This window comes from Dermacentor variabilis, chromosome 6, assembly GCF_050947875.1.
Source record: "Dermacentor variabilis isolate Ectoservices chromosome 6, ASM5094787v1, whole genome shotgun sequence".
NCBI classification, from domain to species: domain Eukaryota; kingdom Metazoa; phylum Arthropoda; class Arachnida; order Ixodida; family Ixodidae; genus Dermacentor; species Dermacentor variabilis.
Window position 1 is genome coordinate 39,118,175 of NC_134573.1, and position 144,179 is coordinate 39,262,353.

General features: G+C 46.9%; 2 long non-coding RNA genes across 2 annotated transcripts; one reads left to right on the top strand and one right to left on the bottom strand.

The window, feature by feature from the left end:
• The first annotated feature begins 16,713 nt into the window (after positions 1-16,713).
• On the top strand, positions 16,714-106,367 carry LOC142584740 (uncharacterized). The gene is made up of 4 exons (XR_012828922.1): positions 16,714-17,142; positions 34,842-35,057; positions 76,652-77,053; positions 105,517-106,367. It is a non-coding gene; the product is annotated as an uncharacterized LOC142584740 (long non-coding RNA).
• Positions 106,368-123,353: 16,986 nt separating this feature from the next.
• On the bottom strand, positions 123,354-139,626 carry LOC142584130 (uncharacterized). Its single transcript, XR_012828708.1, has 3 exons — positions 139,368-139,626; positions 125,372-125,462; positions 123,354-123,541 (listed from the first exon to the last, which is right to left on the bottom strand). It is a non-coding gene; the product is annotated as an uncharacterized LOC142584130 (long non-coding RNA).
• Between the last annotated feature and the right edge of the window lie 4,553 nt (positions 139,627-144,179).

Here is a 144,179-nt window from a genome sequence, read left to right on the forward strand (position 1 = left end):
ATATTGTCGAGCCTGTCACGCCACCAACGTTGTCGTGGTCGTGAAACCGTCCACGTACCACGCCTGAAGCCGTACTGCGGAATGCCCGGCGCCGCAGCGACATCGCGAGCCGCCCGGGAGACGCGAGCTCTATTTTGCCTCTGCTGTTCTGGTTGAAACACGCTACCTGCTGCTCTCTTGTGCTGTATTCCATATTAGAATTGATATATATATATATATATATATATATATATATATATATATATATATATATATATATATATATATATATATATATATATAACACCTCTTCACTGGGCCAGTAGGATAATCCCAGGATTGCCTCCGGAGCTTGATCATCTCTCCTCAACAACTTTGACGCACCCGCGGGCCGGTATAAAATGTCGGCGTCTCTACCGACCATTATGCAAGGTACGGCCACAACGGCAAATCAGTAACTGCTATAGAATCTCTGTGTGCCGAAAGTGTTCCACGGAGATGTAGATGTAGAAGGATGTAGAAGACTGGTTAGGCCTGTTTGAGCGCGTTGCCGAGATAAACGAATGCAGCGACGTGGCGAAGTTGAGAAACGTCTACTTCAGCTTGAAGGACGGTGCTCGTACTTGGTACGAGAACGGAGAAGGGCTCATAAAATTGTGGTTTGAGTCCCGCCGTGCCTTGCTGGAGACATATACCGATGCTGATCGCCAGGAACGAGCCGAACGGGCGCTCCAATCCCGCATTCATCTGCCGAATGAGAGCGTGACGTCGTACGTCGAGGATATGACGCGCCTCTTCCGTCGGGTGGACCCAACCATGTCTCAGGAAAAGAAGCTGCGCCATAAATCCGGTGCGTTAAAGAATGGCTATTTGCTGGCCTTGTTCGAAGCCCGCCGAAGGCCGTGGGTGAATTCTTGACCGAAGCCACCAAGATGGAAAAGATGCTACACCAACGTTCAGATTTCTATAAAAGGCAATTGAACGCTAATTCACCTTCGGACTAGCGCTAAGCTCCGTATGACAGGCACGTGAACGCTGCTTCACTGACGGACACGATTGACTTTGGAAACGTCGACGTTATCCGAAACCTTATCCGCTCTGTGGTACGTGATGAGCTTCAACGGCTGAGCTGCCTGCCTCAGCCCACGCTGGGTTCCATGGGCCCTATAACGTACGCTCTACAAAAAGTCTGCACCCTTTGAAGTGTATATCTGCCACACAATAATAATCGTCATCTGCCTTGAGGCGTTTCCTTTGTTTAACGCTGCGAGCCCGGTACTTTCCAGTAACGAACGGCATGCGCGTTATCAGCATGACATAGCATTCCCTATAGGAAAGTAGCGGGCGCGGCGTTCTCAAGAAAGGAAACGCATCAAGGCAGATGACGATTATCGTTGTGTGGCAGAGATACACTCCAAAGGGTGCAAGCATTTCTTAGAGTGTAAAGCTATTCCAATATGTTTTTATTTCAATCTCCTGACGTCATATTTGCGTAACCTCCCACCCAAGCATCGGGCGGTCACCCACAGGGTTGTCTGAAGAGACCAATCAAACGCTCTCCTTGTTCATAGGAAGTCACTTTTGTTTGCTTGAGAAACGAATAACATTGCCTACACTGAACGGCTTGTCTTATCTAATTGGCTGACAAGAGGCGAGGAGTGCGCTCATGTGGAGAAAGATTTGATGGGGCCGAGCCACTGCACTGAATATCGATAACGGGATGAAGAAGGGGGTTCCGGGGTCTGCTATTGGTCCGTTTTCCCTCACATAGCTGGCGGTGGCTGGTCGAAAATCGCGGCGGCAGGCAACGGAAGCTTAGGAATGACACTGAAATGGATCCTCAGCAAAGAAGAGTTGGCAGAACGCGGTCGTAAACGTTCCGAAAGTGCTCCAAAACGTTACACGGCCACACAAGAAGTTTTATTACACGCAAATAAACCCATGCACTCCGACAGGTGCGAGTAGCCAGTGCATCAGTGATCGGGCAGCCATCTTTTATTGCTTTCGGAACGGGGCAGCCGGAGGCTATTCAGAAGAAAATTCAGTTTTGTTCGGCTTAGTTATGCACTTTTAACGCGCACACGTCACTTTGACGCGGTGCGGTTTTGTGACGTGACGTGACAGGCAGGTGAAGTGGGTGCAGCCCGAAAACTTTTGACCAATAGCCGAGGGCTAATGGCGAAAAGGCGACGAATCAGATATAACTATTTTTCCTTTATTCGGTCAAATCATTCATAATCATTGTGTACGCGTCAAAGCAGATAGTGAGCTATGGCGGTTTTCGTGACGCGCTTGACAGACAGGTGCAGTGGGGTTTGCCCAAAAAGAAGTGTTTACCAATCGCGGAGTGCTGATTGTAGAATTGGAATAGAAAAGTTTGGAATAGTTTTACGTTATAGTGCCCCATTTATGTCCTCATTTAAGCGATCCAAGGTCCCGTTCGAGGCAGCAGTGCGCCACCTATGACAGCACAGTTGCAGCGGCCGTCCTATGCGGAAGTCTTGGGGCGAGTCCCTGTCCGCGCTCCGACCCATTTCGTCGCTGCCAGGTCTTACGCCGCGTCATACGTCCCGCCGCTCCCATCAGTGCAAGCGATCGAGCATATGTAGGATCTGCGCCCGGTCGAAAGGAAATCTGACGTCTGGCGTATCCCGGACAGAAGGCCTCTGTGCTATCACTGTGGATAAGCCGGTCACGTATACCGCGAGGGCCCATACCGCCGCCTCGGATTTCGAGGTTCTGCCGCGGATTCACCAAGGCCGACATATGGCGAAAAGCCTAGGGCAGTTGAAGAATACCTGAACCAGCAGAGTGTGTCACTGTTCCCGCAGCGGCAGACGCGCTCGCCGTCCCCCAGGCGAACTTCCCCAGCTCCTAAGAGCCCTCCAATGTCAGCACAGGGACGATCGCCAAGCCCTCGCCGGGAAAACTAACAACAGCGACTTTCGGGGGCGAGGCCGCTGATAATCGCCCTTCCGAAGACCTCCCGTCGACGCCAGCACGGTCTATTCAGCACGATTCAACGACGACAGCAGCCGAACTAAGCGACAGACTCGCTGGAAATACCTGTTGTGCTCGGCGGCCGCCACGTCAGTGCGTTATTGGACAGGTGTGCTGACTACTCAATCTTGTGCGGAAAAATAGCGACGGAACTTTGAAAAGTTATCACGCCTTGGTCTGAAACGCAAATTCGTACTGCTGGCGGGCATATCGCAACACCGTTGGGCATTTGCACGGTAACAGTACAAATTCGTGGGTCTACGTTTCCAGCCAGCTGCCTTATACTCCGTGATTCTTCTCGGGTCCTCATCCTGGGCGTCGACTTTCTGCGAGAGTATGGTGCCATTATAGGCCTCCAGGAGCGCACAGTGACTTTTTCGACAGAAAGATGAGCGAACAGCCGCGACAATTGCCGACGTAACGCACTTCGGGTTTCCACCGACAGTGTAACTTTACCACCACGCGCAAGTGTCCCGGCAGCGGTCGTATGCGACGGTATGCGTGAAGGCAAAGCTGTTGCAGAGGGCAATTCCTCTCTTATGCTGACTCATGGTGTATGCGCAGCCCGCAGTCTCATTATGCTTTGAGTTGGACGTTCTGCGCTCCTCGTGACGAATTTCAGCCAGGAACATCGGCACCTATTTTATCGTACTACTGTCGCTTTCGCTGAGCCCGTAGCAGACGTTGCTGAATGCTTTGCGTCTATGACAACGGACAACCCAGCTCAGACACTGAGCAATATTGACATCAATTCAGACCTTTCGTAGGAAAAGCAGAAAGCGCTGCGCGAGTTGCTACTTCGGTTCGAGGAGGGCTTCGCATCTTCTAAGGTACGCCAGACGCCCATCACGAGACACCGAATAATCACGTATGGGGATTCTCGTCCCATACGACAACTACCTTATCGCGTAACAGCGAAAGAGCGCAACGTGATTAATGCACAAGTGAGAGAAATGCTTGACGGTGACGTCATATAACCATCCCAAAGCCCTTGGTCGTCGCCGGTGGTCCTCGTCAAAAGGAAAGACGGAAGGCTTCGGTTCTGCGTTGACTATATAAAGTTGAATAACGTCACAAAAAAGACGTTTATCCGCTTCCGCGGATCGATGATTCGTTAGATCGACTGCGGCGAACCAGGCATTGTTCATCTATAGATCTGAAGAGTGGATATTGGCAAATCGAAGTTGACGAACGAGATCGCGATAAAAACTGCCTGTGCTACCCCGGATGGACTGTACGAAATTAAAGTACTTCCATTCGGCCTGTGTTCTGCACCGGCCACATTGCCGAGAATGATGGACGCAGTTCTGACGGCACTGAAGTGGCACAGTTGTTTAGTATACTTAGATGACATCGTCGTGTTTGCGGCAACCTTCGAAGAACATCTGATGCGTTTAGAGACGGTACTTGAGGCGCTCCGCTCCGCTAATCTCACGCTAAAGCCAGAAAAGTGTCGCTTCGGTTATGAAGAGCTGAAGTTTCTCGGGCATGTCCTGAACGACGACGGCGTCCAGCCTGACCCAGACAAAAGATCTGCTGTTGCTGCTTTTCCGACTCCTCGTGACAAGAAATTAGTACGCCGCTTTCTAGGTCTGTGTGCGTACTATAGTCGCTTCATCGCTAATTTCTCCCGGATCGAGGAACCACTCATACGCCTCACACGAGAAGACACCCTTCGTTTGGTCGGATGAGCAGGATGCAGCTTTCACTGCGTTACGCAGCGCCCGCAGGAATCACCCGTCCTCGCTTACGTTGACGAGGACGCTGACACCAACGTGCATACCGACGTAAGCAACATCAGTCTTGGCGCTGTACTCGTTCAACACCAGGAAGGCGTTGAGCGAGTGATCGCTTACGCCAGTCAAACCCTTTCACGTGCCGAAATCAACAACTCCACCTCCGAGAAAGAGTGTCTAGCGGTTGTGTGGGCAATCATGAAATTTCGGCCTTATCTCTACGGTCGCCCTTTCAAGGTGGTGAGAGACCACCATTCCTTGTGTTGGTTAGCGAACTTACGAGACCCGCCCGGGCGACTCGCTCGATGGAGTCTCCGTCTGCAGGACTTCGATGTTACCATCGTCTATAAATCAGGCCGCAAACACGAAGATGCGGACACGTTGTCGCGCGCTCCCGTCGAAACTTGCAATAAGGGCATGGACGAAGACGGCGCATTCCTTGGGGCCCTCACCGCATCTGACCTGATCATACGGCAGCGCAAGGACGCCGAAATACGCCCTCTCATCGATCACCCAGCAGGCAAGAATATTACAATCCCACGACACATTTCTCGCAGTCTCTCGACCTTTTGCCTCCGAAAGAGTGTCCTCTACAAGAAAATCTCGAGTGCCAGCGACAAAGAGTATCTATTGGTCGTACCTGCCACCCTCCGTGATGACGTTCTCCTAGCCGGCCATGATAAGCCAACGTCTGGACACTTGGAATTTTCACGTACTCTTGCAAGAGTGCACCAGACGTACTACTGGCCCGGACTGTCTACCACGGTGAAGCGTTACGTGCAAAGTTGGCGAGAGTGCCAACGCAGGAAATCGCCGTTGTTGAAGCCCGGGGGGTTACTCCAACCCATCGGAACACCTAGTGTGCCGTTTGATCAAATCGGTATGGATCTCCTGGGACCCTTTCCCTCCTCAGCCAGCGGAAAGAAGTGGATTATAGTTGCCGCGAACTATATAACACGCTACGCCGAGACTAAAGCTGTACAATGTGCCACGGCCTACGAAGTTGACCAGTTCTTTATCGATCACATAGTCTTCAGACATGGCGCTCCATCAGATGTCATCATCGACAAAGGAACTGCCTTTACAGCCCAACAGACCGAGGGCATATTGGAGCTGAGCTGCACGCAGCATCGCAAGGCGACTGCCTATCATCCGCAGACCAACGGACCTACGAAACGGCTAAACAAAACAATTGTTGACATGCTGTCTATGCATGTAGACGTACAGCATAAAACATGGGACCAAGTCCTGCCGTACGTTACTTTCACGCACAACATCGCCATTCAGGAAACCATGCGATTCGCACTGTTCCCTCTTGCCTACGGACGCGAGGTCCAGACCACGCCGGACGCTAGGCTCCCGCACGACACCGACGCATCACTTACTTCCGACGCCGAGCAACTTACTCAACACGCAGAGGATGCTCGTCAACTCGCGCGCACACACATCACGAAGCAGCACAGTACAGATGCACGACGCTACAACCTTCAACATCGGCAAGTCGAGTACCAGCCTGGTGACCAAGTCTGGGTGTGGACTCCAATCCGTCGCCAGGGGTTGTCTGAGAAACTGCTTAGTAGATACTTTGGGCTCTACAAAGTGATACGCCGCGTTCGTGAAGTGAACTATCAGGTGACTTCCAACGGCGCCGCGTCGCCTCGGCGTCGACAGCACTACTGAGAGATATGTATTTCACTACTGAGTGAAAGCGGTATTTCGCGTGTTAAGGCGGCGCCATCCCGATCTCATACGACTTCCACATTTCCACTTTCTAGTTTAGTAAGCATCGGGTTGATGCTTTCTTGTTGGCGGGGGAATAATGCCCCTAGGTCTCACGAGCCAGCGCTGAGAAAGAAATTGTGACTGGAACGCGCGCTCGGCAAGAGGCGGGCGCTGAAGAAGTGGAGGCTGAAGACGTCGGCTTGAGTTGTGCACGTCATCTTGTACAACGGTCTGTCTCGTCGTTGCCGGGTACATCTTCAATTGTCTTTTCGTGACAATATATATATATATATATATATATATATATATATATATATATATATATATATATATATATATATATATATATATATATATATATATCATGTTTGTTCCCTGTTCTCTGTATCTTAAACTAACAGTGCTTAGAAAAATAATGTATACACTTGTTTGTTTCCAAATACTTCACGTTTTTTGCATTGACTATGATATGCCCCGGTTGTTGTTCATTTATTCTGCTTTGTTTAGTGTTCTGTTGTATAGCTTATCTACCTAATACTTTGTATTTTGTTGAATATTGTTGCTTTTCCATTCTTTGTGTAGCTCACACATGTATTTATGTCGGAAAAAAAAAGTGTTCATGCCCGTCTGCTAGGCTCTCGGCTGAGAGCGGCAGTATTGTAAAATAAAATAAAATAAATAAATAAATAAATAAATAAATATATATATATATATATATATATATATATATATATATATATATATATATATATATAATTTCTTCCAGAGCTAATTAATAAAACGCTACTCGAAATCTTTATTTTACTTTTTCGCTTGTTTACTTCTTGGCAGTGTTCTTCTAGCGCTTCTGTCATGCGCTAGTCCTTTAATGTGGTTCCTTGTTTGCCAACTAAAGGAGAGGTGTATCTCACAGGCGTACCTGTGTTCGAGGTACACCTTATTTTATTTCTCTGTTGCGGGTTTACGCATCTTCATTGCAAATGATGGGCATTATTCACATTTGTACTAGCAAAGGCACCTCCCTCCTCCTCGTTTGCATAGAAAATTTACCTTGGTTTGGCCCCCCCACCCCCCGGAAAAGAATCCTGAGCATGTGACTGGTAGCGGGTGCAGTTACGGTTCAAACTTCTCAGCGGGTAAACAGAGAACAAGACAGAACGAAAAAGACACACAAGAGTGGACATTCCCGTGTTCTCGGTTTCCGTTCTAGGAAACTGTGATAATCTAACACGAATTGGGCTCGATCTCTGACAGTGGAGTTAATTTACCACCTATTAGTACACCTTAACTTGATGTTTACTACCTTCGATAATTCCGACTTAATAAGTGCAGCTTTTACCAAGCATTTACCTTGTTTCACAGATCGTTTGGTAACAGGGAGGACATCGTCACAACCGTGGCTAATTAGGCTGTGTCGTGGTGGTCCCTTAGTGCTGTGTTTAGGTACTCTCTGTCGTTGTATAGGACTGACACTTGTGTGCTGCATGAACATATTGTCAGAGGCACCCCAGTACGCATACACGCTGTACACTGGGGTCACGCAATCAAGTGCGACCGTTGTTGCTTTGGGACTGGCTTCGACTCCTTGTCTCTCAGTGTTTTTCTTAAGCCTAGGCTTAACATGGTGACCCCGTGGGAGAAGAGCTGCTACGTCCAAGCAGGCGACCGTTGGACGCAAGAGCTGTCAAAGATGCTTCATATCACAGCAAGCAAGCATAAAAGTGGCAGTTTCACCCGAAACGCGAAGCATCGATTATTTTTTTATGGGCGCCACCACATTGCTACGCAGTGGCGCCATCTATCGGCACGCTAGCTTGGGCGAACGCTTCGTTTTGCATGGCAGGTATACGTTCGGCGATAGTTTCTGGTGTTTGTTTTCGCGTTCGTGGTCTATTTAGCATGACGTGCGTCTTCTACGCGCTAAACGGTTCTGTGAGACGTGCTGAAGTGGTTTAAGTCGGTATGGCCGGACTTTCTGCTGGCATTGAGGTGGACGGAGCACAGAGCGCGATGTGTGCGCGCATGTATTGGAGCCTACGATCTGCCTCGGTGATAAATCGAGTATTCTGAATGTTCGATTCACTAATGTGACCTTATTGCATTATTATCCTCTAGTTCTAAACTGCGGTTTAGGAGAAATGAAACATAGGCGACAATCGTAACAGCGTGGGTACCGTTCAGCTACGATAGGAGCTGTGCTGTCATACTTAGACAAGCGTTCAAGCTGTTCCCTGGAGGTTACATTGCGTGACTACTTGGTTCAGTGGATGAGGTTTCCACCCATGAATAAAATAGGTTTGGCTAGTAATAGCAGCACAGCTTACAGTCTGAATTAAACTTGTCCAGCAAAGCGACTGTTTACGAGCTGCGCGAGCGTCCTAACCAGTGATAGGTGCTGGATTACAGATAACTTTGTTCTATGTAGCGCATTGTCCAATTATACGGCATCAGAAGTTGTATGTAGTTATATATATCAACGGCTATAATAATAAACTTTGTGCGGCGTGACTATGCGAGGTTGTATTGCGACGTTAGCCCGTTTTCTCTTGCTTTTTCTAGAAAGAGGATGATAACCGATTTTTTTTTCGGTTGTGTTCGTTCCGTTCTCTACGACGCACTCGCACGTATTACGGAAATGTCGTCCTCCAAAATAGCCATCGCATTCCTTTTATGCGATCCCTCTCATATATTATGGCTGTATACAGGCCAGAAAGCAATGCCGAAGCACACTGCTTATATATGTATCACTGCTGGTTCACCAACCGCAGTTATCGCTGTGTTGAGCAGCACCATCGGCCTCATGCAGGAAGCCTAGCGTAGACATATAGTAATTTCAAGCCTACTAGACTTGAAATGCGTGAGAACGATGCCGGTGTATCACAATTGATATCATTTGATGGCGCCTGCCGCTTAGATGTTTCGTGGTTTCCTTCAGTTGGTCGTGCACGAGCACGTGCTCTTATGTTTTATGTTTTACTCCTTACGCCAAGTGATCAGACAGTGAGCTCATTTACGATTGAATGCTGGTAATACAGAGACACCTGTTTTGTTCGTCGAATTAAAACCGATATAAGCAAAATAGTTCACAATACATACACACAGCGCCGCTGATAATGTGCGTACACCGCGGCTGATTACGCGCGTCACATTTTTGCGCCCCCAATACATCTTTCCGCCTACTGTAGTTACCGATGCACTGAAGGGCTCTCCTGACGACCTTATATGAACGGACATTGCGTAAATTTCACAAACTACGATCTGAAACATCTCGAAATCGTTCCACAGCCCACGAAAGCAATACTTTCGAGATGCGCCGCGCCGGATCGCACAAGCGAGAGAGGAGGAAAGGCTCGCCGCGCGCCCTTTGCTCCTCACCCGATGAAAAGGTCTAGACGAAGTAAGAATAGCAGCTTTATTGGCCGTATGAACTCGTAAACATTCGCTTACAAATCAAATGAACACACATGGTGCCATGCGTGCAAGCGAATCCCACTCGATGAGCGTGTACATTCGCGGTGAAAGCGCTGGCGTGAGAAAGAATGCCAGCAGTGGCGAGCTAATGGACCATCGTGTTGCATCTGCCTTCAACGCGAACGGCGAGAACAGCTCGCACACGACTAGGGCACGTACACACTGCACTCATCGCAGATTGCTTTAAAGGTGGGGCCCGCGTGGCCGGGCCATTCTCAGCAGACGCCGGAGTAGAAGGCCCCCTTCCGTCCCGTCTCGCCGGTGCCCTGCGCGGGACGGAAGACCACGCGCTTCCTCCCCGCTTTCCTTCCTAGTGCGCGCGAGATTGAGCCGCCATTGTGGGATCCCACTCGCTCGCTTTCACTCGTACTACAGCCTACAGCGCGTGGCGACGATGTTATCGCCCTTCGACTTTACACCGAACATCTCAGCAACGCCGACGGCAGAAGTGCGCCTCGAATGTACATATAGCTTTCGCAACAATAATATTACAAGCGACTTCAGGCCCACACAGCTAAAGACCCATTCACGCTTGCGAGTTGCAGAGGTCGTGGGACCGTTCTGGTCGGAAAGCGACGGTCGCAGGCCAGTCGCACGCTGCTCGTATTTCCAGGCTTGCGATTGCGAGTCGCAAACCGCTAAACCAATCAGTGAGGTCCCGGAAGCAGTGCGCGATACTTTGTGCATCCGGTTGTGATTGCCGGCGGGAGACACTAAACTGTTGGGATGAGGAAAAACACGGAGTATTCCACCGGGGTCCCCCTGAATGCAATGGAGCAGTATACTCATTCCTCTATGACAAGATACATGTAGACTTCGAAGACAGATCCTAGAAAGAGCTGCCATAGCTGGAGATTGGGAAGCTATTCGTCTTATCTCATAAGTACCACGCACTTTAGAAAAATGCATTTTGACAGACTGGCAAGAGCAGGACTTGTATAGTACACGCAGAAATATTTTTCAACTAATTTTACTGCTCGGAATTAGTTTTAGAGCAAGCGCATTATTGTAACGAATAAGGAAATAGCGAGAGCCCTTCTGATAGGCATTTGTATGGGCAGCGCCCTGCTGTTGTCCACACAAGAGCGCCTGCTCATGTTATGTACCGCCCTCTCAGACGTCAACACGAACGCTCGAGCGCCGCTGAGCGCTGGCTGCTGGGTCCAAGACTGCCAGGGCCACGTTGCACGGTGTTTATGACGGCTGTTGCCAGCGGCTGGCTAAAATGGTCTCGGACCTACCGAACACCGGGCGATTATGTCACTCCATGGTTCACGCTCGAGCGCTCGTGTTACGTCTGCGGGTGGCGATACTGCAAAGCAAACGGTTCTGCAAACTCTGGTTTTGCAATTGTCCTGTCGCTCCTCATCACCCGAACCCGATACTTCGGCGCTGGAGCGCGCATTGTGAAACCGAGTTTTAAGCAAGCACGCGTACGCGTTATTACCATCTTCGTCAATTCCAGACAAAAACTTAAAAAAAGAGAAAAAAAACAATTGTAGTCCTTTAATGAACAGCTCTCGCAGCATAGCTGTCAGATAAAACCAGTTGAATGCACAGCCTTCTTCGAAGGATCGTTATTGCCTTTTTTTTAGCTTCGAGGGACTGAAGTAGAAAAAAAATAAAAGTATCACAGCTGACTATATGCGCAATAGGCAAGAAATTAGGGAGGAACAAAATAGCAGTTTAAGGACTGCTGATATTCGCACGATCAAATGGGCCCACTTGGCAGCCATGGTAGAGTTGATGGAGACTGCACCACAACTTGCACTGTCAGTTTAATGTGTCAGCATAGTGAAAACAGGTGCGCTGAATCATGCATACAATTTCATAGATGCACGTTAAAAAAAGGCAGGTTCGACGTGGCATAAGTTCAACAATGTGGAAGTGGAAATATTATTCAATGAACAAACAGCATAGGAGCCCCATAATGATATACTGATAGCTGAAACAGTACAAGTATGACTGAGGGGAAGCCAGTTTACTGGCAATAAAACCGTGTACTCGGTGGTTTGTACTGTATTCTTCCGGCATAAGTGCGCGGCTAAGAGCTGTGAAGTGCACACTATGTTTTCACTTTTGTAGTCGTGAATGTTCTGTGAAGTTGTTTTCAGTTGCAATTCACCGAGTACGAAACGACAGATTCAGCGCTCAATCTGTCGTTTCGTACTCTTCCTTCCCAAGTCTTTATTTTCCTTTTTTGGCGCAACAATGTATTCTTTAGATCCCAACCAACTCGCCCAGCAACAAGTTCTACCAAAACGAACCAGTCTGCCGATCTTCGCTTAAGTTCCAACCCCGACAAGGTATCTGATTTTAACCACAGAATGACATTTGTGAACGTTAACGTTGGCATCATGACTCCTTTTTTAGATTCCATGCACCACCTCATATCTATCGTGGCTGCAAAGAGGCCTCTATTTAATTATTGAAAGAACGAAAGAAAGAAAGAACGAAAGAAAGATGCTTTTTCTAGATTATTATACAGAAATAACAGTCACTTGTCGGACTTGTAGCCGAAGGCTAGTTGAAGGTCCGATAAAAAAATATGAAGGAAATCCTAGCATAGCAGGAATAAAAAAGAGCAACAGTAACTGTATATACAAAGGTGTTGATTGTTAATTCACAAGTCAACTAAAAGGAAGTGAATACACCAGAGTACCAAAGAACAGTGTAAGGGGCACTGTTCTGATACAGGAGAATACATATCGCAATGTAAGGGTGTGTACTATGACCTCAATTTCTTTTACGTATCCCACAAGAAATTGCAGACAATATCGATTAGTACTGAACTGGTTGATAATGTATAAAATTGATGAAATTCAGTACGTACATACTGAGAAAAATGAGAGCTATGAGATATTTCAATGCATAACAAAACAACACAATCGCGTCATACTAATTACATAGAATAAGAAGAAAATAGTCTAAAAAATATAATTCTTCTTGGTTTGTACATATGTTTCAAGAAATGGATGATTTTCTCTGCCTTTTACAAAGAAAGAAAATATTGTTTCAGGGCACTAGGGAAGTTCGAGGAATTAATGACTCCCGCTGGGAGTCCGTTCCAGGGTTTAATGCCTGTGAACTGTAGTGTACGCTGTCCGTATATATTGCTACACTGTGCGAGATTAAAATGACCTGCAGTTACATTTCTTGTACATCGTGAAGACGAGTAACATGTTGTCACGGCTCACTTGAGACAAGAGCGGAGAGCGTTATTTAAATCTAGACAATTAGAACAAGCGTTCAGTTTTAGCTTCTTCTTCTCTAGACCTTGCAGGCGGCGGCTTGCACGGTGCACAGGTGTCTCGACGCGTGGATGATGTCTTGAAGGGCTGGACGCAGGGCTACTCGCAGGAGTCGTCCCTATCATCAGGCGATGATGCGATACCCCGCACCTCCACCAGTGTCACGGCTCACTTGAGACAAGAGCGGAGAGCGTTATTTAAATCTAGACAATTAGAACAAGCGTTCAGTTTTAGCTTCTTCTTCTCTAGACCTTGCAGGCGGCGGCTTGCACGGTGCACAGGTGTCTCGACGCGTGGATGATGTCTTGAAGGGCTGGACGCAGGGCTACTCGCAGGAGTCGTCCCTATCATCAGGCGATGATGCGATACCCCGCACCTCCACCAGTGTCACGGCTCACTTGAGACAAGAGCGGAGAGCGTTATTTAAATCTAGACAATTAGAACAAGCGTTCAGTTTTAGCTTCTTCTTCTCTAGCACGCTCGCTGGCACACACGAGGTCGTCGTCCTCGTCGTCAGCATGGTTGGGCACAGATGGCGTCGCAGCAATATGGATAAGCTGAATGGGTGGTTGAATCTAACAACCCTATAAACACACAGTGAAATACTCTGCTGGCGAAAATAGTCAAATGGTCACATGCGATATTGGTGGAATAATGGGGCCGTGTGATCGTAATTCTTAGAATGAGACATAATTCTTATTGCGCGTTTTTGGAGCCTAATAATCGAATTTAATATGGCTTTATACGCCCGTTCCAACGAGTCAATGCAATACCTTAAGTGACTTTCAATAAAAGCAAACTACATAGGTCGTAAAACTGAGGTGTCAAAGTACTCGCGGGCTAGAATTAGGCCGTAGGAAGCAGATGACAATCTAGAGCAGACACTGTTTATCTGATCTTCCAATTGCAGGTGCTTATCAAAAATTACCTCAAGGTATTTGTAAGAATTTGCCGGATACAATGGGATGTTATTTATATGTATGTTTAAAGGTGCAGTATCTACAATTTTAAACCGTGACTGAAAAACAGTATATTTTGTTTTCTTTGTGTTAATTGTTAATTTGTTAGCCAAGTACCGGTCGAAAATTCTATTTAACTCTACATTTACCTTATGGCTAAGTTTTGCAATATTATCCGCAGTTACTATAATACACGTGTCATCTGCTCACATCATTGTTGCAGGTCATTTATATACAAAGAAAAAAGAAGCGGACCTAGTACGGAGCCTTGAGGGACTCCAGTAACAATATCTTGTTTTGAAGAAGGTATGTTATTGACTTTCAGGACCTGAGATCGATCATGCATATAATTTGATAAAAAGTCAAATACTTTGCCTCGAAACCTACAATGTTTAGGTTTGTCCAATAAACTGGAATGATCCACTGTGTCGAATGCTTTCTTTAAATCTAAAAAGACGACAGCTACTAGTTTATTTAGTTGTAAAGTCACATTTATCTTTTGCGTTAACGTGAAGACTGCAGTAGCTGTTGAGAAACGAGGTCTGAAGCCATGTTGCTGATGGCAGAGCACATTGTACTTATCAAGGAATATTTTCATCCAATTCGATAAATTTTTTTTCAAAAACAGTATTGATTACGCTTAAAACAGAGATTGGCCTATCATTTGAAGGGTCAGACGGATCACCTTCTTTATGGATTGCAATCGCTTTGGCAATGTTTTGAGAATTTGGATATATATTGAGTATTGCTTGAGTAATAGAGTGATTGAACATTCGACACAGAACTGGGCCTAATATATCCATATTTTCCTTTACCACGCTTACAGAAATACCGGCGGGTCCTGACGCTTTATCGTTTGGTCTATTTAATATGTTTGAAACGATGTCACTGAGCTCTATCTCTTCCAGAATAAACGAATTAACTACTGGATTAAGAGCGGGAGGAGCTTCACTATATAGCTGTGGTAGTTGAGCGGGTAGTGCTGAACCTACAGTAGTAAAATAAGTGTTGAAGTCTTCGACAGCGTCTGCACCGACAGTGGGAGGAAAAACACACCTTTTGCCTTTTCACCAGTAACCTCATTTACTATTCGCCACAGTTGTTTGGAGTCGCCTGCAGCTTGACTGATACGTGTCGAATTAAAATACCTCTTTCGGATCCTCATCATGGACACCGCTTTGCTGCGAAATGTCCTGTATTGACCTAAGTAGTAAGCATTACTCCTATTATGCCTCCATTTGTTATACCAGTATTCTTTTGTTTTAAGTATTTCCAAAATTTGTATCGTCATCCCTGGACATATAGGCTGATTATAAGAATTTCGAGTATATGTACTGCTACACTCATTTATCAAATGGCTAATCAAGCTAATTAATTTGGAGAACTCTATGTGAACATTATGATTGTGCACTTGTTCAAGGTGGGCCTCAAGGATTTTATCTCTGAACTACCTATAATCTAATCTTGTTATAAGCCTGCCGTCATCCTTTACCTCAGTACACCATTGTTTGCGCACCCACTTCGGCAGTTATTATTTTACGGTTTATTTGTATTACCATTCTATATATCACCGACGTGTCTGTAACTGGCCTGTACGAGTTCATCTTAATCTTCTCATATTTGCCTTCGTAGAGAGGTTCATCTTGCTTTAACGCCATCCAACCAGAGTTTGTTTCGTTTTATACACTTGTTCTATGGCATTAGTCAGCTCTTTGCGGCCAGGTTTGGGATTAGCTATATTGGGATTTCGTCGGGTCTTGCTGCGGCATTATTAGGAATACTTTCTTCCGATTTTATTTCCAGTAAAAGATTTCTATCCTAAAATTTGATCTCTGAGGCTTCTCTGTTGCTGTATCTGTTTGAGCCGGACCTACACTTTATTTTATGCCGAAGCTATCGCAAATGACGTTTCTTATACACTTCAGCATACCGTCTCCATCGAAGATGTTACCGTCTACATCCCTTGCATACGTTAGCGAATTTTTAGTTGGAGCTCCGAGTGCTCTTACAAAATTGCAGAATCTTCATTGTGCGCATTTGTCTATACTGTGGATATTATGTAGCCAACGTTCACTTACGTATTTAATTTTCCCTTGCACGAGTTCACTTGGCACCCTTTTCTTTTCTCGGTATGCCATCTAAGGAGCACCTCTTTTTCGTGTAGCCCCAACTTTTTGGTTTCTCTATGATCCCTAGCCACCTGCTTGCGCTCTTGTTCCACCACTTACGGTTTTTTTCTCTTTCCAACGCAACAATTGCTTTGCCCTGTCTGTCTTATCTCTTGCTACACAACGTCCACCAGTTCCTTATACTTCTAGACTGCTATAGGAAACACCTCTATTTTAATTTCATGCATGTTTATAATTCATGCATGTTTACTCCGAAATGTGAGTGTGCACACGCCTACCGCATATGGGTCTGCCTAGTAAGAAGCGCTTGCATATACCGTCGACAACATCGCATGCCCGGCCGCACTCTCGTCTCGATTCCAGCCGGTGCCGCTTTCTGGCACTGGCAGTCACGCGCGCATGCTCCGGTATTGAGGCTAGGTGTGACGGCGTCAGTACGTGTTCGGTCTCTCTTTGCTGAGCAACTGCACAAGCTCAGAGAAAAGCAGGCGCAGAAACCAAAATTTGCGATGAAGCCGAGAAGGGTGAGCCAGTCGCAGATGCTACGAGCAAATTGAACGCCGTGGCCGCGCGGAGATGAAACTGCAATGAAAGGGCGATGCGTGGAAGGTCACAAAGCAGTCTAGTGGAGCACTCAATGTCAATTTAACGCCATCTGCGTGTCGGGCATCGGAGTGCAGCGCCCGTGAGCCGGCTCAAAGGAAGGCCATCGCGGATACCACCATTTACGCCGACGCCGAGAACTTCATCGCAGAGGCTGCGAGCAAGACTGACGGCACAGATTCGGTGGTATCAAGCTGCTCAAAAAGGACAATACATGGAAACGCCAAGCTGATGTTGGTTGGAAGAATGAACGGGCTCTAACGCTCTAACCGTGTTCGTTCCTTGCTTTTAGGTAAGACATTGTTTTAATATTAGCATTATTTGCTCGGCTAAATAGAATCCTTGGCTGCTGTAATGCAAGTATTCCATTCACTTGATTCTGTTCCTTCCTCGTCATTTGCCGCTCAAGAAAAGCCGATGTCGGTGATAAGGCGAACGGAGCGCCGCTCGGACCATTTACGATGCATGACAAGGAAAATGAATTGGCCACAAATTATTACATTATACCGGCCCTATTTCATTTCGTGACAGTTTTTGTTCTAGGTAATGTATAATACACAACGTACTGCAGCCAAGACAGCTTGGAGATATTCCTTCAAATGTGTCGTTTTGTCAAGCGAAAAAACTCACAACAGCCCCATTCCAACGCTGATATACACCTACGAAAAACAAAAAAGGAAAGATTGGTTGAGGCACATGCAAATAGCCGAAAGTATTTAGGTGTGAAGTTGGTGGCCATAGACAGTGGCCATCACCGCACAGAGCCACCAGCTCGGCATGCATACTTTTAGCATTGTCTCCATTGAAAAGCAGAAAACGGATCACTGCTTGTGCTTCAACCAACGTTCCCTATGAACGGTACCATTTTTGCTTCGATGACTTAAATGTGTTCCCGGTAGGTATATCGAACACAGTTTTTATATTTTGCGAAAGCTTGAGAGGTTTGCGCTCACTCTAAGATCTATACTGCACGCCTGTTCCAAATTCATACTACCGATAATACGAACTTTATCGACGACCCTCGTAAACGCATCTGCTGTGTACGGCAGAACGGTAGAAATAACGCGTGACATCATCCTCAATCTCCTGCCCACAATTTGTTTGGTGCTTGTTGGTGTGGCGCGGAGGCTGCACAATAACAGAAGGGCTGAGGTCACTTAGAGTACAAAGCATGATGCATTAGTGCCGAGGGAACGTGGAAACACTTGCATGCACAACGCTCCTCGGAAGTGTGGAATTGTTGACAAACAGGGCCGATCTCGAAGGCGTTGCAATCTACAGGGCATCTCAAAATGTTAGCGGCCTCAATAGAAAATAACTGGTAAGCTGGTCATTGTGTAAATTTTCGCGTGTTTCCGTAGCCTATGGGTAGCCAACCGTGCAGCCGCACTCGGTGGCTTCAGTCATAACCGCCGTCGAGCACATGATATTTTGTTTTTAGTATAACGGTGTGGAAATATCATTATTTCGAATGAAATACAATACGAATAGTCGAGGGAAGTGACATTTGAATACTGAATTGAATATGGAATATTCATAATTTATAAAAGATATTCATAAGCCATTCCACTCCGTGGATGTGGGGGACCAGCGAGGCTGTTTAACGCACGACATAGAGGTGACACAGAATTTTTAACAAAGGCACGAACGTATTTACTGTCCTTATCTGTGGTGATCGTGATGATAATGGCACACAGAATACATTCAAGTATCATCTCTCTTAATAAATGTGTCCGTCACGTTAGATAATGTCTCATACCCTCTTAAGCAGTGGCTCCCAATACAACAGGAGAGAAGTGAAATTCTACGCTGGAAAGATGAGTGGCAACGAAGACAGCTGTGGAAGAAGACGACGACGCTCGAGCCACTGCTGATGATGATAGTTTTTTTCCACAGCGGAGCCAGCTGTGCAAGAAAACGACAATGCGAACGCGCGAGCAGTGGCACTAGCGCGTTCGCGCGGTTGGCGCCAATAATTTTTAACAGTCCTTTTTGAAAAAGTTGTAGAGAGCAATTTTTCAAAAACATCTGTTCGTACCCCGTGGGACGTCTTTTTAGGTACCAGGTGTGACAACGGTAGTTCCACGGCGCGTTACAGATCCCCGAACCCACAGGGTTATGTGCTATTTAGCTTGTACCCTTTCGGCACTATCACGAGGATCGGCCCACATGATGATAGCTTCTGCACATAGACGCCACGAAACCGTGAATATGAGCCAGATACAGCTTCGCTGTAAATGAAGTGAAAATATATGCCGTGCTGTGGAGGTCGTTTACCAAAGAATTTATGTTCACGTTATTGTAAACATCGAGTAAGGTTAACAACTAAGTTTTAAGTAAACTCAGATGCGTGTATATTCGAGATAAATAAAAATACGATAATTTCTGGTGCACCATGACAATGACAGTAATTAAATATAGAAACAACACGTCCCCAGCAGCATGTAGTAGTGTGTAGTACTCGTTGAAGCAGCTAAGGGCAATATAACAGCACCAGGCATCATCTGAAAGCAATCCGAATGCCAAATAATAAATTTTCTTTTGCTTAACAAAGACAGCAAATTGGTAGGCAGGATAATGCCTGCTTAATTTGTTTGTTCAGAAACTGCTTCGCCTGCGAAACAGGCGCGGTTCTCTTGTCGTAGAACCGTTCAGAAGAGTTTACATTTGCATAAGTTTTTATCCCTAGGGTGGGCAAAAACTGTTGTTGTCCCCTAAAGCATTCAAACGAAACGAATATTCGACAACTTCGAATAGTGCCTGCTATAATCGACTACATATAGAAAAGCAAGGATTATTCGATTTCCTATTCAACATCTTGAATAAGAGCGCACACCTAGTTATTACGAATAAGAGTGTGATTGATGCTATACGGGGCCGGACGTACTAAGAAGCCTGGGGACCGAGCCTAATAATGCTATGAGTGAACTCAAATGAGCCTTCCAGTTATGTTCCACTCAAACGTTAAGAGAATGCTTTATGTTTCTGCATATGTCGAGCTATTTGTCTCCAGATGCTTGAGAACGTAGAAGGACTTATCGAGGGTTTTTCTGCAGCAGATGAAAGCACGTTCGCCGCTTCCCACAGCGTTCCTTGATCTTTTCGGAACTGTCGAGGCGATCGCCCCTTGATATTATTCCAAGTGAGTTCTAAGGTTGACGACTGATATTTTTGCACATGGTGGTTGGAAATGTCGAAAATAGAATAAATATCAGTCAGAGGCACGTTTACATTTGGCTAGCGAGGAAACCGGCAAATAAGTGCCGTTTGCTGTCCACCATCTGCTGGTTGTCGAAACGCCCAACGGCAGGCACTGTATGCCAATTTTGCCAAAGACAGAATTCTGATGAAAGGAAACGTCGTTCTAACAACCACAATCGCCGGAAACGCTCTGACGCTACCGCGTGCTACAGCATGTCCTGCGGTTGAGAGGTCACTGCCCCACGTACGGATCCAGGATTCTCTACAAGGTACACAAAATTTTACAACTCTCGAGCTCACATATACTTCTGTGTGTTGCCATCGCTACTACGGAATTGACTTGCCGTCCTTAGGCTGAGATGAATGCCCTGTTTGGTTACTTCGGTCACTGAAGATGCCATCAAATCCTAATGCTACTTATATTTCTTTTGACATAAGCTGCTTTGTGAATTTCATTTTATAGTGCAATCATTTCTTATTCTATTTTTTGAGGTAGTAACAGAATCAGGATTCTCTTGGCAAGAGGTATTATTAGTATGGATATTTCAGTTGTGCTTTTCGCATAACATTCAAAGATTTTGTCTAGCTAACGTAGATCTGTCAACATCTCATGGCCGCAAAATAAACACCATTAAAACATTATTGAGTGGGTATTTTCGTGCCTCAGTTGGAGCAATTGCTTGCTCTCCGCGCAAATCCGGGCACTTATTAATGGCTAAGAAGCCTCACGTCAACGTTGGCATGACCTTCACAATAAAATGCTATGGTTCAGCCTTTTCTGCCAACTTATTAGGGACTGAGAAGACCAGAGGAGCGTCACATCGGTGTTGGCAAGACCTTCACAATCAAATGCCATGTTTCAGCCTTTTTCTGTCTTGCTCTACAATAACGTACTCTCTGCAAGAAAGATAAGCCCATGGCATCGACCGACGTGGGCAAGCCCGATGCCAGAAAAACCTCTTCATATCAGTAACGCATTAGATGCGGGCACAATTATACGAGCGCAGATTAAACTCAATACCAAGTAACGTCCCTTTTTACTATCTCACATAGTACATACGCTGCCTAGACACGTGCTTAGCAGTAGCGGCATTGAACTCACCGTCGCTAAAACGATTGCTGTCTGCTAAAATGATCAACTGAATGGGCAGGAATTGCTGGACCACCCGGAAGCTGGCGCCACCATATAGTGGGATATAATAGCAGGCTGACTATTGGCCAACTTCGATCCTACATCCCTGCCCGTCTCTACAGAAGACCGCTTTACCGGGGAACGACTGACACATGCTCAGCAGCAGTGGCATTGAACACACCTTTCTCCGTCTTCTAAAATGATGAACTGATCGCGAAGGTTAGTTTCTGGCTTTTCCGCACACTTTCCTTAAGCTTTGAAACTTGAACGTGAACTCGAATGCCGCTGCTGCTGAGTTATTCCAAAGCGTATTTCTTGAAACTCTCACTCATAAGTGAATCAGCTTTTGCAAATGGATGACACGTAGTTTGCCTGTAATGATATTCTTTCCGATAGAGGAATGCACGTCCATTGCTGCGAAGGCAATTTTAGTTATCACTTGGGCACCTGCTCGGGAAGAAATGACTCTACGTACAAAATGATATCTGATGCCGCAAAAAAAAAAAAAAAAAAAAACTTCAAACTACACGATTTGCCGAACAATCAGGGTTCGTAGCAATCCTAACACATCAAAAGAATTTCAGAAAACAGAGCTCAACGTGGTGGACGAAATTCCAGACATTAATAATAAAATAGGTTTGCTGATAACAATTAAATTATAAACAGACACCATTCATGGCGAGACTTCTGCGAGACCTTCGTCTCGCAGAGGACAGAAAGTCTGGCAGAGGACATTCAACAAGCTGACGATGATGATGATGACCAGGCGGTTCAATATGAATATCCATAGGCTACCACATCATGCGGACACGAATTTGGTTCACAAACTTGATTGCCTAGCAAACATCCTCAAGCTGCCTCAGCTTTCAGCGGCGGATATTCATGCTGCCTACGGTATGAGTTTTGTGCATTCGCCTGATACGGGTGGCGGCAGGAAGCTGACAAAACTGCTCTTGTGCTTGTTCGTTCTTCATTCCGCCGTACCAGGGACGCTTGGTACGACACTAAACCGGAACTACGGAAAGCAAGAACAAAAGCCTTCATTAACAGAGACCTTACTGCGAAGAACAAAAAGCTTTTCTAGATGATGCGATGGAAAGCCACAGAAAAGAAAGAGAACTAGTTTTTATGGGCGAAAAACGGCAAAATGTTCGTACGTCGCAGCTCCTGTGGTCGCGTCATTAAAATCAATACGATGGACGATCTTGAGAAAATTCAGCAAGATAAATCTTTACTCACGCTTTTTTGAGCCTGGAAGTTCTGATGGAAGCTGATGGAACCTTGATTTTTATCAAGCGTTGAAAGATGCGATACAATAACAAGAATCTTTCCTTATTTCACCTAAATGCGTGAAGTTTAGAGCGCAAGAGTTATATAATCGAAATGCTCATTGATTCAGTAGAGCACCGGTTTCATATTCTGGCGTCTACTTAAACGTGGTTTTCGGACAATTGCTAACCTGTAGATTCGCTGCATACAACTGCACTATGTACTTAAAGAAAGACATGAAAGGAGGCGGTATTGCCATTTACGTCAGAAGTAATTTACACTTCGACATAATTGCAGGACACTCTTTGATAAATGATCATTAACACTCCACTATTATTTAATGTGCCTGCACTATAACAATAGTCGTGTGTCAGCCTCCATTTGTTGCAGTTAGCGCCTTTACTTAATTCCTAGAAAGTGTGCTAGAATACTGCACGCTACTTCACATGCCTGTTGTTCTCTTTGGTGAGCTCAATATCGACTTGATAGCATTGAGCCCCGGCAAACAAAAGCTTCTTGACCTTTCTACCTTCAAATGGCTACGAAAATGTAGTACACGTAACCCCAAGGACCACAGCAACATATCAATTTTTGCTTGACCCCTGTTTCTAAGTTCTTGTATAAACGCATTAGAAGCGGGTGTCTTATTGTCCTCTATAAATGACAACTTGCCCCTATTTATTAATTTTCAACATGCAAGTTGCAGCCGAGGTCACTCCACGTACGACTATTACATGCAGGAAAATCAGTAACGCTAGCATTGCAGTATTTCAGATTCTAGCTACTGTTTTCGACCGGAACGAGGTACCGCAAACCGATGACTTCACGACCCCATACAGCTTATTCATAAAAAAGAATTCAATTAATTTAGCCGTATTCCCTATTGCTAATATAAAAAGTAGAAAATCGCGGGAACCGTGGATTGACAGCGCGCTTTTAAAGAGAATAGAACAGCAGGACAAGCTCTTCGTCCTATTAATCGAAACTAGGCGTATAAAATATTTGGGACAATTTAATGTTAGGGAAAAAAAAACAAGATCTGACATTAAGGGTGCACGCGCCACATATTCTGAGCAAGAAGTTTCTAGTAGAAACGACTCGGAAAAAGAGTTGCAAACATTTAATTAGCTGGTTTCAAAGAACAAAGAAATAACTTTCTAAAAGAAATGGTACGCGATGTACAGGAATTCAAGTTGCTAACAATTTTACCAAGCACTTTTTTAATGCTGCACACTGATGCTTTTGCTAAAAAAGACAGTGGCTAAAACTTACCATCAGTTCAAAAGTTCGCAGAGTCAATACTTTTAGTTGCCACTACAGAAACGGAGGTGTACAACCTGCTCCATAAATCAAAGAACGGAAGAGTGTACGGCGACGATGAGGTAAAGGGTTTTTGTAAAGGGGTTTATTCGAGTCGTAGAGCGCAGCACCGACAAACCCGGCACCAGCAAGTAGGGTGTAGCCAGAGATCGAACTAGATACGAACCACGCGATGGCAACGGGGCTTTTCATCGTGCCGATGTTCTTCCCACCAGTACGGAAGAGTAGCCATCCTGACGACCTAGGGAGAGGTTAGCGGATTGTGATACGGCTTAAGCCGGTCGGTGTGCATAGTCTATCACCCGCGACGGCAGAGAACGGAAGATGGCGATACGGGTTCCACCACGTAATTAACTGGTGTTAGATACGGACCATTCTCAGCATCGGCCAAGTTGTCTGAGCGCAACCACTCACCGTCGCATTCTAATTATGATGCGCCGGTGCGAGTCGACCAGGCTAGCTGACCCACCAGACAGGCTGGCAATCCCTCCCTCGTGTAACGCTTCCCGAAAGTGTTTGCCAGGAAGCGGTGCTACTACATTTGTCACCGTGTAACGAGCGGTGCTCGCTCTTGCCGACGCCCTGGTATTGAGATCGTTTCTTTGGAGGCTATCAGTACATTGCTAATAATTAATTCTAAATATACTCAGAACGCTCAACGACTACGCTGAGACGGAGGGGCTATTCTCTCACACCATTGTAGGTTTTAGGCCCAATACTTCCACACAGCATATAATGTGGCATTTGCAACACGGCATCCTGCAGCCAAGCCCTATCACAGCCACACGAACCATACTAGCACTGGACATAAGCAAGGCCTTTGACGGTGTTACGCATCGTTCAATCCTACCTAATCTGAACCAGATGAACGTAAAGAAACGTAGTTCCACATATATCTCAAACTTCCTGAGAGAGAGAACCGCAGAAATTCATCTGGACAACCTCAAGAGCGCAAAGAGCAGTTCTCTCACCTTTCCATTTTAATATTAGCATGAGAAACCTGCCGCTCCTCCTAGATGCAGTACCCCACGTTAGCCATTCAATATATGCCGACGACGTAACAATCTGGACGAACGCTGACTCAGCTGGCGAAAGTTCAGAGGGACTGAAAATGGCTGCGGACATGGTCCAAGACTGCATTATACAAAAAAGGCTAACATGCTCTGCCCAGAAATCTGAACTACTAATAATCAGAAACAGAACCGACAAAACAGACAGCCAACAGCCGGCCTTCACAATAGGGGTTCGAATGAAATCTGGCCCGGTCCGGCCTGTGTTGACCCTGTGGGTGCTGGAAATGGTCATACAGCACAACACCCGCAACGCACATGCTATAGCCGGGCTGCGATCCACGATGAGTCAAATGTCGGATCGCCTCAAATAATCGCACCAAAACACACCGGCATGTAGATGGGGGACCTATTTCGGCTGATTCTGGCCTTTCTGATCAGTCGCAAATTGTACGCCCTCCCTTATTGCCACCTAAGGCGAGCGGATAGGGACAAAATGAACACCTTAATCTATCTAGCATGCAGTAAAGCGTTGGGGCTACCCAAATATACCAGATCGGACAAACTATTGAGATTAGGAATACGCAACACTATAGCAGAACTGATCGAGGCGCACCAAACGGCACAGATTTTCCGTCTGCCCGATGCGCGAGCCCGCGGGTAGATTTTGGACAAATTGGGCCCGAATCCCTCAGCCACCTCTGTGGGTCGAGCCCCCTTGCCGCAAATCACAAGACGACAACTGATCACTAAACCTATTCCTAAAAACATGCTCCCTGTAAGGCTCGACAGTCGTCGCACGGGCAGTGCTAATCAATTGTGGGATAAGTACAAGGACGACGACTTTGTTTCCCATGTGGATGCGGCGGCGCAGGGTTACCGAAAATACGTTGTGACCGTAGTGACAAAGAGCGGTCACATTTTAAACGCGGCCACGGTCGAGGCCTTCTCCGCCCTCGAGACAGAGGAGACTGCGATAGCTCTAGCTATCACGAATGCCCTCGTTTATAGAATAGTGAGTGATTTAAAAAGCGCGATCCTAAATTTCAGTAACGGCACTGCTAACCAAACTATGCAGCAAATCTTCAACAATTGTCACCAACCTTTCTATCAAGCAGACAGGCTTATCAGTCTGGTATGGGTCCCAGCCCACTCCGGAAATCCTTGGAACGAGGAGGCGCATCGCATCGCCAGAGAGTTAAGAAGCCGGGAGGCGCGCCACTCCGACTCGGATTCTCCGGGTGTGGCATTGACCACATATATAATGAAATCGCAAACTTGTATAAAGAAATGAGGCACACTTATCCGGTGCCTCATCGGGATCTTACCAGAGAGCAGGCTACCGTCCTTCGCCAGATTCAGACTGTTTTATCAATCCACACAAACTGGCGATTATCATAAATGGGAATTTAACTCCGTATGTCAAAACTGTAACACCGACGTACTGGCAACACAATAGAACATCCTCTGCGGATGCAGGGGGTCCCCTCCCAGAAAAACGCTCTTGCCAGCCCCGTCCAAACTTACCTGAGAGGCCTTACATAGCACTGCCGCCGAGCTCGCGGAACTAAAAATCGACACTTGAGCCGAGGGACTCGCCACCAACAGGGGCCACCCTGAGACCCCGCCATGATTTTCGATAAATATGAAACCACCACCTAGGGTTTTACGTGCCAAAACAATTTGCAGATTCTGACGCATCTGGTAGTGGGGGACTGCAATAATTTCAACCACCTGGGGTTCTTTAGTGCGCACCCAACGCATGATAAACGATACAATGTTGACCCATTAGCGAAGTTATTTTATCCTTGAGCAAAGCCGTGCATCGCGAAAGGCCTGCAACACAGGCAATCTCTGTGTAGCAGCAGTCCATAAACTTGGTCACACTGATTAATTTCGTTCTTTGATGTGCTAGTCACTATCCTTGCAGCTAGGTCTTTACTACACAGGTCTTTACTACACGGTTCCAGATTTTGATGCATGAAAGGAGATTAGTGCGTTAGGGATTACCTATCTGCATTTCAGACAGTTCATCGCACAGTGGCCGAATAGAAGCAGTAATGGTTTCGCATTCGTGTGCTTTCTCTGAGGCAACGTGTGGCGCGCCGCTGATGGCGCCGCTTCGTTTGTCTAGAGTAAATTACTCAGCAAATGGGGTCAATAGGCTCGTATTCCCGATGCCGTCATGGTCGCTGCATCGCTCTTATTCGAGCTTCGTCATCCTACTCTCGTCTGTGATTCTAGTATGCATCTTGCGCTCGAGCCAGTTGGTGCGTGTAAAGGGCCAACCAGTGGCACGCGTTGGAACGCGCGGGCACGCGCCTATGCGTCAAAGGAGCGAAGAAATGCGATGCTGGTGCTGGACTTTAAAGGCGGCCGGGAAGGGGTGTATGTTCACGTGACGACCAGCAAATGATGCAAGATCACGCAGTGCAACCGGCGGTGTCAACTGAGCGGAAATTTGCAGGTTACGCTTAACGCGTTTTTCTTGGTAAGGACGTAGTTAGAAACTGCAGAATTGAAATCAGTTTTTCCGCGCCCGCGTGCAGCACAAGGCGCCAGCACCACTTCCCGATGATTTTACGTCATCTTAAACCACAACATGGCGCTTTGGTAGTAGCGACGAAACCGGCGAAAGGAAAAGGTAGAGCCCAGTCTGCTCTCTTTAGAAACATTAAATGGACACTACATAATGAGGGCAATGATAATGACAACAACTGCTAGTTCTTTACCATCAGATCTTCGACCATCACCAGAAGTTCACTTTATTTGCTGGCGCCATCAAGTGCTCGGAACATCGGTTCCACAGGAAAATATTTACAGGCGATTTGTTCGCACTAAAACAATATTGCGGCAGAACCCATCTCACGACGACTGTCCACGGTAATGCGTTAACATTGAATCAATATAGGTGCGCAACCTAATGCCGCCATCGGAAACATATATGTATGAAGCATGCACTGAAGCGGGACTCCTCTTATGCACTTCCCTAAGGACGATCGGGGCCATCTAGCCGAGACGCCTGAGCGTAGTCTCCAAACTGCATGGCTTGCCTGTGTATGCGTACGCTGAGAAACACGTCATGTGGCAACCCAGCTCCTCTCGCGCTCTTTTCTGGAAACGCTGCGCCTTCTAGTGGCGCTGCCGGGTTGTCTGCACATGGCCTCTGAGACGGTGCCTGTGAATGGCGTGCCGGTGCCTGTGAATGTTCAGAATTGTTTGCTCTCCTGCCGTACGCTAAGTGGCACATACTCTGTGACAAAAGTTTCCAGAGGTTCGTTGAAGAGTAGCGCATACCAAGTGCATTCATAGCGCAGCACGCTAAAGCGTAGGCATGAAAGGTCTTCTTTGAAAAGCGGCGCACACCCAGTCAATTTTTCGAAAAAAATATATTCTGCAAACCCTCGCCGACGCCAACTGTGGCGCCAGAAGCTACAACTATATAAAAAACTTCTTATCGGCAAGGCAAACAACTATAAACTTCGCTGGAATAAAATCAGATCCCATCACTCTAGGCGCGAGAAGAACTCCGCAAGGGGCGCCACTGCCACCCCTCTTGTTCAATTTGGCTATGAACGATCTCCTAGGCCTTCTTTCCGGAGTCCCGGGTATCAAACACACATTGTATGCGGATGATATCACTGTCCGGTGCAACTCGGGGGGTGACGCCGAGATCGAGTGGCGTCTTCAAGCAGCAGCGGACACGGTGGAGAGAGGCCTCCAGTGTGCGCCCGAAAAGTCCGAGTTGCTCATCCTGAAGAAACCGAGGATACCCCTGGCGCAGAACATCACGCTGTATATAGACAACCACTCAGTACCGAAAGAAACGGAGATCAAGATACGAGGGCTGTATATCTCGCAAAGGCGACAGAACACCACCACTATGAAGAAGCTTACAACATCCAGCGAGAAAATCCTCCGGATAATACATCACAAATAAGCAACATGGCATGAAGGAAAGGGACACCATCCGTTTAGTGCAAGCTTTCGTGATATCTCGGATAATGTACGGGACGGCATTACTTAACCTCTCAAGGTCGGAAATTGAAAAGTTGTAGACACTGATCAGGAAAACCTACAAGACGGCACTGGGGCTACCAAACACCACGCTGAAGGCAAAGCTCATGGCTCTAGGAGCACATAATACCCTCAAAGAGATGTGGGAAGCACTATGCCTCTCACAACTCAATAGGCGCGCACTTGCAAAACCAGGTAGAGATCTGCTTGAAAAGATCCATATTAATCTGACCCGCCATCATCATCATCAGCATGGTTACGCCCACTGCAGGTCAAAGGCCTTTCTCATGCTTCTCCAACTACCCCGGTCATGTGAAAATTGTGGCCATGTCGTCCCTGCAAACTTAATCTCATCCACGCACCTAACTTTCTGCCGCCCTCTGCTACGCTTCCCTTCCCTTGGAATCCAGTCCGTAACCCTTAATGACCATCGGTTATCTTCCCTCCTCATTACACGTGCTGCCCATGCCCATTTCTTTTTCTTGATTTCAACTAAGATGTCATTAACTCGCGTTTGTTCCCTCACCCAATCTGTTCTATTCTTATCCCTTAAGGTTACACTCGTCATTCTAGCCATAGTTCGTTGCGTCGTCCTCAATTTAAGTCGAACCCTTTTTTAAGCCTCCAGGCTTCAGCCCCGTACGTGAGTACTGGTAAGACACAGCTGTTATACACTTTTCTCTTGAGGGATATTGCCAACCTGCGGTTCATGATCTGAGAATGCCTGCCAAACGCACCCCAGCCCATTCTTATTCTTTTGATTATTTCAGTCTCATGATCCAGACCCGCGGTCACTGCCTGCCCTAAGTAGATGTATTCCCGTACCAATTCCAGTGCCTCGCTACCTACCGTAAACTCCTTTTCTCTTCCGAGACTGTTAAACAGATTAATATTTAGACCCACCCTTCTGCTTTTCTTCTCCAGGTCTGTGATCATGCACTGCAATTGATCCCCTGAGTTACTAAGCAAGGCAATATCATCAGCAAATCGCAAGGTACTAAGGTATTCTCCATTAACTCTTATCCCCAGTTCTTCCTAACCCAGGTCTCTGAATACCTCCTGTAAACACGCTGTGAATAGCATTGGAGCATTGGAGAGATCGTATCTCCCTGCCTGACGCCTCTCTTTATTGAGATTTTGTTGCTTTCTTTATGGAGGACTACAGTGGCTGTGGAGCCGCTAAAAATATCTTTCAGTATTTTTACATACGGCTCGTCTACACCCTGATTCCCTAATACCTCCATGACTGCTGAGGTTTCGACTGAATCAAATGCTTTCTCGTAATCAATGAAATCTATATATAACGGTTGGTTATATTCCGCACATTTCTCTAGCACCTGATTGATAGTGTGAATATGGTCTATTGTTGAGTAGCCTTTACGGAATCCTGCCTGGTACTTTGGTTGACAGAAGTCTAAGGTGTTCCTGATTCTATTTGTGTATACATTAGTAAATACCTTGTAGGCAACGGACAGTAAGCTGATCGGTCTATAATTTTTCAAGTCTTTGGCGTCCCCTTTTTTATGGATTAAAATAAAGTTAGCGTTCTTCCAAGGTTCCGGTACGCTCGAAGTCATGAGGCATTGCGCATACAGGGTGGCTAGTTTCTCTAGAACAATCTGCCCACCATCCTTCAACAAATCTGCTGTTACCTGATCCTCCCCAGCTGCCTTCCCCCTTTGCATAGCTCCCAAGGCTTTCTTTGCTGCTTCCGGCGTTACTTGTGGGACTTCAAATTCCTCTAGACTATTCTCTCTTCCATTATGGTCGTGGGTACCACTGGTACTGTATAAATCTCTGTAGAACTGCTCAGCCACTGCAACTATCTCTTCCATATTGCTAATGATATTGGCGGCTTTGTCTCTTAACGCATACATCTGATTCTTGCCAATTTCTAGTTTCTTCTTCACCGCTTTTAGGCTCCCTCCGCTCCTGAGAGCCTGTTCAATTCTATCCATATTATACTTCCTGATGTCCGCTGTCTTACGCTTGTTGAATAACTTAGAAAGTTCTGCCAGTTCTGTTCTAGCTGTCGGGTTAGAGGCTTTCATACATTGGCGTTTCTTGATCAGATCTTTCGTCCCCTGCGATAGAATGTAATGTTGGGCGAGTTGGTACGGTGACATGATCTTGGATTGTAGCGCGAAGTGAACACGGACACAGAAAGGAGCAGACAGAACGAGCGCTAACTCTCAACTAAGTTTTTATTAAAACGAAGAACATATATATAGGTGATTGCAAAAACCGCAGCATAAGAACATGACAAGGTAAAAAACATAAGTTAAACATATCAGGAGGTATGGAAGTAAAAGAAGGAAACAAACAAGGAGACACTTGCGTTAGCCATGCATCGTTGTCTCTGTTAGATTGCGAATTTCAGTACCTTCACAATACGTGTGCTAATCTGAAGTAATCTTTTTTTTTGTTGCCTTCTTTGACTTCCATACCTCCTGATATGTTTAACTGATGTTTTTTACCTTGTCATGTTCTTATGTTGCGGTTCTTGCAATCACCTATATATATGTTCTTCGTTTTAATAAAAATTTAGTTGAGCGTTAGCGCTCGTCCTGTCTGCCCCTTTTTGTGTCCGTGTTCACTTCGCACTACAAACGAAGATCATGTCCTGCTATAGCTTACTGGTATGCTGTTTAACGGAGTTACCACTGACTTCTATTGCACACTCCTTAATGAGGCCCATAAGATTGTCTTTCATTGTTTCAACGCTAAGGCCCTCTTCCTGAGTTAAAGCCGAATACCTGTTCTGTAGCTTTATCCGGAATTCCTCTATTCTGCATGTTACCGCTAACTCATTGAACAGCTTCTTATGTACTAGTTTCATCCGTTCGCTCCTCAAGTCTAGCCTAATTCGAGTTCTTACCATCCTATGGTCACTGCAGCGCCCTTTGCCGAGCACGTCCACATCTTGTATGATGCCAGGGTTAGCGCATAGTATAAAGTCTATTTCATTTCTAATCTCGCCATTCGAGCTCCTACACGTCCACTTTCATCTATCCCGCTTGCGGAAGAAGGTATTCCTTATCCGCATATTATTCTGTTCTGCAAAGTCTACTAATAACTATCACCTGCTATTCCTAGTGCCTATGCCATATTCCCCCCCTGCCTTGTCTCCAGCATGCTTCTTGCCTACCTTGGCATTGAAGTCGCCCATCAGTACAGTGTATTTTGTTTTGACTTTACCGATCGCCGATTCCACGTCTTCATAGAAGCTTTCGACTTCCTTGTCATCATGACTGGACGTAGGGGCGTAGGCCTGTACGACCTTCAATCTGTACCTCTGATTAAGTTTTACAAGACCTGCCACCCTCTCGTTAATGCTGTAGAATTCCTGTATGTTACCAGATATATCCTTATCAATCAGGAATCCTACTCCTACTTCTCGTCTCTCCGCTAAGCCTCGGTAGCACAGGACATGCCCGCTTTTTAGCACTGTTTATGCTTCATTTGTCCCCCTAAGGGCACTGAACGCTGTTATATCCGATTTACTGCCCTCTAATTCCTCCTATAGAACAGCTAGACTCGCGTCACTAGATAAAGTTCTAGCGTTACACGTTGTCAGGTTCAGATTCCAATGGCGGTCTGTCCGAGTTCCCTAATTTCGACATGTAACACGGAAGTGTGGTTATGTTCACTGGCAGTAATGCGGACACGGCTGCATTAATCTGCCCTATACGATAGACCAAAGGGATTAGGTACTACGTGATGTGAGGAGACGCATCAATGTGTACCGCATTCCGCGGAACACTCATCCCGCATATAACATCGAAAGGAGAAAAGCAAGAGGGCAAGCCCTGCAGAAGAAATGGGACGAGCAACCTAACACCCTCTATGTGGACGCCGCATGACCAAAGAATGGAGTGATGACTATGTGGTCTCAACGCCTTCAGGATCGATGGTGAACTGCGTCCCGACGAAAACATCCAACCCCACTCACGCAGAGGAAGCAGCTATTGGATTAGCTATAGCATCTAACCCCAACGCCGATATGCTCCCTGATTCCCAGAACGCCTGTCGCAAGTTCAATAATGGATTAATTCGTAGGGCAGGGTTGTCATCGCTGATTAAGCATCCACCCAGCCAAGCCTCAGTCATGTGGTTTCCCGGTCACCTGGAACTACCAGGAGGAAACGAAGCCGCTCACAGGCATGCCCGAGCTCTTCTATCCCGGGCGTCTCCCCCTTATGGCCTTGAAGGGTGCTGCGACCTAACTGCTTTAGCAGTGTATGCTGACAATTTCGCATCATACAGAACAGCCAGGAAGGAGTACCCAACACTACATAAGTCCCTCAATTAGTTAGAAGAGAACTCCCCTAGAAGACTACAAACCAATACATACACAACGCCAGCTAAGTTACATCAGTGGTACCCCACAATGCCCACACTGTGGAGAGGTAGCTAACCTCTACCACATGGTGTGGGTATGCCAATTTAAGCCCATAGTTGACCCCATTCCAAATCCCTCAGAAGAGCAGTGGGAGGCTATTCTGCTCAGCGATGATCCTGACCGTCAGCACTGGCTGGTAGGGAGGGCCAGCGCAGCAGCAATAACCAGTGGACTACCGGACTCGGCGGCCCACCCACGAGGTCTACGAATATTCTGCAAATAAAGATGTTTTCAATCGATCGCGCTGCTTTCTGATGCTTCGGTCTGCGGTCCTTCGCGAGCCCTTGTTACGTGGTTTCATTTCCGTTCTTGATAGGAGAAACTTAAGGGATCTTTTTTGTCATTGTAGAGTGGCACACTCCAAGTGAAAGACACCTAGTTACCCGAGTTGGCGTCAAAGAAATTCATTGAAGAGCGATACGTACGTACGTACGTAGGTATCGCTCTTCAATGAATACGTATGTACGTACGTACGTACGTACGTACGTACATACATACATACATACATACATACATACATACATACATACATACATACATACATACATACATACATACATCGATAGCCCCCGGAAAGTGCATGAAGTACCCTAAGAATGCTAAAGCACTCAAATATTTGCCTGTGGATTGAAAATTAAACGCGATGGCAGCTGCAGGTAACCCTTCAGAGACGTATAGTACATGATATTAGATTATTGATCAGGTTCAGGAAGCGATACTCACAACACTGCTCACGCTATTCAATTGAGCAATCAAATTCTGCAGCATGAGATCATGATTTGTAAGTTAGATTGATCACACTTAAATATGTGTATTCTTTTGTGCAAGAGGAAACAGTATTTCCACCTTCTCCACTCATACCACATTACATTTTGTTTCAAGCAGCAGCTAGAAGTTGAAAAGACACAGTTTGTCAAGTTCAATTCTGGATGGATGGGTGGATGGATGGATGTTATGAGCGTCCCCTTTAGAACACGGCGGTGGGTTGCGCCACCAAACTCTTGTTATTATACTGCCTAATGTCCTACCTAGGTTAAACAATAAAAAACACTATGAACGCCCACAACCAAATTTTGTCATCCCCTACTGCCAACTGTGCTTTTGCACGTCTGCGTTTTTTGTCGTTTCCCTGCTTTTCTTCCACCATTCCTCAAATCGCGTCTTACCGATCTCTATTGCGGACATGTTTACTTTTCCACTGCTCTCGCTGAACCCAAGGGCTTCAAGGAAGCCAGTGGTGCCTAAATCGATCGCCGGAAGCCGAGCTCCGCGGCGTCTCTAGCAGCAGCTGATTTAATGTTAGATTTCATCAATTCCTCAAATGTACAAATATGAAGTTTATTTCAGTATGTATGTATGTATGTATGTATGTATGTATGTATGTATGTATGTATGTATGTATGTATGTATGTATGTATGTATGTATGTATGTATGTATGTATGTATGTATGTATGTATGTATGTATGTATGTATGTATGTATGTATGTATGTATGTATGTATGTATGTATGTATGTATGTATGTATGTATGTATGTATGTATGTATGTATGTATGTATGTATGTATGTATGTTTTGTATTTATGTATGCAGAACTTCGTTCCATGAAAGAAATATTTATATGTTGTGTTCTGATACGCAGGGAATACAAGGATCGTACTGCGAAGGCTTAAGAACGAAAGAGGTCTAAAAATACCGAACAATATCGATCCCAGCAGTGTGTAGTGAACACTGGTCATTCAAAGTGGCCTTAAAGCTTTCTTCAAACTGCTTCAAAGCAACGAAGAAATGTTGATACCCCAGTTTTCATTTCTCGCTTTGAAGTTCTTCATAATGATTCCGCTTGCAGCTATGACTGGTAAGCAGCCTATTTGTATCATTAGATATTTATTGCCTTATGTATTTAGCTTTCACTTTCGTGTAATAAGAGTCGAGACATGACGTAGTTATTGGGCTAGGAATGTTTTAGCGTTTACTCCGACTGACGCGCTTCTGCCTGGTCTAATCGATACGTGTATGACGTCCTTTAACTGCTTCAGTGAGAGCCAGTAAATCCACCACGCACGATTAAACAGGCTATGTAAATGTGGTTAGGTCAACACAACAGGCTGTCAACGCCGGTGTTGTTGCGGCCAGATTATTTCGAGGGAGCAAGGTAAACTTCAACTCTAAGGCCATTTATTTTTTAAAATGTCTCTGGGTATAGTCCAGGTCAGAAAATATAGCACAGCCAGCTTGAGGGATGCTTAGAGACCAGTACACATAGCAGCTTCCACACCAGCTCAAAAGATGTACACTCAGTTTTTTGTGTTTGTTTTGCTGCCGGATATATTCGCGGAAATAATACTAATGTTGTTATGTAACGTTGTTTAGTTATGTTATGATGGGTGCAGCATTAAGGTGGGGGGATAAGAAAATAGCAGATTGGGTGAGGGAACAAACGCGAGCTAATGACATCTAAGTTGAAATCAAGAAAATGAAATGGGGCATGGGCAGGACATGTAATGAGGAGAGAAGATAACCGATGGTCATTAAGGGTTGCGGATTGGATTCCAAGGGAAGGGAAGCGTAGCAGGGGGTGACAGAAAGTTAGGTTGGCGGATGAGATTAAGAAGTTTCCAGGGACGACATGGCCAGAATTAGTACATGACCGCGCTAGTTGGAGAAGTATGGGAGAGGCCTTTGCCTTGCAGTGGGCGTAACCAGGCTGATGATGATGATGATGATGGTGATGCAGATTCTGGGTTTCACATAAGAAAATCAAGCCAAAATATCAAGTGGTACTACAAGGAAGGTAAAAGCGGCATAAAGGTTATAAACGCGGATGGGCTGCCCCAGAAAGGCTGGTGAACTTTGCGATAGAAGGACTTATCCTCTTCAAAGAAAGGTAAAAGAAAAACATAGCAAGAAAGAAAGATAGCACGACATTGGAGCATTTGGCCACTCACGTTAAAGAAATATTAGCTTGACAATGCACTTCTCAGATGTTGGCAAAAGAAATGTAAACGGAAGCGCACGCTATCGTGCCTTTGTCAAAAAATATTCCCACGTGCATAGCAGTAGGCTGTGTAGTGGGTTTGCCGCTTCTGCAGAAGCTGACGCCGACGACAGCGAAGACACTCTCAGTGAAGGTGTCGGCCGGTACCTGTCTGCTTTCATTAGAATAAACTTAAGATTTTTTCTCTTTTATATATTAACGCGACTGGTGGAGGTACGGGGTAAACTGTTCCATTCACTTTGACTAACAGGAAGCTTCCAATTTAGATCGCGACACCTTCAACGCTGACCTTCGGAGCAGCTGGCGACAACTAGGACTACTAACAGAACTGGGCCCTCCCTCAATAAAGTGTGCAACCATGATGACCAGTTCAACGAGTAGCCAGACTGGTGACCCCGACTCCCCCGGCTCCGTGGATTCTCAACACGTCACGAACCCGAAGGTCATTTCAAGGTGTCGCGCTCGATAATGTTGAGGTCTGGCTAGGCCACTACAATCGAGTTTCCAGCGTCAATGAATGGGACGACCACCGGAAACTCTGGTATGTCTGGTTCGCCCTCGAGGATTCGGCGCGCATCTGGTTTGAAAACCATGAAGCTAGTTTGGCTACCTGGCAAGAATTTTGTGGCCAGCTGCGCAATACCTACGGACGTTCAGACCGGAAGGAGCAAGCAGAATGTGCTCTAAATTCCAGGAATCAAAGACCAAATGAGAGTGCCGCCATGTTCGTTGAGGATACGGCGCGGCTGTTCCGGCGCGCTGATCCCGGAATGACAGAAGAAAGTACGCTTGTTGATGCGGGGCGTGAAGGAGCAGCTGTTCGCAGGTCTACTGCGCAACTTACCAGGTACCATAGCCAAATTCCTCAGCGACGCAACAACTATAGAGCGGGTCAACAACGACGGCTGCGGTCATCGCAATACGAGAGCCCAGGGAACTTCACATGTCAGTTTTAACTATGGGACCTCCTTCTGTATACCACTATCTGTCTATTATTTTTATGTAATAATAAAAATTGATTGATGGATTGATTGATCTCTCTCGTCGTCCATGGCCACCCCTGATTTGGCGACCCTAAGCGAGCTCGTGCGCAATAGTGTACGAGAGGAGCTCAAAAAAATTAATACAGTGTCCCCTCAATCCCACGTGACTGCTTTAAGTGATGTGGTTGGCGAAGAGGTCAGACAGCTGGTACAACCCTGGTCGCACCGCCAGTCGCAGCCCCTCTCCTGACGTACGCCGAAGCCTTAAGATCTCCTATGTCGGCAGTCGGCTATCCGTCCCGCCCTCCCATGCAAGACACGGCAAAGCACTCCTCGAGCCCTCAGTACTTTTTGAGCCCTCTGCTTTCCACAAGCCCAAGTTTAAACGTGCGCAAATCTAGTCTTTCGTGTACCCAGACAGTCGAACCCTCTGCTACTATTGTGGTGAAGCAGGTAACCTATATCGCGAGTGCACATACCACCAGATGTCTTTCCTGGGTTTCGCCCAGCCGCACGTCGACCCCGTGATCGTGAGCGTCCGCGAGCTATTGCCGACTACTTGGCCAGCGAGCAGTCCCCGACCCTTACGCGGCGCCAGTCGCGATCTTCATCTCCTCGACGTTCTACGCCATCTGGCCAACACTTGCCGTTCACTCATGGCGTTGGGGGCCGATCCATTAGGTCGCCAAGCCCACGACGGGGAAACTATAGGCGCAGCAACCTCCAGAGGTGGGGTCGCTGTTGACGGATCTATAAAACTTTCTCCTCGCCCGATCCGCAAGCCGAGCTCTAACGATTTCCTTTCACCGCCGCATGCCATCGACTACAAAAATGTTTTGCAGACAAACTTATTCAAGTCGATAATTACCCGGTCACTGCCCTCGTGGACACTGGCGCCGATTATTCTGTTATGAGTGCCGAACTAGCTGCTGTACTGAGAAAAGTAACGACGCCAAGGCGCAGACCAAGCCTTCGGACAGCAGGTGGCCATTTCTTGATGCCGACTGGGAGATACACGCCAGGCTCGAAATCCATCAGTCAACGTATGTTGCTTCGTTTATCGTGTTGAGCGAGTGCTTGCGGAAAGTCATCCTTGGGATGGATTTTCTTCTCAAGCGCGGTGGTGTTATCGACCTTCGGGAGCTGGTTATAACGTTTACCGACAACTATGCCCGGGTACTGCAAGATAGTAACACGCGCAAGACAGCATTGCGTGTTGTTGATGACACTGTGACACTCCTGCCACGAACTAGTATGTTCGTAAGTGTTGAAAACGACTGCGTACATAATATTAGCGGCATCGATGAAGGAAACCTGTCGGTGCTCTTGGCTCGTTAAGTCTGTGTCACCTGCGGCATTATTCAAATGAACCGCCGAATGACTGAGTTTTTAGTGCCGATCTTCAGCGGCAAGTACCAACTCCTGGCAAAGCGAACGGCCATTGCTCACATTGAAGATATTAGGGATGAAATAAGTCCCACGCTTGCTGATCTTTCTGCAACTGCTAAGAGTGACACCGTGGTTGTCAGTACAGTTGATGTAATCCTGAGCTGTCAATCACACAGAAAGAGCGAATACGAAGTATTTTCTATATGGTCAGTGATTGTTTCGCGTTCACGTCAAAATTAACACAGACCCCCATCGCGAAGCACCGTATTATAACGGACTTGACCGAACGTCCCGTGCTTGAGCACACCTAAAACGTGTCAAAAATGAGCAAGATGTGATTCGTTGTCAAGTGAAGCAAATGCTAGACGACGACGTAGTTAAACTCTCAATCAGCCCTTGGGTGACGCCAGTTGTACTTGCCAGGAAGGACGGCGCTCTTAGTTTTTGTGAGGATTACCGAAAACTGAAGATGGTGACGAAAAAAGATGTCTACCCTCTTCCCCGCGTTAATAACTCCCTAGACCGTCTTCTACACACCCGATAGTTCTCCTCAATGGATTCACGCAGCGGACAGTGGCAGACAGAAGTTGATGAACGCGATCACGAGAAGACTACTTTCGTAACTGCTGACGGCCTGTACGAATTTAAGGTGCTGCCCTTCGAGATATGCTCAGCTCCCGCCACCTATCGAAGGATGATAGACACCATGCTTTCAGGTCTTAAGTCTGAAGTGGGAATCAAATCTTTTCTATTTAGACGACGCAGTTTTTCTTTCAGACACTTGAAGAACACTTGCAGCGACTTCAGTCCGTGTTTCTTGCAATTCGATCTGCAGGCCTCTCATTAAAACCTAAGAATTGCCATATTGGTTATCAGGAACTGAAGTTTCTCGGCCACGTTGTTAGTAATGAAGGTATTTGGCTAGAACCAGAAAAGAGCATGGCTGTTGCTGCATTTACACCACCAGCCAACAAATGTGACGTGCATTGCTTCTTGGGCCTCTTCTTAAACTACGAACGCTTTGTGGAGAATTTTTACAAGATCGCAGAACCCATCACTCGTTTAACAAAGGAGGGTGTCCCGTTTGTTTCGGGTCCGCAGCAGAGAGCCGCCTTCTCCAAGCTTCAGTGGCTCCTTTAGACACTACCCTAACTTGGACAGTTTGATGGAGATCCTGACACTGAACTGCACATTGATGGTAGCAACATCGGCCTCGGTGCAGTCCTCGCGCAGAGGGAAGATGGCGTCGAACGTGCTATTGCTTACGCTACCCGCACCTTAACCTATGCAGAAACGAACTACTCTACAACTGAAAAGGAATGATTAGCTATCGTCTGGGCGATAGCCAAGTTTCGGTCATATATATAGGGTTGTCTGTTCAGAGTGATTACCGACCAACATGATCTTTGTTCGCTAGCCAATCTCATAGGCCCTTCAGGACGGGCTGCCAGATGAAGCCTTCGCCTTCAAGAATTTGAGGTAACAATCGTCTACAAGTCTGGACACAGGCACAGTGACGCTGTCTTTCGCGCGTTCAACTTGCAACGGTGTCGAGTGATGCTGATGATGATGGTCGTATCCTTTGCGCTGTCCATATATCTCACTTGGCTCTGCAACAGCGGAACGATTTAGAATTCGGGGAACTTATCGACTCTCTTGAAGGCCGAAATTCGCATCCTCCACGAACTTGCCCATCTTCGTTCTGTCTCCGCATCATTGTCTTGTATAAAAAGAATTTCTACCGGCGTGCGACTGGACATCTTGTCGTTCCATCCGCGCAGCGTGCCACGATGAGCCAGGACATTTGGGATTCGCGCGCACCTTGGCCCGAATGCACCCAGCTGGTTTCCTGAAGCCTGTTACACCATTAACACAACCATTTCAAAAAATTGTCATGGACTTGCTCGGGCCCTTCTCTAAGTCTTTGCTGGCAACCGCTGGGTCGTTGTTGCGACTAATCTGTTCCGATACTGCGAAACTGGAGCCTTCTAGCCAGCCAGTGACGTTGCGCGCTTTTTAGTGCAGAACATAGTCCTCCGGCATGGTGCACCAGCAGTAGTAGGTACAGATCGTTGTACAGCTTTCACAACTCAAATGATGCGAGACGTCATGATGCTTAGTGCTACAGCTCATTGCCGAGCCACTGCTTATCATCCTCAGGCCAACGTATGTTGTATGTCGACAGCGAACACAAAAACTAGAACGATGTTTTTGCCTTACGTTACATTCGCATACAACACTGCTGTTCAAGAAACTACTGGGCTCACTACTTGCCGTGTGCTCAACGGCCGTGAGGCAACCACCATGCTGGGCGTCATGCTCCTCCCCGAACACTGCGACGTTACTATTGATGCGGAGGAATTTACCCGGATCGCAGCTCGCAAGCTTGCACGTGAGCGAATCCAGAATAAGCAGTCTATAGACCCCGATTTGCTAACGCGGCTGGTCGGAAAGATTACTGCGCGGCCCCTACAGAGTCCTCCGTCACCTCAGCGAGGTGAACTACGAAGTTCTCCCTGGAAACACGAGTCGGCGATCTTGTCGCGTGCAGCCTACGGATGTTGTTCATGTTTCCAGGATAAAACTGTACCACTCACGTTGACGAGGCCATTCTCACTGCCCCTCGCATTCATCCCGGGTGTGTGACACTTTCCTCTTCACAATCTTTATCGGTGTTGTCGTGTGTGTGCCTCGTTTCTTTTCCACTGTTTCGCATTTGAAGGAGCGAGACGATGCTTTCTGGAAGAGTGGTAATACCACGAGCGTAACAGTTGGCTGTGTATTGGATTTTCCGATTCTGCAGAAGCTGAGGCCGACGACGACGAAAACGCACTCTCAGTGAAGGTCTCGGACGGGACCTGTCTGCTTCCATTAGATTAAACTTAATAGTTTTTGTCATATATATAGTAACTATATTTTATTTTACATATAGAAAAAATGCAAATCGCATTGTTTTTCAGGCATATGTGTCAAGAAAGGTGTGCGACAGGGTGTGCACGCTGCATCAAGCAGTCGGAGCCTTGCCACTGGATTAGCCGTCGATTATTGCCCCTTGTCCTGGAATTGCTTCTGAGCTAAATGAGTCCCGAGGAATTGTGTAATGAGGGTTTAGTGCGCTCTCTCGAAAATAAAATCAGTAAAGCAAACGAAGTCCGCATTTCATTGTACCACAGTTTTGTTCAATATACATATGGTCCATTAGCCACAATTGGTATTTCCTGATTTCTCAATTCCTCGGACAAGCGTGCAGTAATTTACGTGGGAAAATATGTCTGCAGAACCCATCTCACGACGTCTGTCGACGGTAATACGTTAGCATGGAATTGCCACCGTCGCAACGAGTTATGTATGCAGCGTGTACTGCAGTAGGACTCCTCTTTGGCGCTTCCTTAAGAACACTCGGTGCCATGTGGCACAGCCGCCGCGAAGCCTAAGCGTGACCAACAAAATGCATGGCCCGCCGGTGTGGGAGCGCTTCGAAACGTGTCATGGGACAACCGGGCTTATTTCTCTCGCCTCTGTCTGGTCGCGCTGCACCATCTAGTGGAACTGCCGAGAAGTCCGCACGTGGCATGCTAGACGACAAGCATCGCTTCCAGCACACTCAGTGGTACATACTGAGTGACCCTAGTTGGCGCGAGGTTCATTGAAGAGCACCACGTACCCAGTGCATTTGTGGCCCAGCCTGCTAATGCGTCGGGTTGCTGTCCTTGAGGAACCCATGTGACGTGGGTTCTATTTCACTCATGATCGGAGAAACTTAATGGATCTTTTTCGTATTTGTAGAGAGCAACATTCCCAGGGCCACATACCTAGTTACAACAAGTTAGCATCAAAGACTCGCATAGGAGAGTGACACACATCACATCACATACCCGATGACCTAAGCTAACATCAAATAGGTTCGTCGAAGGCTATCACAGATCGAGCGTGTACATACCCAATGGTCGAAGAAAGAGTTTCTTGGAACACCGCTTTCTGCTAGTTCCGTTTCTACAGTGACCGATGTCAGCGTGAAAGAGGTTAGCGAAACAGCGGCAGTTATGTACACATCGCCCGTGACCCAGGTTGATCCGATGGTTGGTTTCGAACCGTGCTCCCTCAGCACAGTAGCCCGATGCGCTACCCATTCGACCACGGACTACACAGTGACCAAGGTGTGCGGGAAAACAATTATATAGGAACATAGGTGCGTGAGGTACCCAAGGAGGCTAATGAATTAAACATAAGGTAGCTACACTTGTAGTTTTAACACCTAAGCAGTCTTAGGATACTTCACACGCAATCTGGAATATATCTGGGCTGGTAGCTAACCGTTTTCCTTTCCCGCTAACTTGTATCACTGGGTAGTCTGGCCTAACGAGTAGAGCATAGCGCTGCTATGCTGAGGGAATCGAGTTCGAAACTAACCGCCAGACAAACTTTGGTCATTGGATACGTGACATTGGGCATTTTGTTGTTCCTGTTCCTTAGTGAAAGATTACGTGCCGTTCATCAATGAATTTCTTTCACGCGAAATCGGGTCACTGGATATGTGGTGGTGAATCTTTATTTCTAAAAAGGGTCCTTAAGGACACCCGACAGTTCTTAAAGGCGTACAAGGCACCGCCCACATCGGAACGGGGACCCCTAGGTTTTTCACCGCTTCGTGGGCCTTCTGAAAAGCCCACAGTTGGGCTTGTAGCTCGCTGCTCCTAAGAACGTCGTCCCACTTGTTCTTGTTCCCCAGATAGGAGGCCCGCGTCGCGCATCCCCACAACATTTGTCCTAAGATCACATGCGCCCCATACTGTGCACAGTTGAATGATACGTTGTAATCCAGGTCGGTTCGGCTCATACGCCAAGGATTGGGGTACGAGTTCGTCTATACCAAGCGGAGAGTGACTGACTGCGCCCTGTTAGGTCGCTTTTTTGAAAGAGAGGATTCTCTACGACCTAAATAGAAGGGCTCATTGGTGAGCTATTTATATGTCTGAACTTGATCTTTAAAAGCCTTAGGAGGAGACGAGGGAAGCGGAGGGGAGCGCGGCTGGCAAGTCCTCGCGCGACCCTAAGAACGGATTCGTTAAGGCTCCACTGTCCTCCCACGAAATCGCCCATGTGAGCTGGGAACCAAACTGTAAAGTGGGGACTAATGGATCTACCTTCGAGTAACTTGGCGAAATTCGCATCTGCCACTACCCTAGCAAAGGCGCGAGTGGCTGCCCTAGAATCACTATAGATTACCGAGCGCTGTGGATGTAGCAGAGAGATTGCAATGGGCACTTGTTCAGCCACCTCCGGGTTGTTCGTGTAAACAAAGAGTGCGTTGCAGGCTCATTCGTGGGCGTCTACTACGGCGACAGAAAAAGCTTCGCGATTGTGGACTGTCTTCGTAGATAGTCGCAGACACCTGGGCGGCGTCTACGAAGACAGCATCCGTAGCAACCTCGGAAATAAGAGCCTTCGCGCGGGCGAGCCTTCTGCCTTGGTTAAAGACAGGGTGGACGTTCCTGGGAAAGGGACCAACCAGAATCGCGACCCAGATTTCTTTGCTGAGATGTCTCAAATCATCTTTTTCGCGTTAAGTAAAAATTCTCAGAGTGACCAGGATGTCCCTGCCCGCTCTGGTGCCGGACAACTGGACGACCTGCACTGTGAGCTGAGCCTCAGCAATTTCAGCAAGAGTATTGTGTACTCGTAGTTCCGGAAAGAGCTCAGTAGATGCGTTCAACGGTAGCCCCCAGGGCAACTTTGAAGACTCCAAGGATGGTGGTATCGAGGCGTTTCTCTTCTGTTTTCTTCCAATTGAGCATGGCCGAAACATAAGGAATGTTACAAAGAACGAAAACGTGAATTAGCTTAATGGCGCATTCCTCGCTCATGCCTCTATTTCTATTGACAATACATCGAAGCATTCGTAGAGCATTCTCCACTGGGCCAGTTACCTTTTGTGTCATCAAACCATTGGATCCGCAGTTTTGTATAGTTAGTCCAAGGTCTGTGACAGACCCAACTTCACGGATGCGGTTATCACTCACGTCAAAGAGCACGATATCACGCCTACTATCTTGCTCCCCGCCCTTGGGTTTTCGTTCTGGCATGGAAGGCTGGTAAAAGAGCAATTCCGATTTCCTCGACGAGAATTTGATGCCCTCTGGAGAGTGGCAGAATTCTATGATCCTAGTAGTCTAATAATCAGTTCCGTCTCCTTCGGTAAGACTTCTACGATGCCTGAGGCAGGCATCGTAGAACTGTTACCGCGTTACCGTGAGCTGTTTGGTGTACCTCCGTCCATACGCGACTCCGTCACACTACTTTTAAGCGCTGTTCGAATTCACCAAATATATATCGTGTACCTAACCGCGTTCATGGCCGCATGCGCACGGGAGACTCCGAAACCACGATGTTAAAACCATTGAGATATACAATATCGTGCCACCTGCCCCGATCAGCAATACCCCTATGCCGCATATAATTCAAGCATGTTTTCAGGCACGTAGGATCGTCTGGGCTGGAATTATACGACATAAGGGGACCTGACAGCCCGCAGGGTTATCTGACTGAGCTAGCTTGGATGCTCGGATGTCACACTCAGAAATTCGAATCCTTGCTCTTCTTTTTCCTGATGGTGGGAAACTCGAACTCACCTCCCCCAGTACAATATATCTCCAGGTTTGGAGTGGCGCCTGACACCGGCAAAAACGCTGAGAGCTAGTGGGGCTATACTAAACCAGGTACAACCAAATTAGGACGACCTCTAAGCTTCAGCAAGACATTCCCTCAACAGAATAGGAATTTGCCTCCCTGGTGGAGTATTCGGCCACTCCCTCCCAAATGTCTCACTTAGTCACCCAATGGCCCTCAGTCCCACAGCAGCTCCGGAGCACCTGACCAAGACGGCAGTCAGACCTGTAACGCAGCAGAGGGTGCTAAGAATCTCTGGAGCCGGACAGACCGCCAATGGAAACGGACGCTTACAACGTTTAACATCTGAACCCTCTCGAGTGAAGCTAGCCTGGCAGGACTCTTTGAAGAATTATCAGGTGTTGTTTGGGATATCATTGGCCTCCGTGAGGTGAGAACTGTGTTGCTTATACAGTGCTGACAAATGACCACGCCCTCTGCTATAGAGAACTACCAGATAAGAAGCAGTTCGAAGTAAGATTCTTAATCCATAAGTACATAGCAGGCAATATTGACGAATTCTACAGCAATAATGAGAGGGTAAGAGTAGTCGTAATAAAGCTGAAGAGGAGGTATAGAATAAAGGTAGCACAAACCGACGCTCCAACCTCCAGTCACGATTATGAAGAAATAAAACAATTTTATGAAGATGTTGAATAAGCGATGCGAAAAGTGCGAACTCAGTATATTGTAGTCATGGCGAGTTCAATGCAAAAGTGCGAAATAAAACAGGCTGGTCAACAAACAATTGGCAACTACACCATCGATTCTAGGAACACTAGAAGAGAAATGTTGGTAGAATACGCGGAAAGGAATACGCTCCTAATAATGAATACTTTCTTCAGGAATCGTAGCAACAAGAAGTGGACCTGGAAGAGCCCTAATGAAGAAACAAGAAATAGATTTCATACTTTCTGCCAATCTCAGCACAGTGTAGGATGTAGAAGTGCTAGGCAGGGTAAAGTGTACTGATAATAGGTTACTGAGGTTTAGGATTTCTCTCATAATGAAAAGAGAAAGAGTGAAATTAGTCAAAAAACAGTCCAACCTAGAAGAAGTAAGGGTGAAGCCAGACAAATTCACACTGGTACTTGCAAACAAATATGTAGCCTTAGAACAGAGAGATAAAGATGAGATTGCGGCAATGAATGAAACCGTAACTAGGGTGCTTCAGAAGCAGCAATTAAAGTGGGAGGTAAGACACCAAGGCAACCAGTAGGTATGCTCCCCCGAGTAACAAAGGACCTGATAAAGAAATGATAAAGATTGAAAGTGTCCAACTCAGGAGACCAGATAGAATTCGCGCAACTCTCAAAACTTATCAACAAGGACACAATAAGGAATATTCGAAATTGAAACCTCAGAAAAACTGAGGAATCAGTAAAAGATGGGACGCAGCCTCAAAACAGTGAGAAGGAAACTAGGCATCGGACAAACAAAGATGTATGCACTGAAAGATAGGCAGGGCAATATTATTACGATATCATCCAGCGATGCTCAAGAGACCAGCCGCCGCGAGAACAACGAAGTTGGTCGGTTCCCTTGGCACGAGCGAGTGTCAGCCTGGCTGCCTGGCTCCAGTGTAAATAGCGTGTAAATAGCATCTTTCGCCTGTGTCTTTCCACACGTAACATTCTGGTAGAGGTCAGCGATCCCCGTCCTCAGCACGGAACTCCGAAGTGGACGGCACACCGAGCTTGTCACCATGCCTCCCGGTGACGAGCCCGCCTCTGCAACGGCTTCGGCTTGTCCGACTGCTCCAATCGTCATGGTTGCCCCACATCATGACCCAGGTGTGTCCTCTGGCCTGGAGGGACAGGATGTCGACGACTGGATCAATCTCTATGAACACACCAGTGCTAATAACAGGTGGAACCCAACCATTATGCTCGCCAATGTCATATTTTATCTCGGCGGCACCCCACGCGTGTGGCACCAAACGCATGATGACGAGATAACCGGTTGGGACAGTTTCAAAGAAAAGCTACGGGAACTGTTCGGCGACCCCATTGGGCGCAAGGCTGCCGCGAGAAAGGCTCTTGCGACGCGTGTTCAGTCAGCTACAGAGCCATACGTTTCCTACATCCTCGACGTCTTCGCTCTATGCCGCAGAGCTGACGATAATATGTCCGAAGGAGATAAAGTGGCACATGTGCTGAAAGCCATCGCCGACGACGCTTTCAATTTGCTTGTTTTCGGCAACGTCTCGACTATCGACGCCATTATAAAAGAATGCCGTCGCCTTGAACAGGCTAAGAGCCGCCGTATCTCACACCACATTGCGCGGCTACCCAACACTGCTGCTACGTCGACATGTGAGGGTCGACCACGTCAGACCACCACCTGCGACGACGTGACCCGTATTGTTCGCCGCGAACTCGAGGCCGCCTGTTCGCCAGCCTTCTCCACGATGCCTCCCGATCCGGCCGCAACCACCATTGCGATGATTCAGGCCGTCGTCAGACAGGAATTTGAAAACATGGGTCTAAACACCGTGTGTTCCACGTCTCGACCCAACGTTCCCCAGTTCTCTAGCGGCCCTCCTCGTCCCCGGCAGTCCTTTTCTGCCACATCTCGCCGCAACCCGTCCGAATGGCGTATCCCTGATGACAGGCCGATCTGCTTCCACTGCTGTCGCATCGGCCACGTCGCCCGTCACTGCCGCAACCGATGACCACCACCTCCTCGGACTTACGCCGCCACTTATTCCCGCACCTTCGGACCTTCTGTACCTTATGCCACCCGCCATGAACCCACTACGGCTGATAACCCTGCTCCGAACCTTCGCTACAGCCGCTCGCCCTCACTTCGTCGCCATCAATCTCATTCCCCCCAACCCCGCCGCTTCTCTTCGCCGCCTATCACCTCCCGGACCCAGCCGGAAAACTAGGCACTGCAGCTGCTGGAGGTGAAGCTGCGTTGTCGACCATGCCCTCAAATCCTCTGCTCACGTTATCTACTAACCGAAACCTTCTTGACGTTGACGTTGACGGCTATCCTGTCACGGCACTCATCGATACAGGAGCACACCTTTCTGTTATGAATGCTGCCTTCTGACGAAGACTGAACAAGCTCCTCACCCCAGCGTCGGCACACGTCGTCCGCGTTGCGGATGGTGGTACTGTGCCTATCATCGGCATGTGTACGGCACGTGTCAGCATCGCTAAACCCCTGTCCTCTTCACCGAAATTGCTCATTGCCCCCACGACCTCATTCTGGGCCTCGATTTTCTCTCCGCCCATTCTGCTCTTATTGACTGATCTTCCAGTACTCTCCGCCTTGAGTTGCCGATGCTCGCAGTACCTTCTGACGCACCCCACTGCCGCTTACGCCCCACCAGCTTTCTTCGCCTGCCGCCAAAGTCCATAGCCTACATTGAACTGTTGTCTTTCGCACCAGTTCCTGATGACGAGTACCTCGTCACTCCTCTGCCCGACATCCCGATACAGCATGACGTCACCATGCCTCAAAGTATACTTACTATTGCTGCGAACCACACTCGCATGCCTGTCTGTATCTTTGGATTGGCAAAGCAAATTTTACCGCAAAGTTGCGACAATTGATTGTCTCGGTGACCAATACGTGGCAGCGTTATCGACCGACTGTTCTCGCGAGCTTAGCATGCCCCTAGCGCCAGCCTCGGGCGTCGATCCGAACATAAAGAAAATGGTTGCGACGGACCTGTCCTCTACGCAGGCTGAAGACCTCTGCGAAGTATTGTCGTCCTACCGCGATATTTTCGACTTCGACGATCGTCCTTTAGGCCAGACGCTCGCAGTCAAGCATCGGATTCTTACTGGCGACGCTGCGCCTATTCACCGACGACCGTATCGAGTTTCTGCGTCGGATCACCGAGAAATCAAAGTGAAGTGAACAAAATGCTCGATAAAAATATCATTGAGCTTTCATCCAGTCCCTGGGCGTCACCTGTGGTGTTGGTTAAGAAGAAGGACGGCACGTGGCGCTTCTGCGTAGACTACCGTCATCTGAACAGCATTACAAAGAAGGACGTCTATCCGCTCCCACGCATAGACGACGCCCTTCACTGCCTGCCCCGTTCCAGCTATTTCTCGTCTATTCATCTCCGCTCGGGATATTGGCAGACTTCTGTTGACGATATGGACAGAGAAAAAAACGCGTTCATCCCACCTGATGGCCTATACCAATTTAAGGTAATGCCGTTTGGATTACACAACGCCCCTGTCACCTTTGAGCGTATGATGGACTCCTTGCTCCAAGGTTTCAAATTGTCCACATGCCTCTGCTACATCGACGACGTCATCGTCTTCCCGCCAACGTTCGACACTCACCTTGAGCGTCGCACAACTATACTTGATGTATTTCGAAAGGCGAAGCTGCAACTTAACTCGTCCAAATGCCGTTTTGGCCACCGACAAATTGCTCTCCTGGGCCATCTCGTTGACGCTTCCGGAGTACAGCCTGATCCTGACAAAACTCGCGCTCTCTGAGAGTTTCCGGTTCCGAAGGCAGCCGCAGACGTTCGAAGTTTTGTAGGGCTGTGCTCGTACTTTCATCATTTTGTTCCAGATTTTGCGACAATTGCTAGGCCGCTAACTAATCTTTTGAAGAAAGACGTAAGATTCTCGTGGGGTACTGCAGAAGCCGCCGCCTTCTCTCATCTCGTCACTCTTCTAACCTCACCCCCTATTCTCGCCCACTTCGACCCTGATGCCCCTACTGAATTACGTACAGACGCCAGCGGTCATCGCGTAGGTGCCGTCTTAGCCCAGCGTCAGCGAGGCAAGGATCGCGCCATTGCTTATGCGAGCCGCCTCCTGGCACCATCGAAGAGCAACTATTCCGTTACGGAACGCGAATGCCTTGGTGTTGTCTGGACGGTTGCGAAGTTCTTTACGGTCGCCCTTTTTCCGTCGTCAGTGACCATCATGCTCTCTGCTTGCTCTCATCGCTAAAAGATCCTACAGGCCGGCTTGGTCGATGGGCTTTGAGGCTACAGGAATTTTGATTTTCCGTGGTGCACAAGTCTGGCATCCTGCACCAAGACGCTGACAGTTTGTCGCGTTACTCTGTTGACGACTCTGACTCCTCCAATATCGCCAGTGCTTCTTGCGTATTCTTTGTATCCCAGCTGCTTCATTTCGCCGACGAGCAACGCCGTGACGCCCACATCAGAGCACTCATCGACAGTTTTGAATCCTCTCCGGCCGATGCTGCTTTACACCTCTTCGTACTCTGCGAGGGTACTCTCTACCGTCGTAACCTTCATCCGGACGGCTCTGAGTTCCTATTGTAAAACCTAAACACCTCCGCTCCACCATTTTAGAAGAGCTTTACGACGCACCAACGGCAGGACACCTCGGCCTCTCTCGAACCTATGACCGTGTACGTCGCCGTGCTTTCTGGCCGGGCCTTGCCCGTTCCGTACGATGTTACGTCACCGCTTGTGAACTTTGCCAACGTCGCAAGAAGCCTTCCCAGCTCCCCGCTGGTTACCTGCAGCCGCTCGACATCCCTGCCGAGCCCTTCCATCGTGACGGCTTGGACCTTCTCAGCCCATTTCCGGAATCCGCATCAGGAAACAAGTGGGTTGCAGTCGCGGCGGACTACGCGACCCGCTACGCCATAACCCGTGCTCTTCCGACCAGTTGCGCAACTGATGTTGCGGACTTCCTTCTACATGATTTCATTTTGATGCATGGTGCTCCGCGTCAATTGCTTACAGACCGCGGCCGCACCTTTTTGGCCAAAGTCATTGACGACATCATGCGTGCCTGCTCAATACAGCATAAATTTACCACCTCCTATCAACCCCAAACGAACGGCCTCATTGAGCGTTTGAACCGCACCCTTACAGACAAGCTATCCAAATACGTTTGAGACGACCACCGTGACTGGGACCTGGCTCTACCTTACACTACCTTTGCATACAACTCTTCCCGTCTTGAAACTGCTGGCTTTTCCCCGTTTTACCTCATGTATGGCCGCAAACCGACGCTACCACTGGACACTGTGCTTCCGTCCGCCACAGCTTCAACTAGCTATTATGCCCTTGATGCAATCGCCCATGCTGACCATGCTCGCCAACTTGCGCGCGCTCGTCTAGAAGTGTCTCAAGACAAGCAGAAACAACGCTACGACCTCCGTCACCGTGATTTCCATTTTGTGCCCGGCGTCCTCTTGTTTCTTTGGTCACCATCGCTTGAAGTCGGCCTATGTGAAAAACTGCTTTCCTGTTACACAGGCCCATATCGCGCGCTCCTCAAAGTGACCGATGTCACCTATGAAATCGTTCTAGCCACGCCCACTACATCCTCCACTGAGAAAACCAGTGACATTGTCCACGTTGCCCGACTCAAGCCATACAACTCTCCGTGCACCTTGGATATTTAACAGTAGTGTGGCGGTTCTTTCACCGCCGGGGGGTAATATTACGATATCATCGAGGGATGCTCAAGAGGCGAGCCGCCGCGAAAACGACGAAGAAGTTGGTCGGTGCCCTTGGCACGAGCGAGTGTCAGCCTGGTTGCCTGGCTCCAGTGTAAATAGCCTGTAAATAGCATCTAACGCAGTATATTGACACCTGCCCCTGGTGCGGGGCTACAGCCACACTCTATCACATAACTTGGCAGTGCGAACGAAACGACGCATTCCGCGATCATAAACCCCCGAGTGCGGAGCATTGGTAGAGCCGGCTCGTCAGCTGCGAGCTCGCCGTCCAAAGAAGGATGGTGGAGCACGCTAGGGACGCGGCCAAACTCAGTGGAGCCCTGGACTGAGGGACCACCCGTGCTGAAGAGGCTTCCCTTCGACGAGAAGACAGCGTGAAGAAGAGAAGACCTCGATCCGCGAGAATTCCATTTTATGATTCAATAAATGTTTTTCTCTCTCTCTCTCTTCGCCTGTGTCTTTCCACACGTAACAATATCACCAGCAATCCCTAAGATATAGTAAAAGCAGAGGAAGAATTTCATACTGACCTTGTACAGTGGCCAAAGCAGCCTCGATACCTCCATTCGACGCCGTAATGAAGACGTTACAGAGGCTCCTTCTATAACTAGTGATGAAGTGAGAAGGGCCTTTGAAGACATAAAGATGGTGGGGACATAACGCTTTAAAAGCTAGCGGCCCTTTATACTAAGTGTCTATCGACTTCAAGGGTCCCAGAGAACTGGAAGAATGCCGACATTGTACTAATCCACAATAAGGGAGACATAATGAATTGAAAAATTGTATACCCAAAAGCTTATTGCAATATTGTATAAATTATTCACCAAGATAATCTCCAATAGAATAAGGGCAACACTTGACTTTAGACAACGAAGAAAACAGGGAGGTTTCAGGAAGAGATACTCTAGGATGGATCACATCCATGTTATCAATCAGGTAATCGAGAAATCAGCATAGTAGAATCAGCCTCTCTATATGGCTCTCATAGATTGCGAAAGGCATTTCATTCAATTGAGATACCCGCAGTCATATAAGCATTACGTAAGCAATGAGCACAGAATGCTTACGTAAATATCTAGGAAAGCATTGACAGAGATTCCACAGCTACCTTAATTCTGTACAAGTAGGAAGATACCTTTAAAAAAAGGGGTCAGACAAGGATACACTCTCTCCAATGCTGTTCACTGCGTGCTTGGAAGGAGTATTCAAGCTTTTAAACTGGGAAGGCTTAGGGAGTAAAAATGAATGGCGGATGTCTGAGCAACCTTCGATTTGCAGATGACATTGTTCTGCTGAGCAAAACTGGAGGCGACTTAGAACAAATGATTGAGGACCTTCACAGATAGAGTATAGGAGTGTTGTTGAAGAATAATATTCAGAAGGCAAAATAATGATCAATAGCAGGGCAAGTCAAGAGGAGTTCAAGATCACCAGTCAGCCTTGGAGTCTGTGAAGGAGTGCGTTTACCTGGGTCAATTACTCACAGGGCACCCTGATCATGAGAAGGAAATTTAGAGAACAAAAATTGGTTGGAACGCATTCGGCAGGCATTTTCAGATCCCGACTGGAAGTTTACCATTATCATTAAAACAGAAAGGTGTACAGACAACGCATTCTACTGGTGCTGACATATGGGGAAGAAACTTGAAGACTGATAAAGAAGCTCAAAAACAAGTTGGAGATCATGCAAAGAGCGATGCAACGAAGAATGCTATGCATAACGTGAATAAACAGGAAGAGAGCGGTGTGGATGAGAGAGCAAACAGGGAAAGCGGATATTCTAATTGACATTAAGAGAAAGAAATGCAGCTCGGCAGGTCATATAATGCACAGGTTACATAAATGGTGGACCATTAGGGTCACAGAATGGGTGCGAAGAGAAGGAAAATGCAGTCGAGGATGGCAGAAGACTAGGTGGGGTGATGAAATTAAATTCGCAGGCACAAGTTTGAGTGGCTGGGGCAGGACAGACGTAAATCAAGATCACAGGGAGAGGCCTTCGTCCAGCAGTGGATATAAAATAGGCTGATGATGCTGATAATGAATAGCCTCCTCCATTCTAGCCTCCAACTCCCTGTCGCTGCTTCCAGCATTCGTTAGAGTAACACCATCGGTATAAATGGTGTGTTCAACCACCTCAATACCTAACAATGCTTTGGGCAGCTTGGCCATGACCAGAATGAATAGGAAGGGAGGCGATTCGGAGCCCTGTGGAGTGCCCCTGTCACCTAGTTCATAAAGTTGGGACTTTTAGTCGCCAACGTGCAAGGAAGTGGTTCTGGCGCTCAAAAAATGATTGACTATAGCGGAAAAAGTGTTCACCAAGATTAATATCCAAAATGGCCTGAAGAATTGCCGAGTGGCGTACAGTGCCGGCAATCTCCTCTACATCAATGCAGAGTATGACCCTTATCTCGCGAGTCACCCTTTCAATGAGCCTCTGCTTAACTTTAAGCGTAGTATCCTGGGTCGAAAGTCCTGGCCTGAATCTGATCATGGTGTAAGCAAAGAGTTCGTTCTCCGCCGCATGGTTTGAGAGATGGTTGAGCACGACAGGTTCCGCGACGTTACTGAGGCAGAACAGCAGAGAGATCGGTCTGAGGTTTGCAAGACCAAGAGGTTTGACAGGCTTGGGAATGAGTACCGTATATGCGTCTTTCCATTGTTTGGCAGCGCGGCCGTCTTTCCAGATTATATTGATTTGCCTGGTTAGATAATCGACAGAATTATCTTCGAGGTTGTGCCGAACTCTTGAAGATCCTATGGCGGCCAGTGGCAGGTCTACTGTTAGGTTCCTGAATCGCAAAGCGAATTTCATCCACCGAAAAATCTCGTCAAGGGCACGATTGGGAGACCCAGAGTATCCGACCGAAAGGGGGGTGAACGATTGCGTCCTCTTGAGCGGGAGGTACTGTCTAGCTAGGTCATCCAACAGATTGTCATCCGCCGTTTCTTTTCTCGCATTGTGAACAAGTTCGCATTACAGCGAATTAGGCTACTCTCATCCAAGAGATGCTTCAGGATGTCCCAACCCCCGCCTTTGCGGAGTCTGCCATCCAGGGAGAAACATACCTCGTGCCACTGCTGTCTGCCTATATCTCTACAGTGTTCTTCGGTTTTCTTATTCAATATGCTATTCTCTTCTAAGTCTCCTGTTGAATCGTTGACCTTTCCACCGTGTAATTTCGATTGCTTGGCCTCGAGGAGGTGAACGAGCCTGGAGTAGAACTTAACGGTTCGTAAATCCGTGATAATAACCCTCTCCGACGCGCTGTTGTGAGATCCGAGTTGCTCTACCCAGCTTTCAAGCGGCGGATCCGCCATAGATGGGGGTGAGCTTGTGGGGGTTTCTCAATTTATGGAATTTGTCCCAATCAATCAGCTTATATTCCTTTAGCGTTATAGCGACTATTTCGAGTTTGATTATTATTATATAATGGTCACTGCCCGGATCAATGATGGTATTGTCCCAAATGGCCTCCGCCATCCCGCTGACAAAACTTAAGTCGGGAGTAGAATCCCTGCACGAGAATATGCCAGATTTAATTTGATTTTCGGGGTCTGTAGTAAGAGTTAGACTAAGGTCCGAAGTGTGCGTCCACAGCCTCTCCATCTTTCCGGTGGAAAAGAAGTGTCCCCACGCTTGACGAGGTGCATTGAAGTCCCCCCAACAAGCGGAGTAGCCTAGCTCGCAAGTTTAGGGACCATGGTTAGGATGAATTCGACGCACTGTCTGGAATCCTTAGGACTGCTGTACAAATTGAGGAGAAATATTATGCTGCATATGTCTGCGTAACTGCTGGGAACTACCTCAACAGCAATAAATTCAACATTACTTTATAGCGTACGGAGCTCATGTTGGACATAACCAATCGTCCTGTTTATCAGGATGGCGACACCCGTGCCTCTATCTCCTCGAAAAGACTCCACCTTGTAGCCCGCGAAGGAAAGATCGATCGTCAGTGTTTATTGGAGCATAATAGCCTGCGGTTTCTGAGCCTCCGATTTAATTAACTGCAGGAGGGCAGCCTTTTTAGGATTGATTCCCCTGCAGTTCCACTGCCAAACTCAGAAATTCCTATTAGCCGGCGCCATCCTCACTATATGGAGGTACCTTATTCAAGTATGAGTTACTGAGAAACCTGCCTTGCATTGGTAGCGTTTTGGGACAGATGTTCTCTATGACGGGAACTACCATCTCCTTAAGATACGTCGCAATCTTCTGCAGCTTGAACCGCAATTTCTTCTTGCCACACTCAATACGACTAAGTTGATCGTTGATTTGTCTGATGATATCTTTAATGGAAGAGATAGCCTCCTTAATCTCAGATTTCACCTTGGTTTGCAGCTGGTTCGACTGGTCGAGGGCCCTCTTTCTGGGAGCCGGACACTCGTGGGCCCCGTCTCCTAGCGTTACCACCTCCATAGACTTTGGAACCTCATTAACCCACGGACGCTCAGACGAAGTGGACTTGTTGCGAGATATTTCTTTGCGGAGCTCAACTAGCTCTAGAATAACTAGAATAGCCGCCCTGAGGCTGCTATTCTCCCTTTCTCACAATACAATTATATCTCTCCCTCGACTGGGCTGAGCCCTTCTTTTTGCCTTTGACCTTGTAAGCCCAGGAGTCAGCGCCTCCACCTGACGAGAAGCGCACCTGCGGCCCTCTGGAGCGGACGCGGCTCGTGCTTCTGCTTGATCATCGTTGTCTTGATGACACACGTTGCCGGGAGCGGGAGTGGCTGCGCGAGCGAGAGCGCTCCCTGAATGTGGTGCGACCGCTCGCGACTTGCGGCTCCTCTTCAACCCCCTGGGTCTTCGTGCCCTCTCCCGCGACCACCTCACACAGCTGGTTTTTTTCGAGCAGCGGTCATACGTGCCGAGAGCTCTGTAGAAGTTCTCGCCAGCTATAGATGCTGCACGATGAACTGAAGGAGAATAGCCACCTGCTCTTTCGACAGTCGTGGCCCTCTCGCCGCCATTTTCTCTTGCTTCCTAACTTGGTTATTTCAGCCGCCCCGCAACACAGTAAGAAATCTAGAGGCAAACATTTTTTCTAATCTAAGCACGTGCATAAAGTGCTCACTTAGATATCGTCATTTTTGCCTTTTTATACCAACAATGTAAACAAAGAGGTGAAGTCGCTAATTACATTTAGCGTTCTAGCACCTTCTTTCTCGGAGCGTAACCGTCAGTGCAGGGGGGCCTGACCGAGGTAGTATTACCGTTGCTGCGACCACTTTGACGAGGCTATTGTTCTGTGGTGGCAGTGCCCTTTTGAAAGGTGCTGAGTGCCTTGACAGTTCTCGATCCACTATGTTCCAATGTATTTCCTCGGGTGTTATGAATAATTATTGTCGGCTTTCCTAAAGAAGAAATTATCACACGTCTTACAATACACGCAGCGAAAACCATACGACAATGCAAGCACTACCCGAGCAATAGTTACTCACCTCACTCTTGTATCTCACGGCTCCTGCAAGCGGTGCCTGCAGACGCAAGTATACAACTGTGGGCCGCAATTAGTTGCCATGCGTTACGGACACACTCGGCACAGTCAGCCTGTGTACGGACATGCTAGGGGCTGTCAGTTGTTCTGGTTCCACAGAGGCCTCCATTTTGCCTGTTCTCAACAGCACGGATTGGACGCACATCCGACAAACATGTGGCCAAGGCTTCGAAAATAGGAGCATTTGCGTTTGCATTGCTCTGAGCTGCGGCAGCTTTTGTGTTGTAAGTTTACAAAATGAATTTGCTTTATGCAGCATTGAAGACCCCTTTTATTAAGTGTGGTTTTACAAAATAAATTGTGTATACAGCCCCGGAAAAAGAGAAGAGAACACGAAAGAAACATCCGGCCAATGAAGGGAGCTTTTGCTTGGACTATCCAAGAAACGTCGTGCATACGCAACCACCATTTACAATATCGCCGAAGTCACGCGAAAACGCACTGGCATAAAAAAAGTATTTTCTGCAAAATCACACCCTTGTTCTGGAATATGATTGTGCTCCCGCTTCAGGAACTCCTTAATGTTTCTAGGGTTCATACAGACCCCCAAGATTGCTATCTTCTTTTCGGACAATGACCAGCTGCCTCACCCAGTCTGTTGGTTTATTGACTCGTTGAATGATGTGGGCCTCTTCCATGCACTGCAGCTCCTCTCGCAGCAGTTCTTGCAGCGCCAAAAGGACACGTAGCTCGGCTTGTATTACTGGTATGGTACCTTCGCTCACGACCATTCGGTATAGGTGGACTACACAGCCGGCACCTGCGAATACCTCCGGGAATTCTCGTGGTAATTTATCAGAACGTTTGGTATCGACTGCACTGACCGAAGGAACAACCATTTGCCGCGCCTCCGTTGCCTGTAGTCCAATTATCGCCTGCCTGCTCTTTTTCACTATGAAGGAGGTCAACGTGCCGGACTTGTCATTCAGGACCACTGTAGTGTCGCAGGAGACGAAAGATCTGATCAAGAAACGCCAATGTATGAAAGCATCTAACCCTACAGCTAGAATAGAACTGGCAGAACTTTCGAAGTTAATCAACAAGCGTAAGACAGCTGACATAAGGAAGTATAATATGGATAGAATTGAACATGCTCTCAGGAGCGGAGGAAGCCTAAAACAGTTAAGAAGAAACTAGGAATTGGCAAGAATCAGATGTATGCGTTAAGAGACAAAGCCGGCAATATCATTACTAATATGGATGAGATAGTTCAAGTGGCTGAGGAGTTCTATAGAGATTTATACAGTACCAGTGGCACGCACGACGATAATGGAAGAGAAAATAGTCTAGAGGAATTCGAAATCCCGAAGGTAACGTCGGAAGAAGTAAAGAAAGCCTTAGGAGATATGCAAAGGGGGAAGGCAGCTGGGGAGGATCAGGTAACAGCAGATTTGTTGAAGGATGGTGGACAGATTGTTCTAGAGAAACTGGCCACCCTGTATACGCAATGCCTCATGACCTCGAGCGTACCGGAATCTTGGAAGAACGCTAACATAATCCTAATCCATAAGAAAGGGGACGCCAAAGACTTGAAAAATTATAGACCAATCAGCTTACTGTCCGTTGCCTACAAAGTATTTACTAAGGTAATTGCAAATAGAATCAGGAACACCTTAGACTTCTGTCAACCAAAGGACCAGGCAGGATTCCGTAAAGGCTACTCAACAATAGACCATATTCACACTATAAATCAAGTGATAGAAAAATGTGCAGAATATAACCAACCCTTATATATAGCTTTCATTGATTACGAGAAAGCGTTTGATTCAGTCGAAACCTCAGCAGTCATGGAGGCATTACGGAATCAGGGTGTAGATGAGCCATATGTAAAAATACTGGAAGATATCTATAGCGGCTCCACAGCCACCGTAGTCCTCCATAAAGCAAGCAACAAAATCCCAATAAATAAAGGCGTCAGGCAGGGAGATACGATATCTCCAATGCTATTCACAGCGTGTTTACAGGAGGTATTCAGAGACCTGGATTGGGAAGAATTGGGGATAAAAGTTAATGGAGAATACCTTAGTAACTTGCGATTCGCTGATGATATTGCCTTGCTTAGTAACTCAGGGGACCAATTGCAATGCATGCTCACTGACCTGGAGAGGCAAAGCAGAAGAGTGGGTCTGAAAATTAATATGCAGAAAACTAAAGTAATGCTTAACAGTCTCGGGAGAGAACAGCAATTTACCATAGGCGGCGAGGCACTGGAAGTCGTAAGAATACATCTACTTAGGGCAGGTAGTGACGGCGGATCCGGATCATGAGAGGGAAATAATCAGAAGAATAAGAATGGGCTGGAGTGCGTTTGGCAGGCATTCCCAAATCATGAACAGCAGGTTGCCGTTATCCCTCAAGAGAAAAGTATATAATAGCTGTGTCTTACCAGTACTCACCTACGGGGCAGAAACCTGGAGGCTTACGAAAAGGGTTCTACTCAAATTGAGGACGACACAACGAGCTATGGAAAGAAGAATGATAGGTGTAACGTTAAGGGATAAGAAAAGAGCAGATTGGGTGAGGGAACAAACGCGAGTTAATGACATCTTAGATGAAATCAAGAAAAAGAAATGGGCATGGGCAGGACATGTAATGAGGAGGGAAGATAACCGATGGTCATTAAGGGTTACGGACTGGATCCCAAGGGAAGGGAAGCGTAGCAGGGGGCGGCAGAAAGTTAGGTGGGCGGATGAGATTAAGAAGTTTGCAGGGACATCATGGCCACAATTAGTACATGACCGGGGTTGTTGGAGAAGTATGGGAGAGGCCTTTGCCCTGCAGTGGGCGTAACCAGGCTGATGATGATGATGATGATGATGTAGTGTCGCCATGCCGAAGTGTTTAATCACGTCGACACGTCAACACGACCGAAGAACGGAGTTGCATGGTTTCAGTTCTGCCTGTGCTTTGCATATGCGAATGAGAGAATAAGGCAGGAAGTTTGCCTGGGACCAATGTCTACCTTCAAAACAACATTCTTGTTGGCCACTTTGGCTGCAACTACCCAGTCAGCCGTCCTTTCGACCGTGCTCACCTTGACGTTTAGGGTGTCGAAGCCGTCCTCTTTGTTAACTAATGTACTGCACTAACTGCAGCTTCTTTCTGGCAGCAGGTCGCCAAACGATCTGCCCCTTTGCGCGCAAAACATGTCTTCCCGAACATCTTTTCCTGAACTTGTTCCCCTGGTGCATTCGGTTGCAACTGCCGCATCTGAACCGCTGACACTGTTTCAGCGACGTCACGTGCCGTTCTACTTGGCTACAGGTCTCACTTTGGATAGCTGACACATCGGAAGCTTTGCAGATCTGTTCTGATTGTAGCAGCGTGAAGACTTTCACTTTGAGGATATTCTGGCGCAACTTCGAATTATTTGTGCCGAATACAATCTGCACACAGATCATCGAGTCGCTCAATGTTGAGAAGTTGCAGCTCTTGGCACGCTTCCGAAGGTCGCACAGAAATTATGCAAATAGTTCGTGAAGGTAGCTGTAGGGGCTTGTTGGTGCGGCGTCTTCTATATTGTTGTACTGCAAGCTGAATGACAGGGACAACAGAAAGGCACATTTGGCACACACACAACGATAACTTTCAACACTAGATTTATTTCCCGTTATCTTCGCTATATATACCCTCAAAGCGTCATACAACCCCGGCAAAAGCTCGGTAAACATGAACAAACACAGGGGACCCCTCGTGAGAACTTCTTGCCATAAACGACATTAGACTAGTCGGTGACAAAACTATGACTTTTATCGTGTTCCCGACCCCGAGGAACAAGCGGGAATTCTGGAAGTTTTCGGATATGGGGGGGGGGGGGGGCGGTTTATACGCGCCTTGTGGCTAACTATACGAAGATAGCCGAACTCTATTTCAAACTACTACTTCCTACTTTCAAAGCACGACGGTCTTTCTTCGAGCGCCGTAAACGTCCGGAAGCACTACCTCCCGTAAGTCATGTTGTCTAAGCGAACGTTATTGAGCTGCACATGTGTCCAAGCAACGTTCTCTTAGGTGCCCTTTTTGTACCGTCCCAAGATGAAGCCGAGGGATTAATTTCCAGCGTTAAGCGTAAATTTTATCCTCGCAAAGAAAGTATTCGACAGCAGACAAATACGCTACGCGCTCGTGAAGGCAACCACAAGATTCTGACAACATTTTTGTGACTGGGCGTTAAAATTTAACATAGATCCCTTTGTGCTGGTTCGCCAATGTGAAGGACCTCTCCGGCCATTACGCCCGACATTGTATTCGCTTGTAGGGATTTCATCAAGGCGATCATGCACTGATCAGAGTGTAAGTACGCTGGGGGTGACTTCCTATTGAATGTCCCGATTAAAATGTCACTGCTCGACACGAATGCAGACTGTATTACATTGCGATATCACGGCGTTTGACTTAACCCAGCAACAGTTCGACGACTTCGAGCTCGAGCCACTGACTGCTTTGAAGCCGGCATAATTATGCCCGCCAATCTATGAACACAAAAATCCGTGAAAGTCTCGCGGTCATGGCAAAACAAATAAATAAAAGAATATAGAATTGCGAGAGAACCCATCCCACGATGACCGTGCACGATAATGCGTTTATCATTGAATGAATATAGTTTCAACGTTGGCAGTGCGCTATGTCGCTACTCATGTATAAGACGTATACTGCAGCGGGATTTGTATTTCGCGCATTGCTAAGGTCACTCGGCTTCACCTAGCGTCGCTGCCACGAAGTCTGTGCGTGACCTCTGAAATGCATGGGGTGTAGGTGCATGCGAACGTTGAGAGACGCGTCACGCGGCAACCATCAACCTCTCTTGCGCCTCTTTCGGGATACGCTGATGCCACTGCATTAATTCTAGTGGCGCTGCCAATAATGCCGGGCGTGGCCTCCGGTGCCGGTGAATGCCGAGAATTGTTCCCTCGCTTGCCACACACTCAGTGGCACACACTCAGTCACCCAAATTGGCAAGAGGTCCATGGAAGAGGAGCACATACCCAATGCAAGACGGCGCATGGATTCCCGAGGAGAGGAAAGCTCTCCTGCAAATCAAGCCATCCTTATGCTCATTAAAGATTTCTTTTTCTCTCTCTCCACCCACTGCTTAATGACGGAGTTCGATATCGTATCAGGTTGCTATTCTTGAGGAACCCTTGTGACGTGGGTTTTATTCGGCCAGCATCGGAGAAATTTAAAGGACCTTTTTTGTCATTGTAGAGCACCACCATCCTAGTGGCAAATACCTAGTATCCCAAGTTGGGGTCAAATACATTCATTAAAGAGTGGCAAACACCTACTGGAACGTTCCCAGTGATCGAAGTTCGCATCAAAAAGGCTTATTGATGATCAGCACAGACCGAGTGGTAAATAGCCAGTGTCTCAAGTCAGCATCAGACAGTTTAACTGAATAGTGGTACTTACCCAGTCCCGCATCTAGAGTGACCCAAGTCAGTGTGAAAGAAGTTTGTTGAAGAGCGGCGCATTGTACACAATGTGACATACTCAGCGATCTAAATTGGTCTGACTGCTTATTTCGAAATCTGTTACTTCAGCGCAGTATCCCGACGCGCTACCCATTCGACTTCTGACTTCCCAGTGACCCAGGTAGGCGGGAAAACGGTTATACAAAAACATACATAGCCCTAGGAAAGTGCGTGAAGTACCCTAAAAATGCGAACGCATTAAATGATCTCTTAAATTTATCAGAAGCTGAACGCAATCAAGCATACGTCACAAAGGGTCCTCACGTACAGCACGCCGACGCTTTAGTTGGCTGCACCACAAATGCGCTGGTATGTGTCGCTTTACAGCGAAGCTCTCGCAAACGTGTCACTGAGTACGTTCCTCTGACTGTGCAGCCAAGAGAGGGGACGATTCTCGGTGTCATCAGGCACCGGCTCTCTACTGTTCTCATCTTGGAGGTCACTAGGTGATGCAGCGTGTCCAGAAAGAAGCGTGAGAGAGGGTCTCGGTTACCGCAAAACCCGATTCTTAGCACTCGTATGCACCGAATTGCGACACATTTTTGAGGCCATGCAGAGGCTTCGCGGTGGGGTGCTAGATGGCGTCGAGTGTTTTAGGGAAGGGCGAAAGAGGAATCTCGCTACAGTACAGGCTTCGTATATATCTGGTTTTGACGGTGACAATATGTTGTGTCGCTATATTAGTTCAATGCTAAGCGCATTACTATCAATGATCATCATGGGATGGGTTCTCTGGGGCATTCTTTTATTTTCTATTCTTTCTATAGTTTACCCCGAGCACACACTTTTATAGGATACATAGGCACTCTATTAAGGATAATAACCTTTAAGGACATTACACAAGCAGTAGCAAAGTTTTATCAAGAGGAAGTGACAAGCAACACATTGTTCTTATATCGGTGAAAATTTAAACAATTTTGCTGCTGTCGATTTTGCCAGGTGCTGGAACTTGTCTGAGCAAACTAGTTCCAAGCAGTTACACCTCTGGTGTCGTTTTGTCCAAGCAGTTATACCTCTGGTGTCGTTTTGCGACTAGAGGACTTTCCAGGGTGCGGTCGTAGACCGACAAGGAAAACGCTTTTCGGAAAATTTTTGTAATGAATAAAGGGAAAATGAGACATCCACCCGTTCGTAGCAATTGCTACAAAGGAAACCCATACGGGTTCCTCGAAAGAAAAGCCTCATAGTTGAAGGAAAATTCGTCCTGGTCCGGGACTCATACCCGGGACCACCGCCTTTCCGGGGCAGCCGCTCTACCATCTGAGCTAACCAGGCGGCTAGGAGATGGCAGAGCGAAGTCGAATTTGTCGACAACACGAAGCAAAGGCAAGAGTTTGACGTAGTAGTTCTGCGGAAACCCGCAAGGTGGAGAGAAGTAATGAATAAAGGGAAAATGAGACATCCACCCGTTCGTAGCAATTGCTACAAAGGAAACCCATACGGGTTCCTCGAAAGAAAAGCCTCATAGTTGAAGGAAAATTCGTCCTGGTCCGGGACTCAAACCCGGGACCACCGCCTTTCCGGGGCAGCCGCTCTACCATCTGAGCTAACCAGGCGGCTAGGAGATGGCAGAGCGAAGTCGAATTTGTCGACAACACGAAGCAAAGGCAAGAGTTTGACGTAGTAGTTCTGCGGAAACCCGCAAGGTGGAGAGAAGTAATGAATAAAGGGAAAATGAGACATCCACCCGTTCGTAGCAATTGCTACAAAGGAAACCCATACGGGTTCCTCGAAAGAAAAGCCTCATAGTTGAAGGAAAATTCGTCCTGGTTCGGGACTCGAACCCGGGACCACCGCCTTTTCGGGGCAGCCGCTCTACCACCTGAGCTAACCCGGAAAGGCGGTGGTTCCGGCTGCCCCGGAAAGGCGGTGGTCCCGGCTTCGAGTCCCGGACCAGGACGAATTTTCCTTCAACTATGAGGCTTTTCTTTCGAGGAACCCGTATGGGTTTCCTTTGTAGCAATTGCTACGAACGGGTGGACGTCTCATTTTCCCTTTATTCATTACTTCTCTCCACCTTGCGGGTTTCCGCAGAACTACTACGTCAAACTCTTACCTTTGCTTCGTGTTGTCGACAAATTCGACTTCGCTCTGCCATCTGCTAGCCGCCTGGTTAGCTCAGATGGTAGAGCGGCTGCCCCGGAAAGGCGGTGGTCCCGGGTTCGAGTCCCGGACCAGGACGAATTTTCCTTCAACTATGAGGCTTTTCTTTCGAGGAACCCGTATGGGTTTCCTTTGTAGCAATAGCTACGAACGGGTGGATGTCTCATTTTCCCTTTATTCATTACTTCTCTCCACCTTGCGGGTTTCCGCAGAACTACTAGGTCAAAATTTTTGTAATAATTAAGAGAACATTCGTAAAATTTTAGAACGAGTCGAATTAGTAAACCTTACGGAAAACTCGGGAGAGTTGGCAAGAACGCATACCTGAGGCATATGTAAGCCTCTTTGGTATTTCGGTTGTACACTGTCTACCTTAAGTTTCCGACAATGCATGCGCTACAAACTCAATGCTCCGAAGAGGTACGCTGGCCTCAACAAGAGGGCCAAAATGGAATTCAATAAGAAATTCACCAAGCGAAATACTGAAATTGACTGTGCTTCAGGTAAATGATCTCTATTTGATATTGATATGGATGAGCCGCCACAGTGTGTCTCCACTGAAGAGGAGGAAGACGACGTGTTCCCTATTGATTTAGGGGCGCCATCTTGGCCACCGTTGGTCTACGTGTAAATATATCGTAAATAGCCTTGCTAATCAGCTACAAGTAGCGTTATTTGGTGGAGATAGCGAGGTAAGGAGAGTAATGAGAAGCCAAAGAAAAGTGGCATGATCAGAACCCCAAGAAAACGGGACGTCTTCAAGAGATCGGTAAACAAACGTGCAATGGTCACAAAGTCCTTTACAAAGCACCGGAAATTGGAGCGCAGCCCTAAGGAGCTGTGAACGCCCTTTGTAGACTTCTGGAAAGGAAAGCTCGTAACGGCGCAAATTTTTCCGAATCAGGCCGCACACCTCTTACATCCACGAGTGTCCAATCACGGTGGTTTGGCGGCGAGCAAAGTGACCTTTAGAAGAGGTCAACTGGAGACCAGCCCGTCGCACCAGGTCAAGAATCGCTGAGATGCTATGCAGATGCGTGTCGAATGTGGGCGAGAACACAATGACGTCGTCCAAATTGCACAAAATGGTGGATCAGTTGAGTCCCTGAAGCAAGAGTCCATCATTCATCGGAAGGCAGCCGGTGCGTTACAGGGACCGAAAGGCATTATCTTGAACTGATCAAGACCGCCAGGGGTAAAAAATGTAGTCTTCTCTCAGTCCATGTCGTCGATGGCAATCTGCCAGTAGCCGGACTGTAGGTGGACAGAAGAAAAATAGGTGGCTCGTACAGGCAGTCTACAGCATCATCAATACGTTGCATTGGGTAAACGTGCTTTTTAGTGATTTTGTTCAGGTGGTGATAATCTACACAAAAGCGCCAAGTTCAATTCATTTTTAACATGTACGACGGGAGAAGCTCAGTGACTACAAGAAGGCTCAATAATGTCCTTATCAAGCATCTTTCGTAATTCACGTTGGGTAACAGCGCGTCCCAACGCGGAAACACGAAATGGAAATCGGTGAATAGGGTTTGCATCGCTAGTATTTATGCAATGGGTCTCGACGTCGGACTTTCGGCTTAAAGGTCCATTGTCACTCAAAATTGAAGGAACAGAGAGCTTCAGCTTGAGCAGGTCTAAGGTCAGAGGAAACCATCTTCGCCGTGTCTACGCCACAGCTGTGGGATGACGTCGCGGCATGGGCTGAGCTGCAACAGTCTTCGACTGTGAAGGGCTTGATCTGATCATCCTGCAGAGTTCTAATTTCAGCCAAGGAGATCCCTTTTGGGAGTACCTGCGCTGTCAGCGCGAAATTGACAAAGGCAAAGCAGGTTCAGTTGCCTGTAATAGTCAGAAGAATGTGCGGAACAATAACGCCATGTGTAAGCATAACGGCTGGAATTCGTGCGACCATGTAATTGCCGTCGGGTACAACGGGTGTGGAGAACAAGTCGACGTATGTTACAGATATCGGCGGGGAGCGAATAAAATCCATGGAACTTCAACGAATTTGAAGCGGGTGCACAGGATCTGGAAGAAGACGCAAGGCGAAGTTAGCCTGCCGAACAGTGAAAGAGGGCAGAATCAGTGGCGCGAAAATCCAGACCGAGAATGAGTTCGTGCGGGCAATGCTCGATAACGGTGAAGAGAACGAAGGTGTTTCTCACAGCGATAGTGAGTGGGGACAACACATGCCAACAATAGCAACAGTCTCTCCGTCCGCGACTCGTACGGCTCGGTTCGGGGAAGGTGTCGAGACATTTATGAGCCCACCACGAAGAGCAGCACTCATAATGGACGCATGTGCGCTGGCGTCGATCAAAGCGCGCACAGGGACGTTGTCAACAAGAACGTTCAAGAGATTCTTGTTCGTGGGTTTGGTCAAGTGAGGATATTGTGCCAATGTCATCAATGCCGCCCCACTTCCAGAAGGCGCAGTGTCTAGTTTTCCGGTCGGCGGTTCTGCGAATAGGCCGCAGCAGGAGCATGGTGTGGCGGAGGCGAGCGAGATTGCCAGCGGGAAGGATAAGTTGAGCGGGCGTAGCGGGGTCTTGGCAGAGGCGCCGCAGGATGAGATCGTGGGTGGGACATAGAGGGGGAGCAAATGAAGCGAGACTGAACGCCTATCACACTGTGATGTTATTGGGTACAGGATTACTCCAAAAAGAGGTAGAAGCAGCACGCAGAATCAAAAACACACATCAGACTTGTATTGACACACATAACAAATAGAACGGTCCACACCACACACGCGACAGTTCCCCAAAATACCTCATAGATGACATGCAGCTATATATATGTATCGGTCAATTATCATTGGCCTACAGTTCAGGCGGAAGTGCGTGTCGCCGTGTCGGAGACCTCGTGCAACCGATGTCGGCCAGCGGAGTCGGACAGCAATGTCGGCTGGCCGGGTCGGACAGCCGGCTCGGACCACCTCGCGGGGCTCAGGTGGCCCTGCGCAACAGTCGATATACGGGAGCCCCCGCGTGCCCGGTTTTCCTCCGGCGGGGTTCGCGCTCTGGAGCTCACGGCCGCAGTCACCGGGTCGCGTAAACAGCTGGCGGAGTAGCCCCGTGGCCGCTCACTCGAACGCTCGATCGCCCAGTTCAGGACCGCCAGCCCTCCTGGACAGTTGCCGAGCGATAACCTCTCAGATAAGCTCTCAGTGGGCGACAGCGTTGACTCGGGTGTGGCGTAGTGACGTGGGCAGTGATAGCTCCTATGGGCCGGACGCCCAACGAGGAAGCTGTTTTCCGTCCGACGCCGAACCTCGCGCACTGCTCACGCCACGGGGCCACAGGCCACACTCTCGCGCCACGCTTTTTGAGGCGCCACTGCCGACGCTCCCAAATTGGAGTCGATGATGATGATGACTCTCTTGCGGGTATTTGAAAAGAGTCGCTGTCCTCTTCGCCACCGCACGGCGCACTGTCTTCATGTGTATGTTTCGCACTCCCGCGTACCACATATTATCACACACACACCTTTCACCATTGATGTGTGGCTTCAGCACCGGCACTGTGCTTCTACTGCCGGGGTGATGATACGGAATAGCCACAACAGTGTGGCTGCACTGAAGAGGAGGTAGAAGACGCGTTCCGTATTGATATAGGGTCGAAATCATGGCGACCGTTGGTCTGCGTGAAAATATTGTTACGGGGATGTTGCAAGTATAGGAAAACTATATTTACAATATATATACGGGATGAGTCAGAATTGTTAAGATGGCTGACCACCAACAACATGCAGCACCCAGCGTCTCCGATCTTTTTCTTCCTCTCTCTTCTTTCATCTTTCCGTAACAGGATCCCCGGGTGGCGAAGCGCCGTCTCGGCGCATGGCAGGCGAAGAATTACAAGCGAAGTATGGCTTTAGCCGCGAAACGTGCATGACGTCGATAGGCGACTGACTTGAGGATACATCAAAGTGTAGCGGCGAAACCTCGTAATTTAGGCCGGTAACTTGGCGTAGGGCTTCATAAGACCCTGTGTAGCGAGAGAGAAGCTTCTGGGAGAGGCCGACTCGACGATATGGTGAGCAGAGGAGCACCCAAGTACCTGTTGCGAACTTAACATCGCTATGGCAGTGGTCGCAACGCTCTTTTTGTATATGCTGCGAGGCTAATAAATGAGATAATAAATAAATGACCGGACGTGCGATGTGAGCGCGATCGATGATTTCACGAGCGTACTCAGTTGCAGCACGCGGCCCAGATGGGAGAATGGTGTCGAACGGCAGTTTGGGTCGCGACCATACAAGAGATAAAAGGGTGAGTATTCTGCGGTGTCATGTCGGGACGAGTTATACGCGAACGTCACGTAAGCCAGCGTGGCGTCCCAGTCGCGCTGATCGTTGCAGACGTACATCGACAGCATATCAGTGATTGCTCGATTGATACTTTCCGTAAGAATGTCCGTTTGTGGATGGTAGGCAGTGGCAACAGCGGAGGAGGTCGTCGCCAACTCGAGATACGAACGAGCGGCCGCGGTTTGTGAGTAGCTGTCGAGGTTCACGGTGGTGCAGAATGACGTCGTGGAGGAGAAAATCGGCGACGTCGGTTGTGCAACGAAAAAAATAAATTATGGGGTTTTACGTACCAAAACCACTTTCTGATTATGAGGCACGCCGTAGTGGACGACTCCGGAAATTTTGACTACTTGTGGTTGTTTAACGTGCACCTAAATCTAAGTACACGGGTGTTTTCGCATTTCGCCCCCATCCAAATACGGCCGCCGTGGCTGGAATTCGATCCCGCGACATCGTGCCCAGCAGCCTAACCCCATAGCCACTGAGCAACCACGGCGGGTGAGTTGTGCAACTAGTCGGCCACGCCTTTGTTATCGTATAGCGTGTTGCGAAAACAGTAGCGATGACGATCCACTTGTTCCCTCTAGTCGTTGTCGGAAAGGGGCCAAGCAGGTCTAGGCCTACGCGAAAGAACGGTTCAGAGGTGACTTCAATGAGGTGGAGTCGTCCGACAAGTGCCAAGGGAGGTGTATTCTGGCGCTGACAGAATTCGCAAGTTGCGACATAACGACACACAGAGCGGTAGAGACCCGGCCAGAAGAACCGGCGTCGTACGTGGTCGCATGTACGCAAAATTCCAAGGTGTCCTGTCGTCGGAGCATCGTGAAATTGTTCGAGAACGACGCGTCGCAGATGACGAGGAAGGACAAGGAGCAACTCAGGGCCATCAGAGTGGGTATTGCGGCGGAAGAGGACGCCGTCATGCAGCACGAACAGGCGGCACGTGCCGACGGTGCTGTCAGATTGCACTCCGGCGATGATGGACTGCAAGGATGCGTCGCGTTGTTGTTCAGCACGCACGTCAGTCATGTCAGTCAAAGGCATCACGCAAGCCACCGGATCATGAGCAACAGGATCGGCAGGATCCACGGAGTGACGCGAGAGGCAGTCAGCGTCCTTGTGGAAGCGTCCAGTCTTGTAACTGACACTAAATGAATGTTCCTGGAGCCGCAAAGCCCAGCGACCTAGCCGTCCAGTCGGGTCCCATATGGAAGACAGCCAGCAGAGTGCGTGGTGGCCTGTGACGACCGAAAACATGCGGCCGTAAAAATATGGCCGGAACATGGCGACAGCCCAAGCTAAAGCCAAGCACTCCCGCTCGGTTTTGGAGCAATTTCTCTCGCTAGGTGACAGCAGGCCGCTGGCGTAAGCTATCACGCACTCAGTACCATTCTGTTGTTGGGCGAGAACAGCGCCGACACCATAGCCGCTTGTGTCAGTATGGACTTCGGTCGATGCGGACAGATCAAAGTGGGCAAGTATGGGAGGGGTGGTCAGAAACCGGATGAGAGCGGCGAACGCGTGAGCCTGCTCCGGGCCCCATGAGAATGGCGTGTTCTTCTTTAGAAGATCTGTCAAAGCCGAGAAACATTGCCGAAGTTTTTGATGAAACGGCGAAAGTAGGAACACAGGCCGACGAAGCAGCGCACGTCAGAGGCAGAACGTGGCACAGGGAAACTGCGTACGGCGCGAACTTTTTGCGGATCTGGTCGGACACTGAATGCGTCAACGAAGTGCCCCAACACGGTGATCTGACGGCGCCCCAATTCACACTTCGTGGAGTTCAGTTGAAGGCCGGCTTTCCGGAAGACCACAAGAATTGCAGCGAGGCGGGTAAGGTGACTGCCGAACGTGGGAGACAAAACAATAACGTCGTCAATGTAACAAAGACAGGTGGTCCATTTGTATTCCCGTAGAAAAGAGTCCATCATATGTTCAAATGTCGCAGAAGCATTGCATAGGTCAAAGGACATGGCTTTGAACTGATACAAGCCATCCGGGATGATGAAGGCCGTTTTCTCGCGGTCGATTTCATCAACTGAATTCTGCCAGTAGCCGGATCGAAGATCGATGAACGAGAAGTATTTAGCTCTGTGCAAGCAGTCCAAGGCGTCGTCGATGCGTTGTACTGGGTAGACGCCTTTTCGCGTGTTCTTGCTTAAGTGGCGATAATCGACGCAGAAACGCCAGGTACCATCTTTCTTTTTCAAAAGGACGACAGGAGAAGCCCAAGGGCTGGCTGATAGCTCGATGACCTCTTTGCGGAGCATTTTGTCCACTTCTGATTGGATGACTCGACGTTCAGTATGCGATACACAATAGGGACGCTGGCAAAGGGATTCGTATCTCCAGTTTTTGTACGGTGTTGAACAACAGATGTTTGGCCTAAAGGCATGTCACCGAAATCAAAGCTGTCACTGTACGATTCAAGGACGAATCCTGTGTCTGTGGCCTGTGCAGAGGTGAGGTCAGGTGCAATCATTTTTGCGAAGTCATCCATTAAGGCACCAGAGCTGTCAGCTGCTATTGGCGCTAATAAGCTACTGTCGGCATTCAGACTCTCAATGTCCACTTGGCAACCACTATAAACGCTGGCCACGAACATGCCGGCCGGAAGCAATTGAGGGCACAGGCTGAAATTCAGAAGCGGTAGAACGACGTCGTTTTTATTTACCTCGACCACAGTATGCGGAACAGCAATGTTCCGGTTCAAAAGCAGGTCGATGATGGGGTGAAGCACATATTCACCTTCAGGAACCTGTGGCTGGGTTGTCAAAGTGACCTAACTAACTTCTTCGGGTGACAGACGCACATCTTGAAGCGAGCACAAGCGTGGTGGGGCGATACTCGGAGCATCGGCGAATTGAGGCAGTTCTAACTGAAGAACGCCGGTCGCGCAGTCAATGAGAGCATAATGAGTGGACAAAAAGTCCGATCCAAGATAACGTCGTGAAGGCAGTTGTCGATCACAGCAAAGAGAGCAGAAGTAGGGCGGCCGGCTATAATTAAACTCGCAGTACACATTCCGAGAACAACCAGGACGCCATCGTCGGCCACACGTAGGACTCGGGCAGCTGCTGGGGTGAAGTCCTTCTTTAAAAAACTACGTAGGCTAGCACTCATCACAGAAACGTGGGCTCCAGTGTCGACGAGTGCTTGAACAGGTACGCCGTCTATGTTACGTCAATTATACTTCTCCTTGCGGGCCCAGACAGAGGATTTGCTGCAGTAGTCGGCAGTGCATCACTATCTCCGAGGACTGCAGTTCCTAGTTTTCCGAAAGGGCGCTGCCAAAAGCCGCATGGGACGAAAGGCCACGTGGCTGCGGCGAACGGGAAGAAGGGCGAAGTGTTTGCGGTGAACGAGACTGGTGTCCGCGCGGCGATGGTGAGCGGCTGTACCACGTGTTCCGAGCCGAGTTGGTGGCGTTGTTAGGCTCGGCGGTGGGCGAAACATAGCGGGTATTTCCATCAAAACGGCTCAGGTTGGTCGGCGTGCGAGGTGCTCAGAGCCACGAGTTGCGACAGTATCGGGCGACTTCACCAATGCGGCGACAGATGAAACATATCGGCTGGTCATCCGCAGTTCTCTGCTTAGTCGGGTTGCGATAACGTGGAGAGAAGCGTCGATGCGGAACGAAAATAGTAGAAGGGCGTTCCTTAGCTCTGGGATTGGCGACAGCACACACAGACTGTTAACCAATGTTTTCATGTTCCTGGCGAACAATGGCTTGTACGAGGAGAACTGAAAATGTGGTAGCATCAGGGCTACGCGAACAGAAAGCTGCGGGCGCCATCGCATCCAGTTCACGTCTAAAGATCCTCTGAAGGTGACGCATGCTGCTGTGCGTGTTGGTCTTGACATGTCGACGTTACGGCAGTATTGAGAAGTCTGGCGAATGGTTAGAAGACGCGTCGGCTTTTGGCCTGCTCGAATTGTCGGCACTCTTTAAAGATTGCGTCAACTGTAGAGCAGCTCTTGCACATGAGCAAATTAAATGCGTCGTCAGCAATGCCCTTAAGCACACGCCCGACCTTGTCAGCTTCTGTCATGTCGTGATCGGCGTTATGACAAATTCCAGCACGTCCTAGATGTACGAGACATAGCAGACCGTGGGGAATTGGGCACGGGAGGACAGTTCCTGCTTTGCGGCAATTTCACGGCCGGCTGGTTTGCCAAACAACTCTGTCAATTTCTCTTTGCATTGGTCCCAGCTGGTTAGTTCCTCTTCGTGGTTTTCATACCACACCTTTGCCGTGCCTCTTAGGTAGAACAACAGATTAGCTAGCATAAGCGCAGGCTCCCATATGATGATTCCACTCACGCGTTCGTACATGGCCACCCACTCTTCAACGTCGGGCCCATCGGTCCTGCAGAAAGTTCCAGGATCCTCGGGTTGCACAACAACAACCGAAGGCGACAGCGACGTAGCGGCGACGGTGGCGTTGGAAGCGGCAACGACGTAGAGCCCGCGTGCTCACCGTCATTCATGTTGAGGACGGCGATGCGACGTCCACTGCAGAGCTCCGTTTCCAGCCGTGGTACTGCGCACCTGCGGGATGCATGTTCCGTGTACACCATTCCACGGAACATGCATCCCGCATGTAACATTGAAAGGAGAAAAGCAAGAGATGAAGCCCTGCAGAAGAAATGGGACGAGCAACCTAACACCCTCTAAGTGGACGCCGCAGGGCCAAAGAATGGAGTGATGATATTGTGGTCTCAACGCCTTGAGGATCGATGGTGAATTGCGCCTCGATGAAAACATCCAACCCCACTCACGCAGAGGAAGCAGCTATTGCATTAGCTATAGCATCTAACCCCAACGCCGATGTGCTCACTGACTCCCAGAACGCCTGTCGCAACTTCAATAATGGATTAATTCACAGGTCAGGGTTGTCATTGCTGACTAAGCATCCACCCACCCAAGACTCAGTCATCTGGTTTCCCGGTCACCTGGAACTATCAGGAGGAAACGAAGCCGCTCACTGGCATGCCAGAGCTCTTCTATACCGGGTGTCCCCCCCTGACGACCGGGAAGGGTGCTGCGACCTAACTGCTTTAGCAGTGTATGCTGACAATCTCGCATCATACAGAACAGCCAGGAAGGAGTACCCAACACCACATAAATCCATCAGTAAGTTAGAGGAGAACACTCTTAAGAGACTACAAACTAATACATACCCAACGCCAGTTAATTTACACCACTGGTACCCTACACTATACTCCCCGCAATGCCCACAGTGTGGAGAGGTAGCTAACCTCTACTACATGGTGTGGGCTTGCCAATTTAACCCCATAGCTGACCCCATTCCTAATCCCTCAAAAGAGCTGTGGGAGGCTATTCTGCTCAGCGATGATCCTGAATGTCAGCACTGGCTGGTGGGGAGGGCCAGCGCAGCAGCAGTAACCAGTGGGCTACTGGACTAGGCAGCCCACCCATGAGTTCTACGAATATCCTGCAAATAAAGATGTTTCCAATCAATCAATCAATCAATCAATCAATCTCACCAATATGTTACGGGGATGTTGAGAGTATAGAAAAACTATATTTACAATATATATACAGGATGAGTTAGAATAGTTAAGAAGGCTGACCGCCGACAACACGCAGCAGCCGGCGTGTCCGATCTTCTTCATCCTCTCTCTTCTTTCATCCTTCCGTAACAATATATTGTAAATATCCTTGTTCATCACCTGCACGTAACATTATAACTGCAGAAATGAGCTTCGGAAATGCCGTAGTTAGAGGACACGACTAGTAAAGTTCTACGACTTTTTCTTTTTGTCGATGAAGGGGAGAATGCTGCAGAGAATTGAACCAAGGCAACTCTCCTAGCCACATGCAATTTGTTGCTGTCTCTACACTGTGATTTGGTGCTCACAGTAACAGTAGTTTCTAGTGAGGCATTCAATCAAGGCAGGCTACCTCCTTCTTCCAAACTTCTGTGAACTATTTTATGGCCCAGAAATGTTGACAATCATAATTACTTCAAGCCAGACCATATCACCTTATATGCCTGACCAGTATTGTTTAGAACATTGTCATGTAAATATTAGCAACTAGGGTGAAAGAAATTAAGGAAATAGTTGGATGGCATTAAACATAGGCGAGAGTAAAGTGAAGACGTGCCGAAACTGAGATGGCATTATTAATCTGCGATTTCGAGCTCACATGAGTAAAGCCTTAGCCACTGCGCTAGCGCGGCGTCTTTTGTCTCAGTATTTAAAACAATAGGAAACGTAGGGGTTTTAAACTTCACTCTTTCTGATTGCATGTCTTAAGTGTGGGAATGATGCAGCTGCATTTTATAAGAGTCACAAAGGTATAGAAGCTGTAAAAATTGTGGACACCGATATTGAAGCAGGCGCTACATGAAGAGAAATTGTATTCCTCGTTGCCTAGGCTGATCGCGCCCATTCCAAGATTACCACCACCCACCACACCGCCATCACGACCATCACAGAGCACAAGGATTTGCTATAGAGAAAGTTAAAAAAATATATAGAAGACGACAGAGGACAATATTTTAGTGGTATTCAGCTATACAGGAAGATTTAAGCGAATTTCGGCGGATAACCGTCTAGTGATAGCGAGGCGCAATCTTACGCATCAAGCCGCTCAAGCGTTAGGGCGTATGAATGCATTTATGCACCATCTATCGCTCCTGCATCGAGGAATTTCTTTTAAGGAAGGCACTAATGCAACATGCATTCAGTTAAAATGCGCCCAGTTCCCATGAATACTCTGTGGATGCGGCACAAGCAAGCGATATGACTGCGTTATTTGGTGAACAGGAAAATGAGCACGAGATCGTTGCAGCAGCCTCTTCTGGATCTGATGCTGCCTGTGACATTGTACGACTGCTTCGATGACAATTCATGTTATTGATTAGTCGCTGGCGCGGGCGACGAAGTTGGGATGCGCTGTGAAAGATTTGATTGGATTTGCGAATGCCTTTTCACTAATAAATAGCATAATCACCAGTATTATTAATAATGCGCCGCATCTCTGTGAAAGCGCTTGCTCATAATTGCGATGAAAAAGGCTTGCGTTCCTTAGATAAAAATGCAGCCGTGATTCAACACTTAGCTCTATGGAGCTTATCTTCTCGTGTGCAGGCACCTTACATTATGTGTTCCAGCCTTCATTGAACTTACAGCCTCTCGCTCTAAAACGCACAAACTGTACGAGCGCGCACTGAATGTGCCCCATAACTCAAAAGTGACGAATTCACGAAGTTGTATTTATTTTAGGACACAAACTTAGCAAAGCGTGCATGACATTGGTCTGAAGGAACTTTATTCACGGGATCACGATGTATTTTTTTACAACTCCTACAATACGAAATAGCTCAAATTGCGATGGCCTAGGCTTAGAGAAATTGTATAGGAATTGCAAAAAGTGTAGAAAGTAATCTCTTGCCTGCTAAACTTCTTAAGTACCTTATGAAAATGCCTTTTCAGCACTTCTGCGTAAAACGTGGCCTACTGAGGCAAGCTTTCAGTGATAATAAGCTATCATCACGTTTTTTCGTAGTTCAAGAAGAGAGACCAATCATTAAGTCAGCTACATAATGACGTCATTCCAGATCCTTCTGAAAACATGACTGGTCTTCAATACCTCTATGAGCACTTATCTTCCTCCGAAGCTGAACTTGATTTGCCCCCACGGCAGTTTTTCCTGAATGCAACAAGCGAAACAGCCAGAGAGCCAATGAAAGTTTTTGAGTTGAACCTCACAAATGGAAAATTGCGGACAAGCAGCACGCCTGGTCATCAACTCTCCCGAGAGGGTTGCAAATATATCAGAGATGACGCAGTATCGTGCTATATATCTACAATAGGTTGGAACGCCACATACAATGGAACGATTAAGAATGCTGAGCAAGAGAGCGATATCTTCGTTGTCACGGTCCTTGTCAAAAAATACGATCTTCCATTTAATCCAGCTGACATTTGGATATACCTGAAATTTGGAGACACCTCCTCAAGTAAGTGGCAATGCAGAGTGCTAATTATGGGTACTGATGAACAAAACTGGTTATCATGAATTATTATTAACACACAAGAGGTCTGTCAGGTGCAACAATTATCATACCCCCCCCCCCCCCCCCAGGTTATACGTAACATTTCCAAGAATTTTCGCTTTAGCTTATGCACTCCTGGTAGCACGGGCTTCGATACCGGGCCTTGTTTTGGACCAAGCTGTGCATCTGTTGTGTTATCATGAAAGAATTGTCAGAGAAACCACAGTTTCACTGGCTTTGCTACTGAGAAGCAGTCACTACGACACGAAGGTACGCAAAGCTTTTGCTATAGTACTGCAGGCTAGTTTAGTAGACGCTAAGCTGTGCTGTGCCATTGTCGCATACATATTCAGTCATCTGTAGTTTTACGGGTGTTTTAATGTCTTGAAAGGCCCTTTGAGGAGCGGCTTAAGTTCGAAACAAAAGATGAAGCTCCAGACGTGAGATTATGCAAACAATGACTTGGAAATAACAGACTTAGATGGGCTAGTTCGTTGCTGGCTTGATGCAACATACTTATAACTGCGCGTTTTGAGCACAGGGCACAGAAAGAATGCACACAGGACAGTCACCAAACTTCAACTGAGTTGAAATTCGGCGAGTGTCCAGTGTGCGTTTTTTCTGTGTCCTGTCCTCAAACCGCTTCGTTATAAGCATGTTCCATGAAGGTGACTTGGAAAACTATATAGCTGGGAACTAGCTGAGCTACAAAATCTGCAAATGGAAGTTTGCCTAAATATAGTATTAAAGCTGTACGAGTCATACAGTTTGCACAATCGCATTTGTGAGAAGGCATCCTAGTTTTCTGTCAAGAAAGTTGAGATGTAGCCAGGCAGTTCAACTTCAACTTCAACTTCATTCATCTAGTATGAACTCTAAACGTCCTCACGGGCTAAAATCTCCCGTAAGCAGCTTGGCTGGACTCAGGAGGAGGCATTGTTGTAAAGGACAGCGCCATAGCAGGCGGTACACTGTAGCGTAAACGATTGCAGCGTATAAACCTCATGACAAGATAACTGGCATGCAATACAGAAACAGACAACATTCAGGCATATCTGATAAGATTTAGATAAAATTCAAAGGTGATCATACAATTAGAATCGTTATATATGAATATATATGTTTACAAGTAAACAAAACACATCTTCCCTTCCCTGCGAGACAAACTTGTAGGCTGAACATAATTATTTTAGGATTTTTGAAAACTTGCGTTTAATGGATAGTAACTTTTATTCAGTGGGAAAGTGTGGTATATACCAAGGATCAGGGTTCCTGAGATGTGCTGGCATTTTAGGGTGCTGCAGGGTTACTGTGGATGTAAGTCAATTCCTTAACTCTTCCATTGCAAAAGGAAATATCTCTAAAGCACGGTGTTCGTACTATCGTTCTACCCACATAACTTAGTAGTTCTGTGACAAAGCGTTGGTCTTTGATCGAGGATCGGTATTGGCAGTGCGGCGGAGGAGCGCCTTTTCTAACGTATTTACTTTATTCATGTTCGTTTGGGTTGCGGTACCCCACACTAAACTACAGTAAATAAATTGGAATGTACAGAATGCATGATAAATTTGTAGCTTCGTTTTTACCGGCATGAGAACTCCACAGTGCGCCAATACCTTGGCTACTGCAGTAAACTGCGTAGTTGACTGAAATGAGCGTCTGAATTTAAAGGAGATGAAAAAGTTATATCAAGTATTTTTTGTTGGTTAACTAGCTGAGTATTTTTGTCTAAATAGGTTTTGTGTGTTCCAGTTTAATGCTTTTCTTTAGTGCTCCAAAAAATACAGCTTTCGTCTTAGCAGAATTCTGATTCATTTCACTGTGATCCCTCAGACAGCTTACGTAGCAGTGCGTTACACCAAATAATTTGTTCGTTTGCATTATTTCCAGTAAAGAGTAAAGCGCTATCATCTGCAAATGCAAAGAAATTAACGGTACCATCAATATTTATTAACTCATTAACATATGGGTTTAATAATAATGGGTCCAAAACACTCCCTTGTGGCACCCCGCCTTTAATTTACAAGAAAGAAGATTGGACGTTATCAATACACACACATTCAGTCCTATTTTACACGTATGATTTCATCAAGGCGAGCGGATTGCCACGAAGTCCGCACATTGAAAGCTTAGATATAAGAATATTATGATTGAGACAATCAAACGCCTTGTTTAAGTCAATGCAAAGCCAGAGGGCAAAATTTCCATTGTATATAATTAGCGCAACGCTTTCCTACCGGGATAAAAGAGCTGTCTCGGTAGATGTTTTCTTTCTAAAGCTAAATTGTGAATTTCATATTTCTCTAGAAATTTTGCTAGGCCTGTAGAAATAATTTTTTCTAGTGCTTTGGAAAAATTGGTAGTGCAGATATTGGCCGGTAATTGGAGACCCTATTTACGTCACCGTGTTTGAATAGCATCCGTATTCTAGCTCGTTTCATACAATCTCGGAAAGTCCCCGACTTCGTTGCTAAACTGAATATATGAGCCAACGCACGAGTGAAGGGCAAGTGTTTTAAAACGAATTTATTGGTTTGATTAGCAAATGCTGATATCTAATAAATTACAGTTATTTGAATTTATAGTTGCTATAAAGACCTCGTGTTCACTAGGTGTTTCCATAAATATGGTTTTTGTAATACTATTAATCAGTGAATTAGCAACTCGGGGGTCATGGCTGTGCAGTATGCCTGCGTTCATAAAATGAGTATTAAAATGGCCAGGTAACGCTTTGCAGCTAAGTTCGCAGTTATGAGTTATCGACTTGGGTATTTTATTTTTAGTTTCACGACCTAAGACGCTATTTATTACTTTGCAAAAGGAACCCGGACGCTTTTTGTTAACTGCAGAAAACACACGTTGATCGTAATCTATTTTCGATTGCCTTAGTATTTTATTCATTCTATTTCTTCTGCCTTAAGTTCCTTAAGTTTAATTTCTGATCTCGAATGCCAGAACGTATGATAAAGGCGGTTTTACTTTTTCTCAGGTTGGCGTGCTTGTTCGTGATCAACAGGTTTTGTATCCTTTTTGAACATCTGACCTGTCTGAATGAAAAACGCGCAGTGTAGATGCGCACAAGGGCTTCAAGAAACTCGTTATAGGCTTCGTTTACGCCCTTTCTTCTTAACACAAAATTTTAATCGTGCGTGATTACAGCCTTAATAAGTAAACCCAGCGCGTCATTAGAGATGTGTTGATAAGTAAGTAAATAATCGTCCTGCGTTATAGTGTTACTCATTGAATACACTACAAAAACTGGACAACACTCACTTATATCATAGGAAATTGTACCCGCAGTACATAAAAGCGTTTATATGGGCACCCCGCACTAATAAGAGGGCGCCACGACATTCTCATGTTTCGCCCTAGCGTCCCCGCCACCGGCCTCTAGAAAGGTGACGAAAACGAAGCGCCATTCGAAACGACAGGGGCCACTTTTCGTCGCTGGTCTGAGCATTACTCCGTGCGCTTCAACGAGATAAAGCTGACGACTGTTCACACTTCTCACATCGGTCGCAAACATCGACGTTTTCCCAACTTGGACAGTCTTGCCTCGCGATAAGCGATCGCAAGTGCTTCTACCCCTCGTTAGGCTGTGTGTTCAGGCGCTGCTGTCTATTCTGAAAAGCTTCAGTGCAATGTGCCTATATTTGTAATGAGAAGGTCTAGGGCAGACGAAGTGGAAGGAGTAACCCTAATTCGTTTAGTAATCAGATTAGTAAAGCCAGATGAAAGTAGTAGTCTCTTTATGTCGTGTACATACTTATTATCCCTCAGAATACTTAAAATTAAATTATGGGGTTTTACGTGCCAAAACCACTCTCTGATTATGAGGCACCTCAGAATATTTATGCTAAAATCACCTGCAGAATATTTATGCTAAAATATTTATGCTATTTATGCTTAGAATATTTATGCTAAAATCACCTCCACAGAAAAAATGAATATTTTCGACTCAGCAAAATTTCAAGAGCTTACCAAAACAACCTAAAAAGTTATCGATACTGCCGTGCTGAGTGCGGTATATTACCGGCAACACCCTTTTGGTTTGCTTAACAGTTAGCATATCGCAGTCCTGACTTGTGAATGAAAAATCTGGCAACACTTCGTAATCATAATTATTTTTAGCATAACGAGCGACATCGCCTCCTCGCTTGCTCTAACGGATCAAGTAAAATGAGGTATAGCCTTCCAGTTGAACGACATCGTAGCGGTTTCAGCACGAAGTTTCAGATATCAGTGTGACGTGAAACTTGAACAAAATTTCATTGAGAAGACAAGTAATGTTGTCGCCCTTGCCAAAAGTAAAACGGGAATTGAAGTGCACAACAAAGGTACGTGTAGCATCTGGTAGATGAACATTTTGCCGCAAGAAAATATTAAAATAGTTCATCTTGAACAGAAGGTGGAGGATCTAAAGCAACATTTAGGATACCTCGTAAACATCTTCGTTATGCTCTATCCTTAGGATTGGTGTGTCGTCAGACTGTCTCGCAAAAATTACGCCAGACTGACTTCTATTCATGGTCACGTTTTACACCGATAGCAATTCCAAGCAGCCGCTTTAGTGCAGGGCATTAGGTGCTCCTTCAGATATGCCGATCTTGCGAGAGCTATCAACACCAATGTCTGTTGACAAGACGCGCATTGGTTGCTTTCTTTAGCGCAGCGTCACGCTTGGTTCAGGACTTCAACTGTGCAATGATGTTCAATTTTTCCGGGGGAACAATGATGTTCCATTTTTCAGTTCTTCAGCCGAGGTGTCACCGAACTCAATGCTCTGAATGCAACGTTTGTGTTCTACTCATCAATCAGTAGCTCCCTTGAAAAGACGTAGTCCTCTAAAGCTGGCAGTGCGAAGCGCCCCAACTTCACCTCGCGATGTTTCACATCCATTCCATATTTTCCACAATATCAAGCTTCCTCAGCTATTCCTACTCGGCTTCCCTCAATTGTCTGCCTGCTCTGCAGCATCTCTTATGGAGACTGTCTGCGTTCTTATCAAGGCGGGACCTCAGTGGGTTCATGCTCGCCTATCGGATAGACGTAAAGAGTCACGCAATTCAAGACTGTCTGCCTAAAACGAGACAGCTGCGTTTCAGTTATCTGCAAAGAGAGAGAATAATGCAGAGAAAGGCAGGGAGGTTAACCAGAGGTAGTTCCGGTTGGCTACCCTGCGCAGGGAGAAGGGTTAAGGGGGCTAAAAAGAGAAACAGAGTGGAAGGGGGAGATAGAAAGAAAGAGAGACAAGCACGAACAAAGCGCGTACACTACAGAGCGGTAGGAGGCGGCATTCTTAGAGTCTGTCGTGAAGCCCCGTAGACCGCAAGAACCTTAATAGCGCGAGTAAGGCCTTCAACGCGGATGTCCTTTGGGAGCATTGGCCTAAAGCTTTTAGTTCTGAAAGTGGGCGATTGTCCAACTGGTCCAGTACTCTGCACATCACTTGTCTCTCAGCACTGTATCGCGGGCAGAGACAGATAATGTGTGCGAGCGTCTCGTCGATGTTACATGTGTCGCACATGGGGCTGCTGGCCATTCCTATGAGGAAAACATATGAGTTTGTAAAGGCAACGCCTAGCCACAGACGGTAGAGCATGGTTTGTTCACGTCGTGGTAATCCAGGTGGGAGGTGCATCCGTATGTCCGGAGACAACGAACGCAACCGACACATGGTGAAAACATTTGAGTCCCACAGGGGCAAAGTACACTCATGGGACATCAATCGCAGCTCAGCCGCAGCGTCTGTTCGCGAAAGCGGAATGAAGACTCGTTGACCACTTTCATGTGCAGATCGGGCGGCTTCGTCGGCGTGGTCATTCCCGCTGATGTTACAATGTCCTGGAAGCCACTGAAAGATTATGTATGTCCCTTGTCATAGCTTTGATGATATATGTGCCGAATTTCTGAGGCCACTTGTTCATTGGGTCCATGGCGCATTGGGCTTCGTATGCACTGAAGGGCTGCCTTGGAGTCACTGAAGACTGTCCATTGTTGCGGTGGCTTCTGCTTAATGAAATCAAGTGCAGCACGGAGCGCCATGAGTTCTGCACCCGTCGATGTGGTCACACATGAAGTTCTTAATTTGATTTCCTCAGATTGTGCCGGGATGATGACTGCAGCAGCAGATCTGTTGAGTTTTACTGAACCATCTGTGTATACATGTTGCCGGAATCTGTGCAAGTGGTGAATGTGCTCCAAAGTTGCTTGCTTTAAAGCTTGCAATGGCGCTCCAGCTTTCTTTCTGATTCCTGGAATTGTCAGTTGCAGTTGCGGCCGGTGCAGACACCACAATGGATCTGACAATCGTGTAGCGGGCGTAAATTCTGCTCGCAAGTACGACTGATGTCTTACAATAGTTTTGGCAAAAGTTGAAAGTGGCCTTTTTGCTGGTAAGCAAGCAAGATGGTGTGAGGGAATCCGAGTCAGGTGTCGGATGTGCGCTCTCAGGACATCTGTATCAATGTAGACTGTCAAAGGAGCGTCTCTGGCTATGGCTACTGTCGCAATCGATGACGTAGTTTTGGGAAGACCGAGACAAGTCCTGAGTGCTCGGGCTTGCACGCTCTGGAGTTTGCGAATATTCGTAGTGCAAGTATTTCCTAGTACAGGTAAGCTGCACTGCAGGAAGCCCAAAAACAGTGCTTCATATAGTTGCAACATTGACGGTACTGTTGCGCCCGAGGACTTCCCGCCGAGAAATGCAAGAAGGTCCACAATGGCGGCCAAACGCTTCGTCATGTACGAGATGTGAGGGCTCCAAGACAAGTCTCTATCAATGAAGACGCCAAGAAATTGGTGCGTTCGCCTATATCGTGTAATTTGGTCATTTATCCGCAAAGCATACGGGGCCATCGATTTGCGAGTAAAAGCAACGACTGCACATTTCTCAGCGGAAAGCTCCAGGCCTTGTCTTCTTAAGTATGTTGCCACAGCCGTTGAGGCTTTCTGAAGTCGTGCGTGGACTTATACACGTGTCACGCCTGAAGCCCATATGCAAATGTTGTCTGCATATACGGAGAGCTGAACGGTTTGCGGCAACGAATCAGCGAGACCAACGAGCACCAGGTAGAAAAGGGTAGGGCTGAGAACTCCACCTTGAGGTACACCACGACTGGTATACCTAGATGGCGTTGGTCCGTCTTCAGTCAAAATAAAGAAAGATCTTCCATTCAAATAGTTGCATATCCAGCGAAAGGTGCGTCCACCAATCCCTACAGCTTCTAAGGCGTCCAGAATTGCATGATGATCTACATTGTCGTAGGCACCTTTAACATCAAGGAATAAGTGAGTAAGTAAGTAAGTTTATTTTCCAGGTTTAACTGGAGGGTTTTCTGGCAAAAAGCTGCATGAGCAGCTTGACTATGTCCAGAAAACCCCTACAAGCAGTAGCACACGAGTGGTACAGAAATCAGACACACATACAATAGTTGTAGTCAATACAGAGAAAACATTCCCTAGTTATACATACAGAGTGTAACAATCTATTGCAAAAAAATAAAATTAAACAATAAAATCGTAAATAGAGACGCTCAAATGGTCATACAAATGTTCAGAATAATATAGGAATAATCAAGCAAAACATAAAGGACATAAAATCACATTTCAACAAAATAATTCCGCAGCTCAGCTTTAGTATATCCTATTGTGTGTTTATATGTGTTTAGTACATGGGGCACGTTGTAAGACAACATTTGTACTTTATAGTTAGTACGAAAACGTGGAATATTCCAAGTATTAATAGTTCTTGTGTGTATGTTAGCATGACGCATGTCCAAAGATGCCAGAGTCGAATAAAAATCGGCAATGGATGCCGTCGAAAAATACATTTTTTGTAACAACTTAAAGTGATACAAATGGTTGACCTGGATAATGTTATGTGTTTCAAAAGCATACTTGGAGGTAGTTGTATTATCAATATTGGCAATTATTCGAACAATTTTCTTTTGCAGTACGAGAATTTTATTTAGGTTCATTTTGGTCATTGTGGCCCAAACTAAATTGCAGTAGTTAAGGTGAGAAAAGAAAAGTGCGTAATAAACCTGTAATTTACATTTTAAAGGTAAAGTTTCACGACATCGCGATAGAACCCCGCAGACGGAAGAGAGTTTCTTGCAGACAAAGTCAGTATGGGCATCCCAGTTTAAATAGCAGGAAAAATGTACTCCAACTATTTTGTGCACTTCAACTATTTCTATCTGGTGATCTACAAAGTGAAGCATGCAATGCGGTACTATCGGTTTGTTTCTTGCGCGAAATATTATAGCCTTGGACTTTGTAGGATCAATTCTTAATTTATTCATCCTTTACCACCTAGAAAATTTAATCAGTAGGTCATTACATTTCACCAATAAATCATTAAGGTTAGGGCCTGAAAGAAGTAGTGTGCTATCATCCGCGTATATCACAAAATCAATGGAAGGATCTATGCTTACAATATCATTGCAAGCATAGGTGAGCCATGATCATCGCCTATTACTGGCTCTGCACGACTGCTTTCCAGCGAGAAGAGCTTGACAAGGTCTCTCTCGCTGGCTATCGGCACAACCGTTGAGCCATCGGATTGCCTCATGAAAATCTATCCATTCTGTGACCACACAGACTTCCAGCGATGCTCATACTTTTTTTAACAGCGAAAGCAAGCAGTTTCTTTTGTGCCGGGCAGAGGTGCTCATTGACGTATACAGGTTCAGAATTTTCCAGTCCAATGTCAGCGTTTTTCAGCCTCATCTTCTTGGCTTTCTGCAGGACAGTATCACGTTTGGCTCGAGACCGGAACTGAACTATAATATTTGACTTATCTGCTTTTCGTGTTGGTACCCGATGACAGGATTCGATGTCACATTCTTGAATTGACTCACTGATTGCATTTCCTATCTTTGAGACTATGTCAACCATAGATTCGCTGTCACTTTTGACGACTCCTTGTATTTCAAGGTTCTCCCTTCTTGAATATTGCTCGGACAGAACAAGTCGCTTGTCCAAATCGGGCACCTTTCTTTCCAGACTGGTGTGCATCGATCGAAGCGTCTCATTTTCAGCAGCAAGGTTGTTACTTTTAGCGATTTCCACGTTTAGTTTCCCCTCAAGCTCTTTAATGGAGTCATGTGCAAACTCGAGGCTTTTAACTAAGCCTTGCTTTTCACTCTTTAGTTCTCGAATTTCATTTCGCATTTCCCGCTCTACCCTTTCAGGAAATAGGTTGATTTCAGCTTTCGTTTCTTCTTTGAACTTTGCGAAATCAGCTTTGAAATCCTCTTTCATTTTTGCCACTTCCTTGCCAGTCATTTCAGAACTTCTGTCCCCTCCCCCTACAGCCAAAGAAACACGCTCAATAAGTTGGCGTACAAAAATAGCAAAAGTTGGCGAAACACTTGGCAGCAGCGACAAGCGACTAATAGCAATGCGTATAATGAACGGGTTCTTTGCACTAACCTGCGATGAAGGCAAGAAGAGATTAGGGTGCTTCCGACGCGCTCGTCGCTACTGCCAAATGCCGCAAAAGTCGACGAAGGTGCCTCTTTTGTAAGTGTGAAAGGTCACGTGGGAGCCAAAGTAGCAGGTCACTGCGCAGCCGACGGTGGCGCCTTCCCGAACCAGGTGGGTCCAGCGTAGTCCGTGTTTTCACAGCGGCAGGCTACAGGATGAATCAAGGCTGGCGCCCAGTGCGGCTGCGTGGGTGTTATTCGCGATGAAGGCAAGACGAGATTAGGGTGCTTCCGACGCGCTCGTCGCTACTGCCAAATGCCGCAAAAGTCGACGAAGGTGCCTCTTTTGTAAGTATGAAAGGTCACGTGGGAGCCAAAGTAGCAGGTCACTGCGCAGCCGACGGTGGCGCCTTCCCGAACCAGGTGGGTCCAGCGTAGTCCATGTTTTCACAGCGGCAGGCTACATGATGAATCAAGGCTGGCGCCCAGTGCGGCTGCGTGGGTGTTCCCTGCGATGAAGGCAAGACGTGTTCCCTGCGATGAAGGGCCGCAGTGATTCGTTTCAGATGTTTCTGTTGTTGTACGTATGTTACCAGGTCGATAACGCTATCTATTGACGAGCGGCCACGTCGAAAACCAGCCATTACCTCTGGATAGACGTAAAATTCCAAGTACCATTCTAACCGTGTAAGGATCATTCGCTCCATTACCTTGCAGACACAGCTGGCCAGTGCTTTTGGACGGTAAGATGACAATTCCAACGGAGATTTGCCAGCCTTGAGGAGTGGAAGAAGCCGACTGGATTTCCACGTTGTAGGGACCAGGCCGTCACGCCATGATGCGTTGTATAGGCCAAGAAGGGCATCTCTGGCCTCTTGACCAAGGTTTGCAAGCGCAGAGTACGTGATGCCATCGTGTCCTGGTGACGAAGATCGCCTGCACCCAGCAAGTGCGGCCTCCAGTTCTTCGATGGAGAAAGCAGCGTCCATACGAGGATCTCGGGAGCAAGGGGGCACAATGGGAGTAGGTGCGCAAGGTGAATACGTGAGCCCCGGACCCGCGATCCTTGCGCAGTAATCTTCGGCTACCTCGACTTCTCGGCGTCCTTGATGTAGGGCTAGAGACTTAAATGGACGACGCTGTTGAGAAGCTGTTCGAAGTCCAGGGATTGTTCTCCAGACAACCGACACAGGTTTACGCGGGTCGAGAGACTCACAAAACGATGTCCAGCGTTGATTTTGCAGTACAGCAAGGCGACGCTGAATTTTCTTTTGAATGCGTCTGGCCTCTCTAAGGTCGTAGAATGATTTAGTCCGTCTGTACCGTCGCTCCGCTCGCCGGCGGATTGCACGGAGGCTCTGTATTTCCATTTCCGAATCAAAATCTGTGTATTTCTCTAATGGCCGAAATGAGCGCATAGCATCCTGCACAGCCTTGGCGATCTCAAATTCTAGTGTGGACGAAATGCCTTCGTGGCATGCGTCTTCCATAAGTGCTTTAAACACGGGCCAATCTATTGTATGTTTAAAATTTGTTGGAACGGATTTGGTGAGGCCTTTTATCTTCAGGTAGGTAGGAATGTGGTCGCTTCCGTGGGTTTCTATACCTGCGAACCAATGGACGCAGCGAGTGAGGCATCGCGAAACAAATGCTAAGTCTAAACAACTACTGTACGTCCGGCTGCGCAGAAACGTGGGACTGCCATCATTTAGACAAGAAAGTTCGTGATCGCAAGCAAAGGACACGAGGTTTCTTCCTTTGGAATTTATCTTGTTGCTTCCCCAAAGTGAATGATGCGCGTTGAAGTCCCCAACAACAATCTATGGACCAGGTGTCGCATCTATAATGTCACTCAGTCTCTGCCTATCGAAACGACTTGATGGAGAAAGGTAAGCGCCCACTAAAGTAAACGCAAGTTTTTGTTTTTTCACGGTCAAACACGTACTGATTAGTGTCATGTGGCCGCACTGGATGAACAACGTAAGTCAGTTCACACCGTATGTAGATGGTCACTTTGCTAATGTCAGTATAAGTCGATTACACATGATGTTCATAGCCTGAGATCCGGACGGGTTTCTGTAGCTTCGGTTCACAGACGACAACAATGGGGAATCGATTGGTGAAAACGTAATGGTGAAAATCACTGCGGGATTTCAGGCCACGGGCATTCCAATGCATAATAGATGCTTCCTTGACTTGTATGAAGAACGGCTGACGCGGTAGAGCCATTGCACTTGCTACTCGAGGCTCGCAAGAACCGGATCCAGGCCGTCCAGCACTTGTAGTGCACCTCGAGCAGATGGCGTCTGCATGTCATTTATCAATACGCGAATGACTTTCATTAGAGATCTTATTATGGCGATTACTTGCTTGTCTTGACCTCGCACGTGATCTGTGCCCTCATTGGTTCGTCGGTAGTCCACAGTCGACCTTTGTTGGGCTGGAGGACTTAATGTCGGAAGTGCAGGCCAGTCGTTTTCAGTAGAGGTATTCACTGCGTCATCAGACACCGTGTTGTTAGTGTGGGTGAGCGCCTTGGGAGCACCAGCCTCAGGAAGTATCGTCTGTCTTGCGATGGTATCAGTATTTCTAGTAAATGACGATCGTCTACGGTGACGGCGGACACTACGCCGTCGCACTTTGGCGGCGGCCTCTCTATGAGTTGAGCTGTCTTTCACCATTTGTTTTAGGATTTTCCGCTCTGTCTTGTGTCTCGGGCAGTCTCTCGACGATGCTTCATGGGGACCGGAGCAATTGGCACACTTGAAATGAGTCGCACGGCAGGCATCAGCACTGTGCTGCTCAGAACATCTTGCTCACACGGTCGAATTTGTGCTTATGCCGCTGACATGCCCGATCTTCAAACAATTACGGCACTGAAGTGGTCTTGGAACGAACGGTCGCCATGGATGACGAAAAAATCCAACTTTCACGTGGGATGGCAAGCTACCTCCCTTGAAAGTTATCCTCACGCAGCGTGAATCTCCTAGGCGACGGATTTCAATAATAGTTACACCTGCTGTGGCGGGTTTGACCAAAATAGGCAGATCGTTGTCGTCGATTGACTCATCGACATCATAAATCACACCTGATATAGTATAGCTATCCTGTGGTATTATGGTGCGAACATTTATCTTGCCCAGCATTTTCACTGTACTCAAGATATCCAATGCTGCTCTGTTCTTGACATCAACCGCGAGAATGTTGTTACGGGTGTTAATTCTCATATCCGTGATCTCATTTGGAACCAGAGCCTCTAGTGTTACAGATATGCCTTGCCTGTTTAACCGATTCAGGATGTCGGTCGGCGTCTCGGGCAAGAAGAGGATGGTATGAGCCGTATCATGGGCCTTGGTGGCCGCCGTCGTCCTTGTTGAAGACGAGGATGCAGTGACGATTCTCCTCTTTCCTTTCTGCCTCACAACTGTCAAGTAGTCACCGTCATCCGACAAATCTTCTTCTGAAGCAGAGTAGTACAGCAAGGTGTCCTCGCTGCCTGTGTCGCTCATCAGGTGATTGCGCTTCCTCGGAGCGCTCGACGCTGTGACGTCGGTCTCCTCCGGACGTCTAGCTGACTCCGCTTCCATCGCCGAAGGTCTCGGAAGCGGCGCCTCCCGAAAACACGCAAAAATACTCGCAAAATGAGAGCAGTAGAAAACGGGGTTCCACACAAGAGCCACTTCTTCGTCTTCCCCAGTTATCTGCAAAAAGTCCAAAGGCAGCTGCATTCAATTTGCTGCTAAAATGCAGCTGGAACGGAACCGAACGAAGCTGAAACGCAAGTTTACCATGGGCAGAGCCCGCTCTACTAGAGTATTTTCTGCGTCGAGTTCTGAAAAATTGCAATACCTTCCGTATTGGACCACCTACCCTGTCAACCGGGCGTGCAACCTGATCACTTACCGACTCCTCCGAGGTGAGGAATGAAGTAAACGGGCGTCGCAGATCCCGCCCGGCTGGCAGCGGCTACGGTAGTCCTAACGGCCTCAATGAGGGCCTCGGTGCACTTCCGTCCGCCGCGTCGCAGCCAAGGAAGTCCCCGCCATGGCCTTTCCGTCTACGCCGGAAGCGTGGATGGAGAGGTCATGGCGGTCGGTGCAGCAATCACCGACGCGCCTTTCGTGGAACCGACCTCCAACGGACCTTCTGTAAGTAAGCACCTTACGCAATGCATGAACGTTCACGACGACTCAGCCCCATGGACAACTGTGCCCTTGGCAGCTCGAGAATTCACCGCCACAGCAAATATCGTTAAATTCATGGAGGCCTTCGACCTGTCATTAATTACGCCCGCTGACTTCAGGGTCTAGCTCCGGGAAGCAGCACAACTGAGAAGGCTTGAAAAGTAGGATACAAACGTTAGAGTTCAGGCGTCACAGAGTATTGTCGCGGTGGACATTTACCGGACCTTTGCTGTGAGGAACATAGAGTTCCATACAATAATTACTAAAGGGAACTCTGGCGCTAGTATCTACAGGACCTGAAATGGGGGCGGTTCAGCCAGCATGGGAATTATGGGAAGTGTATGTATTTGTCTCAACTTTGTGCTCCTGGCTTCAAAGGGGTTCGTCGCTTTGTCTCATCATTTTCAACAAAATACTGCACAATAAATAAATGAAGTGTAGTGAAGAATTCTCGCCACTGCAGTCACATCAGTTCTCCGAGGAGGCACGAGCTCGATATTGCCTGGGCTGCTCTGGTTGCGGAGAACAAATGTTGGTCCATAATCTGGGCACTTGGTAAATATCGACTCTACCTCTATGGCCGCACCTTCAACGGAATTGCAGACCACCATACGCTTTGTTGGCTGTTCACGTTGAAGGACCTATCAGGCCGATTAGCTCACTGGACTTTGCGGTTGCAAGATTCCGATGTGCGCGCTGTCTGCAAGTCTGGCCACCGCCACACGCGATGAGGACGCGCTTTCCCGTTCGCCCGTGTCAACCGAAAGCGCTGCCTGCCTGTCTTTGGTTGTGCCTTCGTTCCTAGCGTGCTTTCGTTTCCAGCAGGCTGCGACATGGCATCGGAGAAACGCAAGCATGCCTGGATTAGCACTCTTCTCCGATTCCTTTCAAACTTGTCAACTCTTCCTGCACCTTCTCGAGCGTTGTGCCGTCAAATTTCTCACTTCGAAATACGGGATGGCCTTTTCTATCGCCAGAAGTACGTCTCTGTCGTCCGCCAGTCATTTCTGGTCATAGCTGGACATCTTCATGGTGAAATATGTTCTGCCTTCCGCACTGACACACAGTGTACACATGCGGGTGTCTTCAAGATGTACATCCTGCTTCGCTTCTTGTGTAATTAGCATGGCATGTACACCTTCCTTTGCCGGTACATTCGATCGCGCCCTCTGTGCCAAAGCCGCAAGGTTCCTGCTCAGCATCTATGGTCAACTCTAGCCAATCCCGTGCCCATGGATTACATTGGCATTGACCCGTATGGGCCTTTTCCATGCACGGCTTCCGGACACCGATGGATAGTCGTCGCCATCGATCACTTGACGCGTTTCGCGGAAACAGCTGCTCTGCCTGCTGCTACAGCTTGCGATGGAACGTCCTTCCTCCTGCAAAACTTTATTTTCTGTCACGGCACACCTCGCGAACTTTTGAGCGACAACGTGTGTTTCTGACTGAAATCGTCAACGCGCTCCTTGTTGAATGTCACATCGTTCAGTGCACCATCACCGCCTGCTATCTTCAAACTAATGGCGTGACGGAAAAATTTAGTGGCACACTTGGTGACATGCTCTCCAAATACGTCACCTCTGATAGGGACCATATTTTGCGGTTCATCACTTACGCCTACAACACAGCACCAAAAGCGACCACAAACTTGTCCGCATTCTTCCTCTTGTGTGACCGCGAGCCTTCTACTACACTCGACACCATTCTTCCGTACCGACCCAACTCATCCGAATGGACGTGAATCTCTGCAGCTGCCCGCCGGGTCGATAAATGCCGACAGCTCGGTCGATCATTTACAACCATCGACGAACGGAAACAAAAATCTTGACGTGACGATGAGTACCCGCATTGTCACTTTATTCCAGACTCCCTTGTGTGGCGCTGCGTTCCAGCTATCCCTGACGGCCTCTGATCCAAGCTTGTTTCTAAAACCATCTTGTAGCGCAGACATCGCCTGTGAGCTAAGTCGTCAAGCCTATCCCGCCACCTACGGGCCAATGCTGACGTGGTCGTAAAACCATTCACGTACAGCGCCTGAAGCCGCATTATGGTCCACTTATACTATGTTCAGCATAAGTCGCCAGGATGGCTCCTTTCCCGATGGGGTGTTCGTACAGAAGAGGAATGCTCAGTGCTGCAGCGACATCGCCAGTTCTCCGGGAAGGCGCGAGCTCGAGGTTCGCTGGGCTGCTGTGGTTGAAAACGCTGCGAACGCTGCATGTTCCTCTTCTGTCCTGTCCTTTGCTTGCCTTAGAAAACATTATAATACTTGTCTGACGGAAGCATTACAGCACAGGGCCTCTAGCATCGAAGCCCGATAATTAAACCACTACACGAGGGATGCATGCATCGTGGAGCGACATAACACGCACTTATGAATTTTTCGCGGGCAAGCCAGTGCCTTGAGACGTTTGGCGCATTTCGATTTAGCCACCTCGGCAAGCTTAATCGTTGCGAGTAGTAATGATTGTTCTTGTTCTCAGCGTCTCCTGCATTTCAAAAAACATAGATTTCTCTTAAATCTACGAGAACGAAGATGTATACAGCGTAACAAACATAGCCATACGAACGTCTGGATCCACAAACACGAAGATCAGACAAATCCATGTCATTCCAATCATTACCATGGTGGCTGAGCAATAGCAGCGCCAGAGTTTGCTCTAGTAGAGAGAGAGAAAGGACAGGAAAGGCAGGGAGGTTAACCAGAAGAGCATCCGGTTTGCTACCCTGCACTGGGGGTGGGAGAAAGGGGAATAGAAAGTGGATAAAGGCAGAGATTGAGCACTGAGTGCGTGTGAGCGGGACACTATGCACAGGGACGCTATAAACGGTCTGTTAAGCCGGTGCACTTCAAGTATTGCACTAATGCACGATTCGCTTTTCGTGCCAGTGGCGGGTGCGGCCACGGTCCGAGTATCTTTGACTAGGTGAACGGTCTTAGGTCCAGTCGGTGTACTGTTTCCCGCAGAGAGAGGCGTTGTACATCGTAGCGGGGCAGGTACACAATAGGTGCTCGATGGTCTCCTCGCACCCACAGGAATCGCACATCGCACTCTCGGCTATTCTCAAAAGATAGGGGTATGAGTTCGTGAACGCTACTCCCAGCCACAAGCGGTGCAGCAAGATTGCTTCGCCGCGGGAAAGGCTAGATGGCAGTTGTAGCCGTAGCGTAGGGTCCAGTTTATATAATCGGCAGTTGAAGGAACCTGATTTTCAGAGATCTTGCGGCTTTTTGCGTGCATGTAGTCGAAGTTCCCTGGCAACGTCCGACCTTGCCAAAGGTATTGAACGCTTCTCGGTATCTTCGTGGACAGACTGGGCAGCGGTGTCAGCTAGGTTGTTGCCGACGATGGCACAGTGAGCAGGAATCTATTGAAATATAGTGGTGTGCCCTCTTTCCAGAGCACGGTGGTGCACTTCCCTGCTGTAAGATATCAGCTGCTCGTAAGTTCTGTGACGTAATGCAGACTTGATGCTGGGAAGGGCTGCCTTAGAGTCACAAAATACAGAGAAATACGAATTTCTCTGTTGGCTCTTCGGTGACGTACATCATAGCGGCATGGAGAGCTGCAAGTTCTGCCGATGTAGATGCAGTCGTGTGCGAAAATTTGAATTTAACTGTAATCTTTTTGGCTGGAACGACGAATGTGGCAGTTGGGCTGCTACGTGAGGTCGAACCATCGGTATATATATGTATGCGGTCATGATACGTCTGGTGCAGTAATAGGAGCGTAAGTTGCTTCAGAGCCCGCGATGTATGATTCGACTTTTTTGTAATTCCAGGAATAGCAAATTTCACTTGAGGCTGTCGTAGACACCACATGGGAAATGAAGGCTTCGTCGCCGGTGTAAAATATGACGGTATCCACTCTTGATGAGCGTTAATCACTCTTGAAAAGGTCGCTTGGGGTCTCTCGGCTGGTAGTTCTCTAGTAATTATTGTAGTAAACTATATGGTGAGGAAGCTTCTAAGCGGCGACAACATAACCCTTCAAGGGAAATCGCACCACGTGCACGTCTACCAGGCCAACGATCCCCGTAACCCGCTGGCTGTGCTGCATAGGATCTTACTCTCACTCTAACAGAAAGATATCGTGGACGAACTTGTCCTTCAAGGACGCCGCATTATTTTGATAATGATGATCCCTGAGGATGAACCGGATATCCCACATCGTGGCATCCTCTTTTCTTCCATTTACCGACAATACACGTAAACACGGCATATCCAGCAATACAGGCAGTGTTTCAGCCTCAAGCATCGGACTGACGCGTGCCTCAAGGCTGCTGTGTATCCTCGCGGCACTTCGTGCGGCCAACGCCTCTCACCCGGAATCAACCCGTCTAGTGCGCCCCAGGAGTGTGATGTAAAGTGCAGCGACTGCTGTAGAGTACACCCGGCCACTGATACAAAGTGCTCAGAACGACAGGCCGCGGACGAAGCTGCGCGCCGTGTCAAGGGACCTAATTAAAACGCGTAAATAGACCAGAGGCCTATATACTTTCTTGCCGGAGGGATTCGACAGACTTTTCAACATGCAATCTGTTCACAGCGCATATCTTGACCGCATGATGGGATTAACACTAAGAGTGACGTGTTTCGTGTTGCCAGTTTCCGCCGTGTCCCGTCTTGTTAAATTCCTTTCTATATGGTCTAACCACAATGATGCACCACTGACGGTATCCGAGGTGAAAGGGGGAAATGAAAGGCCTGCGAAATGCACAGTGGAAGCTCCCAGCTCACTGCTCGTGTTTGAGACAGAGTGGCATATCGAGCAAGCGGCCAGCGCGCGTAAGAACAACGGAAGAGAGGGTGGTGTCTGACTCTGCGCGACATGATCCACAGTCGACAAGCAGGAAACGCGCAAAGCGCACGACACCCACGAGGCACCCACGAAGCGTTCACAACGCGGTGCTTGAACAGCCCATCAACGCAATCCAACCTTACTCGAGGTGGCGGTACGATACCGTCGCCACATCATTCACATGCCCAAGGGTGTGGCCAAGGCTGCCGTGGCTGCCGTGTGAAACCGCGCTGTGCATAGTTCCGTAATTGTGCTTTTTTAGGCAGTCGCGTTTGTCTCACTGTATCCTGTTGCGCTGTCCTTTATCAAGCAAATACTGTGCTTTGTTGAGGTGTCGATACGTTACCGTCGCCACATCAGTCACATGTCCAAGGGTGTGGCCAAGGCTGCCATGGCTGCCGTGTGAAACCGCGCTGTGCATAGTTCCGTAATTGTGCTTTTTTAGGCAGTCGCGTTTGTCTCACTGTTTCCTGTTTCGCTGTCTTTTATCAAGCAAATACTGGGCTTTGTTGAGGTGGCGATACGTTACCGTCGCCACATCAGTCACATGTCCAAGGGTGTGGCCAACGCGGCCGTGGCTGCCGTGTGAAACCGCGCTGTGCATAGTTCCGTAATTGTGCTTTTTTAGGCAGTCGCGTTTGTCTCACTGTTTCCTGTTGCGCTGTCCTTTATCAAGCAAGTACTGTGCTTTGTTGTCTTACTTGACACTGCGTGTGCAGCAATTTGTTTGTATTGGTATAGTTTTTCACTCTAGAGTGTCAAGTGGAGGGCACTAATTTCCTTTCAAGCTCATTGTCATGTCGCTATGGCTTTGTGAGGCGCCTTTTCAGTGACGTTACAATTAAGGCATAAAGAGCAATATTAAGATGGAAGTTAATGACGAAACCTTGCTTTCGGGTGGCTGGTACCGGGATCGGCCATCATGCGGGAAATTAGCAAGTTTTGCAGGATGCGAAGAAAGGCGAGAATTGCTGTGTCTGAGGCCATTGCCTATATCCCATAGTCAGCCATCATCATGGTATTTTAGTCTCCCGTTTAGCAACAATGTTGCAGACAAGAGAACTAACAAACGGGCTCTTTGTTAATGTTCATTACGAATACGGTAGTGCAAGAGATAAGGTGAAGTGGCCATCCTATTTCTTCGCCTCGGGCTAAAGCGCACTCGTAGAATATTGCGTGAACCACACCGTGCTGTTATCGCTTGCGATTCAGCTTCTTCTATTGTGTTTTGGCCCCTTTTATCCCACGTAACTGGTATTTCATGCTCTTAAGAGGAACATTGTGTCCAATATGAGACGACCGAATTAGATTTTCTTCGGCGCTTCGGAATGCTAGCAATAAATTGCGCCGCCTCTAGCTTTGTTGTTGTTATAGTTTTTGTAGTTTGCAATCGGATACCGCATATACTCTGTGTAACTCACTTGTGTATACTGCATTAGTGAGTCGTGAATACCCTTGGCGTAATATATCCTGTTACTCCCGGTAGTCACTGTATTTTGACGTTTCTGACTGGTGCTGCGCGTCTTTCGCGGCACTAAGTCGGCCACGTGCCGAGTTCGTGCGTGTTCCATGTGTACGCACGGAGTTTCGGAATCGCTCGCGTGGTTTTTTCGATTTAGGCCCAGTTCGTGTACTTCGCACAACAGGGCATCTCTATTCTTGGTCCTTGCGCAACAAATTTTCCAAGAACGCGTCAAACAAATGAACCGTTATTTAGGCACTTAGACATTTCAGGTCGTTAAGTAATTTGATGGTTAAAGGTGCATACCACCTCCTGCTTAGAGTACATGAAATATGGGCTATTAGCACAGCGATTTCAGTCATGTCATTGTGGAATTTATTTGTGCATGATTGTGATTTGTGTGCATTTGTGCATGGTCTTTACCTGTAGGTCTTATTAGAAAATGTAGTTATAAGGCGACAGTGAACTATTGAACATTGCTTGGACATTGAACTATTGCTTGGTAACTTAGTGTTGTGTCTTGAATGGTACTAAACAGATGACAGGTGACATAATATGTCATAATGCCTTAAGTACATAGTGGTTTTAATTCTTGCTCCATTGCAATCTGCCAAATGATCGTTTTCATTAAGTCCACGGCATCAACACAGTCACCCCTGGTCAAAGGGCGGGAGAATATGTTGGTATACATTGGCGTATACATCTGCTTTATAGACGTCCTCCAAATGGTTTAAGAAATGCAAGCAATCAGATTGCTAGCCCCGGAAGGGCGAGTGAACACAATTTACATTGTCATTACATAGCGGAAATGCTTAGTATACGTAATGTGGAATCTACATAATATGTGCCCATTTTATTGAACAGCCTGTTCAAAAGAATTGCCGCAATAGATTTTTTATAGTTAGCATTGGTTAAGTTTATTTTTATGATCTGGATACAGTGTTTTAGTTGCATATATTGTGCTCATGCTAGTTTCATGAGTCATAAATTTAGCATATCTTTCACATTATAGCTTAAGTATGCTGCTATATGTTTAATTACAACCTGCAAACATTTGAGTGTGAGGCCTGCCCACTTACCTGGCAAGCACACCGAGTGGGAACACTTACCGAGTGAAGAGTGAGCGCATACATGTGTCAGAGATGGTATGTGGACAAGTCGTCCTGGTGAAGACACTGCATCTGCCGTCAAAACATTTCACGCTACCAGCGTAGGGCAAAATTTCGTGTCCACTTCGACGGATATCTGGGCATACCTGTCCAAGAAAGCAAGTGTGTGGACATTGAAAACATTTCAATTACCAGCATGTATGGCAGTGCGATTGCCAGTGGAACTGAAGTGGTGTGCTCCCAGGCTGTTCATCGATGTAACTAGGCCTGAATTGTGTGCCAAATATTTTTGCATGTGAAAGTGAGGGTGAACTGGCAAAGAATTTGCTCAGGACTACATATGTGAAAGCTTTTTGTCATTCAGAGTGCTTTATACAGCGCGAAACTGTTAGCCCCTAGTTGGTCGGCATTTTTTTGTGTCTGTCTCCGTTAACGAAAAATGTGGGAGGATCGCGGCGGAAGTGCAGCGCCAGAAGCAATGGATCGTACCCCCCTAAGGCAGACGCTTCAGTAAAGTCAAGCGCACAGTTCATACATTCTTTGGAATCACGGATACTGCCTACTGATACTGCCTACCTTTCAATAAAGAACAAGCGCAATACAAGCATCTGAGCCACATAATTCATGATAATGTGCGCCTAGTAACAATGCGAAGCACGTAGCGCTCCCCGCGCACCTTTCGCGGTAGCGATTACAGCTGCCCAAGCTGCCGCGGCAATGGCAGCCTTCGACGTATATAGAATATGGTATATGGTGTATGGCAGCCTTTCGTATATGGAATAACCAGCCCAGCACCTGATTTCAGTGTTGTTGCAGCACCGCTAAGGGCAACGGAGTGTTGTCAACATTGCCATCAATCTGAAGCAGTAAAGCATTGCATACGCCCGCACCAGCAGTAGCGTTGGTTTTAAACAGCTTCGCAGGACATCCACTTCTGCAGGGCCGGGATGGCGAGCCAATTTCTTTTCTCTTAATTTAGGAGACTTGGAGATGTATGCAACGTGTACTACTGTATTCGTGGATTCATTGTATTTATTCATTGTGACAATATGGGGGCCTCTTTTTTGCGAAAGCGGTACATACGTGCCTTTTGTACAAGGCTGTTTATATAAACCGATTCGTATTTATTATGACCATTGCTCTTTTGGTCATTGATATGCAGCTTCCTGCGCATTCCGGTTGATTTCTAGGTTTATACAAGTTTCTAATAATGATCGAGGCTTGCACATTCATTTCTTGTGTACTAGAGTACTAAGATTGTTTTAGTTATGCAGCGTTACTCAGTCTCATCGTATTCTGCACTATAGTGGTGCTCGCTTGTTACACAGATTTCCTTGTTTGAGTATTCTATACTATCTATCGCTTGATTGTTGTTTTTTCAGTTTTATGGCTTTTTTAATCCTCTCATCTCCTCTCTCTACTGCATTTGATTTCTCTTAAAGGCAATATTTTCAATTTTGACATGTCCCCGTTATTTGACTTTTACCACAGCGCTTATTTTTTACGGTATTTTTCGTTATTCCCTTTTGTGTTCTCTTCAAGCAACTAGATTATTGGTAACTGCTTGCAGGCAGATAGCATGCGATAAAATCTCGCATTTTAATTGTGCTTCTTGCGGTTGCTGCGATATCAAGTTTCTAAATAACTCTTGTCTGTTCATCTGAGGGCATGTGCTTTTTACTGGGCAAATTAGAAAATTTAGCGCACTTCGCGTTCTTGCTGTTCGTCATTGCATGTGCACTTACGTATTTCGCTTATGTATCGTCTAGTCATTGCTGATCGATTTCTACTTATTAAGAATTGTTTCTGGGATATTTAACGATTGTTGATGTGCTTTTAATTCAATTTACTTTTCATTGTTTTATATATTTTGCTCAAACCCAGCATAAGTCTTACTTTTGCAATAAAGTGTTGCTTTGTGATACGCTCATTTCATGCGGTCTTGGGACAAACGCCCTGGCCTGGCCGATTGTCAAGACGCGCCCGTTTCTTAGCGAGATGTAATTCCTATTTTGGTCGTCCACATCGTTACTGCATATCAAAGGCGGCATTGCGGATTCACTTTCGTGGACATGTTCCTTTCCATGTGACTTGGTCGAGGATGCGTCGGCCTATATAGGCAACAGTGCTTGGCACTGCACCAAGAGCTCAGTAGCACTAGACACCGACGCGCTGACTCATTTGGAAACCGCGAAAACAAGCTTCAGATTATCGTAAACTTTTCAAGACTACTTAAAGACCAGCTTATTGATAACGTCTTAAAAGCGTTTAGAAATCATATATGAAGAGCCCTGGCAAAGGGATTACTTGTGGCTTTCCCAATCTTATTTCAAGGCCAGCTTTTCTAATATGCTTTGAAGAGCTCTTCTAGAGCCTCTGAAAAAAGTAATCAAGCCGCTTATTCGCAGACATATACGGTGTTCCAACAAGAAAGTTACCTTACTTGTGTCTTCTTTAAGCCATTTATATTGTCTCGGATAAACGCTAAAAGAACGTTATGCATATCTTTCGTGCTACCTGGGATTAATCGTTTACCTTGTCAAAGATTATGAGAAATGATGCACAACATAGCCTCAAGCAAACACGTTTCCCTGTGTGTTCTGGGGACCAAGCAGACATGGAGCAGTGCTGCACGCAAGGTTGACGTTTAGCATGAACTGACCACTCTCGTATTGGAAAACCGCTCAGGAAAAACTCATCCATCGCCGTCAATCAATTACCCTCAAGCAAAGGTAACAGCCTACAAAGCTTCGCTTACATTGGGCTCGGCAGCAGCACATCGGACACAATGGTCAACCCATTCTGCTTTGTCGTGCAGGTTCTAGCTTCCTTGCTACAAATGCAAGCACCGCGTATCTGCGCAGAAGAAGGAATTGCCATGCAGCGCCTGGTCATCGACGCATCTGCACGAGACATTGACTGCCCCGTAGACAGCATCTTCCAGCCACTCATTGTGGCTACTACGCCTGCGCCGGCATCAGTGACGTCGCATCATAGGCTTCCACCAGCGGGTATAAGAAGCCGCAGCCTGGCGTTCGGAATCAGTGGGCTCGGCAGCAGCACATCGGACACAATGGTCAACCCATTCTGCTTTGTCGTGCAGGTTCTAGCTTCCTTGCTACAAATGCAAGCACCGCGTATCTGCGCAGAAGAAGGAATTGCCATGCAGCGCCTGGTCATCGACGCATCCGCACGAGACATTGACTGCCCCGTAGACAGCATCTTCCAGCCACTCATTGTGGCTACTACGCCTGCGCCGGCATCAGTGACGTCGCATCATAGGCTTCCACCAGCGGGTATAAGAAGCCGCAGCCTGGCGTTCGGAATCAGTGGGCTCGGCAGCAGCACATCGGACACAATGGTCAACCCATTCTGCTTTGTCGTGCAGGTTAGTGCATACTTACATGCCAAATGTTATCGCAGTGATGACCGTTTCCTACTGCTGCTGCCTTGCCCACTTAGTATAAGAAATTTACTTTTGGATGTGTGTTCATTTAGGAAGAGCCTTTTGAGCTGTGGCGACATTGAGTCAAATCCAGGTCCTACTGATAAGGAAATGTTGGAGATGATTCTTTCGGGCCAGAGTAATATGACAGCCTCCATCAACAACATTTTGACAAATCAAGGAAAGATTGAAGCAGATATCGCAGGACTGAACGAAAAGATGAAGTTGTTAGAGGTTCAGTTGGCGTCCTTAGATGAACTAAAAGAGCGAATTTGCGATTTAAAATCAACGACGACTGAGCTGGAGGATAAAGTGACATACCTGCAAGACAAGGTTGATGAACTAGAAAACAGGAGCCGGAGGAATAACCTGATTATTTTCGGAATAAAAGAAGAGAGCGATGAAACTGCTGAATCTCTTATCGCGAAGGTGAACGAGACGGTGTTCCAAGAAACACTAGATGTTACTGTTAAAGGCATAGAGCGATGCCACAGGCTTGGAAGAAAGAGCAAGAATGGTCGCCCAGTAATCATTAAGTTTTTAGACTACCGCGAAAAACATTCCATCCTAAAAGCTTGCTATAAGCTCAAGGGAACGGAATTTTCGATCACGGAAGACTTTTCTTTCGCCGTTCGAAATATTAGAAAGAAGTTATGGGAAAGCTCTGCGGAAGAGAGATCGAACGGAGCTAGGGTCAAGCTATTTTTTAACAAGCTGTGTGTAGATGGTGTGATGTTTGCTTGGGACTCAGCGAACAATGCTCGCTACAAAATTTCTGGAAGAAAGAAATGACCACAAAAGGAAGATAGGAGGACATTAACAATAATTAGTATTAATTGTCGTAGCGTTGTAAACAAAGTCTCCCATCTGGAAGGTATGCTGTTAACGCATAATCCCGACATAGCTGTGTTAACAGAGACACGGTTAAATGAAGAAATATTTGATTCCGAATTTGTGCCAAGAAACTATAAAGTCTTTCGGAAAGACCGCGACAGAAGAGGTGGCGGAGTGGCTATACTGTTCAAAAGCACATTTCAGATTTTAAAACTGCCTGATGTTGCTACAGTTGAAGCTGTCTTTTGTAAAGTATATGCTAACAATTTCCGATATATCGTTGGTGCTATCTATATGCCTCCCGGTTCTTCTGTCGCTGTCCTAGATGAAGTTAAGAAATATCTTTATTGCTACACGAAACCAGACGATAAGTTAATTTTAGCTGGAGATTTTAACTTACCAAACATAAACTGGGCTACTTTTTCTGTTGAATCTCCGCACACTGTAGGAGATGCTCTGCTTGATATCATGTTTCATTTCGATCTCTTACAAATTGTGAAGAACCCTACTAGAATCCAAGAAGATTCTTCATCAATACTGGATTTATTCTTGGTACGAGGCAATATCAAAGAAAACTTTCATGTAATGTAGTGGCCGGTATTTCTGATCATCAAGCCGTAATCTTGGTAATAGAAGACATATTATTGGATCGAAAGGGTGATACTCGACACTTTCCGAATTTTGCCCGTGCTGACAATGAATCAATTATTGATATTTTAGATCTTCATTATTACAGTTTTCTGCACAGCACTTGTAGCGTGGATGACCTGTGGCTTGTTTTCAAAAACATTGTTCGTGACTGCATTCAGCGTTTTGTACCAGTGATATGCAAGAAGTCGGACAATAACAATCCCTGGATTACGCGAGAAACATTGCAATTGCAGCGCAAGCTAAAACGATTAAAGAAAAGAATAAAAAAATCAAGCTCAGTCTTTTTAGAGGCAAAAGTTCATGAAGTTTCAGAGAAATTAAAACAGTGCATTCTGAAAGATAAAGAAAAATACTACAATAAGCAACTTCCAGCTTTTATAAAAACTGCACCTGAAAAGTTTTGGCGGTCAATTGCACCAGTTTCTCGTTCTACCGATGCATTTATTATACATGGACAACATGTAAGTGACGATGTCCAGGTTTCGGCAGCATTTAATAACACCTTTAAGAAAGTTTTCACGAAAGATGACGGGCGTCTCCCACCCTTTAGCATGTCACTTCCTTCCATGCCTGATGTTATAATTTCTGAAGAGGGTGTTTTTAATCTATTGTTAAAACTGGATATTAAGAAATCACCTGGCCCAGATGATATTCCAAATGCCTTCCTTAAACAGTATGCAGAGTGGTGTTCAAAGTATTTGCGCGTCCTATTCACTCGATCATTGAAAGAAGGTGTTCTACCGTGTGATTGGAAAACTGCAAGAATTAAGCCTTTGCACAAAAGTGGAGAGAAGACGTGTATTGAAAATTATCGCCCTATTTCATTAACTTCAACAGCGTGCAAATTATTGGGGCACATCATTCATAAGCATCTAACTAATTTCCTCGACGAGCATAATGTACTGGCAGCTGTCCAACACGGTTTCAGACGAGGGTATTCCACATGCACTCAGCTGGTCGAAACAATCCATGATTTTGCGACAGCAATCAACGAAGGAAAACAAACTGATGTTATCTTTATGGACTTTCGAAAAGCTTTCGATAAGGTTTCGCACAAGAAACTACTTCATAAACTCAGTTTTATTATAAATAATAAACAGATATTAACATGGATACAATCGTACCTATCTGATCGCCGTCAGTTTGTCGAACTGCATAAAACTTGCTCCAATTACGTTCCTGTCGATTCTGGTGTTCCCCAGGGATCCGTCCTCGGCCCCCTACTGTTTTTAATGTTTATTAATGATATTGTTAAAAACCTGTCTGTACGTGTTAAGCTATACGCGGACGACTGCGTGCTGTATGAGAAAATAAGTTCGACTGATGATCAAATTAGGCTGAATAGTTTCTTGGTGTGAGAAGTGGCAAATGTCAATTAACTTTGAAAAAACCGTATTTATGAGAATAACACTTAAAAAGATCCCTCTTCTATATTACTACACTGCTAATAATAATTTTCTTCATGAAGTCACAGAATATAAGTATCTAGGTCTATGGATCTCTGATGATCTTTCTTGGACCAGGCATGTCGACTATGTTTCAGCAAACGCTCTCCGAAAGCTTTTTTTCTTACGACGCTCGCTTAAGCTAGCAACCCCTGGTACACGCCTCCTTGCCTACAACACTATTATTAGACCAATCTTAGAATATGCAGTAATTATCTGGGACCCTTTTACAAAGGTAAACATAAATAAACTTGAAAGAATCCAAAAGAAAGCAGTAAGGTTTATATATAACACTTACGGGCGAGCATCAGTCAGTGACCTCCTCAAAAAAAAAGTGGTTTACCCTCTATTCCTAACAGAAATCGCATATGTCGCTTAAAGTTTTTCTATCAGTTAATTAATAATAATTTCAAAGTTGACACCTCCAATATCCTTATCTATTCCTCGGGGTACCAAACTAGAAATCGCCATTCTCTTTCTATAACACCATTAAATCCGCGAGTTAATTGTTTTAAATATTCCTTTTTTCCAAGGACCATCACTGATTGGAATAACCTCACGGATGATGTTGTCAGAGAGACATCATTACATTCATTTCAAGAGCATCTGAATTGATTGTTGTTAAGTGACCTTGTCACTGTATTCTCTTGTTGAATTTCTATGTGCAATTTTGTTTTCTTTGTGTCTGTAATTCTGTATCTTAACGCAATGTTTCCCACCTGCTATGATCTTGTGTACAAGATCGCAGTATTCATAAATAAAAAATAAATACATTGATCCCCACAGTGCATGAGATCCGCATATTTTTCTTCTTTTGTTCTTTGTTTTTCGGAGTTCAGATTTCTAAATATTGCTTTGGAATCAAGAAAGGTTTCATTGTTTGAAACACGGCACATATCCTTTGTTCCCGATGACGAATGTACCAATATCTACCAAATAAGTTTTATAAAATTGAGCTGTATATGACACAGATTTTTCATGCATAACAGGAATTAGGGCACTGTGCTTGCACATTCAGTATTAAAGAGGTGAACAAATTGAAATGATTACCTTTTTTCCAGGTCGTTACACCAGCTCAACACCTTCCGATTTTACGTTGGACGTGACTTCAAATCCTCTTTTCGAGAGTCTTGACATGTTTAAAGGAAAAAAACCACTCTCAGAAAATGCATGGGATAAGCTAAAGAAGAAAACGAGCTGGCGCATCAAGTTGGATTTAATAGATGCGATGATGACAAAGTACAAATTATGGATTGAGAGAGAAATTCGATATTAGTAACTTTTTCAGGATGATTAAGTGCGTTGCAGATCAGTGACATTGAGGTTTGCATTGTAATTATGAAGTTGTAGTTGAAAAGAAATATTACAGCGCTCATAATAGCCGTAATATGTGTAAAGCCTACCCGCACTTGTCTTACTGCACGAAAAATTGTGATGTGCTCAAACTGTCTGTATGCATGAACGCGAGAATGTTCTGAGCATGCCCCTTTAATTACATTGCAAAGTTTACTGTTTAGCATTTTTTTATTTTGTTGATGCTGTGATTGTCGGTTGCAGTACTTCCGCGGTGGGGAACTTTTTTGTATAAGTAATCCTTAATGGGCTCTCTATAAAGAGAGACAAAGGAAGGGCGAGTGGTAGGTTAGTCGCCGAGCATAAAATCCTATTTGCTACAATGTACATGAAAAGTCAAGCGAGGGACGATCTAATTAAACAGGCAACCACCCGATCATACGCACGTGCACAGCAGTCACTACAGGATAACAATAATCAGCCCATTTTGTAAAAGAGGCTTGCATTGTAGATGGTCTGCACTGCGAAATACCCAGACTTGAATGTGACCCGTGATTTCCCGAGCTACTACAGCCGCATTCCTTCAATAAAATGGAGCGTCAAACACTGTGTCATTCATTGTTCTTGTGTTGCGCCAGTTCATTTCGCTCAAGTTTAAAATTGCATGAGTACTCCTCCGCCTGAAAAACTGATCATCGCCCAGCGTAGACAAATTCTACAAGCTGTGCAGTGACAGCTAAAATATGCGGACGGTGTTCTCTATTCTATCTTTCCAGCAGTAACGCCTATTCATCGCAGAAGGTGTTTAAATGCTATGACATGCGGATGAAATCAAGCGGTTCAATATCGTTTTAGGCATAGCTTATTTCCTTGTGCATCGCTCAACTCACACCTGTCGGTCCTGTGAACCGAACGTGTGAAATCGAGGCTTTACAAAAATTCAACGAGATTTCACGGCAGCCGATTGAATTACTTTGAGAGAAAGATGAAACAGTTACGACCAATAATATTTTATAAGAAAATGCCTGTTTACTTGTGTGACATTAATATCTGGTGTTCATATCGCCTATTTTGAAGTAACATAATGAGATTTTTTGTTAGTTTCCGTATATACCTTATGGAATGCTGACTAACGGCCGCGTATTCTGCCGCATAAGTCTTTACAGCATTAATGGGAGGGTAACAGTCATCGTAATGAAGCTAAATAGGAGATACATATAAAAAGTCGTGTAGGCCTACGCTCCAACTTCTTACATAATGGGGAAGAAATTAAACTGTTTGTTGACGGAGAAATTAAACAAAATGTTGCAATAGCAATGAGAAAGGTGCAAACTCTGTATAATGCAGTCGCGGGCGACTTCAACGCAAAAGCGGGAACAGGCATCCTGCAGAACAAGCAGTTGGCAACTACGGCATTGGTTCTCGGAACACTAGAAGGGATATGTTGGTAGAATTTGCTGAAGGGAATGCACTCCGCAAAATTAAAACCTTCTTCCGGAAGCGCAGTAACAGGAAGTGGACGCGTAAAATGGCTAATAGAAAAAAGAAATGAAATACGTGTCATGCTCTCTGAAGATCCCAGCAAAATTGAATTGAATTCTTGGGTTTTACGTGCCATAACCACGACTTGATCATCAGACATGTCGTAGCGGGGCATTCCCAATTAATTTTTGCGACTAGGGGATCTTTAACTGGCCCCGAATGTATGAGTCACGGGCGTTTCTACATTTCGCCCCCATCGGAATGCGGCCGCTGTGGCCGGGATTTGATCCCGTCACCTCGTGGTTAGCAGTGGAACACCATAGCCGCTAAGCTACCGCGGCATGTGATCCCTGCATAGGTTACGATGCAGAAGGGTTAGGTAGGGTAAATGGGAATGAAAATACGTTAATGAGGTCTAGAATTTTGCTCCATTTGGAGAGAGAAAGAGTAAAATTAGTCAAGAAGAAACAGGCCAACCTAGACCAAGTGAGGGTAAAAGCAGACGCGTTCAGGCTGGTGCTCACGAACGAATATCTAGCTTTAGAGCAGAAGAAAATTGCATAGAGGCAATGAATGAAATCGTAACTAAACTCACTTGAGAAGCGGCATTTGAAGTGGGAGCTAAGACACCAAGGCAACCAGTATAGGGAAGCTCACCTAAGTAACAAAGGACCAAATAAACAAACGACAAAACATAAACGATATGACTCAAAGTAAGGCATAAGTAAGAGTAAAATATGACTCAAGAAAGTAAGAGATATACGAAGTTATAACGTAGGAAAGACTGAAGAAGGAGTAAAAGATTGCCGTAGCATGAAATCAGTGAGAAGAAAACATGGCCTGAGACATGGCAAGATGTATTCAGTGCAATATAAGTAGGCTTGCGTCATAAGAAATTTCGGCTATAGTAAAAGCAGAAGGATAATGTTATAGAGACCTGTAAAATACCTAGGACAACCATGCTGCCTTCATTAGAAGTAGTCATAAACAGGATATAAAGGCTCCTCTTATAACAAAAAATGAAGTTAGGATGGCCTTTCAAGACATGTCTCAGAGAAAGGCGGTAGAAAAGATGGAGTAACAGTCGCTTTATTTAAATAGGGAGCCGATATTATGCTTGAAAAGCTTGCGGTCCCTTATACTCAAGCTTCACAATTTCAAGTATACCTGAGAGCTGGAAGAATGCCAACATTATACTAATATATAAGAACGAAGACGACAAAGAAATGCAGAAGTAGAGAAAAATTAGTTTGCTTTCAGCATTGTGTAAAATATTTAGCACGACAATTTCCAATAGAATCAAGGTAAGGCTTTATTTCAATCAACCAAGAGAACAGGTAGACAGGAAGGTGACATGGATGTGGTTCTACAACGAACCACATCCATGTCATTAATCAAGTAAATGAGACATCTCCGGAGTACAATTATGAAAAAGGCATTTGATTCAGTAGAGCTATCAGCAGTCATGGAGACATTGTGTAATCAAAGGGTACAGAAGGTATACGTGAATATCTTGGGAAATATCTGCAAAGATTCCATACTTACCTTGGTTCTACAGAAGAAAAACAGATAATTGCATATCAAGAAAAGGTCAGGCATTGCGACACAATCTTTACAAAGCTATTCACGGCATGCTTAGAAGAAGTATTCACGCTTCTATTAGAGTGGGAAAGCTTACGAGTGAGGGTCAACGATGAGTACGTCAGCAACCTTCTGTTTGCGAACACTGCAGATGAATTGCAAGAAACGACTGAGGATCTTAACCGAGACAGTGCAAGAGTGGGATTGAAGATTACTATGCAGAAGGCAATGGGTATGTTTCACAGCATGGCAAGCAAACAAGAATTCATGATCTCCAGTCAGCCTCTAGTGTTTGTACCGGAGTACGTTTATCTAGGTCAATTACTCACAGGTCACTCTGACCAGGAGAAGGAAATTCGCAGAAGAAGAAAAATGGGTTTGAGCGCATACGGCGCGTATTACCAAATACTGACTAAGAGCTCACCTCTGTCGTTCGAAAGAAAGGTGTACAATCACTACATTCGATGGGTGCTAGCATACGGGACAGCAACTTGGAGGTTAACAAAGAAGCTCGAGAACAAGTTAAGGACTGTGATAAGAGTGGTGCAACAACGAATGTTACGTCTAACTTTAAAAGACCGGAAGATAAGGGCGTGTGCCCGAGAGCGAAAGGGGTTATTCTAGTGGACAGTGAAGGAAACAAATGAAGCTGGGTAGGCCATAAAAATGCGTAGGTTGGAAAACCAGTAGACCACGAAAGCTACAGAATGGGTACCAAGAGAAGGGAAGCGCAGTCGAGAATGGCAGAAGACTAGCTAGGGTGATGAAATTAGGAAATTCGCAGGCGCTAGTTGGAATGAGCTACCACATGATAGAGGTAATTGTACATAGCTGAGAGAGTCTTTCGTCTTGCAGTGGACCTAAATAATAGGTTGATGATGATGAAGGCATACCATACGGACATGAGTTGAAAATTGGAATCATGGTTTATTTGGTTCATCCGTATATGTTGCAAAATCACCGTGAAATGATCAGACACATAATCATACCAAGCTTCAACCTCACCTTGTTGACTAAAAAACGTTGGGCTGGACACCACTGCGGATAGGACTCATTACCCTTTGAAAATGGGCATTTGAAAACCGGGCAGCCTAACCGCTGCGGTAATGGAAGGTCACAATATCAAACAAGACAAAGAGCAATAAAATAAGAACCACTGTGTCTTAAACGGTAAATACATAAGATTCAATTCGCATGCATGCATGCATGTACTCAGCATCGACATCAAACGTCGTGGCTGCTCCTGAGCAGCATACACACGTCAAACAAATGTTTAAGACGCCTGAAAAAAGGGGGTAGTGGATATGGGGTGTTCGAAACGCTTATCACACATACTGCTCTGCCAGAGCCCGCACGAGCCGATAAGTGATCATATCCTGAGACAGGTAACTGGGAGCTCTAAATAGAAGAACAAAACGTAAAATATGGTGCGATATCCATGTGTTTCTTTATGGTTCTTTGCATGATGTGTCGAACAAGCACAGCGCATCAGCAGCCTATGAAGCAGTTATATGTCCCTTGTGACTCTTTAAATGGAGAACAACTTACAGGCACGGTGCTCGAACATTTACAATGGCTGAACAAAACTAGTGAACTTCAATATGCAAAGTGTTCTCAGTGTGTGCTTAGGCTGAACTGCAACACCTGTTTCAGCTATACGTTAATTCGTAAAAGTAAAGGTGTTGTCTTGCCGTTTAAAAGGAATGTGTGGGTGAGCAATATATAGAGCACAAATACATTTCTTTGTGAGTGGTCTAAACACTATTTCAGTACTAGTGCTATGTACTGGCCAAAAGTATTTTGTTGCGCTGTATTTAATACTTCTTTAAATGATTATCAATTAATAATTTGGGCAATATAACAGTGGCATGATATCAATGGCTTGACAACAGCTCATGTGGTTGGGAATAAACTTGGCAAAGGAAAGACGTTGACCAAAGCCTAAGTGAACATTTTACTGCGGTCGTTGCTTTGTTGTGCTTCTGTAGGGAGACGTAAAATAAGAATTGAACGTTCCAGGTGCGTAAAAATGGCAAGTACAGCTAATTATAGCCTCTGCGAAGCCTAAGGAAGCTTGAACATTGAGCGTCTACACCGCAGCTATAGCAGTTTTTTCCAAAGTGTCTGCAAGCCGTAAGTTAAGGTAGTATTAGCTGAGCTACCAGTTGGTTTGCAGATGCCTATGGCTAGAGTACAGCTTACAAAAGACGCATGCTAGCCTTAGTCTAAGCTAGATCAATCTGCAAAGTAGACGTCCACTAGCTAGCTGCGTGATTCCTGGGATATAAGATAACATCTCTAGCATATCAATAAGGCTTGTACTCTCTCTCTCTCTCTCTCGGGATGTAACCAAAACATCGACTGTCAAATTGAAAGATTTTACGGGTTATCCTCGAGCGTCTGCTCGAGGGATTTCCATCACTTTGTTGGTATCAGCTCAACTCAACACCGGAAAGTTCTGTTGGCGGATGAGTCAATAACTACACTGAGCGACATTTGTTGTAAACGCACTTGTTCCCTTCAGATTACAGTTCTCCATACTGAGTTCACAGGAAAAACGGCAAAGATGAAACGCAATATTTAAGTCACTCTCACCTAAACAAGTTCAAGTTTCTTGTCCTCTCCGGTTCTCGTAGGGGCCTGTAGTGCAAGTACGGCACTTTGTTCATAATTGGTACGATGGGACGTTACCGGAAGATTGTCCGCCTTCCAAAATCGCCCAATATGCCACTCGCGTTCTTTGCGAAACTGCTTCATATACAGTATGATCATCTCTTCCAAGCAAACGAGTGTAACCGAGAAGCACTTAAGGTCGGGATGGATTTCCTCGGATGTGAACGTCTGCCTGCAAAATATGCGGTCAACCAAACCTGCATTCAGTGTCTGCATCAAGTGATCGACAACCGAAACAACCTGTTTCCAATCATGAAGTCGACCATCATTTTTGGGCGCCTGCATATAACGTTTCATCAGCCCCGACACCATGGAACACTTCTTGAGCGTTCAAATGAGGCCCTATTAACTTCGATTGAAGACAGTTTTCGGGAGCTTTAACGTTTTTGTGTATGAAGCGGGCACACCGAACTTCAGAAGCTCCTTGTTAGCACATCATCCCGAACCACGTACATCCCCAAGACGACCCAGAATTAACTGATCACTTGCTGCGCAGACAAAGTTCTAGCTAGACTTATTCGATGGATGTGCGAGTCAGGCGTCTGCAGCATCATGTTCTATGAAACAACTAATGTATCTCACACGTCGCAGCTAGGTATCGGTCTACTGTAAGTACACAGGAACATGGTATGAGAAGACTTCGTGCAGTTTGCCGATCTGCGCCATGAAAGCGATGCTGTCGACGCTAATGTAACTGCGCCAATCCTGCCATGGAAAGTACTAGGTGAGCGCCTTCTGAAAACGCTTAAGAGCTGAAAAGTAGACCTCGGTAGGTACGTTGCTATAGCGACTGATGGCTGCAGCGTCATGGTATGAGAGCTTTGCGGTGCCGTGTCCGAAATTAAGCGGTGTGCCCCAAACGCAGTTTCCCGGGGTTTAACCACCCACTCAAATTGTCTTTATCCAAGTCATTGCGCATTTAAGCTGCCGAGAACGCAGTGGAGATTATGAAAGAGATCAGTTCTCTCTTCACTGAGTTCCCAAAACAAAATGTTATACCTAAACACACACTTGGCCACCACCTTAAAGGCCCTTGCGAGACGAGATGGGTCGGACGGCTCGGCAATGGCATACAGTTTCGAACACTTGACTCCATGGCTACACCACTCGGCATGTCTGGTGGCGAGGGCGAGATTATAATGGCGATATTTTCACTCTCGGCACACACGCTCCCGTTGAATCGCCTGAACGAAAAGGACTGCCTCGATGTGCATACGGCAAGGAACAGGTTGACAGACACTGTAGCTGTTGTAACTGCTCACAGAAAAAAACTGCGAAGAGGTTTCAAGCTTCGCTATGAGCAAGTGGTCGTGCTGGCGGATGAGCTTGAAACATAACTACAACTCCCTCGCATCACGAGTCGGCACACCCGCAGGTGTAACACGACTGCGCACGATCCAGAGAGCTTCTATAGAATGTCGGTACACATCGAAATACTGAATAATGTGTTAGCAGGCCTCAAATCAACGTTTAATGCTGAGACTTTTGGAGTATGTCAGCTTTTCACCTTTCTGCCTTCTCAGTTGTATACCATCACAACAGAACACGATGAAAAGGTAGTAGCGGAGATTTCAAGCATGGCTCACCTAGTGGAAGGCATACCCAAATAACTGCAAGTGTTATTGAGGCTGAGCTGCGGCTATGGCGAGAAAAATGGAAGCGCGAAAGCGATAAAGGTTTGGACAACCCTTCGACTGCCGTTCAAGCACTCCACATGTGTGAAAGTGACATCTACCTTTCGATCCAGACAGTCCTGTAAATACTGGTCACGCTTTTTGTCAGCTTTGCCAGCACCAAAATGTATTTTTCTACGGACAGTCGTTTAAAAAGAGGGCTGCGATTGCAAACAATTAAAACCCGCCTTACCGACCTGGACTTGCTACATACGCACAGCCACAGCCATGTTGAGAGTGAAAGACAAATGGTGGGCGATCGAGGTGCAAAATTGCGGTGTGACCCTACCTTACTATCCGCTACTGCAAACGGACTTTCTGATAGAACTGCCTAAACACGGCCAGAAATTGATGACGTTGAACAAGGCCAGAAAGGATGGACGGTTGGTTGGTTGGGTGGATGGATTGATGTTATAGCATCCCCTTTGGTACCGGGCGGTGGGTTGCGTCACCAAACTCTTGCTATTATACTGCCTAATGTTCTACCTAAGTTAAGAAAGAAAAAAAAAACACTATGAACTCCCACAACCAAATTTTCTCACGCCCTACTGCGAACTCTTCTTCTGTACGTCCACGTTTTTTGTCGTTTCCGTACTTTCATTCCACTAATCTTCCACTCGCCTCTGACTAATCTCTATTGCGAGCATATTTACTTTCCCCCTGCTCTCGCTGAACCCAATGGCTTCATGGAGTCCAGTGGGGCTTAAATCAACCGCTGGGCAGATATATTCAGATTCTAATAAACATGCTCCATCGTTTCCCTAGCTTTACCGCAGAAAGCACATGCTTCTTCTTCCTTCTTAAATCTCGCTTTCTAGGTGCGTGTTCTAAGACATCCTGATCTCGCTTTGAAACGTAAAGAGCTTCCTTTTGAGTTAGCATAAATTGTTTCTTTCCTGATTTCGTTTTTTACTCTTACGTAGTAGCTCATGGCACGTTTCTTTTCCATTGCCGCCACCCATCAAATTATTTCAGCCTCTCTGAGCTTCCGCTTGATGTTTTTCGTTGATGTGTTTCCCACCCTACAGGCCGCATACTTGCTGGTAAGCTTCCAAGTTCTTTTCCTCCACTGTGAATGAATGTTTTTCCTGTACAGATACCTCAACACTCTACCAGCCCATTTGCCTTCTTCCATATCCCTCAGTCATTCTTTATAATAAATTTTACTGGGAGCTTCACCCAGTTCAACACTAGTCCAGCCCATACCACCCTGCACAACTTCATCTGTAGTCTTCCCGTGAGCGCCCAATGCAAGGCGACCCACTGATCTTTGGTTCCCATCGAGTCCTCATTGTACCACTGATTTCAAGCAAACAACCCCATTTCCAAAAGTAAGTCCTGGAACCCTTACGCCTTTCCTCATACCCCGGAGCACCTCGTACCTATTGTATCCCGATAGCGCTCTGTGCTTCATTATGGCTGCATTTCTCTTCTCCTTTACTGTTACTGTTTTTTCCTGTGTTTCCATACATCGATTGCCTTCGTTTAACCATATACTAAGGTATCTTTCTCGACACGTGAACCCGTTTATGTCTTACGGGTGAGCGCTTTTAACGTCTAAGAAATGTTCTCGCTCAGTGCAGGACGCGTCTACATGTATCGTAAGTTTCTACAATGTTATCGGTGCTTCTATCCGCTGTCTGTTGTCGTTGAACCTTGTGTAATCTCATTGCATGTATGCGCGACGCGAATAGTGTAGAACTTTGTGGAAGGGACGCGGGTCCCAGTGGTTAATCTGGAACATTCGATGACTGATCTATAAAAGCCGACGCGCTTGACCCGCTGACCAGATTTTGATGATCGCCGACTCTGTTCACCGCTGTCGCCGTTCTTTAGATGTAGCCTGTTTTTGTGGGCACAGGTTCGCCCAATAAAAGTTAGTTTCGTCTTTCACAGTATTGCTACTGTGCTCCTCATACGTCACTGCACGTGACATCTGGTGGAGGTGCTTTTCGTTCATGTACCGCACGCCCCCGACAAGCCGTGATCCAAGCCCGGACCGCGAAGAGAACACCAACGTACTCCCGGACAATCGAGCAAGCTGCCGTCTTCAACAGCTGCCCCCGGAACACGGACTTCTACCTGAGAAGACCAAGAAGATTGTGGCCAAGGCAACCACAATGGCAGCCCCAGTGTCACCCATCGTACTTGAACAGCCCAGAGAGCCCCCCACTTTCCGTGGAACTATGTCAAAGGATCCGGAAACCTGGCTTGAAACCTTCGAAAGGATCTCGACCTTCAACAACTGGACATCTGGGGATAAGCTACGACACGTGTACTTATCCTTGGAAGATGCCACGAGGACTTGGTTCAAGAACCAGGAGTCCACCGTTACATGGGACCTGTTCCACAGTAACTTCCTGAGGACGTTCACGAGCGTTGTCCGTAAAGAAAGGGCCGAAGTTCTGCTGGAAACCCGAGGCCAACTACCCAATTTGACCATAGCCATCTTCACGGAAGAGATTACCCGTCTTTTCCGGCACGCTGACCCGGAAATGTCCGAAGAGAAAAAAGTGCGTTTCTTGATGCGAGGCGTAAAGCAAGAAGTTCTCGCCGGACTGATCCGAAACCCACCGAAGACCGTAGCAGAGTTCTTGACAGAGGCAACGACGATTGAGAAAAATTTAGAAATGCGTGCTAGGCCAATATAACCGCCAAGTGCTCACGCCTCAGTGCGCCATCCAAGCACTGGGCTCCGGTGATCTCCAAGATACCATCAGGGCCATTGTGCGCGAAGAACAGCGCAAGGTCTTGCCTTCGTCGCAGCTTCAAGTGGTCTCGATCGCTGCCATCGTGAAAGATTAGGTTCAGCGATCGCTTGGAGTTCCTGAGGTGCAACCTCAATTACCGCAGCTCCCGCCCAGAAGCGATGACATACGCCGCCGTCACACGTCGTCAAGGTCCGCGACCGCGCCAGGGCCGTGTAAAGGCTAGAGTACATGGAGCGAACTTTCACGACGAAGTTCGGGCGGCAGAAAATCTGCCGCGGCGCGACGCCGTATGTTCGTCGGGCTGCGCTACATGGAGCGAAGACAGGCCGGCCGCCGCCGGCGAGTCGCTGCGTTGTTAACAGTGTGGCTAAACGAGGCAAATGCGTTGTCGTGAAACACATGACAAAAAAAAACTTTAACGACAATTATTATCGCTTTTGAATTACGGAACACTCTAAAAACGCGTAAAATTTTGTTTAGAAATGATTTCTAGTCTTTTTTTATGTGTTTGAGACATTCATGTGCCGATGTAGTTTAAAGAAAGCGGCGATGCTATGCGTTGTGGCAACACTGGGCGGGTAAACAAATTTTGGCTCCTTTAACTCCGCGGCTCTGTTCTGTGGCTCAACGCGCGCGCGGCCGGCGCGCGGCCGAAGCAAGCAGACCCGAAAGTAGCGCACGTGAGCTTGTCTAACCATGGCTGTTATTAACTTGTTAAATTCCAGCCGCGCCGCTTTGGATGCCATGAATAGGAAAAGCGGTAGACCGGCGTGAACGATAGAGCGGGATCGGGATACACGGACAAGCGGGGAAGCCTAGACGGAAGTCGGGGCGGATAGTGAGACCTGATTGGCTCGCTTTGGGGCGCCGCTCGTTTGCCGCTTCCGGTATCGTCGCCGCCCGACGAACTTTTCTGCGCCAGCTGGATCGGCGGCGAACGACGTTTTCTCCGCCGCCGCGCGTCGCGCGTACGCCGTCGGGCGTCGAACGCCGACTATTCGTCGCATATTCGCTCCATGTATTCTGGCCTTAACGCCGCAATTCTGTCGTCCGCCGCCACCACCAGCACGCCCACCCGTCACCCAGCGCCCCTACTCAAGGAAGACGGACATTTGGCGCGCCCATGACGACCGCCCGCTCGGTGACCACTGCGGCGAAGCGGGCCACGTGTACCACCGATGCCCATACCGCGACCTGCGATTGCGAGGCTTCGCCGTCGACGCAGCGCACCCGAGGGAAGGTGAACGCCCTCGTGACATCGCTTACTACCTCGCCGCGACTCAGCGGAGCCCTCTACAACCGTCCCGTTCGCCGTCACCAGGCACCTACCTGTCGCCGCAGCGCCATCCATACACTGGCCCAGCACGGGGCCGGTCTGTGAGCCCATATCCCGAAAAAGAAAAGCAGCAACCGATGGGGATGCGGTTGCTGTTTGTCGAACTGACGAAGATCCTCCGCCGCCTACGAAGACTACGAAGCGACTACGTCGACGGCATCTGAAGAGACCACCTCGACGAAGTCTGGAAACAAGGAATACGCAGACGAAAGACCACCTGACGATGCCACATACCAGCCACAGTGCAACGCGACGCAGCCGTGATCCGAGGCCAAGGCCTAACTGTAACACAAGACAAAGAACCACCGACGTCGACGTGCTCCTCGACGGTCACGCAGTCACCACCTTAGTTGACACAGGAACGATTACTCCGCCATGAGTGGACCCATCGCCTCCCAGATGAAGAAAGTTAAGACTACATGGAAAGTCCCGTTATCCAGCCGTCTAAAACCCCATGGGCGTCTCCTGTTGTCTTAATAAAGAAAAAGGACAGAACACTACGTTTATGCGTCGATTATCGTCGACTGAACAAGATCGCGAAGAAGGACGTATACCCCCTCCCACGGATAGACGACGCGTTGGATTGTCTCTGCAACGCTAAATACTTCTCGTCGATGGACCTCATGTCTGGCTACTGCAAAGAGAAGTCGATGACAGAATCGCGAAAAGACCGCCTTCATCACGCCTGACGGCCTCTATGAGCTCAAGGTTATGCCATTTGGACTGTGCTCGGCGCCTGCAACGTTCCAGCGCGTGATGGACACGGTTTTAGCGGGATTAAAGTGGCAGACCTGTCTTGTTTACTTGGATGACGCCGTCGTCTTTACCGGAAATTTCGGCGAGCAGCTTAGGCGGCTTGCGACAGTACCAGAGGCTATCAAGTCATCAGTGCTTACTCTCAAGCCGGAAAAGTGCCGCTTTGCTTACGATGAGCTTCTGTCTCTAGGCGATGTCATCAGCAAATCTGGAGTCCGCCCCGACCCGCAGAAGACAGCTGTCATCGCAAAGTTCCCGCAGCTCATCAACAAGAAGGCAGTGCGTAAATTTCTTGGCATGTGTGCCTACCATAGGCGCTTTGTCAAGGACTTTTCACGCATCGCGGAGCCGCTAACACATCTAGACAAATGTGATGTCGAGTTCAAGTGGGAAATGCCGCAGGCCAACCTATTTCATTAAAACGACTCATGCAGTCGCCCCAGGTACTTGCACACAAGGATGCCGATACCGAAATCCATAGTGACGCCAGTAGCCTAGGCCTCGGTGCCATCCTAGTCCAGAGGAAAGACGGACTTGAATGGGTGATATCTTATGCTATCAGGTCGCTGTCAAAAGCGGAAGGCAATTATTCTACCACTGAAAAGGTATGCCTCGCTATCATTTGGGCTACAGCAAAATTTCGCCCTTACCTATATGGCCGGCCATTCAAAGTGGTCAGCGACCGTCACGCGTTATGTTGGCTAGCTAACTTAAAGGACCCTACAAGACGGTTGGCGCGGTGGAGCCTCGGACTGCAAGAATATGATGTCACGGTAATCTACAAGTCCGGACGAAAACACTCTGACACCGACTGCCTATTACGCGCCCCCGTCGATCCCCCGCCGCATGACGACGAGGACGACGACGCCTTTCTTGGAATAATAAGCGCGGAAGATTTCACTGAACAGCAGCGAGCAGAGCTGGAGCTAAAAGGTTTCGTTGGGTATTTGGAAAGGAACACCGATGTTATCCCTAGGGCATTTAAGCGCGGATTGTCTTCGTTCACGCTACAAAATAACCCGCTCGGGAATAACTCCTCCCCAGTCCGTGCCAACTAACTTCTAGTTGTTTCGTTAGCGCTGCGTCCAGAAGTACTGCACGCCCTACATGACGATCCAGCCGCTGGGCACCTCGGATTCTCAAGGCTGCTGTCGAGGATAGAGGACAGGTATTACTGGCCGCGTCTGACCGCTGACATCGCCCGTTACGTCAAAACATGCCGAGAGTGTCAGCGACGCAAGACATCACCGACAAGGCCAGCAGGATTACTACAGCCGATCAAACTTCCTTCCCGACCATTTTAGCAGATCGGGATGGATTTGTTGGGACAGTTTCCAACGTCAACATCCGGAAATAAGTGGATGATCGTGGCGACGGATTATTTCACCCGCTTCGCCGAAACTAAAGCTCTACCGATAGGAAGCGTAGCCGAAGTCGCGAAATTTTTCGTCGAGGACATCCTGCTGTGACATGGTGCCCCAGAAGTCCTCATCGCCAACAGAGGAGCGGCCTTTACAGCAGAGCTCACCCAAGCCAATCTGCAATACAGCCAGACAAGCCACAGGAGAACAACTGCCTACCACCAGCAGACGAATGGTCTCACGGAGCGCCTGAACAAAACCCTCGCCGACATGCTGGCAATGTAAGTCTACGTCGAGCACAAGACGTGGGACGCGGTCCTGCCGTACGTAACCTTTGCTTACAACACGGTGGTGCAAGAAACAACACAGATCAAGCCGTTCAAGTTGGTTTACTGCAGGAATCCGACTACTCTAGACGCCATGCTGCCGCACGTCTGCGACGATGATAATGTTGACGTCGCCACCTATCTCCAGCGCGACGAAGAAGCCCGACAGCTCGCCCGCCTGCGGATCAAGAACCAACAGAGGACCGACAGCCGACACTAACACCTTCGACGACGCTACGTCGAGTACCAGCCCGGCGACCGTGTTTGGGTTTGGACCCCTATACGCCGACGAGGACTGAGCGAGAAGCTTTTACGCCGCTATTTCGGACTATACAAGATCATCCGACGCATTGGGGCTCTCGACTATGAGGTCGTGCCAGACGGCATTTCGCTATCACGGCGGCGCCGCTTACGACCTGAAGTAGTTCATGTTGTGCGACTTAAGCCGTTCCACCAGTGCTACTGAACTTTGGGGACGTCGCATAGCTGAACTTTGGACTTTTTTTGGACTGTGTCCCCTTAAGCTTTGTTTTTTGTTGTTTTGTTACTTTGTTTAAAAAGTGACCTTTCGTGTTTCACTCTCCTGTTATGTTTGTAGCATCAGGATGATGCCATTTGAGAGGGGGAAATTGACGCGTGAACTCGTTTATCTTTTACGGGTGAGCGCTTTTTACGTCTAAGAAATGTTGTCGCTCAGCGCAGGACGCGTTTACATGTATCGGAAGCTTGCAGAATGTTATCGATGCTTCTATCCGCTGTCTGTTGTCGCCGAACATTGTGTAATCTGATTGCATGTATGCGCGACACCGACGGTGGAGAACTTTTTGGAAGCCACGAGGTCCCAGCGGTTGATCTGGAACATTCGACGAATGATCTATAAAAGCCGACGCGCTTGACCCGCTGATCAGATTTTGACGATCGCCGAATGTGTTCGCCGTTGTCGCCGTTCTTTAATTGTAGGCTGTTTTTGTGGGCAGAGGTGTTGTGTCTTAAAAGGCCACATATAACGGTCTGCTTTCTACTCTTGATATTTCAATTCACTGATTAAGAACTAATAATTTATCATCCAAACGCCTACCTATTCTGAAGCCATTCTGAAGTTCTCCCGAAATGCTATTATTATCTGCCCATGCTTGCAGATTTCATCTGATTCCCTGCATTGCTAGCCTATATGTTACCGATGTAATGGTCAACGGTCTATAGGAGTGAATCCTATCTTTCTCCCACTTACCTGTTTGGCCAACTGTTTGGCATTCGTCTATCTTTTACAGTTTTTTTCCAATGTTTTCACCAGAGCTTCCTTACTTTTTGGTCGTAGTTCATTATTCAGTCTAACGGGAACCTCGTCTAGCCCTGTGGCTGTGCGCTTAGGAATTTTCTCTTCGGCTTTCTTCCATGTCAATTTTGTCACCACCAGCTCCTTTTCCATCTGGTTCTGTTTCATGTTCTGTTTTTTTTTCTTCAAATATAACCTCGTCATTGCCTTGGAAAGATTCGGCTGTTATTTTTCGGATGTAATTTATTGCCGCTTTCCTTTCCAATTTCGCTAGAATAGCAGCTTGGGCTTGTTGCTTTTCCGTGCTGCTGTTAACAGCGCAAAATGTCTCTCGTCTCTCGTCTGAATTTTGCGCTGTTAACAGCAGGAGCCTTTCCAATTTGTTTCCCTCTTCGTCTAGGGTATGTTGTATTGCTGTTGACGTCCTGCCTAATAATTTTATGTGGTTCCAAAATACTCTAGGTGCGGCCTTTTTTTTCTCACGTATTTCTTACAACCAACGTTCACTTTCACCTTTTATCTTTGCTTGCACCAGTATTTGAACCATACGCTTTTTCTCCCGGTATATTTCACCTTTACTGGCTACTTCATCCTGCGGCGAATGCGCTTTCTTTTCCTACCTGTGCTCTCGATATGCTTTCTGTTGTTCGGCGATCCCTTAGGTCTTTCTGTTCCACCAGCTTTTCGGTTTCTTTTTTCCTTTCCAACGAACATGTTGTTTCTCGTTGCGTATTTCTGTCGTTAATATACTTAGAAGCTCACTATAGTACCACTCTTTACTTGGCCATTTACAAAGTTCTTCCTCGACTCTAGTGACTATATTTATTATTTGTTCAGCGTGCAAATTTGAACTGGCCATTTTCCACTCCTTGCTTCCTTTCTTAACTACATATCCCAATTTCAAAATGGTACGTTTATGGTTACTCCCTATGCTTCTACATCCTTCCACGTCAATGACCATTTCTATCAACTTATCCTGAATTCCTTCTGTCATCAGGCAGTAAGCAATGGTTGATTGCCGGTTTCCCACTTCCCACGTGATCTGCACTTGAAATTTAGGCTCTGTATTCCAGATAACGAGGTTATGTTGCTCATTGCTTATGCAGCATTGACTTCCCGTTGTTGTCGGTATAGCCATCTAAATCCTGTATGTTGGCATTCATGTAACCTAATAGGATAATTTCGACATCATTCCCGAAACCCTTAATATCAGCACTTAGACATTCGACTAGCGGTTGATCCTTCTCTCTGCAATTTTTTCCGGTCCACAAATACGTTACGTCCAACCAAGTTTTCGTTCCACTCATTGTACATGATAACCAAAGATGATCTTGACAATTTGAATTTACTCTTTTCCATTTGGCTCCTTCATGGATGAGTATTCCGACTCCCTCTCCCTTTCTTTCTGACTTAGTTCTGTTGCACCCTTCCCAAGGATAATTCTCAATCACTGGCGGCTTTTCCAAGTCTCTAAGGCGCGTCTCTGTAACCGCATGCACCCCTATTTGTTCTCTTTGTAACTGCTCCTCAATCTCCGCCCACATTTCCTTTCTTCGGCCGCCCTGCATGTTTATGTAGCCTATTGCATGGCGAGCTCTCTTTCTTGCTTTCCTCCTTTTTCTGTCATTGACGGCGTTGCTCTTCTGAGGTTCCCTTAGGGGACGGACCTCTTTCATTGCTACCTACTGTGGCCTCCTGAGCGTTCGTGGGCCCCATAAAGAAAGCAACAGCGCGACCTACAAGTCGCCAGCCCAGTTCTTGTACAAGCCTGTAATTGAAGTGGATCCCGTCTCGCTGAAAACCTCCACACCTTCTCACTTCCATGTTTACTTCGACAACCTCGAAGCCTTTCTCTCGGCTCATCTTCCATATCGCCTCGTTAGCAGCCGCTACGGCTCTTTGTACGTGACTGTCACGTCCATGCACCTCCGGCACCGTGCACACTACGATCTGCACCTGAGGGGATACCTCGCGCAAGTCATCCACTCCCTTCGGCAAGCGCTGGGCTAGCCCTGTCCCTTTCCTGTTTAGGACGTCATTAAACTCACCTGCTGCATTGACAAGGTTGCGCACGCGGGCATTTTCCGTGAGCTTTGTTTTTCACGCTCCATGATAGAACCCAGTGGGCGCCCTGGAAATGTCCCTGCAGCCACTCTTTTATCGCGCTTCACCCTCTCCACAGTTGCTTCTCAGCTGCTAACCAGGTTTGAGTCACCAGCTATAACCACCATTTCCCTCTCTTCTACCTCTCCCTGCTTTCCTTTGTCCTTTTCCGCATGATTCGGATTCGGCAAGGGGAATTGGACAAGCCATGGCTATAACGACTTGAAAAGGAACAAGTTGGCACTCAACACGTTACTTCTGCGGTTGCCATAAAATGCCCTTAAATGCAAGTAAGCTTGTATGTAAAATTTTAGCATTCCCGCTCGGTTCGATACAAAACTGTTGACAGCTGGTTTCCTGATAGGGCTGCGACCCCTCTATCTGGTGAACTTGCAAACATTTTACGGTGAGGCACACAGTTCAAGAGGACCTGCTGTCATTATAGTGACCGTTGAGCTTCTTATGGCTTGTCGTGGGCAGCTTGCAGACTAATCATCTCTCTTCTTTCTTTTTTCCTGAAAAGAGAAATGGCGAATTCGTGACAAACATGCAAGCAAAAAATGCTGAAACAAAAATTTGTCAAATAAACGAGCAGATCACGGTTCTAGATGAAGTGTTCAGAAACATACCTCACGAGTCTTCTGGGGCGCAATAACGTAAAACTATTCCAAGCATTTCTATTCCACTTCTGCAATCAGCCTTCCGCGATTGGTCAAAAACTTTTTTGGACCACTCCCACTTCAACTGTAGGTCACGCGACGTCACGAAAACCGCGATAGCTCCCCATCTGATATGATGGGTACACACTGATTATGCATGATTTGACCGAACAAAAGAAATATTGTTATTTCTGATTCGACGCCTTTTCGGCACTAGCCCTCGGCTATTGGTCAAAAGTTTTCGGGCAGCACCCACTTCACCTGCCTGTCATGAGACGTCACAAAACTGCGAAAACTCACCGCGTCAGAGTGACGTGTACGCGTCAAAGATACATTAATATGCCGAAAAAAACTAAATTTTCTTCTGAATAACCGCTGGCTGCCCCATTTCGAAAGGAATAAAAGATGGCTGCTGCCGATCGCTGATGCACTAGCCACTCGCACCTATCGGAGAGCATGGGTTTATTTGCGTATAATGCTACATTTTGCGCAGCCGTGTAACGTTTTCGAGCACTTTCGGAACGTTTACGACCACGTTCTGCCAACTCTTCTTTGGTGAGGATGCGTTTTAGTGTCATTCTTAAGCTTCCGTTGCATTCCGCCGCGATTGTCGACCAGCCACCGCCAGCTAAGTAAGGGAAAGCGCACCAATCGCAGACGCCGGCACCACCCTCTTCATCCAGTTATCGATATTCAGTGCAGTGGCTCGGCCCCATCGAATCGCTCTCCACTTCAGCGTGCTCCTCGCCTCTTGTCAGCCAATTAGATAAGACAAGCCGCTCAGTGTAGGCAATGTTATTCGTTTTTCAAGCAAACAAGAGTAACCTCCTATGAACGAGGAGAGCGTTTGATTGGTCTGCCTAGACAAACCTACGGGTGACCACCCGATGCTTGCGTCAGCGGTTACGCAAATTTGACGTCAGAAAATTGGAATAGAAACACATTGGAATAGTTTTACGTTATAGGGCGCCTGGCCAGGTGGCACGATATTCACTGTTCACTTATACGTCCAGAGACAATAGAGTTCAAAGGGGTCAACAAATATGAGCAGCGTCTTGGAGGCTATACTCGAAGGAAAAAAGAGCCTCAATTGCTATGGCCGATGCGTGGGTGAGTTTCTAACTCATGTATGACTAAGAACAGTGCACTAAACGCTCCTTGACACAAAAGCACTCACACACACAATACGGTTTTGAGTGTGCATTTCTTTCAATGGTGTCCTTGTGTGGGCGGTGTTCAGCATCGATTAGATGAACAATTTTGCCAGATACTAGGTAATAAACACAGTAATTTTGTTATGTATCAAATGCAGTTATTCCAACTGCATCACTGGAAGTACATTTGCATAATGTGCAGTGAATTTATCGCAGTTTATCATTTATGTAGAAATAGCCAAACTATTGTTTATACTGCACCCCGTTCCCGTTGAAGAGCAATAATATTAAAGGTATTATTTTCCGCCTTTAAGACTACACTGTAAAATAATTTATAAAAGTGTCTATAACTCACGCTCTCAGGGTGCCAGTTGTATAAATCACACCCTAAGGGTGGGAGTAATAGAAGTAATTACACCCCTTTCAGTTTTAAGGGTGTAAATTATTTTACAGTGTAAAGGAATCTGTTTTATCCCACTCACACGCAAAGAAATTCAAAGTTGAAGATACGAAGCAGTGCATTTGTACTCACGGCTGCACACACCCAAAGGCTGGAACGTTAATCCGCTTTCGTGGGTCCCTTTCAAACGGTCTGTGCTCGGTTCCAGCGGCGAATGTTCACGCTGGATAGCACATTTTTTAAAAGCAACGTGTTATTACACGGCCAGACGCGGCAGATCACTAACGACGGAAGCTGTGCATGCAGCCGTTATGCGAGTGAAATGCCACCAGCCGATAAAATTCACAATCTTTAAACATGTTCGCTCCGTGGCCGCTATCGAATGTTGGGTGCATAAAGTGACTGACATATTATGATCTAATTAAGACGAACCTGCGTGGTGCTGCTCAAAGAAAACGACCACCCCGTTCACAAACGTTACCGCCATACAATTTGAATCCTACTTTCAATCGATACAGGTGGGCTGCTGCTTATCCCACGTCAGTGATGTCTCAAAACATTTGCTCAATAATAAAGCACATACTATAATACCAGAAGTCCAATAGAAACAATTGTCTACTTATTTTGTAACAAAACGACATGGTAACCATGTTTGTCGGGTATTATATGTACATCTATAGATCAAATATTTAGCCGTGTTGAGCACACTAGCAGAAGCACACAATTTAAAGTATGCGACTAAATTTTAGTAGCTCAACTTGCGCGCTTTATGCTGGGAGCCGCCGCGGCTGTTTTTGCGCCCTCTGTGGCAATCGCTGGAACGTGACAGTGTACGGGGCCTATCTGGCCTACGAGCAACAGCGCCGAGAGCAGGAGCGGCTGCGGTCTCGTCCAGCCACCGAAACTCCGGCGCTTCGGTGGCAGTATTGGCGGCGAGCAGTTACGGAGTCGCCATCTATCGGAAGCGCCTCGCTGGCGTAGTATGAGGGATCACGCGGCGCGCTCCTCATAGGTTTTGCTGTCAGCGCTCACTGAAAACACCACCCGAGTGCTCTCCCAAAAATTTCTGTAAGTACTTTCTAAACGAGAGAAGTTTTTTACTGTCTGAATAATAATTTTGGGCAAACTGAAAGCACAGAATCGTTTACAGACGCTGTCTCTTTACCGAATACGTACAGTGAACGCCACTGTGCGCGGTCGCCGCGATTTAGTCTCCCGACCTGGCTTCTTGCGTGAAAGGTAGGCAAACGCCGAAACCAAACTATGTGAAATATGTTCTTATAGTGTTTGTATATCTAAATTGAGCGTAATAGAATGAAACCTCAATGTAGCAATCGCACAGCTTCGCAGCGACCGACTGCGCGTCAGCATGCTTGTCCGCGCACTGTTTCGCTTTCACCGCGTGCGCGTTTTCGCACCGTGCCATGAGCTTTAGGCTGCAGAATATGAGCATTTGACAGTATACAAGCAACCAATGGTGCGTGGGCGCTATCAGAGCTGTTAAAAAATAATTTCATTGTAGAGACTTCGATGCCTACGAGGACTGTGATGTGCCGTCGTGACGATTCAATCTTTTTTTTCTTCTAAATTCTTGGACGTTTCAATATTATTTCTCGAGTTGCGTCGCACTGTATGTTTATCGGTGTGCTCAGCGTACGATTTCCCGCTGCTTCTTTTTTGTAATCCAGTGTAATAATTCATTACACAAACATGACCATATGCCATGCTTTTTTTTAATGTGCTTCTTACCACTCGCTTTCCACTACAGTGAATTTGCCAGTATCTATAGCATCGACAAGTTCATAGACCAAACCGTCATGACATTAGTCGGGCAGCGGACTCGGGCGAGTGTCTCAGTGCACGTTTTCCGAACATCGCAGACCCGGCGCCGTAGCAAAAATCTTCGTTGCGTCTGTGCTTGCTGCATACCCGAGCCGATGACCGTTTGCCGGTTTTATGTTTCGCGAGCCAAGCTTCACGCAGCTTCTTGTCCTACGGCTACGTGTGAATAAGGCTAACACCGGGCTCCGTTGCGTACGTTAGGCACTGCGGCACCGAGCAGTAGCCTACCATGTTTTGCGCGCCTTCAAAGGCAGCCACTACCTATTGTAGTGCTTTCAAGCGTTTTAAAGGAGACACTCGAAGCGGGGAAATTTCGCCACTAAATGAGGACCGTAGCGTACGAGGGAATTTAAGCTCATTTTCAGCTCGCTTCAGCGCTTCCGAAGCAGCCGACGCGGCCGCTTTGTCCACGTGATCCCTAATAGCACGTCACGGCGACGGTGGCGCCAGCTTTTCCTGTGGTGGAGTTCGAGGCCAATACAACCACTTAAACTTCGTAAAGTAGTGACACTCTCCTCCTCCGCCTTCACTTCTCCTCGTTTCTCATCTCTTTCAAGCTCCCTTCTCGACCCTGGCGCCGCCCACGATGCTCGAGCGCAGCAGACGACCTTTCGCAGAGTGAATGCACGCATAGCAAGGCAGTGCTTTTGGGCGTTCACGTTGGTTTTCCAGCTCCGCGTAACTTCGTGTACAGGATAGAATTTCTAGTCGGATGGTTATACAAATTTAATAACGACAGCTTTTGTTTCATATTTTGATAACTATTTCTTAAAAAAAGTATCTGAAGGAGTGTTAACGCTGTGCGTTGACGACTGCGAATGTATCGCGCGCCCTACAATTAGGTACGCAACATTTGTCAAGGGCGTGTAGCAAGACCTAGTTGCGAATGGTTGTAAATAAAAGGTTTACGATCGAATGACATCTTGACTGCCAGCAAGCCCTCAGCCTAAAGAATCCGCGCCGCCCTCACTATGTGAATTCGCGGCGCCTATCAGCTATGACGTACAAAGGCTGACGGAGATCAATGCTCTGAAGGTGCGAAAGTGTCTTACAAGCTACAGTGCCGCCAACGTGCGTGCTTGCCAATCTAAGCGCGCGCAAAGGCTCAGAGGTGGGCGCTGGTGTTATTATGGTTCTCTTGTCTCAACGTCGACAGAAATACCGCGGCCGATCATCGAGTCGGGACTCTGCGCACACAAGAAAATAAAATAAGTTTTTAGCATTCGTGCGCGAAGCGGAAGCGCGATAACAATGCTTGCTAAATCTCAAACAAGACCACTGTGGGCTTCAGTAATTGTTTCAGGTTAATGACTTATCATGAATAACACTTCATCGTGCGTTGGTTCGTCCGTTTACTAAGTGACGTACTTGTCGCGAACCGAGCTGCACTGAGGTTCATGCGCTGAGGACTGTTGCACTCCCTCCGAAGTAACATTTGCGAGACATGACTTTATTAGTGAAGTCATGATCGCGCAAAGAATCCCCCCGCCAGGACGCGGCCGAAATTGCGGCAAGTGAAATGATGTTTTATCTATAGACAACACCCGCCTCGCGTGCAAGAGCTCCGTGGTTTGAATCCCAGTGCCGGCAATTTTCCACTGGATAAAAAAAAAGAAAAACAAAATCCGCGTGTTGATAAAATTGCACAAACAGGCCTGGAGTGTGGCCTGATCCCGGTGACCAGAACCGGTAACGCACTCCCTCACCAGAGCAGGATTGGCCACCCTGGTGCAGTACTTCGCCACAACCTCCTATATGAACACAATAATCAAACCCCGGCCCTCAGTCCCCAGCAGCTGCGAAGCAACTGACCACGGCGGCGGTCAGACCTGCGACGCAGCAGAGGGCGCTAAGAATCACTGGCTCCGGACAGGCCGCCATGGGAATATGAATCTGGCTACGTTTAACGCTAGAACGGTATCTAGTGAGGCGAGTCTAGCAGTGCTATTGGAAGAATTAGAGGGCAGTAACTGGGATGTAATAGGGCTCAGTGAAGTTAGGAGGCCAAAAGAAGCCTATACAGTGCTAAAAAGCGGGCACGTTCTGTGCTACCGAGGCTTAGCGGAGAGAAGAGAACTAGGAGTCGGATTCCTGATTAATAAGAATATAGCTGGTAACATACAGGAATTCTATAGCATTAACAAGAGGGTGGCAGGTCTTGTTATAAAACTTAATAAGAGGTACAAAATGAAGATTGTACAGGTCTACGCCCCTACATCCAGTCATGATGACCAGGAAGTCGAAAGCTTCTATGAAGACGTGGAATCGGCGATGGGTAGAGTGAAAACTAAATACACTATACTGATGGGCGACTTTAATGCCAAGGTAGGCAAGAAGCAGGCTGGAGACAAGGAAGTGGGGGAATATGGTATAGGCACTAGGAATACAGGGGAGAGTTATTAGTAGAGTTTGCGGAACAGAATAATATGAGGATAATGAATACCTTCTTCCGCAAGCGGGATAGCCGAAAGTGGACGTGGAGGAACCCGAATGGCGAGACTAGAAATGAAATAGACTTCATACTCTGCGCTAACCCTGGCATCATACAAGATGTGGACGTGCTCGGCAAGGTGCGCTGCAGTGACCACAGTATGGTAAGAACTCGAATTAGCCTAGACCTGAGGAGGTAACGGAAGAAACTGGTACATAAGAAGCTGATTAATGAGTTAGTGGTAAGAGGGAAAATAGAGGAATTCCAGATCAAGCTACAGAACAGGTATTCGGCTTTAACTCCGGAGGAGGACCTTAGTGTTGAAGCAATGAACGACAATCTTGTGGGCATCATTAAGGAGTGTGCAATGGAAGTCGGTGGTAACTCCGTTAGGCAGGATACCAGCAAACTATCACAGGAGACGAAAGATCTGATCAAGAAACGCCAATGTATGAAAGCATCTAACCCTACAGCTAGAATAGAACTGGCAGAACTTTCGAAGTTAATCAACAAGCGTAAGACAGCTGACATAAGGAAGTATAATATGGACAGAATTGAACATGCTCTCAGGAACGGAGGAAGCCTAAAAACAGTGAAGAAGAAACTGGGAATTGGCAGGAATCAAATGTATGCGTTAAGAGACAAAGCCGGCAATATCATTACTAATATGGATGAGATAGTTCAAGTGGCTGAGGAGTTCTATAGAGATTTATACAGTAGCAGTGGCACCCACGACGATAATGGAAGAGAAAATAGTCTAGAGGAATTCGAAATCCCAAAGGTAACGCCGGAAGAGGTAAAGAAAGCCTTGGGAGGTAAGCAAAGGGGGAAGGCAGCTGGGGAGGATCAGGTAACAACAGATTTGTTGAAGGATGGTGGACAGATTGTTCTAGAGAAACTGGCCACCCTGTATACGCAATGCCTCATGACCTCGAGCGTACCGGAATCTTGGAAGAACGCTAACATAATCCTAATCCATAAGAAAGGGGATGCCAAAGACTTGAAAAGTTATAGACCGATCAGCTTACTGTCCGTTGCCTACAAACTATTTACTAAGGTAATCGCAAATAGAATCAGGAACACCTTAGACTTCTGTCAAGCAAAGGACCAGGCAGGATTCCGTAAAGGCTACTCAACAATAGATAATATTCACACTATCAATCAGGTGATAGAGAAATGTGCGGAATATAACCAACCCTTATATATAGCTTTCATTGATTACGAGAAAGCGTTTGATTCTGTCGAAACCTCAGCAGTTATCGAGGCATTGCGGAATCAGGGTGTAGACGAGCCGTATGTAAAAATACTGAAAGATATCTATAGCGGCTCCACAGCCACCGTAGTCCTCCATAAAGCAAGCAACAAAATCCCAATAAAGAAAGGCGTCAGGCAGGGAGATACGATGTCTCCAATGATATTCACAGCGTGTTTACAGGAGATATTCAGAGACCTGGATTGGGAAGAATTGGGGATAAAAGTTAATGGAGAATACCTTAGTAACTTGCGATTCGCTGATGATATTGCCTTGCTTAGTAACTCAGAGGACCAATTGCAATGCATGCTCACTGACCTGGAGAGGCAAAGCGGAAGAGTGGGTCTAAAAATTAATCAGCAGAAAACTAAAGTAATGCTTAACAGTCTCGGAAGAGAACAGCAATTTACAATAGGCAGCGAGGCACTGGAAGTCGTAAGGGAATACATCTACTTAAGGCAGGTAGTGACGGCGGATCCGGATCATGAGACGGAAATAATCAGAAAAGTAAGAATGGGCTGGGGTGCGTTTGGCAGGCATTCTCAGATCATGAACAGCAGGTTGCCATTATCCCTCAAGAGAAAAATATTTAATAGCTGTGTCTTTCCAGTACTCACCTACGGGGCAGAAACCTGGAGGCTTACGAAAAGGGTTCTAGTCAAATTGAGGACGACGCAACGAGCTATGGAAAGAAGAATGATAGGTGTAACGTTAAGGGATAAAAGAGCAGATTGGGTGAGGGAACAAACGTGAGTTAATGACATCTTAGTTGAAATCAAGAAAAAGAAATGGACATGGGCAGAGGAGGGAATGTAATGTAATGTAATGTAATGTAATGAGGAGGGAAGATAACCGATGGTCATTAAGGGTTACGGACTGGATCCCAAGGGAAGGGAAGCGTACCAGGGGGCGGCAGAAAGTTAGGTGGGCGGATGAGATTAAGAAGTTTGCAGGCATGGCATGGCCACAATTAGTACATGACCGGGGTTGTTGGAGAAGTATGGGAGAGGCCTTTGCCCTGAAGTGGGCGTAACCAGACTGATGATGATGATGACGATGATGCATCACAGATATGCCTTTGCAGTCACAAAGGGCGTGTGCACCATTTATTGTCTCATTGGGTAAATAAACGCACCAGTCTAAGAGTCCTACAGCAAGCACGTCTCAATTAGGCAGAGTGACTGTGGAAACTAATAGTGGAATGAACGAGCAAGCGAACGACTATACGAGCGCGCGAACTAAACGAACGAGCAAACGACTAAACGAACGACTAAACGAGCGAGCGAACGAACGAGCAAACGACTAAGCACGAACGACGACTAAACCGCGTCCGTCTATTTGTCGTACAAAAATCCCTCACGTGACCTGATCCTAGGTGCCTAGGGACAGCATCCTTTAGGGATTTTTGAGAAGGCGCGATGCTGGCGCCGAGCGACGCCGTGGCGTGTTCGTCCTCGGCTTATCGTTCTCTGGACCGCGCGTTGTTCAACATTGGCTCATGTGATTGTACGTGCGTTGCTTGTGTGTTGGTTGTAGGTTCTGTGTTACTTGGCGGAAAGACGTGAGTAGTGGTAGTGCGGCAGTGCGGCTTTGGCCTCGGTGAACTCTGGCAGTACAGAATCTGCGTTGTGTGACCCGTGCTTTCTAGAGAACCCGGCGGTGGTGACGATTGAAATATCGAAGTAGCCTAGCGCCTCGGCAGCGAAGTTCAGCGAACCACGATGTGGCGTCGCCGTGTCCGACTTTGCGTAACGGACATCGAGGGATGTGCTGCTCGCTGCAAGTCATGTAAATGCAACTGCGTCGACAGCCCACTGTTCAGCGCTGAATGTGTGTTTGGTGTGCTGTGCTTGAAACGAGTGGTGCAGCCGTGCAGCGGGGGTGGCTGAGGAGCAGAGTGGCTTAGGGGCTCCGTTTGCGCGTTCACAGACATGTGCTTACGTCTTGGTATCATTAGCGGCTGTCGCGAGACTGTGGTGTGCTAGCTCCTTGCCTAGTATAAGGTTTACGACGCTAACACACAGCATGTTCACATTTTTCCGCGCTATATGTCATTTGCATGACGGCCGAGTTGAAAACGAGACATATAGTGTTCTTTCCGTTTGTGTGTTGTAAATTACTTTCTATTGTGGAAGTTCTGGGAGTCTTATTACGCAAGGAGTGCGAAGGTAAACATAAACACATATGTGTGATGAAATTTTGAATTACCCATAATACCTTTTACGACTGATAAGTGGCCTACATCGCCTGTGTGAACCAGCTACCGTATGTTGCGACGCTCTTTCGTGTGGTAGAATGATGCATGGTGCGCGTTTATTTCTGTACTGTTGTAAAAACCATTTGTTTATTCACTCAATACAAATGTACGGCTTATTCGCCACAGTACATTTTAGTTACGCGGTGAAGCATACTATAAGTGGGAGGGAGCCGCTGTCAGCCAGCATAGTATGTCCACTTAGGCGATCTGAGAGGCGGCGGGCGCGCGAGTGTATAATTAAAGAACTCTTATTATGTCCAGTGACAGTGGAGATCATTAACTGTAGCACCAAAGTAGTGGACCACTACCACAAAGGCATGTAGTATGCCCATCTCAATTCTTGTGCTTATGCCAGTCTTCTTTTTTACAGCAATAGCTGCTATGGGCGAACTCCCCCGGTTGTTCTGATGTTACTGGTGTTGTCACTGGAATTCCCGAATTTCTTGCTAGAATATTGCAAATAAAGTTCTCATTGTGCTGCGAGGATTCAAACATATGATTAAAAGAGTAGCAGTCCACAATTCTACATTTCAGCCACTCTGCTGAAGATTCAGTCGCGGTGAATACTGATCCCGGAGAGCATGATCTAGCCAACAGGTGCCATGATTGGCTAACACCTGCTCAATGTCTGCGTACTGTATATAGAGCTGGCATCCACACCTTCAAGCTCTTGCACATCACCTTCCCACTTGTGAAGGCAGTCCTATGTTAAATTTTCTTCTTGTAATGACAATGATTGGGTGCACCTGCTTCATTAATCTACTTCTAGTGTTTGGCTTCTCAGATTTACTGGATAGAGCTGTTGGTGTCTTGTTTTCCTCAAGCAAAGCGCAAGACCTAGCAATGGCTAGCCCAAATATAGATTTGAGAAAACCAAAACGAATTCACCAGTAAGAAGCTGAAGGGTTGTTTTGGTGTAGATCAGTGGCTAAGTCCGGATATGAAAGAGGAGGAAGAAAAGCCTAGTCTTTCCACGTTAACACTGTGAGGCACAACTCCCACAAATAAATACGACTCTTATTTTACTTTTTTAAGGATCTTACCGACTTGCATTGGCAAGTGTTCACTTCAACAAACACTGCATGAAGTGAGCCTCCTGTGCATATTTCACCAGCTACTGCATCATTGTTTCCCATTATGAGTGAAACTGCAATTTTCTTTATGCTACAAGTTGCCCAAATTTGTGTTTTGCAGTAGGATATTAGCAGTGCTATTAAGGCACTTAAAACTCATGAATTGTAGTAGAGAGAAAAAAAAGTAAGAAAGCAGTGGCTTTTTGTGCGTAGACTATGCATACACCTGGTGCTCTTATGGTCATTTTTTCCCTATCCGCTAAACCATCCTAAACAAGAAAAGTTTATACACAATTAGTTTATACACAGACCACAACTAAACCACAGGTATCGTTGGTAAGCAAAGTATACTTGTTCGGTGACATTTTCTGCAGCCCTGCTATTGGGCTTTCCTTCCTTCCTTTTCAGCTGTGCAGGTTCATTAAGAAGTGATGATACAGTTTGACAATTTTAATCGTTGGAAGACTTAGCGAAACCTTTTTCGGGTTGTTTTTTCTTGGTTTCAGACTCTGCACATTGCATTTTAAGGCGTGTTTTCTGTGTTTGTTGCTTTTTCTTTATGGGTAGGGCATGTCAACATTTTTTACACCATTTCAAGTATGTTGTGCCATAGACTGTTCTTAGACGGAGTCTCGCCCTTTCATTCTGTACAATTTGATGTCGGTTTTTTGTGTCCAAGGCCGTTTTACAGCGCGATTGTAGCATTTTGCCAAGTTTTGCCTCTTTCACCCAAGCTTGAAAGATTGCTACCCACTGCTGGTGGCATCACACATGTGACATTTCTTTTTCAATAAAAGGAAGTCTTTCACTTATTCTGTGCACTGGTTGTCTTTTGTCTCTTTGAATTGCAATTTGTTACCTATATTTGCTCTTTTGTTGCATTTCAGATTAGGAATGGCTATCATAATTGACATTTAACCATACTGCACACAATGTGGTTGATATGTAATTGCAATATATGGCCACCATAAATAAATAAAAGTTAATAATTCAAGAATAGTGCCTTTGCATGGTGGTGCAGCCATGAATTGTGGCTATAAGGTACCAGCGCTGCAGATAGCACTGCTTGTGCAGAATATAGTTCAACTCTACTGCTTTCAAACATCATTGTTTTTATCTGCATTTGTATAGCTCCAGTTTCTACGAACAACACACATCTGGTGGAAGAGTGGCTTGCACCTGCAGTTGGGCCCAATGAATAGCCAAATTTCTGCCCGTTTTCATGTTACTAGTAAAGGCAGTCGTTTTTATAGTAGCCTGTTTGCCCAGTGTAGAAGCCGCTGCAGGGTGTCGGGATCTCGTACACATCTTCAGCTTTGCAGGGGACACAGCATCTGGCACATAGTTTGTCACAGGCCATGTATTCGGGGCAAGTTGAGTTCATTCACTAGCAAAGGGAGAACCAAGCTTGTTGGATATGAAGTAAACCGCCTGTATACTCAGTGGCCTTTTTCATTTCGTGTGACATGTGGTTATAGTGACCCTTGTTTTAAGCACTTCTTGTCCAGCAGCGGTCGTTTGCTTTTGAAACACTCAGGATAGCTTTCAGCAAGCTGGACAGGAATAACACTGAAAAACCAGTAGATGTTAATTCTCGCACTTATCATGCGAAGCTTCGTACAGTATGATGAGGGCGTAAATAAATGAGGGTGTTCCTCAAGGCCTTGTAGCACATGTCACGAGTTTGGAGCAACATGATGTATAGCACTTTTTTGATTGCATGCTATAGGTTTAGCAGGTGTGGCCATGGTTGAAGTGCAGTGCAAGGTCAAGAAAACATATCTATGAGCAGCACCCTGGTAAAGGAGACTCTGGGAAAACTAGTGGGAAGCCAGTTGAACATCTGGTGGCTCCATCACTTGCTGGCTCCATCAGGCAAAGTATGATAAAGAGAAGGAAGTCATCAACACATCAGAAGGTTTTTACATATAAACACTGTGCTAATGTCATAACATGCCAACAAGTCTTAGTGCGCAGGCTATGCACAACCAACTACATATGCCTTCTGTTCGGACATTGCTCATTGTAACTAACAAGGATGGAGTGGACAAAAAAAGAACAGCAGCTCCATTAATTTGGTTTCACTGGTATCAACAGTGTTTTGTAAGTGTACATCGCCATACTCCCCAATGCCTTCTTGGGTGACATCAGAAAGGACCAGCTTGAGGCAAGGGGTAATAGACGTTTTTACAAGCTAAAAATGCATGCATGCATGGAAAGCACATTGTGTCCAAAAAGTAGGCACTTCACAAGGGCACTGGAGAAGGAACAGGTTATTAACAGTGGGCAAAGACAAGCAACTAAACACCCAACACTGTTGCCATGTAACGACCTCTGAAACAATCCCTCTTAATGAGGAAATCATCTTTGTGTATCCATAAAGAGGGCAGATGGGCAAAGCCCCTTCAGTAATGCTGCCAGCTTCAAAAGCACATTTTGCACATCTTGAATGCTTCCTTCTTAAGACTTTGCTGGGTGCAAGCATTCTACTGTCCAAAAGCTGTCACTGAGAGCACTGTTGGTTTGGTGGCAATAAAGTTCAGAAGCAATTGCAACAAACCTCCCTTCCTAGTTGGCCTGGATGCTCACCGTGCTTATGAAGCAGCACCATGATGCAAGCAAGGTGAACTAATGCCTCCAAGCCCTTGTTCATTTATCACACTGTTCTGTTAGTAACAACCACGAGACTTGAAACCAACAAGCTCAAGTTCTCCACTCGCATGGTTACTGTGGAGGATCCATAAAAAGCACAAAAACAGAAAACTCAAGGGAAAGGATAAAGCACCATTTAACACTTAGTATTGCTACAGCCCACGCCCTTCTTTTGTTTTGTCTGGTCGTGCTACATCTTTTTACTATAGATAGGCATGTACTTAGGTGATGTTCCCAATCAGTGTCCAATTTTTATATACACTATGTGCTGGTTCAAAGAGGTTTGAAACACTGCAATGGAAGCTTCAAGTAGAAAAGGTGCCAGGAAGAAAAAAGAAAGCTGTGCTGCAACCATCTCGGCAACATGTTGTCCCTTTAATAAAAATTGTGCTTCCATATTAACTTGAGCCCTCCAGTTTAAAGTACCAGTGCACTTATGAACAATGAATCAATTCTCAAAGAGTATGTGCAGTCCAGCCAAAAGCAGGGGCAAGAATGCGCATTGCGCTCCTCCTATATTGAAGGTGAATAACACGTACCATAATGGCGAATGTGCTTTAGTAAGCTTCCCTGCAATATGAATTTGTAATGTACAAAGAATTTTCAATGAAGCTTACCACGAGCACAGATGCACTTGCAAATTATATCACAATTGAAGATAATGAGCAAACCTATGTGCCCTTTCCACTCTTAGTATGCTTTACTGCACGATGCTTATTTACACCCCTGTATTGCGGTGTAGCAAGCTACAATAGAAACTTTGCATAATTAGGCTTTTTAGGATTATCTTTCTCACAATACACTAATTTTTCGCGGTGAAACCTAAGCAATGTACTGCGGTGAAGCATACTAAAAGTGAAAAGGGGCAAGAGTTCTTTAATCATACACTCGCGAACCCTCCGCCTCTCAGGTCGCCTAAGTGGACATACTATGCTGGCTGATAGCGGCCCCCTCCCACTTTTAGTATGCTTCACCGCGTAACTAAAATGTACTGCGGCGAAGAAGCCGTACATTTGTATTGAGTGAATAAACAAATGGTTTTTACAACAGTACAGAAATAAACGCGCACCATGCATCAGTCTACCACACGGAAGAGCGTCGCAACATACGGTAGCTGATTCACACAGACCGTGTAGCCCACTTATCAGTCGTAAAGGGTATTATGGGTAATTCAAAATTTCAGACACACGTGTTTATGTTTACGTTCGCACTCCTTGCGTAATAAGACTCCCAGAACTTCCACAATAGAAAGTAATTTACAACACACAAATGCAAAGAACACAGACATATGTCTCGTTTTCAACTCGGCCGTCATGCAAATGACATATAGCGCGGGAAAACGTGAACATGCTGTGTGTTAGCGTCGTAAACTTGATACTAGGCAAGGAGCTAGCACACCACAGTCTCGAGACAGCCGCTAATGATACCAAGACGTAAGCACATGTCTGTGAACGCGCAAATGGAGCCCCTAAGCCACTCTGCTCCTCAGCCACCCCCGCTGCACGGCTGCACCACTCGTTTTAAGCACAGCACACCAAACACACATTCAGCGCTGAACAGTGGGCTGTCGACGCAGTTGCATTTACATGACTTGCAGCGAGCAGCACATCCCTCGATGTCCGTTACGCAAAGTCGGACACGGCGACGCCACATCGTGGTTCGCTGAACTTCGCTGCCGAGGCGCTAGGCCACTTCGATATTTCAATCGTCACCACCGCCGGGTTCTCTAGAAAGCACGGGTCACACAACGCAGATTCTGTACTGCCAGAGTTCACCGAGGCCAAAGCCGCACTGCCGCACCACCACTACTCACGTCTTTCCGCCAAGTAACACAGAACCTACAACCAACACACAAGCAACGCACGTACAATCACATGAGCCAATGTTGAACAACGCGCGGTCCGGAGAACGATAAGCCGAGGACGAACACCCCACGGCGTCGCTCGGCGCCAGCATCGCGCCTTCTCAAAAATCCCTAAACAATGCTGTCCCTAGGCACCTAGGATCAGGTCACGTGAGGGATTTTTGTACGACAATTAGACGCACGCACTAAACCAGCCAGCGAACGGGCGGGCGACCGCCCGTTTTCTTTGCAAGTGCTCCAGCGCCGCATCTTAATCTTAAGGCGACGAACGCACCGCGTAACACGGTTGCGGGAGAGCACGCTTTTCATCGGTGCCTCTGTATCGCAAATCCACCGGGCGACCGCCGACGAAGAACACGAACAAATGAGGCAAACAAAGCTACTCTATCTAAATAAGGCTAGTAAGTAACCACAAAAGGCAGACAGCTGCTCTCCTGAGGCGCTTTCATGATCGAGACTGAAAATCTGTCAAAAGGACTGGGCTGAATCATAAAAATTTCGTAATCATGTTATCGCACACAACCTCGCGTGCCCGCGAACTCAAGCCGGTTGGCGTACGAAACAATTAAGTGCACCAAATATGACTAGCACGACCACGTAGCGCGTATATAAACAAAGACGTTGCGTAAAAATCCTGTTAAAGCGTGCGTACAAATGACAACATGCACAGTGAACTGTGCAATATCCACTACGTTATTGCCCGCAGCACAATACGCAAGCCTGGCAGATACTATACTCTGAGAGGCTCACAACTTACCTCGCATAGTCGCGCGGAGAAGTTTGGTCGGAAGTTCTCCCTCCCGATTCGGTGAAGCCATGTCTTTCTTCTTAACCCGTCGCGCTTACCGGACGGTATCGCGAACAGATTCTTGCCTTTGCTAAACCTATATTGGCATCCGAACGCGCAGCAGGTCACGGTCACAGAAAATGACGTGAAGCGACGTCGCACTTGCCACAAGACATCCTTCAAGGCGTTCACAAGATCAAAACAACACAGAATAGGAACGGAAGGAATGCCGCCAACAAGCGCCGCTTCTCGAGCAAAAATGGCACTGAAGCGTGAATGTAAATAAACGAAGCAGGCTCAAGGGGCCACGTGATGCAATTAGGCCAATGGCGACGCGGCGTTGGCTTTGGCCAGAGCGTTCGAGGGCGAGGCGGCATTCTTCAAAGCGTGGCACTACTTTACGAAGTTTAAGGGGTTTTAGGTGGCAGTAAAACCCCTCAATTTTTCAAAAGTAGTGCCATTCTTAGATCTTTCCGCCACCCTGCTCACCCTGGCGCTTCCTCCTGTCTCCTGTCTCCCCAGCCTCCTCCGCTCCCCCGTTGGCCAATCTGTGTCACGTGGAAGCAGGCGCCGCGCTTTTGTATATTTTTTCTTTCCAGAGCGGAGCAGGCGCCGCGCTTTTGTATATTTTTTCTTTCCATCGCGCTCCGACCTCCATTGTTGGGCCTCTGCGACGAAAGTACGGCAGGCGGACTGACGGATTGCGTTAGCGTAATAGAATGTGTTAGGGCCGAGAACTTAATTGCGATGCCGTGCTGTTGCACCTTCGGTTGCCGCAACAGACACAGCGAGGGCAAAAAGCTTTTTGCTTTGCCATCCGGCGGGCGCAACGCAAAAAGAAAAATGTGGATTCACAGTATCGGGCGGGTTGACTTCGAGGAAATGGCAAAGAACGCACGGCTTCGTGAAGTAAGTGCCACGGCTTCTCGCAACCTATCCGTTTGAGCCTAGTTGACACCTTCCGCTTCGAAAAAGTGTATGTGTTCATGCTCTGCGTGGTTTTTAGCGCGTTGAAGTTGACTTTATTTAGGAATGTGCTCTCTTTCTTTCGTGTAGTTTCGTCTTGCGGTGAAAGTGCACGCATCTGCAGCTGGCCTTTGACATAGAAGCGACTTTATACTGGGTGTGTTTTGAGCTCCACCAGAAGTTAGCACATTCTCGATGCTTTTGGAAGGCTCACTATGACTTACGGATGCAATCTTTTAGCTTCGAATGTACGCCCGCATGTATTGATTTGGTTTGTGGTGATTACCGTTTGTAACGTCCCGAAGCGACTAAAGCTCTGATGAAGGTCGTAGTGCATGGCTCCGGATAACGTTATCTAGGTCGCCAGGGGATGTTTAACGTGCACTTTGGTCGTAGAGTCGCACGTGGGCCAGTAATTTCCTCGTTGGTGTTTCATAATTCTCGCGCGGGCGCGCTAGCGCTCCTTTAGAAGTTGGCGCCTCAGCGCGATTGTATTTCTTCAATATATTTTAACGTGTCATTATTTCGTACTATTGACGGCGCCTCCAGGGCACCAAAGCTGCAACGGGATCACCAAAGCTAGAACCAGGGCTGGATGGGGCTCGCCGAAGCCTGTGCATGTCAAGGGAGTATATGATAGGCTATGCGGACAGCCGATTTTTGTATGCGAACACTCCCTGCGCCGCCTGCTTTATTGTAATGTCACGTGCTCTTCAGAGGTCTCCGTTAGCCGTTACCTGTGCCCTCCTGGAGCAGTACTTGTAAAAAAAAAAACAATCTATCGTCACGATTACCAAAGCGCCCTGCAATGAAAAAAGCGGCCCTGTTGCCAGGCATCGCTGACTGCAGACAGTCGGAATCTCTCACGCGCCGGCCGAAAAAAAGTATCCTGCAGGTACGTAAATGAACCTACGAAACCACGTACACATACTTTGACGTTGTCAAAACCTGAAACTTTGGTAATTACGCGCGTGTTTGAGCACACTGCGTGCTTGCGTCGTGTTTCAGCAACACGAACTCTCAACGTGCGCGCACTTTACGCCTTAAATACGCCTTGAATAATAGTCCTTTTCTCTATTTCTTCCACAATTCCAACACGACATTTTTAAGGCCAGTTAGCGACTGACGAAGTAACATCTGTATTGAAAAAAGTGCTCCGCAGGGCTCGAACAATCTTTTCCGCGGATTTCTTCCCGTAGCGTGTTAGCCGTCGTATGCTACGGCAGGCCCACCACCGGCGGCGCCACCGTCGAGGCCGCGCCGAGCTGAGGAGGAGGGAAGTGAATGGCGCTACTTTGGGATATTAAGGGGTTTTAGGTGGCGGAGGTCATTGGCGCCATCCATCAGGAGGGCAGGAAAGCAACTCCGCTTCCTTTGCACGGGCTCCTAGATCTGCGCGCCAATTCAGGAGGCCGTGCCCTTTCTTGCCTCCTGTCATTTCTTCTCCCTTTGTCCTCGCTCGCCACTCCATCACTTTCGACTGTCTCCGCGCGGGCCCGCCGGCTCGGCGCCAGCTTAGCCCGCAGCATGAAGTTTCATGTTTCGTTATCTGCTCTTGTCGGGAAGCGTGCGCCGGTGTGCGTCGACCGGCGTGTGCAGTTTCGTCAATTTCGTGGTCCTCGATAGCTGTGTGCTTGTGCTCCGCGATGTTTCGCCCGTTTCACAACTCGCACCGCTCGTGCATCGTGCAGTGGTGCACGAATGCCTCAAAAACAAGCCCTGCAAGGTTCTTCCGGGTGCCTAAGGACAACAGGTGGGCGCAGACTCAAGGAAATAAGAATGCGCATGTACACGAACATGGCGACGTGCATGTGTGTGCTCCATGAGTCTTAGGACGTAGTTGCGCCTTGATTGTGCGACACTACCCTCCTTTCGGTAGAGAAAGCTGACAAATGGATGTTCCTCCTCATTGTCACCTGGTCTATGATTTGTTTTTTCTGTGCCAAGTCTCATTGTAGAACTTCAGTAACTCGTCCAGCTTTCCATTCCGCACTCAGCGTTTTCTCTGTGTGCCACAGCTCTACAAACTTACTAAGAGCTGAAAAATTACTGTTCGCGTTTATGTATCTCTCAGTAATTGTCGATGGGAAAACCACGCGAACAACCTTCAAGCGCTTGATACGCCTTTTTTTGTTCTGGAAAGCATGAGCATTGCTATTGTCCTATCTGCAGTTTTTTGCGGTTCGTGTTTATTACACAAAGGAGTGCCCAGTAGGTATGACTTAGTGCCTTAAGTGACGTGATTTTACTGCTAAGCATTCCATTCATGGTAAAAGAAAAGTCGTATTGTTCGCTTATTTCACCTGTTCCTTGATTGAAGAATAGGCCTTTCTGCGAGTGTTTTCTATGTGTTGCTGCAAAAGCTGACTACCTTCAGCTCCCCCTTGCCACCGTTACTCAAGTTGTGGCCAAGTGCAAAATCATGCGATGTGTACTTCCGTATTTAGTACAATGGTATTATTCTTCTGCCATATCTTTTTCATTTTGTTCGGTAGTAATGAACATGTCACGCATTTCATATACTTATTTGCAGGTTTATAAGTAATTAGTTGTTTTCTTGCTTGATATTGCTGTCAATAAAACAATCTTAGCGTTTTATTCTATTTTTTAGGTATTTTGCGTGTCATTATTTTTGCCATTGCCAGTGAATTTCCCCTTTCTTTAGTTGTAATGTCTATGTCATACATGTCCAGTTTTGTGCAATGTCTCAGTGAGTATATGAGAAGCTCTCAGTGCGCATGTCAGAAGCTATTTTTTACTCTTTGGTCTTTAGGGCATTATATAAAAATCGTTTACATATCTGTACAGAAAACGGCCTTCGCGTTTTCTTGAGTTTTTTTTTCGCATTTCACTGTCTGTGAGGTTTTGTGTTGTTTAGTAGTCATGTACATTTCATGCATTTTCCCCTTTTGTTAATTTTCTGAGCGTTTTATACCAAGTTATGCGAATATATTTGTTTTCGGAAACGGAAGTCAATAAAAGCACGCCAAAGATCTGGGGCCTTGTAACGTAAAACTATTCCAATGTGTTTCTATTCCAATCGCCTGACGTCAAATTTGCACAACCGCCGACGCAAGCATCGCGCGGTGACCGATAGGGTTGTCGGAAGAGACCAATCAAACGCTCTCCTTTTCCATAGGAGGTCGCTTTTGTTTGGTTTAAAAACGAATAACATTGCCTACAATGAGCGGATTGAACTATCTAATTGGCTGACAAGAGGCGAGGAGCACGCTCAAGTGGAGAGGGATTCGATGGGGCCGAGCCAGTGCACTGAAAATCGATCCCCGGATGAAGAGGGTGGTGCCAGCGTCTGCGATTTGTCCGCTTTCCTTTACTTGGCTTGAGGTGGCTGGTCGAAAATCGCGGCGACGCGCAACGGAAGCTTAACAATGCCGCTAAAATGAATCCTCAGCAAAGAAGAGTTAGCAGAGTGAAGTCGTAAATGTACCGAAAGCGCTTGAAAACGTTAGACGGCCCCGCAGAAAGGTTTACTGCACGCAAATAAACTCATGCTCTCCGGCAGGTTCGAGTAGCCAGTGACTGACTGAGCGATCGGCAGCAACCATCTTCCGTCTGCTTAAAACACCTACTGGCAACCATGCGGAGAGCCACCGCTGGGATCTCGTCGGCGTAGCGCCCAGTGGCGTATCAGCAGGGGAGGGCCGGGGGGGCCGTGGGCCCCGGGTGCAAGGTGCCAGAGGGGGGGGGGGTTGTCATATACGCCTGAAGACACCTCTCTTTCCGCCGGCTTGACTGGGCGCAAATTGCAAGGAATGCTCCGGTATCCAGTAGCCCGAGCTCATGCACCCGATGCGT